This window comes from Capsicum annuum, chromosome 5 (assembly GCF_002878395.1).
Source record: "Capsicum annuum cultivar UCD-10X-F1 chromosome 5, UCD10Xv1.1, whole genome shotgun sequence".
Classification (NCBI taxonomy): Eukaryota; Viridiplantae; Streptophyta; class Magnoliopsida; order Solanales; family Solanaceae; genus Capsicum; species Capsicum annuum.
In genome coordinates this window covers 214,502,241-214,646,313 of record NC_061115.1, presented here as the reverse complement: position 1 = coordinate 214,646,313, position 144,073 = coordinate 214,502,241, and the positions used below count along the sequence as shown (strand labels likewise).

The 144,073-nt window shown below is 35.8% G+C and overlaps 1 protein-coding gene and 3 pseudogenes across 1 annotated transcript; all 4 read right to left on the bottom strand.

The window, feature by feature from the left end:
* Window positions 1–64,263: 64,263 nt before the first annotated feature.
* On the bottom strand, window positions 64,264–67,662 carry LOC107872132 (annotated as a pseudogene).
* A 2,388-nt stretch (window positions 67,663–70,050) lies between these two features.
* Window positions 70,051–100,413, bottom strand: LOC124898626 (annotated as a pseudogene).
* A 747-nt stretch (window positions 100,414–101,160) lies between these two features.
* Window positions 101,161–104,513, bottom strand: LOC124898781 (uncharacterized serine-rich protein C215.13-like). The gene is made up of 2 exons (XM_047412731.1): window positions 104,220–104,513; window positions 101,161–103,712 (listed from the first exon to the last, which is right to left on the bottom strand). Exons 1-2 carry the CDS (start codon window positions 104,492–104,494, stop codon window positions 103,208–103,210), a joined length of 780 nt encoding a protein of 259 aa, XP_047268687.1. The 5' UTR covers window positions 104,495–104,513; the 3' UTR covers window positions 101,161–103,207.
* A 39,180-nt stretch (window positions 104,514–143,693) lies between these two features.
* Window positions 143,694–144,073, bottom strand: part of LOC107871268 — a 60,128-nt pseudogene continuing 59,748 nt past the window's right edge.

Sequence of the window (144,073 nt, the reverse complement as noted above, 5' to 3'; positions counted from 1 at the left end):
AATAATAATAATAATAATAATAATAATAATAATAATAATAATAATAATAACATATTTATCATTATATTTTATATAGATAAGTTTATGAAATATAAGAGTTCATTTAGATCTCTTTCATTGTAAGTTTTTATTTTTAAACAAATTAATAATATTTTTTTAAAGGATAATGTATTTTCAAATTCAAAGAATTATAAGAATGTTATTACAATACTATTAAATATTATTATTAATATTTTAATAAAATTTTTATCTTTCATTAATATGTAAATAAATTATATTTAAATATATTTTATAGCATTTAAATTTTAAAGATATAAGTTTGAAATAACAATATCTATTAGAACTCTTCAATTCTGGGTTTCCATTTTTAAGATAATAATTTTTTTTTACTAAAAGGATAATGTATTTCAAATTCAAATAATTAATCTTTAAATTCAAAACTTGATAAGAGTCCAATTAGAACTCTCTAATGTGATAACTAACTATTTCTAATATTTAATTTAATTTTATAATTTTTTTAAATTTAAAATTAATAATTTATTAGTCTAATTATCTTTTGATAGTTCTACTTTCTTTTTTTTCACATTTTTTAAAATTTTCTTTTCCTTTTTTTTTTTTTCTTTCCTTTCTTTCTTAAAGTTTATCAAGCCTCTTTTTACGTCTATCTTTGGGGTTAAAAAGATTCATCACTTAATTTTTATAGCTTAGTTAGGACTCTTTTTTTCTCTCCTTATAATCTTGACCGGATTTAGGTGGGTTGGACCGAGTTGGATTAAGTGGGCCGATTTAGAGTTAAAAATTTTACTGTTGGGCCCGAAATCGGATCGGCCCGTTTAACCAGGCCCAGATCCGAATCGGTCCACAACCCTTCTAAATCTCACGGGCCCGTCCCACTTAACACCCTTACATTGGAGTCTTTGGAACACTTAGCTTTAGATAAAAAGTTGGATGTTGGACAATATGTTGGAATAGGAATCACTCCGCGTTGGAGTCTTTGGAACACTTAGCTTTAGATAAAAAGTTGGATGTTGGACAATATGTTGGAATAGGAATCACTCCGCGTGATAGTGGTAAGATTTGCGTATATTTACAACCGTGATCAAATGGTTATGTATTTTATGGTTGTTAACTATTGTCTCCGGCTATTTTACTTGTTCATTATGCTAAAAATAGATGTCCACTAATATTTATCTAATTTGAAAATTAATGAATAATTTACCATTTTGTGTCTATTTTACTCAACTATTAAATATTATTCACTATCCAATACATTTCTCAAATTATTAAATTTATTATATACAAATGATGATATAGTAAACTTACCCTATTATTTATTATTTTTTATAATATGTGTCAAATTAATAGTGGATGAATAAAGATGGATGGAGAGAGTAACTCAAAACTGATTGTTGTAATAATAAAAGTCTATATCCATGTCAAATATTAACTTAACCAAAAGGAAAAAGAAGAAGTTCTTAAGGATAAATGTATTGACTTTTGATGATCTAAAATGTCTTCAATATCTCATGCTATGTATTTTTAAAGTCATGAAAGATAGGGAAGAAGATAAACAATTACTAATATATATACTGAAGATATAGTTAATTTTAGATTTTAATTTTACGAGTAAAAGCATTTACTTTAGGTCTCAAAAATATTTTAATAGTCAATTTATGATTTTAATTTCACTAAAAATAATATTATATTATAAGAAATTAAAGGTACAAAAAAATTTCTAAAAAAAGGAATAAAAGAAAAAAATAAAGAAAGAAGAACTATCTACCTTTTTAACATAAATATTTTAGAACTTTGAATTAAGTAGATAAAATCTTCATATTAATCAAAAAAATTAAAGTTTTTACAACAATAGTCAAGGTAATGCATGGCAAACAAATGGCTAATATTTTATTAAGAAAAATCAATCCTTACTTTTATAAATAATAAGATAGTTAGATGACGTTAAACACTTAGTGTTTTTAAGAATACTATACTAAAAACAAGTAGCACGTAAGAACAAAAAAGACACTTGTAAATGATTATTATTTTGTATGTAAGTATATTCTCTTATTAAAATTTAATTTAGGCCACTAATTTTATTGAAATACACTTCATAAGATAATGTCTAAAAAAAGTTCACAACAAAAAAATAGCAATACTGATCATTTTTTGTTATACATGTAGTTGTCTTGTTTTTAGTGTTTCTCTATTATGTAGACAGAATACACAAATACAAATGGAATATACTTAACCAATTGATCAGTATTTACATCAAATCAAAGAATTTAAAGGTAAAGTGAGAAATACCTTGCATTTTTTCATTTCTGCATTCATGTACTTCTCTCCCAAATTGCTACACTTTGTAACTCTTCATTTCACAACATTTATTGTTTTGAAAACGATCACAAGGTACATTCCTTGTCATACTAACCATATACACTTTTTTGTCCTATAAATTTGAATCTTTTTCCACTAACATGTTCACCTAGCCACAATATCATTTCACTTTCTTGATCACTTATCTTATTCATCTCTTAAGGTTATTTTGGTGTTAACTTTTCAACTTTTTATCATGGAAAAATTAACTCTTCTTCCTCTATTCTTCCTTGGGCTTCTCTGGAATTATACATGGATGATTTTAGCTACTGATCCTGTCAGATTTTTTGGGTCATAATTCGTTACCATCAAATGAAAAATCCACAATGATAGTTAATCATCCTCACGAAATATCAAGTGATCAACAATATATGATGATTGATCATGAAGTTCCTAGTGGTCCAGATCCTATTCACAATTGATGAACATGTTATATGTTAAATCACCATGACCAAAAATTTATTATGCTACTGATTATAGAAAAGGTGTATGAATATATTATGTATATCTAATGAATAAACCTTTTTCATTTGGTTCCGGTGTAACCATTTATGAATATTATATTATTTTACATGAATTATTATGTTTTAAGGTAAATCTTAAATAATTTAAACGATATGAATTACATTCGATATGTTTCTTATTTATGCTGGATATACGTAGGCAGCTTACCTCGGGGTTCAATCCAACCATATAAAAAATGATAGCAAATAGGTTTGTATACTTTTGAACTGATATTGTTTCAAGAATGTATGAACCCTAAAATGAAGAAGAAGAATATATGCAGTGACACGGGATGGATAGAGACCTCGTTCATCTAAATTCAATATTTATAACTAGAGAGATCTGTTAACCATGTCATCCGCACGCGTGTCTTTTTTTTTTTTTTTTTAATGGATGAACATTCACTAAAATTACTTTAAACAATAAATATGAACTCATAACTATAAAATATAATGAATTTAACAGATAAATGCAATTTGAGACTAAAAGAGATCCAAAGTATATACTTTTTTATCAGCATGTAATCTTGTACCAAGCTAGCATGTTTCTCGAAGCATTGGTGTCTTTGTAGCTCTTAGCTTTAGATAAAAAGTTGGATGTTGGACAATATTTTGCAATGAGGAATTACTCCATGAGCTATTGGTAAAATTGCCATACACTTACAATCGTGATGAAATTGGTTTGTATTTAATAGTCGTTTACTACTATTTCCATTCAATTTTACTTATTCATTATGATAAAAAATAAATATTCAATAATATTTTTTTAATTTCGAAATCAACGGATACTTTATCAATTTGTGTTTATTTTATCCTATTATTAAATATTATTCATTACCCAATATATTACTCAAAGCATTAAATTTATTATATTCAAAGGATATATAGTAACTTACCCTATTATTTATTGTTTCTTAAAATATATGTCAACATAATAGTGGATAAGTAAATATGGATGGAGAGAGTTACTCAAAACTAATTGTTGTATTCCTAAAAGTGTATATCCATGTCATATTTCGAAATTTGACATTAATATTAACTTAACCAAAAGGAAAAAGAAGATGACTTTTGATCATCTAAAATGTCTTCAATATCTCATACTGGGTATTGTCATGGAAAGACAGGGAAGAAGATAAACAGTTACTAATATTTAAGATAGAGTTAATTTTATAATTTTAATTTCAGTAATAAAAGCATTTATTTTAGGCCTCAAAAAATTTTAATAGTCAATTTTATGATTTTAATTTCCCTTAAAATAAGATTATATTATAAGAAATTTAAGGTACAAAAGAATTTTCTAAAAAAAAGAATATAACAACAGCAACAACATACCCTAAGAAGAGTGGAATAAGAGTAGAATGTCGATGACTTTCTCTCTCTTGGCGCAGGAATACTAACTTGCGCCATCCATGGGGAAGAGGGCTAGAAAACCATCACAGAAGGCATTAATGGCTCAGAAAAATGTGAGAAAGAACACTAAATTGCAAAAAACTAGAATAAAAACGGTGACAGAAACCAAACCTATGATGAGTGAGAAAACCCAGGAACCAGAGCGCTCTGGTGGACGAAGTATCAACAAGCAGAAGGCGGTAGCTCAAAACGATGAAATTGAGGATACGGAGATTGAGATAAGCACGGGAGAAGTAATCCAGACCTTAATGCTCCAGTGCTAGCTGTAAATCGAGGAATTTTGCCAAACAACAACACAAGCCCTAGAAATCTAGCTAGTCCAATTTGGAAGCAAGGCGATACAACAGAGGGTAGTAGAAGGGGAACAACAGTCATACTTTGAGCTGGGCAGACCGGGTTGAAGCTATGGACAAAACAACAAAGAAGGGTACCATTTAGGACAAATTTTACATTGGGAAGCTGACTAATGTTGGATTTAAGTTAGAGTATGTCTCTCCATTATCCAAGGGCAAATCGAAGGTATATGAAATTGATGTCGACGATATAAGCTCTGAAAGACTATTGGAGATATGTTGTAGTGTGCTATGTTTTAGGGGCTCACCTCCCATTCTCGGTCATGAATGGGTATATTCAGAGGCAATGGGGTAAACACGGTATTAACAAAAATATCCATATTAAAGAATGGCATAATTCTTATGTGGTTTGCGTCTGAGAAAGGGGAAAATGCAGTAATTCAAATGGGTATATACCATTTTGATAATAAATCGCTCATTGTCAAGGCTTGGATCCTTGAAATGGAATTTACTCGGGATGAATTGTATACAGTTCCTAAATGGTTAAAATTTCTAGGTTTGGACTTCAAATACTGGAGCCCAAAAAGGCCTAGTAAGATTGGTAAGCCCCTTATGGCGGATCAACACACAGAGAAGAAGGTAGGTCAAAGTTTTGCCAATTTTTTAATTAAAGTGGAAATGGACTCGAATCTACCTGAGAAGATATGGTTCAGGAATGAGAGGGTCATGTATGATTGGAGACCTTACTTATGCAGGCATCATAAAAAATATGGTCACACTAAAGTTGAATGTAGGAAGAAGAAGGCTACAACAAAAATCCCAGAAGTTTCAGGGAAACACGAGAAAAATCAAAAGCAAGGTGACCAGGTAGCTGCCAGGGAGAAGCAACAGATAGTAACCCAAAAACAACATGTAGGTGAAGGTGGTTGTGCTTCCACGGTTAAATCTCTAAAACAAGAGAATACAAGGGGGTAACACATGGAGAGTGGGTCACACTAGTGCACAAAAAACATCAAATTGTCAAGAAGGGCTCGCATAGCAGCATAATAATTCCTTTGAAGTATTGATAGAATCAGGACCTAACAAGCTGAAAAAGGATGAAGGTACAACAAATATGGGAGGTAGTGCCATTCCCAACTATGGGAATGGATAACATCATCTATTGGAATGTAGGGGGCCTTAATGGAACAGAAGGAGGTAAAATTTCCAGGTTTGGACTTCAAATATTGGAGCCCAAAAGGGCTCAGTAAGATTGGTAGCTTGGTTGGTAAGACCCTTATGGCATATCAATACACAGAGTAGAAGGTAGGTCTAAGTTTTACAAGATTGTTAATTGAAGTAGAAATGGACTAGAATCTGCCTGAGAAAATATAGTTCAGGAATGAGAAAGGGATCATTGTTGAACAGAGGGTCATATATGATTTGAGACCTTACTTATGCAAACATTGTCAGAAATATGGTCACACTGAAGTTGAATGTAGGAAGAAGAAGGCTATAACAAAAATCCTAGAATTTTCAGAAAAACACGAGGAAAATCAAAAGAAAGGTGATCAGGTAGCTGCCAAGGAGAAACAACACATAGTAACCCAAAACCAACAAATGGGTGAAAGTGGTTGTGCTTTCATAGCTAAATCTCCAAAAAAAAAAAAAGGGAAACAAGGGGGGTAACTCATAGAGAGTGGGTCACACCAGTGCACAGAAAATATCAAATTGTCAAGAAGGGTTCACATAGCAGCAATAATAATTCCTTTAAAGTATTGACAGAAGTAGGACCTAGCAAGCTGGAAAAGAACGGAGGTACAACAAATATAGAAGGTAGTGTCATTCCCAACTATGGGAATTGATAACATCATCTGTCGGAATATGAGTGGCCTTAATGTCCCCAAAAATTAGAAGAAGGTAAAACTCCTCTGCAATAATCAATCTGCAGGGTTGATTGGGTTTGTATAGACTAAGGTGAAGGTGAATAGGATAGACCAAATAGCCAGCAACATATTCGGTGGTTGAGAGCATGTCACAAATTTGGACAAACACTACAAAGGGAGGATAGTGATATTATGGGGACTTGACTATTTTCTGGTAAAAGTGATAAGTATAATTACTTAAGCTGTTACTTGTGAAGTGAAGCATATCCCCGGCCAAACTAGTTTCTTACTTATAATAGTATATGCTTTTAATGGTAGAGCAGAAAGAAGAAGCTTATGTGAGTATTTAATCAGCACTTGTGGTACCTGCAGACTTCCCTGGTTGTATGATTACAGGGGACTTTAATTCTGTGTTAAAAATGAATAATAAAGTTGGAAGAAATCCTGTTACTTTAGGGGAGATCAGTGAATTTCATGATTGTGTTAAGGAGTGTGAAATCATGGAATTGCCTCATCAAGGAAGTCGATATACATGGAATGATAGACATGGTGCTACTAGAATCGACTCAAAGATTGGTTGGACTTTTGTGAATAGAAGTTGGTTAGATAGCATGCCTACCTATATAACTAATTATCTCCCTGAGGGGATAAGTGTTCATAGTCCAGTGTGTATTTCTTTCTTGAATTCTAGAAGAAATAATCTAAAAACTCACTATCCATGGACCTCAGATTGAGGGACATTCAATGTACCAGATTGTGAACAAGATGAAACTACTGAAAAATCATCTCAAATTACTAAATAAGCAATTTAGTACCATAGTTAATGAAGCCCAGGAAGATAGAGAGGCACTGAAGCAGATTCAATTAACACTATAGAGTAATCCTGGGAACCAAATACTGCAATAAAAAGAACGAGAGAAAAATAAGAAGTTTAGAAAGAGCTCTTATTTAGCAGAAGTTTTCTTACAACAACAAAGTAAGGCAACATCTTTAAGAGTGGGGGATGATAACACTAGGTACTTCTTTTTTGTTATAAAACACAGGAAGATACAACAAGCCATCACTCAGTTGCATGATGAGAAGGGAAATCTACAAATCTAATCAAATAAGATTGCTTAAATATTGGTGGAGTTTTATCAAAGCATGCTTGGGACGAAAACTGCTCAAAGGGTAAAGACTTTTAACAATTTTTTGACTAATGGAAAAAGTTTGACAGTGGAGCAACAACTTTAATTAGTTCAACCTTACAAGGGGGAGGAGGTTAAGAAGGCATTATTCAATATTGATAAAATAAGAGCCTCGGACCAGATGGGTATGTCAGTGACTTCTTTAGATCAGCCTAGGCTACAGTTGGCATGGATATCACAAAGGCAGCATTTGGTGTCTTCGAAAATGGAAGGCTATTGTAGAAATTGAATGCTGCTACAATCTCTCTAATCCCAAAGGTGGAGGTACTACAAAATGCAGGGCATTTTAGGCCAATATCTTGTAAAAAATTATTTTGAAGATGTGTGATAGACTGCGAACAACAATAAGCAGCATTGTGGTAGAAAATTAGTCAGAGCTTGTTACTAGAAGATCTTTTGTGCACAACGTATTGATATGCCATGACCTTTTGAGAATCTACAACAGAAAAATAAATCTGAGATACATGCTGAAAATTGACCTAAAAAGCCCTATGATATGGTCTCTTAGAATTTCATTGAGGAAGTACCTACAGGATATGCTTTTCCTAGTACCTTTACAAAGCTAGTGATGACTTGAGTCACATCTACAAAATTTTTGATTAAGATTAATGGAGAAACCCATGGTATTTTGAAGGGAAACGGGGACTGAGGCAAAGGGATCCAATTTCTCCTTTGCTATTTGTCCTTGTTATAGAGTATCTATCAAGAGCGCTGAATAAAATTAGGGAATTACCTAACTTTAATTTCTATCCTATGTGCAAGAAAATCAAGTTGAATCATCTAATGTTTACGGATGGCTTAATGTTATTCTGCAAAGGGGACATTAAATCTATTGGGAGGTTGATGGAGGTGTTGCATCATTTTAGTAGAGTGTCAAGACTCATGGCTAATCTAGACAAATCAAATATTTTTGTCGCAGGGGTGTCTGATGACTTAAGAGATCAAATTTTGCAGGTCACTGATTTTTCAGTTGATCAAGTTTCAATTAGATACCTGGGACTGCCTTTATCCCCAAAAAAGTGGTCAAAAATAGAATGCCAAATGTTGATTGATAAAATCACTCAAAGAATCTCTACTGCTTATTCGAAAACACTATCATACACAAGTAGGTTGTAGATCATTAATATCGTATTATTCTCAATCTATAACTTTTGGAGTGCAATCTTGATCTTACCCCAAAGTGTAGTAAAACCTATGGACAAGAAGTGTTGAGACTATTTGTGGGGAAACATGAAAGAGAAGAAGACAATAACATTAGTATCATGGGAAAAACTCTGCGGTCAAAAAATAATGGTGGGTTGAACATTAAAGGCTGTTAGTTGTGGAATACTGCATCTGTTGGTAAATTGATATAGCAGTTGGTGACAAAAGCTGACTCTTTATGAATTAGATGGGTGCATGGGTTGTATATGAAAGGTGAACAGGAATTTTGGGACCATACGCCTCCCAAGGACGGTAGCTGGTACTGAAAAAAAATTAATTCTATTAAGTAAGTGATGAGATTGTGGTATCAGGACAAAGTTTATAAACTGATTTCTAATGAAATTTATAGTGTAAGCTGCAGGTATGACCAATTATTGGGTAGACAGAGGAAAGTACAGGAAGCTGATTTTATTTGGAACAAAATTTTAATACCAAGACATAGATTTATTGTATGGCTTGCCAATCAGGAGAGATTGCTAACCGGAGCAAGAATGAGTAAGATACATATACCAATGGATGATGATAAATGTTTGTTATGTGGTGATGATAAAGTGGAGACGCAACTATATCTATTCTCAGAATGCAATTGGTCAAATATAATGAAAAATGAATTAGAAACTTGGTGTGGAATTACATCACATGGAAAGAAGATGACACAATGCTTAAGCTGGATTAAAGGAAGGCATTGGAAGCAGTTCAAGAAGGAGGTGGCTGCAGCTATTTTGAGTGCAAGGATATATCACACGTGGAGAGCACAAAATTGAAAGTTGTTCAGAGGGATAATTGTACATACAGAGATTGCTTTTCAACAGATTAAGAAGGAGATATTTGGAAGAATAGAATGCTTGAAACACACTAAGAAGGATAGAAAATGTAGATATTTACTTCAAAAGTTTTGTAACTAGACTAAAGACTTTGATTTGAGGTTTTAGGGAAGATAGTATTGTTGGCTTCTTCCTAAAGTTCTCTATAGGTGTAAAAATTTGCTTGTTAATGATAATTCTTCACAGTTTACAAAAAAAAATAAAATATACCCAGTAAATTCCTACCACCAAGTGAGGTCTGGGAAGGATAAGTGTACGCTGTCCATACCACTATCAGATAAAGAGGCTATTTTCGATAGCCCCCTGACTCAAAATAAAGCAACCTAAGAGAAGATAAGGAATAGTAATAGAACAAGATACAATAGAAATTAACATATTCATAATACCAAAAGCAAGATACTCCAAGTACACACCAAAATGTACTAACATCCTAATTCAGACTAACCTTCTGCCCTAATTCACTTCCTCCACAACTTTTTATCCAAAGTTATGTCCTCGGTAAGTTAAAGCTGCTCCATGTTATGTCTAATCACCTCCCTCCAATATTTTTTCAGTCTACCTCTACCTCGCTTAATACCATCCCCAGTCAACCTCTCACACCTCCTCATTGAGGCATCCGTGCTCCTCCTCATCACATGATCGAACCATCTCAACCTCGCTTCCCTCATCTTGGTTTCCACAGAAGCCACTCCCCCTTATCTCGAATAACCTCATTTCTAATCCTATCTTTTCTAGTACAACCACAAATCCACCAAACTATTCTCATCTCCGCCGCCTTGTATTAAGAAAATATGCACATTCTGCACATTCTCCACTCAAAAGGAAAAAAATAAAAAAGAAGAACTATCTACCTTTTTATCATAAATATTTTAGAATTTTGAATTAAATAACTCAAATCTTTATATTAATCAAACAAAGTTTTTACAATAATAGTCAAGGTAATGCATTGCAAACAAATGACTAATATTTTATTGATAAAAATTAATCCTTAATTTTATAAATAATAAGATTATTAGGTGACGTTAAACACTTAATGTTTTTAAAAATGCTATATTAAGAACAAGTAGCACGTAAGAATAAAAAAGGCACTTATAAATTATTATATATATATATATATATATATATATATATATATATATATATATATATATATATATTAATTTTATTGAAATACACTTGATAAGATAATTTTTAAAAGTTGGGAAGTTCACAATAAAAAATTAGAAATATTGATCATTCTTTGTTATACATATGTCAGTTGTCTTATTTTTGGTGATTCTCTATAGCATAGACAGGACCCAATAAAATGATACTATTCATCTAAATTCAATACTCAATACTTTTGACTAGAGTGATCACTTAATTAATCATGCCACCCGTGAGCGCATGTTTTTTTTTTTATGGGTAACATTCACTAAATCTACTTTAAATAATAAATATGAATTCATAACTATAAATATAATGAATTCATACGTTATAACGAAATAATGAATTCAAACGCTAACAGGCATATACTATTTTTTTGAGCATGTAGTCTTGTCCCAATCTAGTATGTTTCTCTAAGCACTGGAGTCTTTGGAACACTTAGCTTTAGATAAAAAGTAGATGTTGGACAATATTTTTGAATAGGAATCACTCCGTGCGATAATGGTAAGATTTGCGTATATTTACAATCATGATCAAATAATTTTGTATTTTATGGCCGTTTACTATTCTCTCCGGCTATTTTACTTGTTCATTATGCTAAAAATATTTGTTCAGTTTCAAAATCAACGGATACTTTATCAATTTTTGCCTATTTTATCCAACTATTAAATATTATTCATTATCCAATACATTTCTCAAAGTATTAAATTTATTATATTCAAATGATGATAGAATAAACTTAACCTATTATTTATTGTTTCTTAAAATATGTGTCAAATTAATAGTGGATAAACAAAGATGGATGGACAGAGTAACTCAAAACTGATTGTTGTAATCATAAAAGTCTATATCCATGTCATATTTCGAAATTTTACACTAATATTAACTTAACCAAAAGACCAACGTGGGTTGTGGTGCAGTAGATGGGGCTGCTCTACCCTTAACCAGAGGTTGAGGGTTCGACTCTGGGTATGGAGAAAACTTTGTTGGTAGCACTGTAACCTTAATGGACCCTGCAACACGCGATCCGAATTAGTGGGGCCTCCAATACGAGCACCAAACACAGGATGAGAAATCAAAAAAAAACTTAACCGAAAGGAAAAAGAAGTCCTTAAGGATAAATGTATTGACTTTTGATGATCTAAAATATCTTCAATATCTAATACTATGTATTCTTAAAGTCATGGAAAGTTAAGAAGATAAACAATTACTAATATATACTGGAGATAAACAATTACTAATATATACTGAAGATATAGATAATTTTCTGATTTTAATTTTACTAGTAAAAACATTTATTTTAATTTTAATTTCACTTAAAATAATATTATATTATTTGAAATTAAAGTTACAAAATAATTTCTAAAACTAAAACGAATAAAAGAAAAAATAGAGAAAGAAGAATTATATACCTTTTTATCATAAATATTTTCGAACTTTGAATTAAGTAGCACAAATCTTCATATTAATTAAACAAAGTTTTTACAATAATAGTCAAGGAAATGCATAGCAAACAAACGACTAACATTTTATTAAGAAAAATTAATCCTTACTTTTACAAATAATAAGATTGTTAGGTGATGTTAAACACTTAATGTTTTAAAGAATACTATACTAAAAACTAGTAGCATGTAAGAACAAAAAAAACACTTGTAAATTATTATTATTTTATGTGTATGTATATTCTCTTATTAAAATTTAATTTAGGCCACTAATTTTATTGAAATGCATTTGATAAAATAATGTCTAAAACATGAAAAAGTTCAAAAAAAAAAAAAAAAAAGAGCAATACTGATCATTCTTTGTTATACATGTCAGTTGTCTTGTTTTTAGTGCTTCTTCATTGTGTAGACAGAATACACAGATATAAATGTATTATACTTAATCAATTGAAAATCAAGCAATTTAAAGGTAAAGTGAGAATACATATTACTTAACTATATATGATTATTAAATGATAGATATACTTACAAAAGACAAATACCTTGTATTTTTTCATTTTGCATTCACGTACTGCTCTCCTAAATTGCTATATTTTGTAAGTCTTCATTTCACAACATTTATTGCTTTGAAAACGTTCACAACTTACATTCCTTGAATCTAAGCGGTTCAAGTTGAGCAGGTCCAAGTCGCTAATCCACTTTTCAAGTGACTAGTACACATTTCAAAACATTACACTTAACCATTTCCAACTCTCTAGTTCACTTCTCAAATGACTAAACTTAACAATTTTCAAGTCATGAATTCACATTTCAAGTATCAACACTAAACCAATTTCAAGTCATGAATTTACATTTTCAAGTGATTACACTTTACAAATTTCAAGAAACAAGTTCACCTTTCAAGAACTACATTAAACCATTTCAAGTCTCTAATCCACTTTTCAAGTGACTAGTACACATTTCAAAGAACTACACTTAATCATTTTCAACTCTCTAATTCTCTTCTCAAATGACTAAACTTAACCATTTTAAAGTCATGAATTCACATTTCAAGCATCAACACTAAACCAATTTCAAGTCATGAATTCACATTTTCAAGTGATTACACTTTACAAATCTCAAAACACAAATTCACCTTTCAAGAACTACGCTAAACCACTTTCAAGTCGTTAATCCACTTTTTAAGTGACTAGAACACATTTCAAAATACTATAACTCCTTTTCTTTTTTTCTTTTTTTTGATTTTTCACTCTATCCTTTTTGTTTTTCTGTGTTTTATAAATTTGTGATGTGGTAATGAGTGTTTTTTGTCAAATTCAATGTGAAATTTAATTCCCCCAAAATTTCAATTAGTTGTAGGAATTATACTATCGTCTCAAATTTCAGTTATAGACTTTTATGTCCTTTTCTTTGACTTTTTGTTCATTCATAGAGAATAAGAAAAGGTTATTCAATAAGAAAAAGAAAAAGATTTCTTGTTTATCCTAATTTTAACAACACTCAAAATTTGTGAAAAATTTGATTCTGAATACTAATATTAGGGAGTATTAATTAAATTTTATGCCTCATTAATTGATCTTATCTAGACCTTTAGAAAATATATTAAACAAGTGACACTCATATAAATGTATATTTGAGTAACTAGAATGCATTACTCTAATGGAAGGAGTCAAATCCTGTAATTGTCGCGTTTCTACCTTTAAAAATCATTAGTAAGTATTTTCCACTAATTTATTCTTTTTAGTATAATCAATTCTTTTAACTTCTAAAATCTATTAATTTTATGAACAAATATTATAAAAAAATATTTAATTTTTAAACATCGGCTACTTAAACTTAGCTATCAATTCTATAGATGTACATCGTTTGAACTTTGAACACATGTATCCAGTAAACCATTTGAAATTGAAATTGAATTTATATAGAGAAACAAACCTGGGATGGATTCAGAGAATCCGTCATGAACTTCAACTTTTCCTAGAGACATTTGGTCGGCAGTAGCAGTGGTGGCGGTGGTTGTTGGCATCATAACTTTCTTCGTAGGAAGATTTCGTTGGCCAGCTAGCTAGAGCGACGATTGGTGGCTGGTAGAGCAGGTTCGTCGGCTAGTTGGCGGCCGATGAGGGCAGTGATTTTTTGTTGGTTTAGAGAGAGAAAGTAGAGAAAGGAAAGAGAGAAAAGAGAGGAGTAGCGGTTGATTTTTGGGTGAGGAATTAGGGTTTGGTATTTTGTTTAAAAGGAAATAAAAGGGTGATGGGATTTCAGCCGTTGGATCAATTTTGATCAACGGCTGAGATTAAAATTACTTTTAAAAGGGGTCAAAAGTGAAATTAATATCAAATTGGTTAAAATTGACATTAATTGTGTACAAGATGGCTAGAAAATAAACACATTGAGAAATTGAATTGAATTGAATTGAATTAGGCTCGCTATTTTAATAAATATGATAATAATGAGAAAAATAATAAGACGTCGATATAAAAATAAACTAAGCATGTAAAAATTAATGTTATATAAAATTATCGATAGTAGTAATAATAAAGACAATGCATTTATAAATTGTGAGTGTGCACATTTATGTAAAAATAAAAATATATTAATAAAAATTATGTAAAATGTCGAATTTGAATTAATAAATTGTAAAAAATAATAATTTAATAAATGTCGAAATGACGAGAAAAATAGTAAGACGTCGATATTAAAATAAACTAAGCATGTAAGAATTAATGTTACGTAAAATTACTATATAAAATAGCAATCGGAGAGGGGTATCGTGAGGTCAAAATTGGGTGTCAACACAATTATACCGATTTAGTCCTACAAATTAGGTCTGTGGAGGGTACAATGCACGCAGACCTTCTCGAAAACTTATTCAAGCTTGAAGATTCTTGTAAAATAAAACACATCATGTAGGATTTTTGCTGCAATTAAGATTTCATTTTCTTTCTTATTAATTAGTTGCTACTATTTCTATTTTATGTATATTTTCTTATTGGATAAACTGAAAACCGAACCGTTAAGGACTAAAACCCGATAAACCAAAAAATGATAAAAAAAAAAATACCCTATTGATTTGATTATTGCTTTGACATATTTAAAAATTGATAGCCGATAAACCAAACCGATAATATATAAAATCAAACTGAACCGACCGATGCACACCCCTAATTTAAAAAAAAAAATAGTGAAAATTGATTTAATATTGATCGTCGATCAAATATGATGAACTGTTGAGATTAAAATTGAGGAGATGAGTTAATTTGGGATTAGAAATTGGGTTAAAAAAAGATTGAATTGGAGATTTCGATCACGTTAATACAAACGTATTAATATGATGAATTGTTGGTTAATTGGCTTCATTATTATAAATTCAATAGTGTATTATTACCTCGATCATATGATGTTAACGTATTATTCAAAATACTTGGATATATAAATTCAGTTAGCTAGCTTTTAACTACTATATACATCACTATACGAGAGATACGTATTTATATATATATATATATATATATATATATATATATATATTATTAATTATCAACTTTGTAATATGTACTATATGCATCACATACACGAGTATACTATCTTGCAGTACAGCGTATTTTATCTTTACTCTGATGAATTATCGTTTAATTTATTATCTTACATTATTATATTATAACTTCAACAATGTATTATTACCTTGATCAATCGATCGTATGATATCAATGTATTCAATATATATAGTTGATTGACTATAAAAAATTTTACAGTATGTACTAGATACATCACATACACATGTAAATTACCTCGTAATACAACGTTTTGTATACATACAATGATAAATTATCGTTTAATTTTACTTATATTATTATATTATAACTTCAACTGTATATTATTTTTTTGATCAATCGATCGTATGATATCAATGTATATATAATTGAATACATTTAATTTTTTTTAAATATAAAAATTATTTATTTAATAGTAAATTAAAAATATCAAATACGGACGGACAGTGTTGGCTTCAAGAAATTAATTTTTATTTAGTTTTAACAAAAGCGACAGACATTGTCGCTTTTTGCATAAATAAAGAAAAATTAAAAATAATTATAAATTGCAAAGGACAACTTCGCTTTTCTAAAATTAATATTTTACAAAATAAAAATTATAGTGACATTGTCCGTTGCTTTTGATAAAAATAAATATTAATAAAAATAAAAATTAAAAAGCGACGGATATTAAGACGTTTGCTGTCACTTTTAATAAAAAATAAATAAATATTAAAATTAAACAAAAAAGCGACGGCCAACATCGCTTTTCTCGTCGCTTTTTAAAGGATACAGTTCGTCGCTTTTTTTGCGTCGCTTTTTGACCATTTTTTAGTAGTGTTTGGGCATGTGATGTGGAGGGGCACAGATGCCCCAGTTCGCAAGTATGAGAGGCTAGCTTTGGATGGTTTCAGGAGGAGTAGAGGTAGGCTGAAGAAATACTGGAGAGAGGTGATTAGACATGACATTGAGATGTTACAGCTTACCGAGGACATGATCCTAGATAGGAAGGTGTGGAGGTTGCGGATAAGGGTAGAAGGCTAGTGCGTGTGTGAGTTGTGACCAGTAGTTAGGGAGCTCTTGTGTAGCCGGTTTAGCAACCCTAGGAATGTGTCCTTTGTTAGAAGCCGCTAGTGTATTCTACTACTAGGTGGGTGTCCTTTTTTTATTTCTTATTTCCTATTTCTTATTTTCGTATTGTGTTTATTTTCGTGTCTCTCTTATTTCTATTATTATTGTTTCTTATTTCTTATTTCAGTTATACCACCCATCCTGCTTCATGTATTACTACGACCTTGTTAACTATTCTTTATCTTGAGTCGGGGGTCTATCAGAAATAATCTCTCTACTTCTTTGGAGGTAGCGGTATGGACTGCACACATTCTATCCTCCCCAGACCTCACTTGGTGGGAATACACTGGGTTTGTTGTTGTTGTTGTTGAATTAAATAACTCAAATCTTTATATTAATGAAACAAAGTTTTTACAACAATATTCAAGGTAATGCATTGCAAACAAATGGCTAATATTTTATTGATAAAAATTAATCCTTAATTTTATAAATAATAAGATTATTGGATGACGTTAAACACTTAATGTTTTTAAAAATGCTATACTAAAAACAAGTAGCATGTAAGAATAAAAAAGACACTTATAAATTATTATTATTTTGTGTGTGTATATATATATATTCTTATTAAAATTTAATTTAGGCCACAAATTTTATTGAATTACACTTGATAAGATAATGTTCAAAACTTGGGAAGTTCACACTAAAAAAAAATAGCAATATTGATCATTCTTTGTTATACATATGTCAGTTGTCTTGTTTTTAGTTATTCTCTATTACATAAACAGAATACACTATATATGGAATATACTTAATCAATTGGTCGGTATTTACATGTAATTTAAAGGTAAAATGCGAATACATAACTATGATAATTAAATGATAAATATGCATGCAAAAGACAAATACCTTGCATTTTTTCATTTTAGATTCCATGTATTTTGCTACACTTTGTAAATCTTTCATTTCACTACATTTATTGTTTTTGAAAACTTTCACAAATTACATTCCTTGTCATACTAACCATACAGATTTTTTTGTCCTATAAATTTGAATCTTTTTCCACTAACATGTTCACCTAGCAACAATATCATTTCACTTTCTTGATCACTTATCTTATTCATCTCTTAAGGTTATTTTGGTGTTAACTTTTAAGCTTTTTATCATGGAAAAATCACCTCTTCTTCCTCTTATTTTCCTTGGACTTCTCTTGAATTATGATGCATGATTTTAGCTACTGATCCTGTCGATTTTACGGGTGATAATTCATTATCATCGTCAAATAAAAAGACCACAATGATAGTTAATCATCCTCATGAAATATTGAGTGGTAAACCATATGTGGGGGTTCCTAGTGGTCCAGATCCTCAAAACAATTGATGAACATGTTATATTGTATGTTAAATCACCATGACCAAAAACTTACTATGTTACTAATTATGGAATGGTGGATGAATATTGATGAATAAATTCTTTTCAATTTGGTTCTGGTGAAACCATTTATGAATATTACATTATTTGCATGGATTATTAATCACTGACTGATATTTTCAAGGTAAATCTTAAATAATATAAAGGATATGAATTATGTTCGATATGTTTCTTGTTTATTCTGGACATTCATAGGCAGTCTACCTCAGGGTTCGATCCAACCAAATAAGAAATGATAATACATAGGTTGTTATACTTTGAACTAGGGTGTCAAGTCGGCCGGGCCGACCCAGCCCGACTACGTAACTCGGCCCGGTTTGATCCGGCCTGGTAAGCCCTAGGGCTTTAGTGTTTCGGGTCCCGGGCCGGTTATTTTGTTAAAATGGGCCTGGTTAATCCGGTCCGAACCAAGCCCGATCCAAACCCGTCGGTTAACTGGCCGGCTCGGCCTAGAAAAATTAAAAAATATATATATATTTTTTGGATTTTGGGCCAAACTAGCCGTTGGCCCAACGGTTATATAGCCATTTTTCGGTCCAAACGGCTAGTTTGGGCCCATTTATTAAAAAAAAAAAAAAAACCTTTAAAAAATATTTTTCAATCCCCAAAAAAAATCTATAAATACCCTACAACTTCAAATCATTTTTCACACAATTTTTCACTCTCTCAAATCTCATTCTCTCTCAAATCTCAATTCTCAATTCTCAAATATTCAATATATTTAATTTCTTAACGTGTTCACTTTAATTTTTTAATTTTTCGTTTACAAAGTACGAGCGAAAGTTTCTAAAGTCGCAATCTTCGGATACTTTCAAAATTTGGTATTGTCGTTCCATCTCTTACGTTTAATTTTTATTTATTGTATTAATTGTTTAATATTTAATTTTATTATATTTGTGTATTTTGAATATTTTTAGTTTAATTTAATTTATATTATGGATAAATTAAGAAACCTCTCTACTAAAGGTGTTAAAAAATTTTGTCCCGAAAGCGGTAGTGGTAGTAAAAAGCGAATTACTAACGGTAGAGGTAGAACAAGTAGTAGATATACCCTTGTGCCTTCGCCTCCGGTACCGCTTGGTACACCTTTTGAGGAAGAAATAGGTGTAGGTGCTCACGATGTGGATTATGTAGAAGCTCAGGAAAATTACGGTATAGAAGAAGAAAATGAAGTAGATGCGGTTAATTTAGACGAAGATAATGAAAATATTGCTGAGACACCTGCAGTAGGAGATGCTAACGTTAGATCTGAATCAGTTAATCTCCCTTCCCGTCCTCTCAGTGCCTCAAAACCTCGTAAAAGAACTAGTATTGCATGACAATTTTTTGAACATATATCAGATATTGAGGTGCAATGCAATATTTGTCAACAAATATATAAGCATAGAAGTGGAGGCAAGCAAGGGGGTACGGGTACGTTAGTGAGACATATAGCTGAAGATCACAAAAGAGAGTTAAATATTGCAAAAGGTGGTGGGGATGTTGGTGGGTCAACGCAAACTAGAATGGACCCAGCAACCGGTCACGTAGCGAAGAAGTATAATAAATTGAGAAACAGGAAAGAAATAGCTAAAATGGTAGCTGTGGGTTGTTTGCCTTTAAGTTTTCCTTCTAAAGATGCCTTTATTCGTTATATACAAGCAATTTATAATCTTATGTTTAATGGTATTCCTAGAACTACTTATCGGTCTGATATTTTTAGACTCCATTCACAATATTGTTTTTATTTATCAACATTGTTAAAAAATATTCAATGTAGATTGTCCCTAACTTCTGATCTTGGTCGTGCTGTAAATAAAAATGATTATTTAACCGTTACTTGTCATTGGATGGATAGTAATTTCGTGATGCAAAAACGTATTCTTGCTTTTTTATATGATGAAGATCGTAAACATACTGGACAATTTATTGCTGATTCTATTGTTAAAATTGCCGGATATTATGGTATCGAAAATAAAATTTTATGTATTGCTTTTGATAATGCTTCTAACAACAAGACTGCTATAACAAAAATAAAATCTACGATATATCCGCCCTTGCCTGAAATTTTTTATATTAAGTGTGCATGTCATATATATAATTTAATTGTAAAAGATGGTCTTGAGTTTTTTGAGCTTTATATTGAAAAAATTCGTCTTGCCGTTGGTTTTATTCAAGGAAATAATTGTAGATCGAGAATTAGAGAATTTAAAGTTAAATGTCAAGAAAATGGACTTACACCGATTTTGATGCCTGAGGAAATTGATACTAGATGGAATTCTATGTATGAATTTTTAAAAACTTATTATAAATATAGAATTCCTATTACACTAGCTTTTAACCAATATTGCGGTTCATTTGCTGATTCTGCTGATTGCATGCTACATAATTCTGATTGGGTTTTAATTAATGATCTTGTTAAGTTTTTAGAAAATTTTTATGTAGCTACGGTTGAATTTTCCGGTGCTTATTATCCTACTGTTTGTAATATTTTGGCATATATAGCCGATATTTCTGATTTGCTCAAAGAATATAAAAATAAAGAAGGTTATAAAGAAGCTGTTGGCGCCATGTTTACGAAATTTAAAAAATATTTTTTCCCGATTCCCCCTATTTACTTGGTTGGTGCTATGCTAAATTCGTGCATGAAATATAATCATATGTGTCACTTTAGTACTCTTATTTTGTACTAACTTAGAAATAAATACTAACCATGATTCTGAACAAGTACAACCTGATTTGTGGACGGCTACGGCTGATGAAAAGGATTACATAGAAAAATTATATAATCACTATGCTGATTTATTTGATTTAGCCGTATCTACAAATATCACTCCAACTGTCGCTCCTCATCCTCCTGAGGAGCCATCATCTTCTAAAAGGCCGGCACATAGTGGTTTTTCTGATTCATTTTATGATTTAAATTGTTGGAACAGTGTTGATGAGAGAACTTACACATCAACTTATCGGGAAGAGCTGAAATATTATCTTCGGACTGTACCAAAGGATCACAGACGACGGATCAACATGTTGGATTGGTGGAGGAGTAATGAAACACAGTATCCTGTGCTTTCAAGATTAGCTAGAGATATCTTGAATGTTCCAATGTCAACAGTTGCATTAGAGAGCGCCTTTAGTCAGGAACGACAGCAGCTTGGAGACAACCGACACTCATTGGGAAGCAATGCAATGAATGTTCTAGTTTGCCTCAGAGATTGGATTAGAGCGGAAAGAAGAAACCAAGGAATGGAACCGGAGTCGAGCGACGAGCTGAAACTTGAAGAAATTATGACTTCACGGGAGAACTCAGCAGAATCAAGTCCAATGCATGGTTTTGCCCCCGTTGACTTCGACTATCCTATGCAAGTTCCCATTAATATTAACATAAATGAGTTGGAAAAAATAATGCATAATTTATAGATATTTCATTTATGTAAATTATAAATTTTGGATCATTTTGCAATCAATAAAATTTCCCAAATTCATTCACTCCTTAGTCCTTTTTTTTTTTTTTTATTTAACGATTTAAAATTTTAAATTGAATTTCTAGTTTTCTACTTTAAATTAAAAACTTACTTCTAATATATTATTAATTTACTACCAAATATTATTAATTTATTATATTAAGTAGCATATGTTTTGTATATTTGTGCATATATCTTCTATAAAGGTGTATATTTAACATATACATGTGTATATGTTTTATAAATTAGTATATAAGTATATCTATCTATATTGTAATGTATATATAATGTAGTATATTTTATAAGTAGTAGTATATATACATTGAATGGTGCGTATACACGTGTATATATCTTCTATAGAAGTGTATATTTAATGTATACATGTGTATATGCTTTATAAATTAGTATATAAGTATATCTATATATATTTTAATGTATATATAATGTAGTATATTTTATAAGTAGTAGTATATATACATTGAATGGTGCGTATACATAGAATAGAGTGTATATATGTGAATAGATCTTCTATAGACGTGTATATTTAACGTATACCTGTGTATATGTATATTGTAATGTATATATATTATAGTATATTTGATTTAAAGTATTACATATACATAGAATAGAGTGTATATATGTGAATAGATCTTCTATAGACGTGTATATTTAACGTATACATTACTTTATGTTTTATAAATTAGTATATATATTGTAGTATATACTTTTTTTTAAAGTAGTACATATATATTGAGTGGTGCGTATATATGTGTATATATCTTCTATAGACGTATATCTTTAAAGTATACAAGTGTATATGTTTTATAAATTAGTATGTAACTATATATATATACATATTGTTGTATATATATATATGTATATTGTAGTATATATTTTATTTAAAGTAGTACATATATATTGAATGGTGCATATATATGTGTATGTATCTTCTAAAGTAGTATATATTTAACGTATACATGTGTATATGTTTTATAAATTAGTATATATATATATATATATATATATTATACTATTATAGCATATGTTTTATTTAAAGTAGTACGTATAGTCATATATAATTATATATTGAATGGTACGTATATATGTGTAATTGTTTATATATTTTTTTAAAAATATATATTGTATATTGGAGTGTATATAGTGTATATTGAATTTTTTATTTATTTTTTGAACGGGTTTGACCGGTTTTTAACCGGGTTTGATCGGGTTGGGTTAAGTGGGCCGGGTTAGGGTGAATTTTAATTTTTTTACTGTTTGGACCGGCCCAACCCGGTTAACATCAAACCCGCCCCTTAACCAGCCCGCAACCCGTTTAAAATGGAAGGGCCGATTCCAGGTTGGCCCGGCCCAGCCCGTTTGACACCTCTACTTTGAACTGATATTGGTTCAAGAATTCATGACTCTAAACTGATACTATATGTAGTGACACGGGGTGGATGGAGGACACATTCATCTAAATTCAGTTCTTCTGACTAGAGTGATTGCTTAATCATGCCACCCGCGAGTGCATGTCTTTTTTTTATGGGTAACATTCACTAAGATTGAAATAATGAATTCATACGTTATAATGAAATAATGAATGCAAACGCTAACAGATAACTGCAATTTAAGATTGAAATACCTCATTACCTTGCCCTATCCTCTATAGTATATACTATTTTTTTCAGCATGTAGTCTTGTACCAATCTAGCATGTTTCTCTAAGGATTGGAGTCTTTGGAACACTTAGCTTTAGATAAAAAGTTGGATGTTGGACAATATTTTTGAATAGGAATCACTCCGCGCAATAATTTAATGGTTATATTTACAATCGTAATCAAATGATTTTGTATTTTATGGTCGTTAACTATTCTCTCCGGCTATTTTACTTGTTTACTATGCTAAAAATAAATGTCCATTAGTATTTGTTCAGTTTCGAAATCAACGGATACTTTATCAATTTGTGCCTATTTTATCCAATTATTAAATATTATTACTATCCAATACATTTCTCAAAGCATTAAATTTATTATATTCAAATGATGATATAGTAAACTTAACCAATTATTTATTGTTCCTTAAAATATGTGTCAAATTAATAGTGGATAAATAAATTAAAGATGGATGGACAGAGCAACTCAAAACTGATTTTTGTAATCATAAAAATCTATATCCATGTCATATTTCGAAAATTTACACTAATATTAACTTAACCAAAAGATCAATATTGGTTATGGTGCAGTAGATGAGACTGCTTCACCCTTAACCAGAGGTCAAGGGTTCGACCCTTGGTATGGAGAAAACTTTGTTGGGAGCGTTGCCACCTTAATGAGCCCTGCAATGCACGATTCGGATTAGTATTGGGGCTCCATTACGGACACCGGACGCCGAATGTGAAACGAAAAAAACTTAACCAAAAGGAAAAAGAGGAAGTCCTTAAGGAATAATGTATTGACTTTTGATGATCTAAAATATCTTCAATATCTCATACTATGTATTCTTAAAGTCTTGAAAAGTTAGGGAAGAAGATAAACAATTACTAATATATACTGAAGATATAGATAATTTTCTGATTTTAATTTTACTAGTAAAAGCATTTACTTTAATTTTAATTTTACTTAAAATAATATTATATTATAATTTTAATATTATATTGAATGAAATTATAGGTACAAAAAAATTTCTAAAAAAAAAAAAGGAATAAAAGAAAAAATAGAGAAAGAAGAATTATATACCTTTTATCATAAATATTTTCGAACTTTGAATTAAGTAGCTCAAATTTTCATATTAATCAAACAAAGTTTTTACAACAATAGTCAAGGTAATGCATGACAAACAAATGACTAACATTTTATTAAGAAAAATTAATCCTTACTTTTACAAATAATAAGATTGTTAGGTGACGTTAAACACTTAATGTTTTAAAGAATGCTATACTAAAAACTAGTAGCATGTAAGAACAAAAAAGACAGTAGTAAATTATTATTATTTTGTGTGTATGTATATTCTCTTATTAAAATTTAATTTAGGCCACTAATTTTATTGAAATGCTCTTGATACGATAATGTCTAAAACATGGAAAGTTCAAAAAAAGAAAAAGAGCAATAATTCTTTGTTATACATGTCATTTGTCTTGTTTTTAGTGCTTCTCCATTGTGTAGACAGAATACATAGATATACATGTAATATACTTAATCAATTGATCAGTGTTTACATCAAAATCAAGTAATTTAAAGGTAAAGTGAGAATACATATTACTTAACTATATATGATTATTAAATGATAAATATGCTTACAAAAGACAAATACCTTGTATTTTTTCATTTTGCATTCATGTATTTCTCTCCTGAATTGCTATACTTTGTAAGTCTTCATTTCACAACATTTATTGCTTTGAAAACGTTCACAACTTACATTCCTTGTCATACTAACCATATACACTTTTTTGTTCTATAAATTTGAATATTCTTCCACTAACATGTTCACTTAGCAACAATATCATTTCACTTTCTTGATCACTTATCTTATTCATCTCCTAAGGTTATTTTGGTGTTAACTTTTCAACTTTTTATCATGGAAAAATCAACTCTTCTACCTCTTTTCTTCCTTGGACTTCTCTGGAATTATCCATGGACGATTTTAGCTATTGATCCTGTCGATTTTTTAGGTCAGAATTCATTGCCATCAAATGAAAAATCCAAAATGATAGTTAATCATCCTCACGAAATATCAAGTGATCAACAAAATATGGTGATTGATCATGAAGTTCCTAGTGGTCCAGATCCTATTCACAATTGATGAACATGTTATATGTTAAATCATTATGACCAAAAACTTATTATGCTACTAATTATAGAAAAGGTGTATGAATATATTATGTATATATGATGAATAAACCCCTTTCATTTTGTTCCGGTGAAACCATTTATGAATATTATATTATTTTACATTAATTATTATGTTTTAAGGTAAATCTTAAATAGTATAAAGGATATGAATTACGTTCGATATGTTTCTTATTTATGCTAGATGTGCGTAGGCAGCTTACACTCGGGGTTCAATCCAACCAAATAAAAAATGATAGCAAATAGGTTTGTATACTTTTGAACTGATATTGTTTCAAGAATGTATGAACCCTAAAATGAAGAAGAAGAATATATGCAGTGACACGGGGTGGATAGAGACTACGTTCATCTAAATTCAATATTTTTAACTAGAGAGATCTGTTAACCATGTCATTTGCACGGGTGTCTTTTTTTTATGGGTAAACATTCACCAAAATTACTTTAAATAATAAATATGAACTCAAAACTATAAAATATAATAAATTTAAAGATAAATGTAATCAATATATATATATATATATATATATATATATATATATAATAGAGTATATATATATATATACAAAAGAGAATGTTAGTCCATCCTATGCGGCATGCCTTAAATGCCTCCGATGCCATTTATCTTTTTTATGATTTTTTTGACATCAATTAAGTTTTTTTTCTCCATTTAAATATTTATGTGTTTAAAGAAAATTCAAAAGCCGCTATATTTAACTCTATTAATTATATAATAATTTTAAGAATGAGGAAGAGTTGAGGAGTTAGTAATGTGGAAGGTCTCTTATAGTGAATATATAATACTCCATTGGAATAGGATAGTACATAATCTGAAAATTCTTCAATATTGCTACAATGTTCATTTCCACCTTCCTTTGCATATATAAAAGATAGAGTTGTACAAATCAAGTTTAAGCAACACCATGATCTTTTAGGTTAATATTTGCTTAACATTTATATTTTTACTTTCTGCTTTTTGTTTGGATTTTCGCACTAAATCAAATGTGAAACGGATATTTTAAAGGTCACATGTTTTTTTTTTGTCTCTTCTGAATATTATATTTTTCTGCAAGTTCTTTCTACCTATGCAACACATGTTTTTTTTTTTTAATTCTTTCTTGATTTACAAATTGTAGTAGAAGCAATTGACTTGTGAGGGAGTTTTTAGAATGTGAGAATCCGTTAGTACCGAGAGAAGTAGTGAGTTGAGTTTATTACTTTGGATATGATTTTTATACTAGAAGGTATTTTGGTCTCATTTTAATTAATTATAAATTTTTTATTATGTCTTTGGATAGTCACTAAAGTTTCTATTTGGCTAGATGGATTTAATGCATGTTGAAATAAGGAAAAATCTGGTGTACAGATTGAAGAAAATTTTGAATAAAAATTTATTATTTGACATCAAGAACTTTAAAGTTATTATTGAAAGCAATGGAGCATATAAACCGCTTAGAAGTAATAGAGCACTTTTCTTCTTTTTGTTCAATTCTCTCTAACTTAAATTTATGTGGTATATCACTAAAGCTCACATTTATTTAATTTTAATCCTCATGATTTTTCATTTTATTTTCTTATCTAAAACTTAACTACTTTCATAATTAAATGCCTTAATTGAGTATGTTTTCTTAAAATATCAAAATTTTAAAAAAGTTTGCATCTCATAACCTAACATTAAAGTATGTCAGTCAATTAAAAAGGTTGTGACAAAAAATTAAACCCATTCAAAAAGTAGAAGTCTGAATGATTAATACATACATACATACATACATACATACATACATACATACATATATATATATATATATATATATTTCAGGAATAAACAATCGGTAATAAATAAAAATAGTTTATGAAATTTAAACAAGAAACAAGTAATTAAAGACAGATAAACAGGTATGAAAAATAAAGCAGAGTTAAAGAGGATGTGTTATATATGGTGTAAAATACTACTCAGTACTCCCTCCTTCGTTATCCTTAATCTAGTGTAGTAGACAAGTTATAAAAGATCAAAGTGTATTTTCTCCCAGGATTCGGTTGAACCTGTGCTGCCTTTTGTAATATTGTTAGATAAAGTTTATCTTGTAGTATATCACTCATGAGAGTATTATATTTTTTATTTGGTTAATTTCTTTTCATACCTCTTGTAGTACTAGCTTTATTTTCGAATTTTCTATGTTATCTTTGTCTTTATTAATTAAATGTTGGAATTTCTTATTTAATTCTGCTTGTTGATTTTGTAAGAAATCAAAATTTAAATATAAACAGATAAACTATAATAGTAACAAGCAAACTATTACAATAGTCAGATAACTAAATATAAATAGATAAACTATAATAGTAACAAGCAAATTATTACATTAGTCAGATAACTATAATAGTAATAAGCCAACTAGAATAATAATAAGATAACTATAATAATAAGCAAAAATAGACTGATAACTATAATTATAATAAGCAAAATAAGATAATAAAAAAAGTAAGCAGGAATAAATAACCGGTAATAAATAAAAATAGTTGATGAAATTTAAACAAGAAACAAGTAATTAAAGGCTGATAAGCAAGTATGAAAAATAAAGCAGAGTTAAAGCGGATGTGTTGTGTATGGTGTAAAATCTTACACAGTACTCTCTCCTTCGTTATCCTTAATCTATTGTAGTAGACAACAAGTTATAAAAGATCAACGTGTATTTTCTCCCAATAAAATAAATTATTTTTTGCATTTTGATTTTTGATTTATACCATGTTCATCTCTTTCTTCCCAGTTTTAGATATTTTAGCAATATCTTCTTTAATCACACACCGAAAAATAACAACAATCATTTCTTAATCTTCTTTGGACTTTTCAAATCCCTAGGAATTTACAAATTAATCCATCGTTACTGCTAAAACACTGAGAGAATAACCATATACTAGGGGTATATTTATAAATAATTTATCAATATTATAAGACCAAACAACTGGCGGTAATCCGCACGGCTATCCAGATCTATAATCTTTAAACATATGTACTAATAAGTAATTTATCAATTTTTACAAGGTCGGAAAACTGGCGGTAATCCGCACGGTTATCCAGATCTATAATATTAAAAACACATCTAAAAGAAAATATGAACTTCATTAATTCTAACATAATTTACAAATTAGGGAGAAAAATGCAAAGATCTATGTAATGATTACTTACATGTCTTAAGAAAGAAGTGAGGTTTCCCTTTCGGGAGTCCCCTGAAAGCTAGCGGCTTCCAAAAAATAAAGGAATAAAAGACTAATATAAACTACACACTCTTTTTTTTTTTTTTTCTGATGAACAAACTAAGAACTTTATGAACAAAAAACTTTAGGAGACTATTTTCTCACTCTTGATTTTTGTCTTACTTCTCTCTAGCTATATGTTTTTAAGTCTTTCATAAGGTGCTATTTATAGGCATTTGTGGACTTCAAATCTTTACTTTAATGTGTTTGATAAAACTTTGGCAAGACTTTAGCAAGTTGGATGGGTCCCACGGTCACATGGCTATGTCTTTACTTTAGCTCCCATCCATCAATTTATTTATCTGTTATATCATTGCATACGTCTCTTATTTTGTCTTTTTGTAAATATCGTCATTGCTTAGGTATTCAAATTGTGTAACGCTTTTGAGTCGAAATCCATTCCTAAATCATCATCTACATTTGGGTCTTCAGCAAATTGATTCATGGCCGAATTGTAATATCGATCATACTCATCACTGTCTCCGTCTGATAGTCCAGTCTAGTTCCTGTTCTGAGTGGTCTTGTTTCTTCTCTTGGAATTCTGGATCTTAGTTCTAGTGATTCTGGATTCATTGCTATTTCTTTGGGCAGTTGCTCTGCTAACAATTTTTTTATTGAGTCTACTACTATTTTTTCTATATCTCTTTTCTCATTTTTCTTTTTTCCTAAGGAAAAACCTTTCCTAGTCTTTGAAGATCTTATATTCCTTCGTATGTATTCTCCAAAAACAAAATTTTATAACCTAATTTTACACTTTGTATCAAAGGAAAACATGAAATACTCTTCAATTGATTATTTTATTACTAAAATAAAATTTATTGATATTTTGTTATATAATTTTTTTAGTTTTTTTTAATATACAATATACAGATAATAATAAAGGTAGGAATAAAAGAAGAGATATGACAATTTTCTTTGGTCAAGAAGTAAGTTTATTTTTATTCTATTTTTGGAATTTTCTTTATTTTTTCTCATTTATGTTCTAGATTAAAATAAATTAAAAATAACTCATTTATTTCTCTTAATTATATTACATATTGTTGAGAAACTAAAAAGTCACCAAAATTTTTTGTTATCATAACCCTTAAAATAATTAATAGACATATTCATGGCATTATTTATTGTTTCATAGTATAGTTTACAAATAGAAATATTGTAAGACATTGTAAACATTAACTGCATTATCTTTTGGCGTTATAATATTTTCGATGCTTATTACATCCATGTTAAAATTTGACTTGAGGAATAAGATGAAGGATATTTAGTAATGATAGACTTGTGATAGTAAATATCGACAAGAGTTATGAAGATTGAACATTGATTCATATATTTTTTATTTTAATTTTTAACGATTAAGGCCGTAAGAGTGATGTTGCATTATTTATTTTTTTATATTCAAAATGTATATACTTGATAAAACTAAAAACATGTATATTTTTGTTTTTGGAAATTAAAAAAGATAGAATCAAATTGAAGAAATTGAATACAATTATAGAAAATTTAGGAAATAAAATATTCATTTGAAAAATCAACCATTACAAACTAATACTAACATTCAGAATTCAATTTTAACATACAAAAAATATATAGACAAACAAAGAAATTTGAATACACCCAAACATTAAAAAAAAATATCCATTCTATAGATGTAGGCATGCGATTAAGTATTGTTCTTCGAATCTCTTTTGTTATAAATTGTTAATTGTTATCCCTTAAATAGAGGCATTGTAAAACTTTTTAGAAATGGTCGTATTATTTTTTTAAGTTGTTATGCTTTTGATATTTATTATATTCATGCTCAGTCGAAAAATTAGATGAAGACTATTAAGTGGTGTTCAATATTATGGAAGTGGATATCGACAAAAACTCGTAAGATTGTTCATTAATTTCACATATTTTTTCTTCTATTTTTTTATGATGGTTGAGGTTGTAAAAATGAGTCACACTATTTATTTTTCATATATTCTCCCTATGATTTCTCTTTATTTTGTTTTTATATGAGTTTTTGATTGTCATAAGTTTATATACTTTTTTTAATCAGCATGTGGTCTTGTACCTAGCTAGCATGTTTCTCTAAGCATTGGAGTCTTTGGAACTCTTTAACTTTAAATAAAAAGTTGGATGTTAGGACGATATTTTGGAATAGGAATCACTCCACGCGATAGTGGTAAGATCTGCGTACATTTATAATTGTGATCAAATGGTTTTGTATTTTATGGTTGTAAACTATTATCTCGTCTAGTTTTACTTGTCCATTGTACTAAAAATAGATGTCCAGTAATATTTGTTTAGTTTGAAAACTAATGGATAATTTACCATTTTGTGTTATTTTACCCTACTATTAAATAGTATCCATTACCCAATGCATTTATCAAAGCATTAAATTTATTATTTTAAAGGATGATATAGTATATTTACCCTATTATTTATTGTTTTTTAATATGTATGAGAAATTAATACTAGTGGATAAATAAAAATAAATTACGGGAGTAACTCAAAACTAATTGTTATATTCCTAAAAGTTTATATCCATGTCATATTCGGAAATTTGACACTAATAATTAACATTACCCAAAGGAAAAAGAAGAAGTCCTTAAGGGTAAATTTATTGACTTTAGATCATCTAAAATGTCTTCAGTATCTCATACTATGTATTCTTAAAGTCACGGAAAGTTAGGGAAGAAGATAAACAATTACTAATATTTAAGATATAGTTAATTTATGATTTTAATTTCACTAGTAAAAGTATTTACTTTAGGCCCCAAAAAATTTTAATAGTTAATTTTATGATTTTAATTTCACTTAAAAAAGAATTTTCTAAAAAAAAAAAAGAAAAAAAGAAAAAAAAGAAGAAGAACCATCTATCTTTTTATCTATTGAAAAGAAGGAAGAAGTCATTGATCATCCATCTACTACAAATGCACAACTAGCTAACTATAACTCACTTCACAAAGTTAGTTATTAGGATCACAGTTAGATGAGGTAGCTACAACAGAGCAACTAACTAACCTACCACTAATCCACCTATTAACCGATTTGTTCCAGCCCTATATATAGTCACTTCTTCTTCTTCTTCTTCTTGATCGCAATGGAACATAGTTGCTTGATCGCAATCATCCTTTATACCTAAACAATACTGATGTAAGTGGAATCTTTCTTATCTCTCTTCAGCTGACTACGGGGTTGAGAATTACACCTTATGGAGCAAGTACATGAGGATTGCACTTCTTAGAAGGAACAAATTGGGCTTTGTTGATGGAAAATAGAAGAAAGAATCGTTTGAAGAAGAACTCTGGTATCAATGGGAAAGATGTAATGCAGTAGTGCAATCTTGGCTAATGAACATAGACTCTAGTAGCCTACTTGGAGGGATGATATATGCAGATACTGCCCAGGAAGTATAGGAAGATCTCAAGTCAAGGTTTGACAAAGTTGATAGTTCAAGAACCTTCAACCTTCACAAGGAAATTGCTACTTTAGTGCAAGGAACATTTTCTGTTGCTGCTTACTTCACTAAGCTGAAAGAGTTATGGGTGGAGTTGGAAGCAATTGTTCCTCCACCTGGATGCAATTATGCTAAATCTAAAGATTTTCTGGTATACTTATAGAGGCAAAAGTTATATCAATTCTTGATGGGGTTAAAATGATAGTTACTTGCAGGCTTGAAGCCAGATTCTTCTCACGACACTTCCTTCAGTTACACAGGCCTATTCAATGATAATTAGTGATGAATACAAAAATCTGTTAGTATTGGTGTTGTTGGTCTGTTAGGGGCCATGCCATAAAGTTCATATGGTACTACTCAGGATGCTTCAATATTATATTTTAAAGTCAATCATTAGAAGTTCAAGAGAAGTGGAAATCTATTTTGTGACTTTTTTAAAATAAAAGGTCACACAAAGAAAACATGCTACAAGCTATTTGGATACCCTCAAGACTCAAGGTTCAAAAAGAAAGGGGTAGGAGTTGTGACAAATGGATGTAGACCAAGACAACCTGCTGCCTGGAATATTTCAACTGAGTCTGATGGTTTATCTGGTGGTTCTCCAAGAACAACTCAATCTACACCTTACAATACTCAACCTGGAGCTTGTGTGTTTTCTTAAAGCCAATATGACCAAATAGTGCAGCTTCTGAGTCAAGCACAGGTCACCAAAGCAAGAACCACTCCAGGATCTTCTGCAAATGTAGCAAGTAGTGTTGAACCAGGTATTAGTCAAAGCAAAGCTTTACTTGTGTCTAAGATTTTGAGGGATTGGATTATTGATACAGGAGCCACCAATCACATGGTGTCTAGCTTAGACATGCTTAACAAGGCTTCTTTAGTTCAGATTCCTCATCCTAAACAGGTGCAACTACCCAATGGTGACATCACACTGGTTCCAACTCTATTTTTACACATAACACTAAACCATATCTTTGTGTTACCAAACTTCAAGTATAATCTAATGTCTATTTCCAAGGTCACTCGAGAATTAAACTGTGTTGTTTTCTTTTATCCTGACTTTTGTATATTTCAGGATCTTTGCAATGGCAAGGTGAAGGAGATTGGTAAACAATGTGATGGACTCTATCTACTGATCAATCAACATCATGAGAAAGTTATTGGAATTACTAGCTTCAATACTCAACTACATGACTCTTACAACAGTAACTCTGACATAAAGCTATGGCATAAGAGATTAGGACATGTGTCTAGTTCTACCTTGAATAAAATCCTGCCTAATAAGCACCTGGATATAGTAGATACTCTTCAAAACTGTAATATGTGTCTTTGTGCTAAGCAATGTAGATTACCTTTTCCTTCAAGTTCTATAAGTACATCTACTAGCTTTGAATTGCTTTATATGGATGTATGGAGCCCCTATAAGGTCCAAACCTTTGATGGAAATAAATACTTTTTGACCATTGTTGATGACTTCACTAGAATGACTTGGGTATATATGCCAAAAATGAAATCAGATGTCTGTGTTATCATTCCTACATTTCTGTACTATGTAAAGACTCAGTTTAATAAGACAGTAAAGACCATCAAGTTTGATAATGGGACTGAGTTCATGAATGACACATGCACTAAGCTCTTTGATCAAATGGGCATAATCCATCAAAGATCTCGTCCTTATACTCCTCGGCAAAATAGAGTTGCTAAGAGAAAACACAAGCATCTTTCAGAGGTTACAAGAGCTATCATATTACAAGATCAAGTACCTCTTAAATTTTGGGGTCATTGTGTGCAAACAACTGCTTATCTAATTAATAGATTACCTTAAAGTGTGATAAATGGAACTAGTCCATATTAGAAATTATATAACAAACTACCTTATTTAAATCATTTGAGAATGTTTGGTTGTATGAGTTTTGCTAAGAATCTGGTACAAACTGATAAGATGTTATCTAGATCAAAAGAATCTGTACTCATGGGGTATTCTGAGGTACAAAAAGGTTATATCTTATATGACCTTATTAATCAATGTTTCTTTTTAACAAGGGATTTTATCTTCAGAGAAAACATTTTTCCATTTGTAAGAAAACACATAGATAAACTAGTGTTTGTGGATACTTTATCAACAATGGATCACATAGATGATGAGCTCAATTGTCCTATTGCAGTACCTATCAACCAAGAAACTACTGACTCTCAAGTTCCAACAACTACTACTCTGTGTGATTCAGCACCTCAGCCGCCTAATATATCTACACAACAACCTCAACAAGTTGTTCCTAGGACAAGAAGATCTCATCATCCAGTAGAACCAACTAGGAAGTCAACTAGAGTAAGCCAACCACTAATATGGCTCAAAGACTTCATATCTCTGAGCTTACACAAAGACTCACCTTATCCTATATCTGATTATATATCTTATGATAATATATCACCAAAATATAGTGTATACATTGCTTCATTTTCTTCTCTTACAGAACCTACATCATTTACTGAAGCAACTCAAGATCCTAAGTGGATTGCAGCCTGAAATTCAAGCTCTATAAGACAACAACACATGGGAAATAATTAGTTTACCTCCAGGAAAGAAGCTAATTGGATACAGGTGGATTATAAGATCAAATACAAGGTAAATGGTGAGGTTGAAAGACCAAAAGCTAGATTAGTTGCTAAAGAATATTCTCAAAAAAAAAGAAATAGATTATCAGGAAACCTTTTCTCCTATAGTTAAGATGGTGGCAGTGAGATCCATTCTATCCATGGATGCATTAAGGCACTGGCACATACATCAGATGGATATATATAATGCTTTTCTACAAGGTGGTCTTACAGATGAAATCTTCATGTCTTTACCTCAAGGTGAGTCAGGGGGAAAATAAGGTATGCAGACTTATCAAATCATAATATGGCCTCAAACAGGCTCCATAACAATGGAATGCCAAGCTAACAGAAACACTGATAAGGTTTGAGTTTTAGCAAAGAAAGTTTGATCACTTTTTATTCATCAAGAAGACAGTAAAAGGAACAACTATAGTACTCATTTATGTTGATGACATGTTAATAACCGGAGATAATCTTGAGCTAATAGAGGAGACAAAGAAGGATCTACAACTATCTTTCAAGATAAAAGACTTGGGAGAGTTGAAATATTTCTTGGGCATAGAATTTGTCAGATCAGTCGAGGCATCCTCATGCACCAAAGAAAATACACAATGGAGTTAATCTCTGAGCTTGGTTTGTCAGCTTCAAGACCAGCTACTACACCTATGGACTGCAATTTAAAGCTTACTACTAAAGAGTATGATGATCAGGTGTCTACTAAGGCAACTACAGATGATGAACTACTTGAGGATCAAGGATCTTATAAGAGACTCATTGAGAAGTTACTATATTTGGCCATCACAAGACCTGACATAGCTTACTCAGTGCAAACTCTGAGTCAGTACTTGCAACAACCTAAGAGATCTCACATGGAAATAGCTAAAAGGATAGTTAGGTACCTGAAAATGCAGCCAAGACTTGGAGTTTTATTGTCTAGCAAACCACGAAATACAATCTCTGCATACTTGATGCAGATTGGGCAGCATGTGCATATTCAAGAAAGTCAGTAACTGGTTTCCTAGTGAAAATTGATGGTTCTATGGTATCCTGGAAGTCAAAGAAATAATCTACTGTATCTAGAAGCTCAGCTGAATTAGAGTAGTAATTTATGTGTTTATATAAATTTTATTAAATATTACTTGATTATTCTTATTTACCTTGTGTTTCCAAACGAAGGAATTGGGTCGTAAACCAACTCAACTTGATGTCTTTAGATGAACACATCTTTTGAAAAAGACGAATGAGTCAAACCCGGATGTGTGGGTTGAGCCTAGGGCTGAAAATGTCAATGTAAGACTTATGTTTATATTTTACTCTGTTATACTATCTCTCCCTTATAATTTGTTGTATTGTATTGCATCTAAATTCAAGTTCTTTAGATATTTGATGAACCTTAATAATTGGAGCCAGCAGTCTGATTTGGTTGAAAAAACAGTGATGTTGTCTCATATATAGTTGAGTAACTGTGTATAAAAAAACTATAACTGGGCATTGGAAGATGCATACTTGGGATTGCTGCATGCAGAGATAAATAAGTGAGATAGATTTTGACATGTCCGTTGGTTGTATATTTGCTGAACTTTTATATGGAAAGCCAATCTTACTTGGAAAGAACTTTTCTGCTAATTTTTTGCTGAACTCTTTATTCTATCTTATTTTTTGTATTTAATATGTAAGCAAAAATATTAAAATTTACGTTATATTCCACCTTACTTATTAATAATAACAATTACTAATGTGTCTTTTTTAATATGCAAAATAAATATATATGCTACTTGTCTGAGTTTGGTTCAACCCAGCCTACACAGGAGGAAGCAAATAAAATTTAGACGGAAAAAGTGGCGGGAGGAAAATAGAAGGGAAAAACCTATGGGTTTGGTTCTCGAAATGATTTACGACCTCTTCGTGCTGGATGGGATAGTATTGGTTCCTCACACCAGGATGAGGCGATTGACGGTGTTCAGCTTGCTGCTATGTCGCAGTAGATTACTGATCTTTCACGTGCCTTTGCACAGTCCATTGCTCAAAATGAAGTCATGAGCAAGATTGTCGAGGATCTTAAGAAACAAGTGGTTAGCATGAGTCGTCGTCGTCACCGTTCTCCATCTCCCGATTCAAGTAGCAAAGAAGAAACAGAAAGTGATGAGTTTGTTGACACTACTCCTTAGTGTTAGTTGGATTTGCTCCTAGACTTTTTTTAGACATTAATTCTTGAACTTAACTTTTAACCTTTGAATTAGGAAGCTTAAAGACTTAGTTTTGGATGTTTTTGAATTACTTGTTAAGTGTTTTTGAATGTTAGATAAATGTTTTGGATGTTGTTGAAGCGTTGATGATTTGAATTACATGTTTTGATGTAGTTCATTGTATGATTAGTAATCTATGTTGCATGATGTATATATCAAATTTTATTTAATTGACAGGTGGGAAGCAGAAAAAGTAAATTTGTGCAGTCCAAAAAAATACAGAAAAGCGACGGACAGGGTCTCTTTTGTCTGTCGTATTTTTAAAATAAATTTCTAGAAATGCGACGCCTTGCGTCGCTTTTTTATTCATTATGAAGAACAAAAAGTGATGACTAACGTCGCTATTTTAATAATTATAAAACACAAAAAGCGACGATCAACGTCGCTTTTTTAATAATTATGAAAAACAAAATGCGACGACTGACCTAAAGAACAAAAACCTATGGACAGCGTCGCTTTTCGTAAAATAACTAATTTTTTTTTTCAAAAACTGACGCTGTCCGTCATAATAAAAGCGACATAGGCCGTTGTTGTCAAAAAATTGCCCCTTTTTGAGACGTAAAAAAAATGATGCTTTGCCGTCGCTTTTGGTCCAAAAAGCGATGCTGGCTGTCGCTTTTTTGTATTTTTAGTAGTGTTTAAGGGTGGGCCCGGGGCTCGGGCAATATTTTGGCCAAAAATTTATCTGGCTGCCCCAGGTAGGTTGAGGAATGGCCTAGTGTCGTTAATTATGGCCAGTGTGGCGATTTGGATGGTCAAACAGGCGAAACAGCGCAAACGGGACATTTTTGGGCCAAATCAGTGTGCTATAGCCCATAGTTTTCTAGGTGGGCCCGAGGGCCGAACATGATTTGGGTCAAAAATCGATTGCGCTTCCCCAGGTAGGCTGGGGAGCGACCTAGTATGGTTCATTATGGTCAGCAGGGTTGTTTGGGTGGTCAAATGGGAAAAACAGCACGAACGGGTCATTTTCAGGCCAAATCGATGTGCCATAGCCCATGATTTTTGGGGTGGGCCTTGGGTTTGGGCGTGATTTGGGCTGAAAATTAACCGAGTTGCCCCAGGTAGGCTGGGGAAGGGCCTAGTGTGGTCTATTGTGGTCAGCGGGGTGGTTTGGATGGTCAAACAGGGGAAACGACACAAACGGGCCATTTTCGGGCCAAATCGATGTGCTATAGCCCACAAGTTTTAGGGTGGACCAAGGTTCCAGGCATAATTTGGGTCAAAAATTGACCGGGCTGTCCCAGGTAGGCTGGAGAGCGACCTAGTAAGGTCCATTGTTGTCAGCGGGGCGATTTAGGTGGTCAAACGAATAAAACGATGCAAACGGGCCATTTTTGGGCCAAATTGGTACGCTGTTGCCATCAGTTTTTAGGGTGAGCTCGGGGGCCGGGCGTGATTTAGGCTGAAATTGATCGGGCTGCTCCAGGCAAGCTTAGGAGCGCTATAGAGTGGTCTATTATGGTCAGCGGGGCGGTTTGGGTTGTCAAACGGGTGAAACGGCGCGAGTGGGCCATTTTTAGGCTAAGTCAGTGTGCTACAGCCCATGGTTTTTATGGTGGGCCCAAAGGCTGGGCATGATTTGAGCTGAAAATTAATCAAGCCTCTTCAGGAAGGCTGGGGGTGGCCTAGTATGGTCCATTATGGTCATTGGGGCAGTTTGCATGGTTAAACAGGCAAAACGATGCGAACGGGCTATTTTTGTGCCAAATCGGTGTGCTATAGCCTATGGTTTTTGGGATCGGCCCGAGAGTTGGGCATTATTTGGGCTAAATATTAACCAAACTGCCCTAGGAAAGAAGGGGAGTGGCCTAGTGCGGTCCATTGTGGTCAGCAGGGCGATTTGGATGGTTAAACGATGTGAAACAGTACGAACCCACCATTTTAGGCCAAATCGGTGTGCTTTATGCTACGATTTTCGAGGTCGGTTGGGGGCGAGTGTGATTTAGGTCGAAAATCGATCGGGCTTTCCCAGGCGGGATGGAGAATGGCCTAGTGTTTTTCATTGTGGTCAGCGGAGTGGTTTGGGTGGTCAAACAGGTGAAACGGCATGAACGGGCCATTTTTGGGCAAAATTATTAGGCTATAGCCTAGGTGGGCCTAGGGTGGGCATAATTTGGGTCTAAAATCGACCGGTTACCCCAGGCAAGTGTGAGAGCGGCCTAGTATGGTTCATTATGGTCAGCGGGGCGGTTTGGGTGGTTAAACGGGTAGAACGGCGCAAACGGGCCATTTTTGGGCCAAATCGGTGTGCTATAGCCCACGATTTTTGGGGTGGGATCGGGAGTCGAGCATGATTTGGCTAAAAATTAACCGGACTTCCCCTGGCAGGCTAGGGAGAGGCCTAGTATGGTCCATTGAGGTCAACAGGGTAGTTTGTTTGGTCAAACATGAGAAATGGCGCAAAAGTGCCATTTTTGGGATAAATCGGTGTGCTATAGTCCACAATTTTCGAGGTGGTCTCGGGGTTCGGACGTGATTTAGGTCAAAAATCGACCAGGCTGCCCCAAGCAGGCTGGGGAGAAGTTTAGTATGGTACATTGTGGTCAGTGGGGCGATTTGTATGGTCAAATGAACGAGCCATTTTTGGGACAAATTGGTGTGAATTGCCTACTTTTTTTAGGGTGGGCCTAGGGGTCGGGCTTAATTTGGGCCAAAAATTGACTGGGCTTCCCAGGCAGGCTGAGGAGCGGCCTAGTGTGGTCCATTATGGTCAGCGAGGAGATTTGGGTGGTCAAACATGCAAAACAACGCGAACGGGCCATTTTCGAGAAAAATTTGTGTGTTATAGCCCACAGTTTTTGTGATGGGCCCGGGGTCCATGAATGATTTAGGCCGAAAATCGATCAGGCAGCCTCAGGCAGGCTGAGAAATGGCCTAGTGTAGTCCATTGTGGTTAGCGGGATGGTTTGGGTGGTCAAACGTGCGAAACGGGCCATTTTTTAGCAAAATATATGTGCTATAGCCCTCGATTTTTGGGGTGAACCTGGGTACCGGGCGTGATTTGTGCCGAAAATCGATCGGGCTGCCCCAAGCAGGATGGAGAGCAGTCTATTGTACTTCATTATTGTCAGCGAGGTGGTTTGGGTGGCCAAACGGGTGAAACGACATGACCGGTCCATTTACGAGCCAAATCAATGTACAATGGCCCATGATTTTTTGGGTGGGCCCGGGGGCCAGGCTCGATTTAGGACAAAAATCGATCAGACTGCCCCAGGCAGGCTGGGTAGCGGCCTAGTATGGTCCATTGTTGTCAGCGGGGCGATTTGGATGGTCAAACAGGTGAAACTGTGCAAACGAGCCATTTTCGGGGTAAATTGGTGTGCTATAGCCCATGATTTTTAGAATGGACTCGAGGGCGAGGCGTGATTTGGGCCGAAAATAAATCGAACTACCCTAGGAAGGCTGGGGAATAGCCTAGTCAGGTCCATTGTGATCAACGAGGTAATTTGGGTGGTCAAATATACGAAATAGTGCAAACGGGCCATTTTTGGGCAAAATCAGTGTGCTATAGCCTACGATCTTCGAGGTGGGCCCAGGGGCCAGGCGTGATTTGGGCTGAAAATCGACTAAGCTACCCCAGGTAGGCTGGAAAGCAGCCTAGTGTAGTCCATTATGGTTAGCAGTGTGATTCGGGTTCTCAAACGTGTGAAACGACTCGAACAAGCTATTTTCGGTCCAAATTAGTATGCTATAGCCCACAGTTTTTGAGTGGGCCCGGAGGTCAAGCGTGATTTTGGCCAAAAATCGATCGAGCTTCCCCAGATAGGCTGGGGTGCGGCCTAGTGTGGTCTATTATCGTTATCGGGATAGTTTGGGTGGTCAAACGGGTGAAACGGAGCGACGGGGCCATTTTTAGGCTAAATTGGTATGCTTTAGCCCACGATTTTTAGGGTAGGCTTGGGGGCTGGGCGTGATTTGGGCGAAAAATCAACTGAACTACCCCAAGCAGGCTGAGGAGTGACCTTATGTGGTCCATTGTGGTCAGCGGGGCGGTTTGGGTGGTCAAACGGGTGAAACAACGTGAACGGGTCATTTTTGGGCCTATTTGGTGCACTATAGACCACAATTTTCCAGGGTGGGCCCAGGGCTTGGATGGTAGTTTGGCCAAAAATTGATCTGGCTACCCTAGGCAGGCTAGGGAGCGGCTTAGTGTTATCCATTGTGGTCAGCGGGGCGGTTTGGACGGTTAAACGGGTGAAACAGCGTGAACGGTCTATTTTCGGGCCAAATCAGTGTGCTATATCCCACAGTTTTTGGGGTTAGCCCGAGGGCCGAGCGTGATTTTGGCCAAAAATCAATCAGGCTGCCCCAGGCAGGCTGGAGAGTGGCCTAGTATGGTCCATTGTGGTCAGCAGGGCGGTTTGGGTGGTCAAACGGGCAAAACAGCGTGTACGGGTCACTTTTGGAAGAAATCGGTATGCTATAGCCCACGGTTTTTGAGGTGGGCCTAGGGACCGAGCGTGATTTAGGCTGAAAATTAATCGAGCTACCCCAAGCAGGATAGGGAGCAGCCTAGTATGGTCCATTGTGGTCAACACGGTGGTTTGGATGGTCAAACGGGTGAAACGACGCGAACGAGCAGGTGGACCTGGGGGCCAGGCGTAATTTGGGCCAAAAATTGATCGGGCTATCCCAGGTAGGCTGGAGAGAGGCGTAGTATGGTCCATTGTGATCAGCAGGGCGGTTTGGGTGGTAAAATGGGCAAAATAGTGCAAACGGCCTATTTTCGGGATAAATCGGTATGCTATAGCCAACAATTTTTGGGGTGGGCTCGGGGGCCCGATGTTATTTGGGTTGAAATTGATCGAGCTGCCCCAGGCAGGCTGAGGACCAGCCTAATGTGGTCCATTGTGTTCAGCGGGGAGGTTTGGGTTGTTAAATGGCCGAAACGGTGCGAGCGGACCATTTTTGGGCCAAATCGGTGTGCTCTAGCCCATGGTTCTTAGGGTGGGTCCGGGGGCGGGCGTGATTTGAGCCATAAATCGATCGGAATTCCCCAGGAAAGATGGAAAGCAGCCTAGTATGGTCCATTGTGGTCATTGGGGCAGGTTTTATGGTCAAACTGGCGAAACAACGCAAACGGGCAGTTTTTTAGCCAAATCGGTGTTCTATAGCCCATTTTTTTTGGGTAGGCTCAAGGGCCGTACGTGATTTAGGTCAAAAATCGATCGGGTTGCCCAGTTAGGCTAAGGAGCGTCTAGGGTGGTCCATTGTACTCAGCGGGGCGGTTTGGGATGTCAAACGGGCGAAACATTGCGAACCGGCCATTTTTGGACTAAATCACTGTGCTATAGCCCAAGGTTTTTGGGGTGGGCCTGGGGCCGGCGTGATTTAGGCCAAAATTGACCAGATTGACCCAGGCAGGTTGAGGAGCAGCCTTGTGTGGTCCATTGTGGTCAGTGGGCCGGTTTGGGTGGTCAAACAGGCGAAACATCGCGAACGGGCCATTTTGGGCTAAATCGGTGTGATATAGCCCAATGTTTTTGAGGTGGACCCGGGTTGGGCATCATTTGGGCCAAAAATTTATCGGGATGGCCCAGGTAAGCTGAGAAACGGCCTAGTGTGGTCCATTATGGTCAGCGGGGCGGTTTGGGTAGTTAAACGGGCAAAACGGCGAGAATGGGCCATTTTCGGGCCAAATCGATGTGCTAGCCCATAATTTTTGGGGTAGGACCGGGTGCCAGACGTGATTTGGGCCAAAAATTGATCGAGCTGTCCCCGGTAGGCTGAGGAGCGGCCTAGTATGGTCCATTGTGGTCAACCGAGCAGTTTGTGTGGTCAAATGGGCGAAACGGCATGAACGAGCTATTTTTGGGCCAAATCGCTATGCTATAGCCCATGATTTTTGGGGTGGGCCAGAGGGTCGGGCGTGATTGGACCGAAAATCTATCGGGCTACTACAGACAGGGTAGGGAGCGGCCTATTATGGTCAACAGGGCGGTTTGGGTGGTCAAACGTGTGAAACGGCGCGAACGGGCCTTTTTCAGGCCAAATCGGTGTTCTATAGCCCACGTTTTTTGAGGTAGGCCTTGGAGCCGAGCGTGATTTGGGTCCAAAATCAACTAGGCTGCCCCAGGCAGGCTGGGGAGCGTCCTAGTGTAGTCCATTGTGGTTAGCAGGGCTGTTTGTATGGTTAAACGGGCGAAACAGCGTGAACGGGCCATTTTCGAGCCAAATCGGTTTGCTATAGCCCACGATTTTTGGGGTGGGCCTGGGGCTGGGCGTGATTTGGGTCAAAAATCGATCGGGATTCCCAGGCAGTCTGGGGAGCGTCTTAGTGTGGTCCATTGTGGTCAGCGGTGCCGTTTGGGTGGTCTAACGGGCGAAACGGCGCGAACGAGCCATTTTCAGGCCAAATCGGTGTGCTATAGACCATGATTTTTGGAGTGGGCCCGATCATTTTAACGCTTATATATATATATGTATGTATGTATATACATAGAATCATACTTTTGTTACTTTTTTATGTTTGCTCTAAAATTGAAATGAGAATAGTTTCATGTTGAAATTTTGAAATCAAACAATTTGTAAAATTGAATAAAAAAATAATAAAAGATGAATAAATTAAAGCTGGAATGGATCGAGATGAGATAAGGAGTTAATTAACAAGTCGAATGACTTGTATAATTTATTCGCGCTCGATGTTCATATTCAATCAACAAGCAAACAAGATCTTTTCATTTTGTTCTTTAACTAAAATTATTCATACTTAACCATAATTAACTATATATGCTTTTCACACCTCTTAAATATACAATATAATTCTATTTAAATGAGATAACATGATAACAATCTTCCCAGTTATCTGCTCCACATGATTGTTGGCCATTTTTAACTAGAAATTCCTTTACTTATATTCTGACAGCCTCACGTAATTAAATCAAAAGATCAATTATATATAACTAATAATAAAATAATTTTTTGAGATAATATGTTTGTAAATGCTACACTTTGATGTTTCGTTTCTTCCACCGCAATTTGCATACCTGCGGGTCCTTAGAGGCATATGAGGATTTCAAAATTGTGCTAATTCTTTTAGTGTGTCGTCATATGATCGTTTGATGAGGATCCCAGACAGGTCTTGGACAAATTCAAACTATACGTCAGGCTGAATCTATGGGGACTATAAAGCTCCATAACAAAGTGATCATTACACCTGATGGTGATGTGACTTGAATACAGACTAATGAAACAATCATTCCAAGAACTATACAATTCGCCATCATCTGCTATAAACAACTCCTTGGGCTATAGCATGACCAAGTGAGGGAGCTTGCAGCTATCGACATCCTGGGATAACTGCCTTGCACCTGAAAGATTGAAGTTATCAACCATCTTTCTCCAGCAATCTTACACATACCAGCGCCATTATAATGACGTGCTTGATAGTAAGTGTTAAAATACTCGTCAATCCATCCATAAACATACTTTATGGGAAAAATTATGTTTCCTTCTCCCAAGTTTACTGAAGTTGAGATCTCTTTCAAGCCTCTATGATACTAGCCAAAATATCTAATGGGGATCGCTAGTGCAAACCTCTCCGCACTAGACTTGTAATCTTAAAAACGCTAGTACGGATGTGGTCAAGTTTCTTAATTGGAAGAACAAACTTACAAATCCAGCAAGCAAGAAAGACAACCAGGTTCATCTCTTTCCTAAGATACCCTTCCACGCCTAACTCGGTGAAAGGGGCGTTATATTCTTTAGTTTGCGGTAAAAATGACATATCAATATAGCCACCAGAAATATGGTTTAACTTTGGTTTAGCTCGCTGTTTGGATCCCGTGGTGGAGGCTCCTTGTACCTCTCCGGTCCTTTGAACCATAAATTTACCAAATTATGAACAGAAGCCTCCTAAGACACATCATCTAGAATGCTGAAAATAAGTAGGCACAAGTTTTCGGCAAAAATGGCTTCCCTTGTTGATTTGCTGGTGTCAATATATTCTTGGGCCGAAGGGACGACTACGTCAAAGAAATTAAGCTTCGTGTAGTAGAAGGCCCCAATTATTCGCATGTCCCACAATGAAATAGAGAGCAAACCAATGCCAACACACATTGTGTTAGTCGGTGAATGTCAAAGTTCACAAAAGGCTTGTAAATTATTCTCGTTGACGTCGTTCGTAAATAAAGAGGCAAATATAGCTTCGTAAATCTTGGTTTGTTCCAACACCTTGTTGCTATGGCTAAGGACATCCTCTACCCATTTCCAATAGCGAGTAGTGTAACGAAACTCATCAAAGCCTGATTGGGGATAGTTCCACATGACGGGATCTTTATTCGAGCCTTTGGGATATGTAGTGGCAGGTTCTTTGTTATGTGTAGATAATTACAGCACAAAAGCAATGGTATTAATGACCTGGTTCAAGTTAAGAACATCAATTTCTTCTCTTTTTTCGACCATTTGTCTAGATGAAGGGACATGTCAGGTGATCCTCTATCAAGTGGGGAGGCGTCGATTATCGGAGGGTAAACCTTCAAGGTTAGGACTCTAGTAGGTGAGTATCATTCATTATTGAAAAGTTTCGTATAAATTGAGACACAAAGAGTAGTATTTTTTTTCTCTGGTAAAATGTAATGATGTTGGACAAATTCAAATTATCGGCAGAATCTATGGAGACTATAAGGCTCCATAACAAAGTGATCATCACACCTGATGGTAATGTGACTCGAATGGAGACTAATGAAACAATCATTCCAAGAACTAGACAATTTGCCGTTATCTGCTATAAACAACTCCTTGGTCTGTAGCATTGCCAAGTGGGGGAGCTTGCAGATATCAACATCCTGAAATAACTGCCTTGCACCTGAAAGATTGAAGTTATCAACCATCTTTTCTCCAGCAATCTTACACATATCGGCGCCATTATAATGATGCGATTTAAGGTACACAATAATTTATGCTTTGCTCCGAAAATACTTTCATTGGTATCAGAGACGGGTTAAATTGCTCCGATTTGCATGATTTTAGTGTTGAGTTTAACTCTTCCTATTATTGAAAATGGACATACCTGTAAGAGATCAAAAGAAGTCCAGAATGTGATCACAATATTTGAACCCAACGAGAATAGATCTTGTAACTTTCGGATATGGACTCTATTGTACTTCATTGAACCACGGATTTTGTTGCTGATCTATTTCCCTCATTTTTTTTTGATAAAGAAAAAAAAAATCTGTTGTTCTGTGAAATAAAAAGAAGAAGAAGGAGTAGCATACCAAGATCAATAATAGATCTGTTCGAAAAGAGTTTCTTCCATATCCTTCAAGTTTTTACTGAGAAATAAATAATAGTTTTGTTTGTTTGTGAATGATAAAGAACAGTAAAGCAAGAGGCGATGTGTGTATTTTTTTTGAAAGAGTGTGCAAAGCAAAGCCTTCTTTTCTTGAAATAAAGAATGTTAAATGAAATTGTGAAGTGCTGTACAACTTGTAAAAGCACATTATGTAGTACTCTTAAATAAATATTTAAAATAATGAAGAAGGCATAATATTCGTGTAAAGTAAATGAATTGTTCTGTGCCTTACTTTTAACTTTGTCAAAACTTGAATAATAATAGTAATTCCTCCGTTTCATTTTAGTTGACCATCTTTTTAAACATATTTGTTTAAATTTAGTTTTTCCTTTTGGTGAAATCAAGAGAATTTTATTATGTTCTTTCAGTACTACCCTTAACATTAAATGACTAAACAAAGTGTATTTACTCAAATTTATATTTTCAAAGTATAGTTAATAAGGCTAATTTGGTAAAATAAACCCCCTAATTAATATTTTCTTAATGTGTGTGTCAAGTTCATAGGGGCCAACTAATATGAAATGGAGGAAGTATTATTTTTTTTGTGATAAATACTGTAAATATATTTTTCTAGAAAAGGGTGCCTAGAAAATAGTGCAATTAAATTAGCACTGTATTTTATATTTTCACTACTGTTTCATTTTAATTTTTTAAGAATAGATACTTATAATTATTAAATGAACTTGTTATAATATTAGTGGAAATTGATTTTTTTGTCATCTTGGATCATTGTTCATTAATTTGAATTAAATAAATAAGTGGTTGAATTAGACTTGATATTTTTTTTCTTAATTAGTCCATAATAAATTATAACAAATTTTGTCTTCTACGATGAATTGTGACATAGGTGTCACATTGAGTGGTAAATCCATTCTAATTGTTTCTTGGTTCCTATTTCGGAAATGGCTGAACGGGGACAAACTCGAATCACTCCAAGTGGGAGTTCTGGATGTCAAGCAAAGAGACAAGGTAGAAGAGCTCGTCGTCGAAGGGTATGTTTTCGAGGTCGAGAGATCATACGAAATGGTGTCCCCAGTGTGACTCAAAATCTGTTACTGAATGAAAGGGCTATACGAAGGGAAAGAGAAAAGAAATTGAAAGAGTTCAAGTCTTTTAAGATGTCACCTAACATTAGTGTTGCTAGTTTTATACATCTGTTTGAGAAGAAACGTGTAGAACTAGAAAACTATGCAAAAATCTTGGATTTGGAAGCATTAGCTATTTTAGCAAATTCTCTCTGTGACCCTTGGGGTGAGAGATTAATTGATGTTTACTGCGAGATTTGGCCTAACGAGCCTTTTTGGGTGTACACAACGCGTCTAGAATATTTGTGGAATGACTTTTATTTTTAGATTGCCTTGTAACAAGAAGTTACTATAAACTTTATATTATATATATATATATATATATATATATATATATATATATATATACATATATATATTAAGTTGTTTATCTCCTTTTATATGAATTTTATTCATTTTTTTGAGAAACGACTTAATTGAAAGCTATCATTCTAATACACATTAAGAAATTAATCTCTAATTTTGGTTAAGTGTTTAGTTAATATATGATGATTGGATTCTTAAATGTCCTTTCGATTATACACTAAACATGAAACCTTTATGTGAAATGATTTACTTGAATGTGTAACTTGCATGCATAGTTGATAATATACTTGTGTAGTTGTCTCTTAATAACAGACATGGCATCTAAAAGCATAATTGCTGACTTGAACAAAGGAGAAAAACTAAATGGGGACAACTATGACATTTGGAGTCGTAAGATGTGGTATGTACTGGAAGAGCAAAACGCTCTTGAAGGTATTAACCATGTCTTGAGTCTACCAGAAGAGGGAAATACTGCACAACACAGAAGAGAACTTGAAGCTTATAAGGCTTGGAAAAAGGCAGATTCCATTGCACGTGGAATCATTGTAAGTTCTGTGGTTGATGACCTTATACATGAGTGTGAGGAATTTCCTACTGCTAATGCCATCTGGGCACACTTGCGAGGAACATATGGGGGTACTTTTGTTACCCACCTCAGACAGCGACTATCAAATTTGACACTTACAAGAAGTTTCATGATCAGAACGTCAAACAATACCTTAGGGTGATGTCAAATATGATAGATCAACTCAAAAGTGCTGGTCACGTTCTCTCAGATGAGCAGCAGGTTTAAGCAGTGATCCGATCTCTTCCCAATAGTTGGGAACACCTGAAGGTCAACTTAACCCACAATGATAGCATCAAAACTTTTTCTGATGTTGCACGTCACGGTGAACTTGAAGATGAGCGGCTTGGTGCTGCTAAAGCTGCTTCTAATGCCTTTATGACCAAATCAAATGGTAAGAACTCTTCAGGATTCAAGCGTAAGAATAAGTGGAAAAAGAACAAAAAGGGTAAAGAGATCGAAGAAGGACCCTCTGAGAAAAAGAAAAAGACAAACTTTAAGAAGGGAAAAAAGTTTTTCAGAAAGAAAGACAAGAGCAAGCTGAAGTGCTACAATTGTCAAAATCTGGGGCATTTTTCTCATGAATGTCCTGAAGAGATAAAAAGTGGCATTTCTAAATGCATCTCTAAGTGCTACATATGTTTATAGCACTGTTTTATTAACTGAATCTTATCCTATATGGATTGTAGACTCAGGAGCCACCGGCCATATTAGTCGAGATTGAGAAGTGTTTGTGGAGTTCCGTCAAGTTTCACCTGAATCAAGGTGGATCTATGTAGGAAATAATGCAAGACTTGAAGTCAAAGGGATTGGTACTTGCAAAGTAGATTTGCGTGAAGGCCGGTCTTTAATGTTTTATGACGCCCTATATGCTCCACAAATTCGACGAAACTTAGTATCTATGTCTGTTCTCTTAGATGTTGGTTTTCATTTATTTTTTAGTCGTAATTGTATAAGAATTACTCTAGATAATGTTTTTTTATGGTTTTGGACATCGTTATGATCACTTTATTATTTTAGGTTATAATCCTTCAACTTATAATTATTATGTTGACCGTTGTGTAATGCCATGTTATTCTAGTAATAATGATGTTGAATTACTTACATGACATGCTAGATTGGGTCACACAGGGCAAGATCGAATGAATAGATTGGCAAAGGAAGGACATCTAGGTTCTTTCTCTAAAATTGAAATGCCAACTTGTGAAAATTGTCTTGCTGGAAAGATTACACGTAAATCATTTGGGAAGGCTAAAAGAGCTGAATTCCCATTGCAATTAATCCATTTTGATATCTGTGGTCCAATGAATATGAGGGCAAGGACTGGTGCTTCATATTTCATTACATTTATTGACGATTTCATGGGCTTTGGTTATGTCTATTTGATATATCATAAATTAGAAGCACTTGAATGCTTCAAAAGATATATGAATGAAGTTGAGAATCAATTAGACAAAAGTATAAATACATTAAGAACCGATAGAGGTCGTGAATATTTGTCAAAACAGTTTGAAGAACTGTGTATTGAAAAAGGCATTATCAGACGATTGACTACTCCTTATACACCTCAACAAAATGGTGTAGCCGAAAGAAAGAATAAAACACTGTTGGATATGACAAGATCCATGATGGCGCTGATAAATTTACCAATCTTTTTCTGGGGAGATGCGTTATTAACTGCAGCCTACATATTGAATAAAGTGCCTTCTAAATCAGTAACTTCTACTCCATATGAATTATGGACTGGTAATAAACCAAACTTTAATGATCTACGACCTTGGGGTTGTGCTGCATATATTAAAGATCGTTTTGGTAAGTTTGAAAAACTAAGTTCAAAAAGGAAAGAAATGTATCTTTATAAGATACTCAGAACACTCCAAAGGATATGTGTTCATTGGTTAATTGGAAGATGGAAGTACTACTAAAATTGAATCACTAGAGGTTACATTCCTAGAAAATGATTTTTCAAAAAGGAATGAAATAAAGGAAAATAAGCCTCTTTACGAAATGTTGAATTTAGATGATCACATAATGTCATCGGACATGCTTGATAATTTAATAGAACAAGAAATGATTCTTGGTCCAAGTGGGAGTTGTGAATCCCGAAATCCCATTGAAAAATATGAACTTCAATTACGTAAGAGTACCAGAAAAGGTGTGCCTAAACGATCTTATGAGATTGAGGATTATGTCTTCCTGGTATCTCCCACAGAATTGGATGAACCTAATTCTGTGACTGAGGCTTTATCAAGTCCTGAAAAAGATGAATGGATAAAAGCGATGAAAGAAGAATTAAAGTCCATGAAAACCAATAAAGTCTGGGATCTAGTTGGTCTTCCTTCTAGGCATAAATCTATTAGGAACAAGTGGATTCTCAAAGTTAAACGCAAATCAGATGGATCAATAGAAAGGCACAAAGCACGATTGGTGGCAAAAGGTTTTACTCAAGAAGCTGGAATAGATTATGAGGAAACTTTTTCACCAGTTGTGAAATTTACCTCAATTCGATTGTTTTATGCTGTAGTAGCACGATTATATTTAGAATTACACCAAATGGATGTGAAGACTGATTTTCTCAATAGAGAACTAAAAGATCAAATTTACATAGAACAACCTGTAGGTTTTGTTGTTAAAGGCCAAGAAAAGAAGGTTTGTAAATTAAACAGATCAATATATGACCTTAAGGAGTCTTCAAGGCAGTGGTACCTGAGATTTCATAAGGAAGTGATTTCATTTGATTTCACCATGATCGATGAAGATTATTGTATCTATGTGAAAAATTTCAATGAAAAGTTTGTGATTCTTTCGCTTTACGTGGATGATATTTTATTAGCTGGAAATAATTTGAAGTATGTAAAAGCTGTTAAGTCATGGCTTGCAAAGTCATTTGACATGAAAGATATGGGTGAAGCAGACTATATATTGGGTGTTAAAATCCAAAGAGACCGTTCCAAGAAAATTTTGAGTCTATCTCAAGAAACATACATAATAAAAATTTTGGAAAGTTTTTGAATGAATAGTTGCAAATCCATGGATACTCCTATAGAAAGAGGTGAAACTTTAAGCCTTGAAATGTGTCCAAAGACTGAAAAAGAAAAGGAATACATGTCTCGAGTACCATATTCCAGTGCAGTTGGGAGTTTGATGTACACTGTGATGTTTACTCGCCCACACATTTGTTATGCCATAGGTATGGTTAGCAGGTATCAATCCAATCCTAGAAAAGATCATTCGAAAGTAGTAAAGAGAATTTTTCGATACCTGAAGGGAACTGCTAATTATTCACTATGCTATAGTGGATCCGATTTATCCATAAGTGGTTATATAGATGCTGATTGGGCTAGTGACCGGTATGATAGAAAATCAACTTTCGGTTACGCCTTCTTGCTAAATGGTGGTGCAATTTTGTGGAAAATTAAGAAACAAACATGCACAACCCTATCAACTATGGAATCAGAATTTGTGGCTTGTGCATCTGCAGTACAAGAAGCTATTTGGTTGAAGAGATTCTTTGAGCATTTGAACATCGTAAAGAATTTTAAGGGTCCCATGATTTTATATTGTGAAAGTCAAGCGGCTATCGCATACACAAAGGATCCTAAAAATCACAGCAAGACCAAGCGCATTGATATTAAGTATAACTTTATAAGAGACATAGTAGCAAGTGGAGAAATAAATTTACAATACATTCCTACACGAGAAATGATAGCTGATCCCTTTACTAAGGTGATATCTAGAGACTTGTTTGAGAGACATGTTATGGCTCTAGGATTACGTAGGATATGATTATGTTCATGTATTGTGGATGACTTGATTATAATTATTATCAATATAAGAATAAGTTTAATCTCATATGCATGTGAAAATATGTTGTATTAAAATAGCATGTCGAACAAGTAGCAAGATTGGCTCTCTCACACGAGCAATCGCCTCTTATGTCGAGGAACGTGAAGAGAAAAGTTCCACCATAAGATGATGACTTGTTTTGTAAAGCCAGATGTGAGTTTTTCTAAGAATATGAATTTGAGGATTAATTAAAGAAAGAAACTCAGGTTAGATATTTAAAAGTGTCTAGACCTAGATCTGTACGATGTTGAATAACTGAAAGAATAAGACACGCACACCAATATGAGGTGATAACATCGTAGCACGTGTTTCATACCATGTGTGCTTAGCAACCAATGGGTTAATGTAAGAATGAATCCTTGCTTCTTCATTGTGTTAGACCCTTAAGGTTATTTTAACCTTTCATTGAAATACCTTTAGACCTTTAACTGTTTCTTATAGTTTCGATCAGTGCTGCTTCTTTAGCATGTTACTAATAGCCATGAGAGATTTGGCAATGCGGTGCATGTCTAAGAAAGCAGTTGATTGGAACAGATAGATTCGAGTGGAAAGGGAAGACGATTAAAATGAATATTTTAACTTGTTTACACAAGCCGGCTATTACACTAACTATATAAGAGTCAAGTGTAATTGTGTATATAAAGTTAATCATGAACTCGAGTTCACCTCTTTAAGAGGATGAGGGATCAAAAAAATAACTACTGAAGTAGTGAATGATGTTTGGGGTATTGTGAGTATTAGTATCCTCATATTAGTAGAGAATTCTTTCCACATGTGATTGGATTCCTAAGTATAGGTTGTAAAACCTTATAGCTAAAGCTCGTAATGCTCACAGGTCGCATGAACTATTTGCCGTGTGAATTGGTGATTTGTTGATGTCATATTGGCTCAGGTCATGTCCACCATGTGTGAAGTGGGAGATGTTGGATTACGGGTTAGGTCACACATGTGGACCCGACCCGACCCATTTCTCTGTCAAATTGAATTCAACTCAAAAGAAAAAAGGGGGAACGGTTATAGAGTAACTGTTCCCGCCCAAAGATACTACCTATAAGTTCTTTCTTTTTTTTTTCTTCTAACGAGAGTAAGATACGGTACTCAGAACAAAAAAAAAGGGACAAAAACACTGAACATCAAAAACACTAGAAGAAAAGGCATTTAGTTTGTGAATAACATTCATTTTTCAAGAGAAACAGAATTGACTTGGAGCAAGATCCTTTCAGAAGTAAAAAAATCTATTTCCGCTGCGATTTAAGGTACACGACAATTTATGTTTTGCTCCGAAAATACTTTCACAAAGAAATTAAGCTTCGTGTAGTATAAGGCCTCCAATTATTCGCATGTCCCACAATGAAATAGAGAGCAAACCAATGCCAACACACATTGTGTTATTCGATGAATGTCAAAGTTCACAAAAGGCCTGTAAATTATTCTCGTTGACGTCGTTCGTAAATAAAGAGGCAAAAATAGCGTCGTAAATCTTGGTTTGTTCCAACACCTTGTTGCTATGGCTAAGAACATCCTCTACCAATCTTTAATAATGAGTAGTGTAACGAAACTCATCAAAGACTGATTGGGGATAGTTCCATGTGACGGGATCTTTATTTGAGCCTTTGGGATATGTAGCGGCAGGTTCTTTGTTATGTGTAGATAATTGCGGCACTAAAGCAATGGTTTTAATGACCTAGTTCAAGTTGAGAACATCAATTTCTTCTCTTTTTTCGACCATTTGTCTAGATGAAGGGACATGTTAGGTGATCCTCTATCAAGTGGGGAGGCATCGATTTTCGGTGGGTGAACCTTCAAGGTAAGGACTCTAGTAGGTGAGTATCGTTCATCATTGAAAAGTGTCATATAAATTGAGACACAAGAGTAGTATTTTTTTTCTCTAGTAAAATTTAATGATGTTGGACAAATTCATATTATCGGCAGAATCTATGGGGACTATAAGGCTCCATAACAAAGTGATCATCACACCTGATGGTCATGTGACTCGAATGGAGACTAATGAAACAATCATTCCAAGAATTAGACAATTTGCCGTTATCTGCTATGAACAACTCCTTGGTCGGTAGCATTGCCAAGTGGGGGAGTTTGCAAATATCGACATCCTGGAATAACTGCCTTGCACCTGAAAGATTGAAGTTATTAACCATCATTTCTCCAGCAATCTTACACATACCGGCGCCATTATAATGACGTGCTTGATAGTAAGTGTTAAAATACTCGTCAATCCATCCATAAACATATTGTATGGGAAAAATTATGTTGCCTGCACCTAAGTTTGTTGAAGTTGAGATCTCTTTCAAGCCTTTATGTTACTAGACAAAATATATAATGGGGATCGCTAGTGGAAACCTCTCTGCATGAGCCATTAGACTTGTAAGCTTAAAATTGCTAGGACGGATGTGGTCAAATTTCTTAATTGGAAGAACGAACTCACAAATCCAGCAAGCAAGAAAGACAGCCAAGTTCATCTCTTTTCTAAGTTAAATCAAACAGATTCATATAGATCCATGGATCACATACGGTATTTTTACATGACCTTTCGCCTATGAAAGTGTCCTTTCTTCTATTGATAGGCCAATAGTCTTTTGAAAAAAAATAATTTGACAAGATTTCTCTAGGAACAATCTGAATTACATATTAATTCAAATTTAGATGAAGTGAATTATGCAAATCAAAATGAGTTTAATTAATATTAAAAGATACGTTGATGTGACTATGAGTAGTACAATTTGACAAAAAGAACAAATATTTATGAGATTAAATGAATGATATTTTAATTAAGATAAACTAACAAAGATTAAGTTGGAAAAGATTACGTTTAATTAAATGAATAATTAATAGTTGCTCTTTCCCGTTAAAATATCCCAAACAATATCATATGAACACTTAGGTACTTTTTCATAGTTTTTTAAATAAGTTTTTAACTTGTTGATAATGCAATAGCTTAATCAAGGCGATGACCAGTAGTTAATTCAAGAAAATAATCAATTCGGAGATAATCTGAATGACTAATAATCCCACGCCTGGGAAACGATCTTTGGACCAATGACCGATCTCTCTGTAGTCGTAGCAAACCCCTGAAGCCCTGACTCCAATTGGCTGACCAACTGATGCCGAGGGCACTCCCTACTAAAACGACCATCCTCCCTGCAATCATAACACACCTTAGGAACTCTAGGATGGCGGGAAACATGTGCTAACTCTGTCTGAGAAACCAACTCACGTCCGAGGCACTCTCTAGACCAATGACCAATCTTGCCACAACCGAGGCAGCTAAGTAACAGTAGAATATTAAGAAAGATTTTGGTACGACTTCGAAGGGATATTCACACTTTGATTCGCGAGCAACTTCACGAAAATGATGGAATATATTAGGAACATTTTGGTGAAAGTACAACAATTCTGATAAGAGAGTGGCAATCAACTATCCAAATAAATGCATTTAAACAGGAAATTTAAGTGAAAACTATCAACATGTGCATCTAAACATACATACACTTGACACTAACAAAACTAGCTTACAAATCATCAAACCAAAATTATAACAACAAGAAGGATTGAAAGAAGCAGAAAAATTCTAACTGCTAACTTAATCTGCTGTTAGAATTGAATTCTCTTCTGTCTAGACGTCCCAACCATCCATCCGATGATTAAATTCTGAATTCCGGTTGGTTATGCTTCCGTACATTGCAGAGAAATTTTGAAGGCACTTGCCCCGGAGGCCATAATGAATCTGCATATTTTGGCTAATTGCGACACCAGTGAACTTTGAAGTATCGATTGCCCATGCTGGTTTCACGTATTCGACTGTACTTGAAAAGCTTGCATTTGCGTATAAGTAGTTTAACAGTACATCCTCACAGTTGAAAAGTGTCACGATCCAAGCCGGGACCCTAGCCGTGACGAACATCCCGAACCATGAAAGCCCGGATGCCCTTCTCTATATGGTAATCATGCACAATATTCATATTATAATAGAAGATGCGGAAAACGTAAATCAATATGGAACCTTGGTCATACTCTGAGTTCAAAAATAATAAAGAAGACTGCAATTAAATAACATCTAGATAATATCTGACTCAGTCTATGAAATCTCTACTACATACGAAACAAAGCTATCTGAAAATTGGGACAAGGCCCCCAGTGGAGCTAAACCAAAATAAATGAAAAAATCTGAAAGACATAGGCCTTCTGGAATAAAGAAGGCTCACCACTGCACACTTCACTTCTGTCTGAAAACTCTACGGCTTAGCAGGACCTCTAGACCGAGCCTCAGACCCTAAAAGGTAGGGAGTCAATACAATTGTACTAGTACGCAAAGTTATCCAAAATAATGCATTTATATATATATATATAAAATAGATGAGAGAAAATCATGATATTCCATGGGTAATTCTTTGATAACCATAAAATATTCTTGTCAATGCAGTTCTTTGTATTACTTCTGAGTTAGGTGGCACGCCCCTACAAGTATGATATTCCATGGGCTATATGAAATCCGTCAATGACTCGGCGGGGAAGCCCCCAACCCGAGTTTGCCACAAGGATTGGAGTGTCTGAGTCTGATACGCCACATGGCACTAGGCCAGCGTAAAATTCCACTAGGGGATGTAATAACCCGTATCGGCAAAACACGGTTCTGGGCAATGAGTTATTTGAACTCGTGCCCTCTTTGGGGAACCACCTAACGTTTCTTTATACCCAAATTTTAGCCTTTTCTAGACATTCATCCTTCTGAGTTCAAAATCTGTAAGTCTGAGTAAACATCTGATTTCTATTCTATTCTGTGTCTGTTGTGGTATCGTCATACCAAGACTTGTAAGTCATGCTTCTGAGCCATTATTATCATATCTTAGTTTCTTCTTTCAAAGCATAAAATTCAGACCACCATATCATTCAAACAGTATAAGAAAATTCATGTTTAAAACATAAGTCAAAACCATGCAAAGATTCTCGTCCTTTCAACAATTCCAACAAGTGGTGGTCAATTTCTCAAAACATTCCTGAAATTCCTTTGATTATGACATTTGGCATTTAAGTCATGATTATATCCCCATCCCCAATTCTCAATCATCATAAAATTAATATAAAATAATAAGACTCTTGATCAATTCTTTAAATCATGCAATTTAGGAAACCCACAACTTGCAAAACAAGTAGTAACACAATGGGAGGGGAAAATATTCAATAATTCCTACTCTTGGTTCATATTTCAAGACTTCAACACATACATACATATATACTAGTCAAATCACTTTCAAGGGATGGCCTAAAAGCCAAAACAATATTATCAAGGGCTTCCAAAACATGATTCTAGTTGTAAATCCAAAACCCCTTTTTTTGTAAGTTCATAATTTCTAAACCTTTAACATGATTAAGAAGAGTTTACTATGCCCATGTAGTTTTAGGAAAACCCCACGTACCTTAGTGACGACGAAATTGCGAAAAGATTGGACTTTTAAGTTTGAATTCCTTGATTTCTTGTGAAAAGCACTTAAATCTTGTTCTTGGGAATGGAAGAGGGCTTTGGATCGTAACTTGGATGATTTAGGGCTTATGGATTGTAAATAATATGTTTAAAAATCCCTTATAACTATTTGGAGTGATTAGGGACGGTTTAGGGGTGTGAAATGACTTCAACACCCTTGATATAAGTCAAAACGGAGTGTTTTTGGTACTTGGCAATGACTTAGGCGGCGCCCAGTCTATCGCACAAGCCAGGGTGGGAGACACCTTGTCAATCACCTAAGTTTGGTTGGGCGGTGCCTAACCAATCGCACAGCTTTACTGCCTCTCACAAAAATGAGCATAACTTTTTGCTCGGGTATTAGATTATTGCGAAATTGATATCGTTGGAAAGCTATTTCAAAGACATTTCATTTGATATATAGTAGGCCCTCTAATTCATTATATACAAAAGGTTATGGTCGATGGAAGTTGACCCTAGTTGAAACGTCCACTAAAACTTAATTGCTAGAAATGTTTTATACTCGTCTTAGACTTAGGGGATTTTTGAGACCTCAATCCATAGTCAAAGGTATTCCCACACTATAGGATTGATCACCACAGATATATTCACAAGGAATCATCTAGTTCGGGTCTATACGCTTAGGAATGACAGTCTAAATTCTAGCTTGAAAGTACAGGGTGTTACATTATCTCCCTCTTGGGATCATTCGTCCCCGAATGATGAGTAGAGACTTCTTGAAGCTTTAAAAGTGTAGAATAAAGAACGTAATATTGATTCAAACCTTTTTCCCTCAACAAAAAATTATGCAAAGGCATCGCACGATCTTTATGATAACCCCTTGGGAAATGGGTAAGCATGAAACCCGAGATAGGCGAAACTTGACATCGACATGAATCTTGGCATTTGTTTTATGGCACATGATCATAACTTTTCCTAAGAGTCCTCAGCCTGATTAAGATTGATACAAAAGATAAGATAAGCCCCTCGCGGGATATATGAATATTAGCATTCTCTATCCTCAAAGCTACAACGAAAAGACTTAAACTTAGCAACACTACTTGTCTGTACCCCAACATTAATCTACATACTTCATCGTGTCCAACTTACAATTCTTTCGTAACACATCTAACCACAAGAATTTGTATCCCATCGTATAATACTTCTATGTTGAAACCTAACTCGGAGTAAAGAGGTGCTAATTTAAACTATGGGACCCTGTACTCTACATCGCATTAAGAAATCATCTCACCTCATCACTATAATCCCACAATCTCATGTCTTAATTCAAAGAATACTAACCACATGGCACATTAGTTTGTGTTTTCATCAATCAGAACATTCAAGCCGAATCATTACTACACCCACTACATGGATCTCCCTAAGACCTGCAAATTTAATCATTTTCACTAAGATTCTCGCCACATACTTCCCTCCTAACTATTTCACGTAAATAATATTCATCTCCTTCCTCCCCCTGCTCTTCTAACCTTAACTCAAGAAATCGCATCAAAATTTTCACCTATAACGACATCTACTTCCCCACCTAATCACTTCTACGCTTCCACAACCACCATCATACTAGCATACAGAGGATCATTAAAGGATCTAAGCAAAAGCATCATGAAAGGGAGTAACACAATTCCATTATAACATATACTTGTTTGGATCACAAGTGGAGAGTTTTTCTGGCATAAACTCAACATAGCACGAATTCTTAGGACAACCAAAGTAAGAAACATGAGAGCTTACATCATGAATCTTATAACATGAGTGTGGAATTCATGAAGTCGACGATTTAGGCAAGAACTTCTACTCGAAGCTATCGCTTCTCATTTTCAGAACTGAAATAGTCATGTGTTCACACAACTTTATCATTTTGGCTAATCCATACATAAAATGAATTGTTAACATAAGAAAACATAGTTCCTTAGAACCAATCATTATTTTGGGACACAAATTTGTTGTTCATAAGCAACATAACATAGAGCTTGGATACTTAGAATAATGGACCATCGAGGGACATTATTTCTTCTAGTTTGGAAGTCGGGAGATGTCATGAGTCACATAGAGTGCTCAAACCTTAGACATAGGTAGGACTTGGATACATAACATAAGGCATTAGCAGAGTGACCTCGTAGACTGAGTAGGAGGAGTTTGCTTGAATTGTAATACATTTATCATGAATCTAACTTGAAACTTGACACCATAAGAAAATTTTAGAACTACATTAACTCATCATCTCCCCCTTAGATCAAAGTCATAATCCTAGACTTGCAGACATAACCTCTTCTCAAATATATATCCGCAACTCTTAACATGAGAGATATACCACCACACACATTACCGCTAATCTCTCTCGGATAAACTATACTCTGTAGGTCTTGTTTTCCGAAAATACTACTCTTACTTTCGCTAGCCTCTACAGCCATCCACCCTACAACCCATACTCACGTAAACGAGATGCACCAACCATTCGAGGAACATGGAGACTAGTTGAAGTACTGAGCCTCCCGATATCCACACATCTAATCACTAAGGGGTACTAACATACACATGAACACAAACTCCCCTCCATAGATTTTTTTTTTACAAGGACACTAAATTCATTCTTATTCTAAAACATCCCCTTCAGGTGCACGAATCCTAACATCCTCCAAACTCCAAAGTCATCTATTTATGGCTAACGTTATCAAGGGCATAGACAACCACGCTTCTAGGCACACAACACTTCATCTTCAACTCCTTAGAATACTCAACATTACACCTCTAATTACATAACTTGCATCTTAACAAAATTTGTAAAGCTATACCAAAGGCGCATATTGCCCACTCATATTTTCTCAATTCAACTCTAAATAAGGCTATACAACAACAACCCAAACTTCTCCATACCACAAAAACTAGGTATGCAAAACACTTATACACGTAAATGCTAAACTTTCCCTTTTTAAGTATACTTTAAAGGCATTGCTTTCCAAGGACGCTACTCTTAATTTTTTCTATCCTCTATCATCAGCAACTTACAACTCACAGTCTCATGAGCATACACATCCTCACTCCTTATCACATAAAAGTCCACTCTCCACTACTTAACCTTCTAACACTAGACCGTTAATCGCATAACTTATAGCATAAAATCTTATCTAATGCCACACTACCAAGGGGTGAAACTTATTCTTATATACTTATGCCCTTATCCACTTAATGACTCACCCACAATTCATCATTCTAACACTAGTCCTCATATACCCATATACCTCACGTACCACCGGTGGAACATGCAACATCTTATACTAGTCCATCAAATTGGGAAATCAACTCAAAATACTCATTTTATTTAACTACTACCTACAATCACAATCCCCTCCATGACATCACTATTACAACTCAAAATCCACTATATACCTTCTCACATGAAGTACTAGTTTACAACCACTAAAGAAAAGAAGTTCAAGGGGGTAAGGTCACATAATATACATGATCAACCTTAATCTTATATTATAATCCACTACGATCTTATCCACATATTCTACTTTCTCACATAATAGTTACTTACCCAAGCATACATTTAGACTACCTTCAAATTCCACAAACAACAATGAGTCTATAATCATAACTTATTGGCTAATCTAACTGTCTTCATTCACAACCTATAAGGGATTTCTATAATCACCATAACTATCCACTCTGGACTCTTTCCCTATTCTTGAATAGATAATAATCACATCCAAACACTTCCTCTATCGCATACCTCATAATCTACAAATATTACTTACACATTAGTCTATCAATATAAAATGGCAAATCATCCCTCAATCAACGGTTATACAACAAAAAAAATATTTATATACACAAAAGTCACCCTCACTCTGACTTCTAACCTTGTGACTTCGTATCACCAACATCTTGGTCCAATCTCATTACCAATGGGTCATGACACTTTAACATACACTACTACTTGGGTGGAAATATAGTTCCAATATTCTACTACACATCATTCCCCTTATGCATGACATCTGCAATAAGAATCTTGAAAGGGACTGAATACACTTCACACCTCAGGCTCAGATGCACGATTGATATAGATAAAGGTATAAGATTGAATCAATATACTTTATAGAACTCATGGACTCCCCTCAAGTCCTTGTGAAATTTCATAATCTTTCATGACTCAATCAGAAAGGACCATACCATTTGGATTCTAGACTCTGCACTTGAATCACCTCAACAACAAGACCTATCTGAGAACATCAGAGTAGGATTTGGGATAACTTTACTTTCGTATGGGAAACACCATAGCACAGACTAGAGTATGAAAGAGGGATATTCTGAATCCATAGCACGAAGTAGAACATGAAGAAAGTGAGACATTCCTAAATGCCTTGTGGCCTCCTGCTTATAAGTGTGGCGTGCTACACACCCATAAATAAGACTCTACCCAACGCGATTTCGCAGAAGTCCTGGGACCATGAATCGTGCTCTTATACCAAGTTTGTCACGACCCGAATCGGCACCCTAGCCGTGACGAACATTCCAAACCATGAAGGACCGGATGCCCTTCTCTATCTATAATCATGCACAATATTCATACAATAATAGAAGATATGGAAAACGTAAATCAATACGGAACCATGGTCATACTCTGAGTTCAAAAATAATAAAGAATACTACAATCCAACAACATCTAGATAATATCTGACTCTACTACATACGAAATAAAGCTATCTGAAAACTGGGACAAGGACCCCAGTGGACCTAAACCAAAATAAATGACAAAGTCTAAAAGATATAGGCCTTTCGGAATAAAGAAGGCTCACCACTGCACACTTCACTTATGTCTGAAAACTCTACGGCTTAGCAGGACCTCTAGACTGAGCCTTAGACCCCTGAAAGGTAGGGGGTCAATACAATTGTACTGGTACGTAGAGAAATCCAAAATAATGCATTTATATATATATAAAATAGATGAGAGAAAGTCATGAAACATCATGCATGATATAATTTAAAACACATGGTCAATTCTTTGATAACCATAAAATATTCTTGTCAATGCAGTTCTGATATTTGCATTACTTCTGAGTTAGGTGGCACGCCCCTACAAGTCTGATATTCCATGGGCTATATGGAATCCGCCATTGACTCGGCGGGGAAGCCCCCAACCCGAGTTTGCCACAAGGATTGGAGTGTTTGAGTCTAATACGCTATAGGGCACTAGGCCAGCGTAAAATCCCACTAGGGGATGTAATAACCCGTATCGGCAAAACACGATTCTAGACAATGAGTTATTTGAACTCGTGCCCTCTTTGGGGAACCACCTAATGTATCTTTATACCCATATTTTAGCCTTTTATAAACATGCATCCTTCTGAGTTCAAAATCTGTAAGTCTGAGTAAACATCTGATTTCTATTCTATTCTGTGTTTGTTGTGGTATCGTCATACCAAGACTTGCAAGTTATGCTTCTGAGCCATAATTATCATATCTTAGTTTCTTCTTTCAAAACATAAAATTCAGAGCACCATATCATTCAAACAGTATAAGAAAATTCATGTTTAAAACATAAGTCAAAACCAGGCAAAGATTCTCATCCTTTCAACATTTCCAACAAGTGGTGGTCAATTTCTCAAAATATTTCTGAAATTCCTTTGATTATGACATTTGGCATTTAAATCATGATTATATCCCCCTCTCCAATTCTCAATCATCATAAAATTCATATAAAATAATAAGACTCTTGGTCAATTCTTTAAATCATGCAATTTAGGAAACCCATAACTTGCAAAACAAGTAGTAACACAAAGGGAGGGGGAAAAGATTCAATAATTCATGCTCTCAGTTCATATTTCAAGACTTCAACACACACACACACCCACACACACACACATATATATATATATATATATATATATATATATATATATATATATACTAGTCAAATCACTTTCAAGGGAAGGCCTAAAGGCCAAAACAATATTATCAAGGACTTCAAAAACATGATTCTAGTTGTAAATCCAAAACCCCTTTTTTTGTAAGTTCATGATTTCTAAACCTTTAACATGATTAAGAAGAGTTTACTATGCCCATGTAGTTTTAGGAAAACCCCACGTACCTTAGTGACGACGAAATTGCGAAAAGATTGGACCTTTAAGCTTGAATTCCTTGATTTCTTGTGAAAGGTACTTGAATCTTGTTCTTGGGAATGGAAGAGGGATTTGGATCGTAATTTGGATGATTTAGGGCTTAGGGATTGTAAATAATGTGTTTAAAAATCCCTTATAACAATTTGGAGTGATTAGAGACGGTTTAGGGGTGTGAAATGACTTCAACATCCTTGATATAAGTCAAAACGGAGTGTTTTTGGCACTTGGCAATGACTTAGGCGGCGCCCAATCTATCGTACAAGCCAGGGTGGGCGACACCTCGTCAATTGTCTAAGTTTGGTTGGGCGGCGCCTAACCAATCGCACACCCTTACTGCCTTTCACGAAAATGAGCATAACTTTTTGCTCGGGTATTGGATTAATGCGAAATTGGTATCGTTGGAAAGCTATTTCGAAGACATTTCATATGATATATAGTAGGCCCTCTAATTCATTATATACAAAAGGTTATGGTCGATGGAAGTTGACCCCGGTTGAAACGTCCACTAAAACTTAATCGCTGGAAATGTTTTATACTCGTCTTAGACTTAGGGGATTTTTGAGACCTCAATCCATATTCAAAGGTATTCCCACACTATAGGATTGATCACACACATATATTCACAAGGAATCATCTAGTTCGGGTCTATACTCTTAGGAACGACGGTCTAAATTCTAGCCCGAAAGTACGGGGTGTTACAAAAAAACTGTCTACTAAGTCTCTGCCTGCTGCTGCCGCTTTGCTCCAGTACAGTTCGAAAGCCTTGTTGCTGTCCATAAAGGCTGCTCCAGTCAGAATCATGTTATATCCATTGTGCTTCCGAGCGTGCTTCTCAGCCCTGTACTTCAAGGTGCTACCATTTGCTAGTCGAGGGTAAAACCCTACAATTCGTTCAGGATGCTCACGCCATACCTTAAATCCTCGTTCAACGTCATCACAAGGCATCATAATGTCATCGTCAAGCTCGAGAACTGCTCTCGTCTTTATAGAAGGATCAACCTTGAAGCGATTGTTCAGTTTCTTTCCTCTACTCTAATCCTTACCGGCACTGTAGAATTGAATTCACTCAATTCGGGAGGTTGTCCTTTGTTCCACACTACAACGATTTCACGCACTGAAGAACATCTTGAGTAATGCTGGACATACATTTTCAGATTCCAGATCCCAGCATCGTATGTCATTGTTAATAAAGTGAACTGAGAGTACTGACCATGTAATGGGTAAGCTTCATGCGCACCACTACCTCCATTTAAGTATTTAACTCCAGTACACATTAAGACTACTGTTACGAAAAATATTAAGGTAAGAACCAAGCTTCCACTACACGTGTTTGGTTTTATTCTGTCACGGAGTGATGTGCTTGCTCTATTCAAGTGGCTGCAGGACAGTCTCATTCGAGAATAGAACAAGCTTGACTGTTCCCAATCCAACGATATATCACTCCTCTTTCCGACGTTATGCGGGCACCAACTTAGGGGAACTAAACCTTTAGCAGCTCCAAGTGACACACCGAACAGTATAACCAAGGCTGCAACACCTAAGACTGATGCACAGCCTAAATGGATACCATTCCAAGCGTTTCTTCCCTTAATCGACTCTTTAAGGCCCAATTGGACTTCAACTTCTTTGGAATCACTTCTATTTTGAAGTGACGTATCCTCCGCCTGTATAGAAGGTGAGCCTTGGAGTAACTGGTAACGTTGCTGCCATGTGACCAGGAGGTCACGGTTGGAAATAGCCTCTGCCAGAAATGCAAGGTAAGGCTGCGTGCGATACAGGTGGGGCCCTTCCTCGGACACCGCACATAGCGGTAGCTTTAGTGCACCGGGCTGCCCCTTTTTCTGTTTGTATCCTCCGCCCGTATGTTTCACCATCGTCTTGGCCAACACACTAAAGAGAACCATCGTATAAAAATGGTCTACCTCCGTTTCGGGCTCCCATGTTCTTATGTGTCTTATAGATGGGATTTTTCTTATGTGGTTTCCAAGGACCAAGCGGTGAACTACTGTACCATATTTCCAACTTAGCATTAAACTCTGCACCGATACCACTACGATCTGAACAAAATAGCCAACTTATGATCTTTTCCAGTGTCCATTCCTGCGGAAAATTTACAGCTCGATAGAGACCAAGTTGTCCTTTTGCTCTTCTCTCAGGCAGCATATATATCTGTAGACGATCGTACAATTAATAAAAATATTAATCACTCGTCGGAGCAAAATAGACCTAAAATGTATAAGGACCTAAATATTTACTTTGTAAAGAAAGGAAAATGTAAGAACGAAAACTAAGTAAAAGAAAATCATGTATCTTTTGTATTTGGCGTTGCCCAAAAGTATCTTCAATATTGACATAATCAAGTCATATAAGAGCATAACCATCTCTAACATGGTATCAGTAGTGTACAAAATTCTAGTAAGATAACACATAGTAAATCTTCGAGTTTCGTTTGACCGATAGAGCATTTTATCAACTAATAAAGGACTAGAATACAGGCGAATATTAATATTCGCACATGCATTCATGAGCCCTGCACACATTACTTCAACCTTGTTATTAAGATTTTTACACATCAAGTCTAACGTTGTTACAGATGGCATAGAGTTACATGAATGAAAGTTGTTCACAGAGTCGAAAACTTATATTGCCATTATATTCAAAGACATACAGATAGGACAGATGCCAGTCTTCAACCAAAGCAATGCCTAACTGCTCCCATGATGCTCCCTTGTTGGTACTTCTCGCAACTCCGATATCTCCTTGCATTGTGACTGAATTCTTTGTTTCAAAGAACACGTAAAAGACATCTCCCTGGATTATAAGCAAACATCAGATTAAGAATGTCCCACACCAGATCGGAATGCAAGAGAAGTTCAAAATTTAGGTTACAAACAAAAGAAGTTCAAGATCCTGTAAGCAATGGAGACGAGCAATCTAAATATTCCACCCCGCAAAGTACAAATCTGGACCAGTCAGGTTTGTGAGTTCAAGATACTAAGGGGCCGTTTGGTAGGGTGTATAAGAATAGTGCAAAATGTTTATATTTTCCACATGCTCTAGGTATACTCATAGCAGCATAAATGTTAAATATAGCCGACGAAAGAAACACATAAAAGAGCCAAAGAATATTGGTAAGAACTAAGTAACAAGTATCACCTTTTTCTGATCCTATCTAACACCCCCCCCCCCCCCCCCCCCCCCCCGCCCCCCCCCCCCAATCTACTAGCACTTACTGAAAATTTTATCAATCCCTGAGGGATTTCACAGCAAGAGGATAGTCGTAACAGACCTCGCGACCCCATCTACCAGCTTAAATTGTTGCAATCGGCTATATCACACAGAAGATTGCAAATCATCCATTTCAGCGGTGATTAAACTGAAAAGTTCCATAACATCAGATCGACTAACTATAAGATGCTACTCCCTCCGTTTCAATAAGTTGGTTCTACTTTCCTTTTTAGTGTGTTTCAAAAAGAATGTCTCCTTCCACATGACATGTTTCCTTTCTTAAACTCGGTTCCAAGTCCAACCCAGACAAACAAATTTGAAACAAATTCAAACGAAGAGAGGAATAACTACAGAAGATTAGAGCTAACGATGCTTCATTTTAATTCCGTATAACAAATCTACAAACGCATTTTACCCCAGAATAACATGTACGAGTAATTACTTACTACACTCATTCAATAATCCAGGAATTAAATATTACCTGAATATAAAGGAACGGATCAGCAACAAAATTACTGGAAATTCCAGTCGCAGAAGCTGAAACACAGGTGATAACAGGATTGGCTACTGGCATGCCGCACTCTTATCCCTCCATATATTCATCTGCCAAAACATTTCCGGACACAAAAGTCATATACCAATAAATTCCATGCAACCAAGAACCTTAAGCCTTAAAAAGATTACAACTTTGAGCGAAAAGTTAGAGAGTACATTCATCTCTATATGCAACCGAAACTTTTTCAATTATAGTCAAAATAATCACAAGAATTTGCACTTTTAACAAAATAACGAAACCCCAGAAGCTTAAAAGATCCAATTGTAACCAAAACAGTAACAAACTTAGATAAACAAATAAAGAGCTAACTCTCTTTATTACTGTATGATTAGAAGGTGCAAAATGAATCAGCGCGGGAGCTGCAAAAATTTAAGCCAAAATGAAAGGCTTAAAAGTTGGAGCAAGAAGTTATAGAGTAAACTAATCTCTAGTTGAGAAATTTTCAGATTATATTCAAATTAATCGCCAGGATTTGCCCATTCAATAAATACCCGAAAATACCATAACCTCAAAAGATTCAAAATTCATATCAAAACAGTACAAAACTGAAACTTTGAGCCAAAATGAAAGGCTTAAACTTTAAAAACAGGTTATAGAGAACATTAATCTCTATGTGCAACTATCCAGAAACTTTCCAATTATATTCAAATCAATCATCAGGATTTTCTCATATAACAAATATCCGAAAACCCAAAAGCTTAAAAGATTCAAACTTTCAAAATTCAAACCAAAACAGCACAAACTAGAGTCTGAGCCAAAATGAATCCCAACAAGAACAAGCAGTTGAGATCGTCAGGACAACAACAAACAACGGCAATGCCATAACCAATGTAATCCCACAAGTGGGATCTGGGAAGGGTACCATGTACACAGACCTTACCCCTACCTCATAGAGATAGAGAGGTTGTTTCCAATAGACCCTCAGCTTAAATAAAACCTGCCGAACAGTTTGAAAAAAGGGGATACAGATTCAGGAGCAATAACAACAACAAATTAATGCAAAATGGGAAGTGTTACATCAGTAGAAAAATAACCCCATTTACCCAAAGTTCAGCAAAATAGTACTACAATACTGCAAGCTTGGTAAAATTTTGAGCAAACAAGTGAACGAGTACATGCATCTCAATGTGCAACCATCCAAAAATATGATCATATTCAAACTAATTCACAACGATTTGTTAATTTAACAAACCCATCTAACCATACCTCAAAAAATGAAGATTCAAACTGAAACAGCAAAAACTAAGATCTGTGCAAAAATGAGTCCAACAAGAACAAGCAATTCACATCACCAGAAGAAAAACAACAAAAAGAATTCCATTATTACCTTTGTATTGAGTTCATGAATAGCTATGAATCTAGGATGCACCCAAGGGATTGATTATCTTTTGCACAACATGCACTTCTTTCAAGAACAAGCTTGCTTTTGCAGCAGCAAAAGGAAATACATATCAGCACTTTGAGATGGCAACAAAACGAACATAAAAACTCAAAAGTCAAAAGATAAATGCGCATATTCATACAATGACATGACTACACATATAATAGACTTGACTGCTATAATTCCAGAAGCTAATGTGAAATTACAGATTGATTGACCTATTCAAATTAATTTATCTCACGGGGAAAGGCTTTGGACATGTCAAATTGTTTGTTCATTCAATGCACAGCCTGGAGAGCTCTGGCAAATTAATGCGGCAACTGTCCTCTTCTCTATGTTTATAGTCAACATCTAAACTAGCCAATGTGCCTTGTACTTATAAAGATGAGTAAAGTATATAAAAGCTTCTATTGATTTCACTGATATGTGTGTGTATATATACAAGAGAATACAAAGTAAATAAGTAAATAATCAACTAATAAAGAATTCTATCTTCTCCTAAATAGAAACTAAATCATTATGGGATACTGAGATATGGAAAGGGAAGATCAATCATGAGATGTCTTCCAAGATAGGATGTATGCGTCAATAGTACTGGCATATTAATGCAATCCCCATTTGGAACAAAAAACTGAAGCCATGAATAAATCAAACTCCTAAAACAAACCAATTTCGATAAAGCAAGCCATCAACATTGGAGATGAACTTGACCTTAAAAAAGCCATATCTCAGCTGCAAACATTAAAATATTTTAGTTGTTTAAAGAGGAGGCAAGTATAACAGATAAGCTAAATGAATGGTTGGTCTAGATTTATTTTTCTTCCCTTCATTATTCGTAAGCTTTCCTTATAATAATGAATGAACACTACTACAAGTATAAGATTCGCCCTGATGTTGAAATCCAAGATGCTTTGCCTCCTGGGTCATAACATCATAGGAGATCAGCCAACAACTCTTATCAAGGAAAATGACAGTGGTCGAATCACGATAGAAAGGCTCAAGAATAAGTAAAAGGCATTGAAAGGTAAGAAGTTTGTCCCAAACATCAAAATTCTATGTGCAAAGGCTAGGGGCGGGTAGAGGAAGATGAAGAATTAACACCAAAACTAAACATAGAAAAAGCAGCATCGATGGAAGTGGCAAGTGCGGAGGTGGCTACGGACAGTGCAGGACTAGCACCAAAAGCAAACGCCGGCTGAGTTGTCCCACTGCCAGGGCCAACTGAACTGACCGACTGTCGTAGATGAGGCTGAAGTGTTAGAGTGGGTAAAAGTCTCACATTGATTGGGGAATGGACTAGTGGTTTGATTATATGGTCTTGGTCAATCCTCCCCTCTTGAGCTAGTTTTTGGGATTGAGTTAGGCCCAAGAATAGTGGTTTGCTTATATGGTCTTAGGTAATCCTCCTCTCATGAGCTAACTTTTGAGGTTGAGTTAGGTCAAAGGTCCATAATTGACATGGTATCAAAGCCAGGTCCATTCCCGTTTTGGGCTCCCGGTCCACGCACCAGTGCCAGCTGGGCCTGTGCGTGAAGGGGGTGTTAGAGTGGGTAAAAGTCCCACATTAGTTAGGGAATGGACTAGTGGTTTGCTTATATGGTCTTGGGCAATCCTCCTCACTTGAGCTAACTTTTGAGGTTGAGTTAGGCCCAAGTTCCATTTCTTGACATGAAGAACTTGCCCCAAAACTAAAGTTTCCAAAAGTAGCAGCGCTGGAGCCATCGGGGTTGCTAGCTGAAGCAGCAGCAGAAACTAAGCCAGCATTACTTGAAGAAGAACCAACTGAGGAGAAAGATGTCGTTTCCAACTTCTGGTAATGTAGTCGAAGATCCAAAATGAGAAGGAGCGCTCTGTGAGACTGTGGCATTGTCTGATCCAGCGAGACAAGTTTGAACACTAACAAGTGGCTGAGCTCCAGTGCTTAAAAGAGAACTCTGAGACTGGATGCTAATTGTAGTAACTGTTGAAAAACCAAAATTACTATTTCCAGGACTTGTAGATGCAAATGATGAGCTCGCAAAAGGTGAACGAACTGCTATTGAGGTTGCCCAAATTAGTTGCTTTGGCTTTCAGGTCGGCATTGTCTGCACTGGAAGTTGTTGATAGCATCAACACAATTGGTGGAACATCAGAGGGCCCTGAACTGATAAGAGGTTCAGTTGATACTGAAGATACTGCAGCAAAACCAGACAGACCACCACCTGAGGTAATAGAGTTGCCTGTTGTGCTTCCAACAACAGCTGAAATGCTTGTGGAAGGGGCAACCTCACTTGAACTTCCAGATGGAACATCCCTTGGGGAATTACTTGATGTCAAGAAAGAGGTGGATGAGATAGCCGTACTAGATTCCAACTGTTAATTACTGAAGCTAGAAGTGCTTGATGGAGCAGCAAATAAAGTTGAAGGTGAAAAGGCAGATTATAAAGGTTCTAATTTTCCATATGCTCTTCCCATCCTTATGGGAGTTCTCCGGCTCAAAAAAGTTCCGATGAAGCACCGCAGGGCCTAAATCAGGGTTGGATAAGCTGCAGAAGTGTGTAAAATTTTGATAACTGCCTTCAAGTAATTCTAGAAAAGGGTGCATAAAACTCAAGGAATTCACATTGTGCAAAACCCAAGTGCCTATAGTTTTGAAGGTTTTTGCAAAAAAATAATAATAATATGGAATTAAAGTTACTAGTTTCAATATATATATATCCTTGGAATTTAATAAAGTAGGAACTAACCTGCTTGAGCTTTCTGGCCTTAACACTGAGAGAGAGGATGACGATGAAAATACAAGTTCCACTCTACAATGTTTACAGTAGAACTAAAACATCGAAGGAATTATTAGGGGCACTTGAACAAAAATATAAAACAAAGGATGCGGGAATTAAGAAATTCCTTATTGTACGATTCCTGGACTTTAAAATGATAGATAGCAAATCGGTTGTCTCTCAAGTGCAGGAGTTTCAAGTCATCATAAATGATCTCCTAGCAGAAGGTATATCTTTGAAAAAATACCTTAGTTGAACAAATTAAAAATGTTCGTAACACTCACATAAACTGTTTTGTAGGTTTGATTGTGAATGATGCATTTCAAATAGCAGCGATAGTTGAGAAGCTACCACCTTTGTGGAAAGACTTCAAAAACTACTTGAAGCATAAACGCAAGAAAATGACTGTTGAAGATCTTATTGTCTGACTGCGTATTGAAGAGGATAATAAGGCTGCCGAGAGAAGGTTAAAAGGGAAATCTACAATTAATGGAGCAAATATTATAGAAGATGATCAAAACAATTCTAAGAAAAGGAAGAAAACTGAACAAGAAAGCCATCAACCCAAGAAGAAATTCAAGGAAAAATGCTTCAATTGTGGCAAAATTAGCCACAAGTCCATGGATTTTCGTGCCCAAAATAAAGGCAAGAAAAAGGATCAAGCAAATATGATTGAATTCAACAAAGAATGCGATTATTTGTATGCTATGTTTTTAGAATGTAACATGGTGGGAAATCCTCGTGAATGGTGGGTGGATTCTGGTGCCACCCGCCATGTATGTGCCAACAAAGAGTTGTTTTCGTTATTTGCTCCGGCTCAAGTAGAAGAAATGATCTACATGACTAACTCCGCTACTACTAAGGTAGAAGGAACAGGAAAAATATGCTTAAAAATGACTTCAGGAAAGTTTTTGACACTTAACAATGTCTTGTATGTTCCGGAGTTATATAGGAATTTAATTTCTGTTTCACTTCTAGAAAAGAACGGATTCAAATGTTTAACCGTTTTTGAAAAAATTGTAATTAGCAAGGGAGAAATGTATGTAGGAAAAGGCTGTCTCACCGAGGGCCTTTATAAGATGAATGTAATGACTATTGAAATCAATAAAAGTTCAAATTCTTCTTATTTACTTGAGTCTTATAATTTATGGCATGAACGTTTAGGCCATGTTAATTATAAAACATTACGAAAACTGATTAACTTAGAAGTTTTGCCAAACTTTGAGTGCAATAAATCAAAGTGTCAAGCGTGTGTGGAATTGAAGTATGCAAAGCATCCTTATAAGTCCATTGAAAGGAATTCCAATCCCTTAGACTTAATACACATTGACATTTGTGATATGAAGTCAACACCATCACGAGGTGGGAAAAAGTATTTCATAACTTTTATTGACGATTGTACTAGATACTGTTATGTCTACTAGCTAAATAGTAAGGATGAAGCAATAGATGCGTTTAGGCAATATAAAACTGAAGTTGAAAATCAGTTAGACAAAAGGATCAAAATGATAAGAAGTGATAGGGGCGGAGAATATGAATCTCCCTTTGCGCAAATATGTGTAGAGAATGAAATAATCCATCAAACTATGGCCCTATATTCACCTCAATCTAATGGAATTGTGGAAAGGAAAAACGAAACTTTGAAGGAAATGATGAATGCCTTACTTATAAGTTCTGGTTTATCGCAAAACTTGTGGGAGGAGGATATCCTTACGGCCAATCGTATACTCAATAGAGTTCCCCATAGTAAAACACAATCAATTCCTTATGAAAAGTGGAAAGGAAGAAAACCCAACTTGAAATATTTCAAAGTGTGGGGATGTCTAGCAAAGGTCCAAATTCCTATGCCTAAAAGGATTAAGATAGGACCTAAGACGGTGGACTGCGTGTTCATAGGATATGCTAAAAGTAGTAAAGCATGTCGGTTTTTGGTTCATAAATCCGAACATCCAGATATAAATGAAAATACGGTAATTGAATCAGATAATTCTGAATTCTTTGAAAACATTTACCTGTATAAACTTAGACATGAAAAGTCTAGTGGAGGATCTAAACGACCTCGATATGAACCAAGTGGGAATGTACATAATGAAGAAAATCCAAGACGTAGTACACATCAAAGAACGTCAACTTCTTTTGGATCAGATTTTGTAATATTTCTCTTAGAAAATGAGCCTGAAACATTTAAAGAAGCGATGTCATCGTCAGACTCATTTTTTTGGAAAGAGGCAGTCAATAGTGAGATTAATTCAATCTTAAGAAACCATACATGGGAATCGGTTGATCTTCCTCCTGGAAATAAACCTTTAGGTTCTAAATGAATCTTCAAAAGGAAAATGAAAGCAGATGGCACTATTGACAAATACAAGGCAAGACTTGTAGAAAAAGGCTTCAAACAAAAATAAGGCCTTGATTATTTTGATACATACTCTCTAGTACAAAGGATAACATCGATTTGAATGTTAATTGCCTTGGCTGCAGTATATGATCTTCAAATCCATCAAATAGATGTGAAAACCTCATTCCTAAATGGAGAATTGGAGGAAGAAATTTACATGGAACAACCTGAGGGTTTGGTTCCAGGAAAAGAAAACAAGGTGTGTAAACTTATTAAGTCATTGTATGGACTAAAGCAAGCACCTAAACAATGGCATGCGAAGTTTTTCCAAACCATGTTGACAAGGGGATTCAAAATAAATGAATGTGATAAATATATTTATATTAAAGACACTCCAAATCACCAAGTCATTGTTTATTTATATGTGGATGATATGTTAATCATCAGTAGAGACATTTCTGACATAAATGCAACAAAACGAATGCTCGAGAGAAAGTTTGATATGAAAGACCTTAGAGTTGTAGATGTGATCTTAGGTATAAGAATCCATAGAACTCCACAAGGGTTGACATTGTCACAGTCTCATTAAATCGAAAAGGTACTTGAAAAATTCAAGTATATGGAATTCGGTATTGCCAAGACTCCATTGGATGCGAGCTTTGCACTTCGAAAGAATAAAGGTGAAAGTGACTCACAATTGGAATACGCAAGAGTATTGAGATGTTTAATGTATATAATGAACTGTATACGACTAGACATAGCATGCACTATCAGTAAATTGAGTCGGTACATGAGTAATAACAACAAAACTTATTGGATGACATTGAAAAGAGTTTTAGGGTATCTTAAATACGCTCAAGATTATGATTTGCATTATAATAAATATCCTGCGGTACTTGAAGGATATAGTGATGCAAACAAAGTAAAATCTACAAGTGGATATGTATTTACTATCGGTGGAGGAGCAGTCTCTTGGAAATAATCCAAACAGACTTGTATTGCTTGCTCTACAATGGAATCTTAATTTATCACATTGGATAAAGCCGGTGAAGAAGAAGAATGGCTCCAAAATTTCTTGGAAGATATACTATATTGTCCCAAGACAGTGGCACCAGTCTGTATACACTGTGATAGTCAAGCAGCTATAGGTAGTGCAGGGAGCATGATGTACAATTTTAAATCTCGTCACATACGGCGGAGACATAATATCACTAGGGAACTTCTCTCTAGTGGAATTATCACTGTTGACTATATAAAGTCAAAGGATAATGTGTCGGATCCACTTACAAAAGGCCTATCTAGAGAAGGAGTGGAAAGGACATCCAAGGAAATGGGTTTAAGGCCTAGGACAAGTCAGCATGGCAGTAACTCTACGTAACAGACTGGAGATCCCAAGAGCTAGGTTCAAGGAGATTAAACAAAGTTGTGTCTAACAGGTTCAACATTGTCAATTACCCAACCCATTCTCATGATGTAGAGAATGTATAGTAAACAAGGATAAGACTTAAGGTGAAAAGTCTTTTAATGATTATCTAAATTTGGCAGATTTGACCAAATAGTTTAATCTATAGGATTGAACGTTTAGAAATCACCTATGTGAGGGCGAAGTAGAAGTTGCTTCAAAGAGAATGTTAGTAAAGGCGTATTCTTTAAGATCTCATGAAACTGGGACGTATTCATGGCTAAAAAGAACAAAATCGTGAGAACTATAAACGTTAAAAGGTTGGTTGTGTGACATGTATTATCTAGGTGTACATTAAATCTCTATGGTTCAAAGATATCAAATCTATTGATTAACCAAGTGCATCCTATGCATGTTCACTATAGAAAGTTTAAAGGAAAACCCACTTATTCAGATGCAATCAATCTTTGCTTGATGATCACATACTTTTCCGTAAAACTTTTACGAAAAATAACCATTCCCCATTCATGTGGGGGATTGTTGGGTTCATAGTATATGAAAGAAATGTGAATAAAAAATAGAGAGTAAAATGGTGGAGGGAAGGAGACACTAAAATGGAAAGTGTACTCCCAAATTAGAAAGTTTACTTTTTCTCCCACATTGGTGGAAGAAGAGAACTTAGAAGTGTTTATAATCAAGAACACTTACTCCACATGATAAGTGAGGCAAGAAATAAGAGATGCCTCGCGTCGTCGTCGTCGTCGTCGCTTGGCTCGGCTTCGACTTTGGATTTGGATTTGTCAAATGATCGATTGATGAGATCTATTTTTTTGGATAAACTTTATTTGACAAAAGTTGATCAATGACAAAAACACAGAAATTTTTTTTAGGTGTTTAATACTCCATTTATATGTATGCAGTAACAATAACAGATGTAATATTTTGACTTAAATGATGCACTGTTTCTGTTTCGACTGAACTGATGCAGATTTTCGAAACTATGTTTCCTGAACTAATACATTGGTTCGAACAGATGCAATTCTTCAACTAAGTGATGCACTGTTTCGAACTGGTGCACTGTTTCATGAAATGGTATACTGTTTCAGCAAAAATAATGCACTGTTTTGGGTAAACAGACATGCATTTCTAGAAAAGTCACACCTCTAAATTGAACCACTGCCACCTTTTCAAAGAGGCATGTTATGGCTATATAAATCTAGTTTCATTCACAGGTTTTGATATGAACGAAAATTTCAGAATAAAAACACTCTTCTTGCCTTAAAAATATTTTGTATGGTCACTCAAAACGTTCAGTGAGTTCGAAGATATTCCAGTTGTTTGAGGTACTACTACAATTGGTTTGTTTGGCCATTTTATCCTGGGATAAAAATTCCGCAACCTCGAGTACAGTGAGGGAAATTATTTCCTTAAGGAAAGACCATGAATTCGGGCGACTTGGCCATTTTTGTTTCATCTTTATTTCTAAAAATAAAATACACCTCTTGGAAAGATCACTTTGATCTTGTGTTGAGGGTATCTTCTGCACTTCATTGTGTTCTTGGTTTATTAACTTGAACTAGTTGAAGTGGTTATTTCTAGTATACAGATTCTTGTACCCGCAGAAGGAAAATAACATGGCTCTCTTATTCACTATGAGGCAGCTTGGGTGAATCCAAAGACTCAAGCTTGTCCACGAAGCATGTTCGGTGTCAATTTCATTATTCTGATGACTTCTCCTTCGGGATCAGATTTTCAAGAGGCTCCAATATATTTGCAGCTATCTCACTGGGTTTGGGAGGGATGTGAATATACCCTATAGGTACATTAGCAGCAGTAGAAGAAACTCCCGCTCAAGGACTAGGACATGAAATTCCTTGTGATAGGAGATTTGGTTTCTATCTAGTCCCACGAATGGGGCTGAAAGAGGAAAAAGCTGAAACTCACTCACAGATTCTAATACAGTTAAAGAATGCAAATCAGCTCAAGACCACAGTGATTTGCAAATAATACCTGTTTAGAGACAAAATATCCATCATGCTTCCTGACCGACTCAGATAAACAAGTCTTGTTATAAGCACTACATGTGGAGCTACTAGCCTGATAGAGGACAAAATTTACACAAAAAATTCTGACAAATTAAATAATTTCCAACACTAAAGTAGGCAGAAAAGAAAATGCACCATTTGATCATCCGTTTGACGAAGTCTATGTTGAGAAATGATTCAAAGATACTTGACCAAGTCTTTAGGAAATTAGTTGGTAGTTAGTTTCCTTTATTCTAGCAAGTTTAGATAGTGTTGCAGATTATTAGGTAGTCAGTAAATCAGTGGGTTAGTGGACCTAAAGTTTAGAATTTTCAGTTTATTGTAAGCCTATTTATAGGCATGTCTCTTTACTTTCATATTGCAATCAGAAAAAGAAATCACTACAGTATTTTTCTTCTCCTTACCTCTGTTTTCTGTCCAGCTACTCATTAAGCTTTCTACTTTTTTTTCTTTCCAACAAATGTGGTATCAAAGCCTAGTTTCTTTTTGAAATTGAGTGAGTCGTGAGGCTTATATCAATTGAGTATTTGAGAGGAAAGAAAGAGAAGGTGTGAGATAAAAACAAAATGGCAATGAAAACTCTTTTCAAATCACAAGGGGTTTGGAAGCTAGTTGAAGCAGTCTTTGTGGATCAAGCAGGCTCTGACGAAGAGACAGACAAATTGAAAGGGATAAAAAAGAACGACGCCAAAGCGTTGTTCCTGATTCAACAAGCAGTCCATCACACAATTTTTGCAAGAATTGCAACAACAACTACATCCTCAGATCCATGGAATATTTTGAAGAAGGAATTTCAAGGTTCGGCCAAGGTGATTACGGTAAAATTGCAAACTTACCATCGTGACTTTGAAACTCTTTCTATGAAAAGTAATGAAGCTGTTCAAACTTATTTGTCTAGATTTTCTTATCTTGTTAATCAAATGAAGTCTTATGGTGAAGATATATCTGAAGAAACTATTGTAGCAAAATTTTTAAGGAGTCTTACTCCAAAGTTTGAACATGTTGTTGCTGCGATAGAGGAATCTCATAACTTATCTGATTATACTTTTGATGAACTAATGAGTTCTTTGCAAGCTCATGAAGACAGGATCCTAAGGTCACATGAGAAAAATAAAGAGAAGGCATTTCAGGTGAAGGGGGAGTCCACTCAAAAAAAAGATAAGCTAGAAAACTTTGCAAATCGTGACCGAGACAGAGGTGGATTTTGAGGAAGAGGTCATGGAAGAGCCCATAGAAGAAGTCGAGATAGAGGAGGATCAAATAAAGAGAAGCAGAACAGAACGTTTCTGAGAAACTAAAAAACCAAGACATAAAGAAGCTTATTGCTGGCAAAAGCAGAGGGATGAAAATAGCCAAGAAAGATTTGTAGAGGAAAATGATGATGAAAGTAAGATGTTCATGGACCTTTATTGTGAAAAACGGACTCCTAATGATGTTTGGTTTTTGGACAGTGGATGTTTCTATCAATTTTTTGTTGAATTCCCCTCAATATTGAGAGTCTTGCCATTAAATAGAAAATATTCAATGATTACATCCCTAAAGATCCATCTTCCTATCCCTAAAAATCGGCTTTTTGTTCTCTCTAAATCCGCTATTCTATCCCTCCAAATCCGTTATTCTATGATTCTATCCCACCAAATCTTCCTACTAAAGCCACTATTATTCTCTTTAATAACTAAATCAAATCTATGCAATCACACTAATATACAACAATATATGGTTACATTAATATATACAATATTTACATCATCATGCTAACATCCCCCCTCAAATTGATGCTGGCAGATCAAGAAGCATCAATTTGCCGACTAGAAACTAATGTCATCGTCGTGCCATTGATTTTGAAAATGCATCAGCTATTTGAAGATCATTGGACATGTGAGGAAGAGTAATGACACCATTATCTACAGCTTCTCGTATATAATGACAATCTACTTCGATATTTTTGGTCCACTCATGATCAATTGGATTAGTAGCAATCTAAATAGCACTTGTATTGTTAGCATAGAGAAGAGTAGGATTAGATTGAGGAAATACAATCTCAGCAAGTAATCCGCGAAGCCACACAATCTCAGAATACGCAATAGACATTGCTCGATATTCAGCCTCTGTTGAAGATTTTGATACGCGATCTTGCTTTTTACTCTTCCAAGATATCAAAGACTCTCCAAGATATATGCACCAACCGAACGACAAGTGTCAGAACATCCTGCCCAATTAGAATTACTACAAGCATTAAGACGAATAGGCAAACCACTAGGAAAGAATAATCCACGAGTAGATGTTCCTAGGAGATATCGAATGATGCGACAGACAGCCACCAAATGATGATGGGGAGCTTGTATGAATTGACTAACTTGTTGAACTGCAAAAGAGATATCAGGCCTGGTAATAGTAAGGTAATTTAAGCTCCCAACTAATTTCCAAAATATAGTTGGATCAGGAAAAAAATTGCCTTCCTGCCGGTGATACTTGACATTCAATTCTAATAGAGTATCTACAGAGGAGGAATCCTAAAGACCTGTCAAAGAAATCAAATCTTGGGTATATTTGTGTTGATTTAGAAACACCCCGGATGAATCACGATGAACTTCCAAACCCAAGAAATATGTAAGAGTACCAAGATCTTTCATATGAAAAGAATACTTAAGTTGCTGTTGCAGGCTAGTGATTAGTGAAGAATCAGTTCCTGTAATAATAATGTCATCTACATATACCAAAAGAAGAACACAACCTGTGGATGTTTTCTGAAGAAACAAAGATGAGTCATATTTGCTCTGCTCAAAAGAGAATTGTAGCAAAGTAGACCGAAATTTGTCAAACCAAGCTCTGGGAGCTTGTGTTAATCCATACAAAGACCGCTTCAACTTGCATACATCTGATATAGGCAATAAGAACAAACCTGGTAGAGGTTTCATATAAATATCCTCTTGAGATCACCATGAAGAAAAGCATTTTTGACATCCATTTGATGAAGAGTCCAGTTTTGTAAAACAGCAATGGCAATAATAGTTCACACCATCATCATTTTTGCTACCGGTGCAAAAGTCTCTTCATAGTTCACACCATACTCCTACTTGTTACCAAGAACAACCAACCGAGATTTGTACCGATCAAGAGTTCCATCAGAATGAAGTATAATTGAATAAACCCATTTATATCCAATTGGATGGACATTTGAAGGACATGAAACAATATCCCATGTGTCATTTTCTTTATGAGTTAAAAGTTCTTCCTCTATTGCCTTCTGCCAACATTTATGCTTGGAAGCTTGTGAGTAAAAAGTTGGAAAAGAAATGATGGATAAAGTAGATGAAAAGCCATACCAATTAGGAGTACAAGATACTCTCGTAGATCACTGAGTGGGCTCAAGAGGAGCAGGCCTTGAAGAATTCTCAGATTTTAGTTGTGGAGCAGTTTCAGGTGGTGGATCAATATCAAGAGGGGGTAAAGTTGGCCGCTGATGTTCATACACAAATCCAGGTTTGAACCTCTTAGAAGAAGATAAAAAATCCTAAAAAGTAGGAAGAATAAGAGAAGCAGGAGATGACTCAACATGAGTCAGAAAAAAATACTGATTCTCAAAGAAAACAACATTTCTAGAAATATGAAATTTATTAGAACATGGATCATAACAGAGAAAACCTTTCTGTGAAGTACTATAACCCATAAAAGCACATTTAGTAGACTGAGCAGAAAGTTTATTACGCTAAGACGGAGGAAGATGCACAAAACAAATACAACCAAATGTATGAAAATTATCATAGCTTGGATTTTTGTGATAAAGACGAAAATATGGAGATTCAAGATTTAAGACTTTAGATGGTAGTCTATTAATTAAAAAAACAGCAGTAGACAAAGATTCCACCCAATACTTAGATGGAACAGAGGACTCAAGCAATAAAGTACGAGTGATATCTAAGATATGACGATTTTTACGTTCAGCAACCCCATTTTGTTGTGGTGTATATGGACAGGAGCATTGTGAGACAATTCCTTTTTTAAGAAAATTTTTTTTGAACTTGTAAGACATATATTCTCCACCAGAATTAGATCTTAATAATTTGATGCGAGTAGAAAATTGAGTCTCAATATAGGCCAAAAATGTATTGAATATGGAAAATACCTCAGATTTGGATCGAAGAAAATATACCCACGTAAATCAAGTATAATCATCTATAAATGTCATAAAGTACTTGAAATGAGCATGAGAAATAATTGGTGAAATACCCCAAACATCACTATGAATGACATCAAAACACTTTGTAGCACGACTACCAAAATTAAATAAAGAAAGAATCTTACTCTTGCCTAATTTACAAGTAGAACAATTAAAAGAAGCAGCGGAAAATTAATTTTTGTTCCCCAATAAACCCGAATTTGATAAATGAGATAACACAATAGACTTTGGATATCCTAAGCACTTATGCCATGCCTCAGTCTTACTAGTTGTAGAAGTACAAGCAAATGATAGAACCCGAGGAATGAAAAAGTGTATAGGAAACAGTCGTCCAACTTTAGGGCTCTACACGTAAATGATAGAACACGAGGAATAGAAAAGTGTATAGGAAATAGTCATCCAACTTTAGGCCCCTTCACAATTATCATCCCCGACACCTGATCCTGCACAAGACAACCATTGCAAGAAAAATTCACATCACAATTGTTATCTACCAATCGTCCAACTGAAATAAAACTAGTGGAGAGCTTTGGTGACACAAAAAACATTGTTGAAAGTTTTAGTAATATCCCCAACCTTGGTAATGGGTAAATTACTACCATTGGCAACTTAAATTTGTGATGGACCATGATACTTACGAACATTTTTTTGCATACTAGATGAGTTGGCCATATGATTGGAAGCTCCAGAATCAAGAAACCAAAAATTAGATGCAAGATCATTACCTTGTAGCCCTAAAGCTGAAAAAGCCAACATGATCATTTGTCTTACCATTTCAGGAGTAAGAACTTGTCCTGAAGATGACTTCTCAGAAGTGAAACCATTTGTCCCAGCTTGAAAATCATTAACCTTATGATTTTGAGGGCGTGTGATACACTCTATGATAATGTGTCCTTGTTGTTGGCAATAATTACAAAGCTTCTTGCCACAATTGCAAGCAATATGACCATATCCCTTGTAACTGTAGCATTGAGTTCTAGTCATATCCCTACCCTTTCCTTTACCTTGGGCAAAAAATGCAACAACAATATCATCAACTTGCTTGAAAGCATTTTGTGTGACAAAACGCTACTCTTCATGAAGTAATTCCCTAAAACAAACATTCAAGGAGGGAGATGGGTCACAATTCATCAAGTGGGAGAGAACACTCTCAAACTCACAGTGTAACTCCATTAAAAATTGATCTTGCTTGCTTTGCTCTTGAACTTGTTGAATTACAGAGAAAGATTCGGCAGGTATTTTGGAATAAACAATATCTGTAAATTTAGCCCATAAGTCCTGAAATCCAGAAAAATAATCCTGAATAGAAAGACCTCCTTGAGAGTAATTAGCAATTTCATACTCTAAGTGAAAGCGTCAGGCACTATTATCTTGGTTGTAAACCTTTTATAAATAATCCCACGTGGCTTTAGCTATCTTGTAAGGCCTGAGATTAAGAACAATAAGAGGGTCAATTGACCCTAAAATTCATGTCATCACCCAAGCATCTTTAATCTTCCATTCACCTAACTTTGTAGGATCAGTAGGAGCAGGATCGGCTCCATCTATATGGCCCCATAGTTCTTTTTCAGTGACAAATATCTGAAAATGAAACTCCCATGACAAAAAATTCTTTCCAGTGAAATGAACACTGAATGATTTAAACTGATATGAAGTTAGATTTATGAAAACTAGAAACACTGACTCAAAAGTATAACCAAAATGACAAAGATCAAAGTCCAAGGTGTTAATTGTTGAGGAACAATCAACAAAAACCGAAATTTCCAAAAAGACTGAAAGGAACCACAAATGAACTCTATGAAACAAGATAGCCAAAAGAAGGCTCTGATACCATGTCAATTTTCTACTGAATGCCCATCAATATTGAGAGTCTTTCCATTAAATAGAAAATATTCAATGATTACATCCCTAAAGATTTGTCTTCCTATCCCTAAAGATCAGCTTTTCTATCCCTCTAAATCCGCTATTCTATCATATTCTATCCCTCTAAATCTGCTATTCTATCCCACCAAATTTGCCTACTAAAGCCACTATTATTCTCTTTAATTACTAAATCAAATTTATGTAATTACACTAATATACAACAATATGTGGTTACATTAATATATACAATATTTACATCATCATGCTAACAGTTCCAACCATATGTCTGGAACAAGATCTTTGTTCAAGGAGCTTGATGAGTCCAAAAAGTTAGACGTAAGGCTAGGAGAAACAAGAAGATTCACATTGAAGGAAGAGGTACTATTAGCATTATGACCAGCCAAGGTAATGCTAAGATTTTAGAAGATGTAATGTTTGTTCCTAGTCTATCTCATAATTTACTTAGCATTGGACAGTTAATGATTAGCGGATAATCAATTTCTTTGGTGTTTGTGTAACATCTCAGGCCCATTACTTGGTGAGATATCACAAGGGTAATTTTGTATTTTTGTTCAATAATTTATTTTATGAAATTTAAGATGTTTCTTTAATATTAGTTTCATACGTTCTTTCTACTGAACTTTATTTTCCTAGCCATGTTGCATCAGTTACACAAATTAATACAAGCCCCTTTGTTTTCCTCCAAATCATATGATAAAAGCCTCCCTTTTCCCTTCATCAGTTTTTCCAAAGCTTTCTAGCAGTCAATACCCTTTTTCTTTCATTAGTTTTCATAAGTTTTAGAAGTCAATATTTCTTTTCCTTCTCTCAATCACAACTTCTAAGAAACAAAAGAGAATTGGTTGGGAATAAATCTCAAAAATTTCGTCTTCCAATCTCAAACCCGTTAAATGTTTTGAGGTATGTAGAATTGTATCTTGCTCACTTTCCTAGATGTTCCCTTTTATGTTTTATAATCTGTTTCCCTCCACATGGTTTGGTATTGTTAACTTGGTGTTTGTATATATTAAAGAATTTTCCCTGGTTGCCTAAGTTATTAGTGAAATTCTGAAAACTTGAGCTTGGCAGTAGAATCAAAGCCCATGTTGGGCATCCTTGAAAAACCAAGTTACTGTAATTTCTACGATTTCAAAGGTCCTTAATTGTTGCAAACTAACTACCTTGATGCTAACAGAATTTGTCTTATGTTTCTCTCTAATGTATGTGCAATCTATTTAAGGCTACTGAACTAATAGATATTGATTTTAGGTTTTCCTACTTTTATTTCATGTCGTGAACTGGTGATATATTGTTTGTTTGATGCTCTACAGTGAACTATGTTGGCTCATTATTCTTGTCTGTGATATATGTCTGTAAGTTATGGTGGTCCAATTAGGATTAACGTTTGCAAGCATGATTCCCTTTTTAAATGTGTTTTTGTTGAGTACCACAAAGTTGTGAAGCACTCATTATAGCTTCAAAAATTACAGCAATGCTCCAGGGATTTTCCCAGACTTACAGTTAGAATTCGATTTAATAATAAAAATCTATTTCTGGACAGATTTAGTTATCTCAGCTACTACACCATGTATAAATTACTATCTTTCCAGTTAACTCCTAAATATAATCTCTCAAGAGTTGTGGAAATCATGTTAATGAATCCTTAACAAAATGTTTTTTAGCTATTCTGAATGTTATTGAAAGGTATCAATCTCATGAATACAGAATAATTGAATTCCCAACTTGAGGCTAAAAGGGCTAAATTATGTGCATGAGCCTAAAAAGGTTAAATCACGAGCATGGGTCTAATATGTCCAACACTTTGAACATAAATAAATAAGATAACGTTATGAGTAAAGGGAGTTAGTTGGCTGATCGTGAAGGCATAGGTCTAAAAAAAACTACAAATGCCCGAAACTATGATTGCCGACATAGGATAGAGATCATTCCGCAAGTCAGATACTCTCTTTTCTTTCATGTGTCCCAAAAAGGCGCTAACCATGGATACTTGCTAGAAAATCATGTCATGTCACGTCCTATGCCGGGCAAGGTATAGGATGGCTTAGCTAATCGGGCCGAGATCAGACTCCATGCACTGACATGGTGGTTTATGACGGTTCACTACTTTCTCCAACAAATAATTAAAGAAAATAAATTTACCTTAGTCAATTATAAGTTTATTTTATATTCATATTCCTTTCCAGTTGTCTTTGATAAAGAAATGGAACTTGGGCCTAACTCATCCTCAATAGCTAGCTCAAGAGGGGTGGATTGCCCAAGTCCATATAAGCAAACTACCAGTCCATTCCCCAACCAATGTAGGACTTTTACCCACTCTAACACCCTTCTCACGCCCAGGCCCAACTGGCACTAGCGCGTGGACCGAGAGCCCAAAATGGGAATGGACCTGGATCTGATACCATGATAAAGAATGGACCTTGGGTCTAAATTATCCTCAAAAGCTAGCTCAAGAGGGGAGGATTACCCAAGTCTATATAAGAAAACTACCAGTCCATTCCCCAACCAATGTGGGACTTTTACCCATGGCTGGTAGTTTGTTTATATGGACTTGTGTAATCCTCCCCTCTTGAGCTAGCTTTTGAGATTGATTTAGGCTCAAGTTCCATTTCTTTGACATGGTATCAGAGCCAGGTCCATCCCTATTTTGGGCTCCCGGTCCATGCGCCAGTGCTAGTTGGGACTGGGCGTGAGGGGGGGTGTTAGAATGGGTAAAAGTCCCACATTGGTTAGGGAATAAACTAGTAGTTTGCTTATATGGATTTGGGTAATCCTCCCCTCTTGAGCTAGCTTTTGAGGTTGAGTTAGACCCAAGGTCCATTCTTGACATTCTTCACTTACTTTTAATTTAAATCTTGTTGTCATTTAGTGTCTCTTGCTATGCTATCCTCTTGAAATGATTTTACATACCAATACATTCCATGTATTGACCGCCTTTGGCACTACATCGTTTCATGATGTAGGTTCTGGCGCTCAAGTCCGCGGTCAGACGTCTCATTAGGATTTCTATCTTCTACTATTGGTGAGCCTCTTTCCCATCAGGAGGTCGAACGAGATATGATGATGATTATTATATATCTTCTTCTTTTTCTTTCAGTATTAGTATTGGTACTTATTAGAGGCTTCACAGGCTAGTGTATTTGTCAAGAAAACTTTGTAATTTTCAGTCTTTATTTATCATAGATATTGAAATTGTTGGATGTTATACAGTGTTAATAAACTTGGGTGAAGTTTTATCTCTCGAGAAAATCATGATTGAATTTCATATTACTTCCTCTTTATCCATTTGTATTAGAAGTATGCTTGGGTGATATGCCATAATGTTCGCTCATACTAGATACAGTATCGGGTGTGTGCCACGTCCAGGGCCCCGTCTCGGGTTGGGTCATAATAAACTTGGTATCAGAGACAAGAGTTAAAGTGTCCTAGGGTGCCTGTGAAGCCGTGTCTTGTAGTATTCTTTCTATGAGTGTGAAGAACGCCACACTTATAATTAGAATGCTACAGGGCATTTAGGATATATTTCCCATTCTTTCATACTCTATTTCGTTCGATAAAGTTCAACTCTATGAAATTATTATAATTCATGCTTGCCACTTGTTACAGTTCATCCCTCCTAAAAGACCTATTAGCTCGAGGACAAATACTGGTACTCGGGCTCTTTCCCATGCCAACACTAGCGATATGCCCTCGACTTATATGATGCATACCAAAAATGGAGCTCGCACTTTTGGGAAAAATACTGGTGCTAATGCATCTTCTATGATACCTTTTCCAGTTTGGGTACCCAGAACATCCTCTACATAGCCTCCTCATGTTGATGCTACCAATGGTGAATTTAGGCAGGCTATTCAGATGCTCACACAGCTTGTAGCATCTCAGTCCAGTCACTCGGGTCCTACCAGCTCCAACTCTCATGACTCTTCCAATATTTCTAATATCCAAGCGTTCCTTAAGATGAATCCACCTACGTTCACAGGATCAAAGGCCGATGAGGATCCCCAAAATTTTATTGACGAAGTTGAAAAAATCTTAAGGGTTATGCATGCTAGTGACACAGAGGGAGTTGAGCTTGTATCCTACCAGTTGAAGGATGTTGTTGGTATCTGGTATGATCAGTGGGAGCTTGCTCATGGTGAAAATACACCTCCTGCAGTATGGGATGATTTTATTAATTCTTTCCTTGACCATTTCTTTCCATAAGATCTAAGGGAGGCCAAGGTACAGGAGTTTGTTAATTTAAAATAGGAAAAGATGAGTGTGAAAGAGTATGTTCTCAAGTTCATTAAATTGTCTCTATATGCTCCAGAGTTGGTATCTAAAATGAGGGCTAAGATGCTGAAATTTATGTTTGGACTTGCAAAACACATACGAAAAGGGTGCAAAGCAGCATTGTTGATTAGTGATATGAATATTTCCAGATTGATGGTGTATGTTCAACAGGTTGAGGAGGAAAAAAAATAGGGAGGAGTTTCAGAATAAGAGGTCCAAGTCAACAGGTAATGAGTCTACTTAACAACGGTCAGGAAACGAAAATAAAGATTTCTTTCACAAGAGGTCATCTGGACCTGCTCCGTCTTCAGCTAGTACACCTACACCTAGGCTAGGATCAACCAGCATGTTTAGACTAATCAAAATTTCAAGGTTCAAGGTTCTCAGTCACAGAAATATGGAAGACAGTGGTTCCATCATATCCTTTTTGTACTATTTGTGGAAAGAATCACTCTGGCGAGTGTCGGTACGGAAAAGGTGTGCTATGGGTGTGGTCAGCGGGGTCATATACAAAAGGATTGTCCATCAGCAAAGGAAGTTAATGGGGGCAACAGAGCCTAATATTCTGCTTCAGTTCCTGCAGCAAGTCAGAGCACTACTCATGGGATTGTTAGAGTTCAGAATCGTGTGTATGCTTTGGGAAATCACCAGGATTTGGAGACTTCTCCTGATGTGGTTACTGGTATGTTGAAAGTCTTTTCTCACTATGTTTATGTCCTACTTGATCCTGGTGCTTCCTTGTCCTTTGTGACCCCATATGTAGCCATGAAGTTTGGAGGTTTTCCCGAACAAATTCTAGATCAATTTTCAATTTCCACTTCTATTGGTGAGTCTATTATTACTAGACAAGATAGAGATTGTGTAGTTACCTTCCTCCATAAAGACACCACAGTTGACTTAGTTGAGTTGGAAATGGTGGACTTTGATGTTATATTGGGTATGGAATGGTTGTATTTAAGTTAATTTTCCATTGATTATAGAACAAGGGTGGTCAAGTTTCAGTTTCCCAAAAAAACAGTTCTTGAATGGCAAGGTAGTTCTATCGTGCCTAAAGGGTAATTCTTATCATATCTTAAGGCCCAAAAAATTATATCCAAGGGGTTTATTTACCACTTGGTTTGAGTCAAATATTCTAAGTCAGAAATACCTTCACTCCAACCAGTTCCTATTATCAATGAGTATCCAGAAGTTTTTCCTGACGATCTTCCAAGAGTTTCTCCCGATAAGGAAATAGATTTTGGGATCGATCTTTTTTTCGACACTCAACCTATCTCTATTACACCATATAGAATAGCTCCTGCAGAGTTAGGAGAGTTGAAAGATCTTCTTGATAAGGGTTTCATAAGGCCTAGCATTTCTCCTTGGGGTGCTCCAGCCTTGTTCGTATGTAAGAAGGATGGTTCACTATGGATGTGCATTGATTACCGCCAGCTAAATAAAGTTACTATAAAGAATAAGTACCCTCTTCCTAGAATAGATGACTTATTCGATCAGCTACAAGGTGCCAAGTATTTTTCTAAAATAGATCTCAGATCTGGTTACCATCAATTAAAATTTAGAGAGTGTGATATTCCGAAGACAGCTTTCCGGACCCAATATGGTCACTTTAAATTTTTAATCATGTCCTATGGTTTGGCTAATGCTCCTACAGTTTTTATGGACCTTATGAACAGGGTGTTTAACCATATTTGGATATATTCATAATCGTCTTCATTGATGATATTTTATTCTATTCTCGAAGTAAGGAGGAGCATGCTAATCATCATAGGATTGTTCTTCAAACACTTAAGGATCATGAATTGTATGCTAAATTCTCTAAGTATGAATTTTGGTTAGAGTCGGTAGCATTTTTGGGCCATATTATTTATGGCAAAGCCATCCAGGTTGAATCTCAAAAGACCGAGGTAGTGAAAAATTGGCCCAGACCTACTACACCTTCTAAAATTAGAAGCTTTATGGGTCTAGCTAGTTACTATAGGAGATTTATGGAGGGATTTTCCTCCATGCTGCTCTTTTAACTTGATTGACTCAGAAAATGGTCAAGTTTCAATGGTCGGAGGCATGTGAGAAGATTTTTCACGAGCTGAAAGATAGATTAACCTCTGCCCAGTGTTGACTTTACCGAGAGGGAAATGAAGGCTTCGTGGTTTATTGTGATACTTCACGGGTTGGTATTAGTTGTGTATTTATACAATGTGGTAAGGTTATAACCTATGCCTCGAGGAAGCTTAAAATAATGAAAGAAAGTACCCTACTCACAATCTTGAATTAGCAGCTGTGGTTTTTGCTTTGAAGATTTGGCATCACTATCTTTATGGGGTATCTGTTGATATTTTCACTGATCATAAAAGCCTCCAATATGTTTTCAGTCAGAAGGAGTTGAATCTCAGGCAAAGGAGGTGGCTTGAGTTACTCAGGGACTATGATTTAAGTTTTCTCTATCATCCTAGTAAGGCAAACGTGGTTGCAGATGCTCTAAGTAGATTGCCTATGGGAAGTCTTGCACATGTGGAGGAAGAGAAGAAAGGACTCACGAAAGATTTTCATTATCTTTCTAATTTAGGAGTCTGACTCCTAGACTCTGAGGATGGTGGGGTGGTTTTACAAAATATGTCAGAATCGTCTCTAGTGTCAGAAGTCAAAGAAAAATAGAATAATGATCCCATTCTCTTGCAATTGAAGAAAGAAGTTCTGGAATAAAAGATTATGGCTTTTGAACAAGGGAAAGATGGTGTTCTGAGGTACCAGGGTAGACTTTGCATCCCAGATGCTGATGGGTTGCGAGAAAGGATCATGGCAGAGGACCATTATTCCAGGTACTCCATTCACCCCAGATCTACCAAAATGTATCATGATTTGAGGGAAATTTATTGATGGAACAACATGAAGCAAATATTGCTGACTTTGTTCTCAAGTGCCCAAATTGTCAGCAGGTTAAGGTCGAGCATCAAAAACCTGGTGGTTTTGTTCAAGATATATCTCTTCCAGTATGGAAGGAAGATATGATAAATATGGATTTTGTGATGGGGTTACCACGTTCTCAGCGTCAACATGACTCAATTTGGGTGATTGTGGATTGGATGACTAAGTATGCTTATTTCTTGCCTGTTAAGATGACATACTCAGCTGAAGATTATGACCAATTGTATATTTGGGAAATTGTCAGGTTGCATGAAACCCCGGTGTCTATCATTTCAGGCAGAGGCACCTAGTTTACTGCTCATTTTTGGAGGTTCTTTCAAAGGGGTTTGGGTACACAGGTGAACTTTAGTACTGCTTTTCACCTCAGATAGATGGCCAAGCGGAGCACACTATTCAGACACTAGAGGATATGTTGAGGGTGTGCGTACTTGACTTCAAAGGAAATTGGGAGGAACACCTATCTCTTATTGAGTTTGTATACAATAATAGTTACCACTCAAGTATTCGGATGGATCCTTTCAAAGATCTATATGGGGAAAGATGTAGATCTCCTATTCGATAGTTTGAGGTCGGTGAAACTAAGTTATAAGGCCCAAATTTGGTTTATAAAGCTGTCGAGAAGGTTAAGGTTATTCGAGAAAGGTTGAAAACTGCTCAGAGTCGCCAAAAATCCTACTCAAATAGGAGGCGTAGGGACTTGGAGTTTGAGGTAAATGATTGGGTGTTCTTGAAGGTGTCACCAATGAAGGGTGTCATGCATTTTGGAAAGAAGGGGAAACTTAGTCTCCGTTATATTGGTCCTTACCAGATTTTGAGAAAAGTTTGAAAGGTTTCCTATGAGTTAGATTTGCCCATGGAACTGGCCTCGGTTCATCCAGTATTTCATGTATCCTTACTTAGGAAGTGTGTAGGTTATCCTACTCTTATAGTCCTGACGAAGAGTGTTGTTATAAAAAATTCATTAAATTATGAAGAAGTTCCCATTGAGATATTGGATCGTCAAGTTCGCAAGTTGAGAGCAAAGGAAATTGTTTCGGTAAAGGTGTTGTGGAAAAATCAAAAGTTTGGGGAAGATACGTGGGAATCAGAGGAAGATATGAAGGAAAGATATCCTCACCTATTCACTTCTCAAGAGGAAGGCAACGAAGGTAATAATGCAAATCCTTACTCATGATATTCCATAAATTCTTGATTTTCATTTTTTAAAAAATCAAGCCACATGGTATGCCTTTCATAAATCGTGCGTATGTCTAGTGTTGTTTGTTCATAATTTGTGTTTATCATTTATCTTGGTGAGTTTCTATCACGACCCAAACTAGGGCCTGGCCGTGACGGACATCCCGAACCAAGAAGGTCCCGGCGTCCTACTCTTCTGGTAATCATGCACAACATTCATCTAATAAAAAAAGATGCGGAAATATAATCTGATACGAAAACATGGTCATACTACGAATCAAGTTTAACATTAAGGAATGAAATCCAAAAATCACTAACAACGTCTGGAACAGTCTGTGAAATCTCTACTACATGATCTAAAGATAACTGTCTGAAAAGCTGGGACAAGGCCCCAGTAGACCAAACCATAACTGATAATAAATGTCTGAAAATAACTATTCCTTCTGAAATATAGAAGGCTCACCGACTAAACCCTGCACTTCTGTCTAAAGAAATCTACTGCTTATCAGAACCCCTAGACTGTGCCTCAGAACCTGAAAGGTAAGGAAGGGTGGGGGGAGGGGGGATCAATACAGATATACTGGTAAGCAGAGCAATCCAAAATAAAACTTTTAATATAAATAAAATAGTTGATAGCTAGTCATAAAACATCACATACGATATAAATTCCAAAATACATAGGCATTTTGATAATAATAAAAACCTTTCTGTTAGTGCAATTTCTGATCTTCGTATTACTTCTGAGTTAGGTGGTACACCCCTACAAGTCTAAAACCCCACGGGTTATATGGAGTCCGCCACTGACTCGGTGGGGAAGCCCCCAACCCAAGTGTGCCACAAGGGTTGGAGTATCTAAGTCTAATATGCCACAGGGCACTAAGCCAGCGTAATATAATATACCGGATCGGCAAATCATAATTTTGGGAAATGAGTTGTCTGAACTTGTGCCTTCTTTGGGGGACCACCTAACATCTCTTTATTCCTAATTTTATCCATTTCTAAACAAATATCATTCTGAAATCTTTAGTCATGAAAATCTGGTTTCTATGTTTGTCTGGGTCTGTTATGGCATTATCTATTTTGGTATCGCCCTATCAAGACTTTGCAAGTCATGTTTTCTAAGACACAATGCAATAAGCATGATCTTTTCATTAAAACATAGTTCAGACCACCCAAACATGTAATTCGCGTAAGAGATTTCATGTTTCGAAAATATAAGTCAAAGCTATTGAAAAGTTCTCATCCTTTCAATAAGCAAGTGGTGGTCATGCAATCTTTAACAACCATGCAACTCTTTTCATTATATGATTATGTTCAAAATTCATCAACATAAACAACCCTCTGTCTTTTGGAATCAAAATCATTATCCAAATATAACATTATTCAAGATATTTCATAACATGCTTTTCAAGATGCATTCAAATGATTTCATAGTATATCATAAGTAAATGAAAATCATCACAAGAGAGGGATTTTTTTTCATGAATCATGCTCTCAATTCAATCATCGGCCTTAAAACACATGCTTACATATATATAAAATTTCAAATCAATTTAGGGGAAGGCCTAAAGGCCAAAACAATATCATCAATGCTTTAAAACATGAATATATTCATAAATCCGAAACCCTTTTCTTAAAAACATGATTTCTATGCTCATGAGATTTTAGGAAAATCCCACGTACCTCAATCACAGAAAATAATAGATGATTCGTGAAGCCTACAGCGTGGGAATTCTAACTTTCTAATTATCTTTTAAAATCCACGGTTGAATCTTGAGTTATTTGGGATTCTTGTTTGGAACCCTAGATAGTGTTCTTGTGAATTTTTGAAGAAAATATGAATAATGTGGGCACTTGGGAGTATAATCCCATGTTTAAGATGATAATGGGGTGAAAAATACCCAATATGCTCTTAATGATATGGAATAAAATATAACTGGGAGCCTAGTTTTATGGGCCACCGCGATGCGCCACAATCGCGGTGACTCACTGAAAATTGACGAATGGGATTCTTAAGGTCTCTGCGACACGGAGCCATCGTGTTGTCCCACTGGTTGGGACCTGAAACTTTAGTGTGACTCACCACAATCGCGCTAGGCAACTGGAATTTGACAATTGCTAAATACACCCACTCCGCGACGCGCCAAGCACCAAAATGACGGTGTTTTACGATTAGGACTTAAATTAGCCATAACTTCTTGCCCGGGTATCAGATTTTGACGAATCTTATATCGACGGAAAGCTCATTCAATTTTCCACATGATAAAAATTCAAAATTAGAGAAATTATATATGGTTTAAACTTTACTCATTTTGGAAGCCAAAAATGAGACTAAGTCTCTTTGTCACTATTCTAGTGATTTAACTCTAAGAACATATTACCACGAGCTAACGCATGGACGATTTTTTCGGGGTGCTACAGTTTCTTTTGGAGTTATGGTGAGAAATATAATCATATGAAAAGTTCATTAGTAGAAGTTTCATCCCCTAATTCTGTGCGTTGAGTTTGACACGAATATATAACCTTCATTCGAGGACGAATGGTCCCAAGGGGGAGATATTGTAACATCTCAGGCCCATTTCTTGGTGAGATATCTCAAGTGCAATTTTGTATTTTTGTTCAATAATTTATTTCATGAAATTTAAGACGTTTCTTTAATATCAGTTTCATACGTTCTTTCTACTGAACGTTATTTTCCCAGCCAAGTTGCATCAATTACACAAATTAATACAAGCCCCTTTGTTTTCCTCCAAATAACATGATAAAAGCCTCTCTTTTCCCTTCAATAGTTTTTTTAAACCTTTCCAGCAGCAGCCAATACCCTTTTTCTTTCATTAGTTTTCATAAGTTTCAGCGGTCAATATTTCTTTTCCTTCTCTCAATCATAACTTCTAAGAAACAAAAGAGAATTGGTTGGGAATCAATCTCAAAAATTTTGTCTTTCAATCTCAAACCCGTTAAACGTTTTGAGGTATGTAGAACTGTCTCTTGCTCACTTTCCTGGATGTTCCCTTTTATGTTTTGTAATCTGCTTCACTCCACATGGTCTGGTACTGTTAACTTGGTGTTTGTATATATTAAAGAATTTTCCCTGGTTGCCTAAGTTATTTTGTGAAATTCTGAAAACTTGAGTCTGGCAGTAGAGTCAAAGCCCATGTTGGGCATCCCTGAAAAACCAAGTTACTGTAATTGCTACGATTTCAAAGGTCCTTAATTGTTGCAAACTAACTACCTTGATGCTAAAAGAATTTGTCTTATGTTTCTCTCTAATGTATGTGCAATCTATTTAAGGCTACTAAACTAATAGATATTGATTTTAGGTTGCCCTGTTTTTATTTCATGTCGTAAACTGGTGGTTTGTTGTTTGGTTGACGCTCTACAGTAAACTATGTTGGCTCATTATTCTTGTCTGTGAGATATGTCTGTAAGTTATTGTGGTCCAATTAGGATTAACGTTTGCAAGAATGATTCCCTTTTTAAATGTGTTTTAGTTGAGTACCACAAAGTTGCGAAGCACTCATTACAGCTTCAACAATTACAGCAATGCTCCAGGGATTTTCCCAAACTTACAGTTAAAATTTGATTTAATACTAAAAATCTATTTCTGGACAGATTTAGTTATCTCAGCGACTACACCATGTATAAATTACTATCTTTCCAGTTAACTCCTAAATATAATCTCCCAAGAGTTGTGGAAATCATGTTAATGAATCCTTAACAGAAAGTTTTTTAGCTATTCTGAATGTTATGAAAAGGTATCAATCTCATGAATACAAAATAATTGAATTCCCAACTTGAGGCCAAAAAGGGCTAAATTATGTGCATGAGCCTAAAAAGGTTAAATCACGAGCATGGGCCCAATATGTCCAACACTTTGAACATAAATAAATAAGATAACGTTATGAGCAAAGGGAGTTAGTTGGCTGATCGTGAAGGCATAGGTCTAAAAAAATAACAAATGCCCGAAACTATGTTTGCCGACATAGGATAGAGATCATTCCAAAAGTTGGATAATTTCTTTTCTTTCATGTGTCCCGAAAAAGGGCTAACCATGGATACTTGCTACCAAATCATGTCATGTCACGTCCTATGCCCGGCAAGGTATAGGACAGCTTAGCTGATCGAGTCGAGATCAGACTCCATGCGCTCACATAGTGGTTTATGATGGTTCACTACTTTCTCCCACAAATAATCAAAAAAAAAAACAAATTTACCTTAGTCAATTGTAAGTTTAGTTTATATTCTCATTCCTTTCCGGTTGTCTTCGCTTACTCTTAATTTGAATTTTGTTGTCATTTATTGTCTCTTGCTATGCTATCCTCTTGAAATGATTTTACATACCAATACATTCCACGTATTGACCGCCTTTAGCGCTACATCGTTTCATGATGTAGGTTATAGCGCTCAAGTCTGCGGTCAGGCGTCTCATTAGGATTTCTATCTTCTACTATTGGTGAACCTCTTTCCCACCAGGAGGCCGGACGAGTTATGATGATTATTTTTATATATCTTCTTTCTTTCCTTTCCGTATTAGTATTGGTACTTATTAGAGGCTTCACAGGCTGGTGTGGTTATCAAGCAAACTTTTTAATTTTCAGTCTTTATTTATCATAGATATTGGAATTGTTGGATATTATACAGTGTTAATAAACTTGGGTGAAGTTTTATCTCTTGAGAAAATCATGATTGAATTTCATATTACTTTCACTTTATCCATTTGTATTAGAAGTATGCTCGGGTGATATGCCAGAACGTTCGCTCGTACTAGCTATAGTATCAGGTGTGTGCCTTGTCCAGGGCCCAGGCTTGAGTCGTGATAGTTTGTACTATTAAAAATAAGAAATCTGGGAAAACCATTGCTAAAGTTTCAATGACTAATAATAAAATAGTTCCTTTAGAAGTTTCAATGGTCAAGAAATGTGCGATGGTAGCTAGTGGTGATAATGAAACTAGACTATGGCATCTGTGTTATGGGCATTTAAATATTAATGGGTTGAAGTTATTAAGTCAAAAGGAAATGGTTTTAGGATTGCCAAAAGTTGAGAATCTTGATTTTTGTGAAAGTTGTGTTTATGGAAAACAAAGTAAAAAGGTTTTTCCTGTAGGCAAATCTTGGAGAACTTCTGTCTGTCTTGACTTAGTTCATGCAGATTTGTGCGATCCTATGAGTGTTGAGTCCTTAGGGGGAAGTCGATATTTTTTTCTTTTTACTGATGACTATAGTCGTATGAGTTGGATATATTTCTTGAAATTTAAATCTGAAACATTTGACAATTTCAAGAAATTTAAATCTTTTGTTGAGAGGCAAAGTGGATGATGTAGACTCAAAAATCTTCGGACAAATAGAGATGGTGAGTTTATGTCTAAAGAATTCAGTTCCTTTTGTGAAGAAAATGGAATACATCGGGAGGTCACAGCACCTTATACACCGGAGTAGAATGGTGTAGCCGAACGAAAGAACCGCACAGTTGTTGAGATGGGCAGAAGCATGATGGAAGGGAGAAGTTTACCGAAATGATTTTGGGCTGAAACTGTTGCCACTACTGTCTATTTGCTGAATATTTCCCCCACCAAGGCTGTGTATAATCAAACACCATATGAAGCTTGGAGAGGTAACAAGCCCAAGGTAAGCCACTTACGTGTCTTGTATAGCTTATGCGTTGGTAAATTCACAAGATCGACGTAAGCTTGATGAAAAATGTATCTTTGTTCGATATAGTACACAATCCAAGGCTTATAAGCTATATAATCCAGTGAGTGGCAAAATCACCGTCAATAGAAATGTTGTGTTTATTGAAGATGCAAGGTGGAACTTTAATTCTGAAAATGAAAGTTCAAATATTCAATTGTTGCCTTCTGACGATATTGTTGATCAAGAGTATGTAGCAGATCTTGGTTTGGCTAGTCCATCGACTACCTCATTAATTGCACCAACAACTTCTCCAATATTAGAAGAACCTTCAGCTGAGACAACTCTATTAAGAAGATCAACAAAGGATAGAAAACCAAATCCCAGATATGCTGACAGTACATCTTGTACTTTTGCTTTACTTGTTTCAGATCCTATTTTCTTTAAAGAAGCTGAAGGAGAGGATAAATGTTCCAAATCTGTGGAAGAAGAGTTGTTAGCTATTCAGAAGAATCAGACTTAGGACTTGGTAAATTCGCCCGAAGGAAAGAAAGCTATTAGGCTCATATGGGTGTTTAGAACTAAATATCATGCAGAGGCATCATTCAAAAACACAAGGCAACGCTCATCGCAAGGGGTTATTCTCAACAACAAGGTATCGACTTCGACGAAAATTTTTCTCCTGTTGCTCGCTTTAAAACTGTGAGGACTTTTTTAGCCTTGGCTAGGAAATTAAATTGGCGAGTGTACCAATTTGATGTTAAATCCACCTTTTTAAATGGTGATTTGGAAGAGGAAGTTTATGTCTCACAATCTGAAGGTTTTGTAGTTAATGGTAAAGAAGATAAGGTGTACCGGTTAAAAAAAGTCACTTTATTGCTAGCAAGCGCCACGAGCATGGTACTTCAAAATTGATTCTTATTTCCAGGAGAGTGGTTTTGAAAGGAGTAACAATGAGCCTTCTCTTTATGTAAAAAGAGGTGGTAAAAATGATTTTCTGGTTGTATGTCTTTATGTTGACGATATGATATATATGGGTTTAAGTGAGTATATTGTCACTGAATTTAAAGACTGCATGATGAAGAATTTTGAGATGTTTGATTTGGGAATGTTGCATTACTTTCTTGGTCTTGAGGTGAAACAGGAAGTTGATGGCATATTTCTTTCACAAGGAACGTATGCAACAGATCTTTTGCAAAGGTTCAATCTGGTAAATTGTAATGTTGTTGCTACTCCAATGAATATCAATGAGAAGTCGTGTCGTGATGATGGTTTTGAAATGGCAAATACAACTTATTTTAGAAATCTGGTTGGTAGTTTGAACTACTTGTCTCATACAAGACCAGACATTGCTTTCTCTGTCGGCGTCTTATCTAGATTTTTGCACAATCCAAGCAAACTTCACCTTGGAGCTGCAAAGAGAATATTGAGATATATTGCAGGGACATTAGAACATGGAATTTGGTATTCTAAGGTAACAAATTTCACATTAACTGGTTTTGCTGATAGTGACTATGCAAGCAACATTGATGACAGAAAGAGCACATCTGGTTTCTTATTTAATCTCGGATCCGGAGCAATTTCATGGAGTTCCAAGAAGCAGGAAGTGGTGGCCTTATCAACTTCAGAGGCTGAGTATATTGCAGCAACTTCAGCAGCCTGTCAAGAAGTTTGGTTAAGGAGACTTGTTGCATATTTTAATCAGAAGCCAGCTGGTGCAACTGAGATTTTTTGTGACAATAGATCTGCTATTGCGATGACGAAGAAGCCAGCTTTCCACAGTAGAACAAAGCACATAGAATTTCGCTATCACTATATTCGAAGTCTTGTTTCTACTGGAGAAATTATTTTGAAGTCTTGAGATACAAATGAGCAAGCAGCAGACGTCTTCATCAAGTCACTTCCGCAAGCAAAGCACGAGTTCTTCAGAGGTCAACTTGGAGTTTGCAGTTTTGAATCTAGGGGAGTGTTGAGAAATGATTCAAAGATACTTGACCAAGTGTTTAGGAAGTTATTTGGTAGTTAGTTTCCTTTATTCTAGCAAGTTTAGATAGTGTTGCAGATGATTAGGTAGTCAGTAAATCAGTGGGTTAGTGGACCTAAAGTTTAGAATTTTTAGTTTATTGTACGCCTATTTATAGGCATCTCTCTTTACTTTCATATTGCAATCAGAAAAAGAAATCACTGCAGTATTTTTCTTCTCCTTACCTCTGTTTTCTGTCCAGCTACTCATTAAGCTTTATTCTTTTTCTTCTTTCCAACAGTCTAGAGTACGGCATGGGAGCCATGTGGTATATTGCAGATCGTCCACGATACCTTGGAGTGGTAAATCCATTTGCTCGAACCCCAACAACACCAGCAGTGTTTGCTGTCACTGATGTTATACGCAAATTTTGGGAATATGCTGCATTTTTCAGTAGTGGTGTGTCTCTCACAACTTGACTTTGCAAACTTAGAATTGACGGTGACGCTTTTGAAGGCCTAGTTCCCATGTAAGCTTTTGCAAGTCCAGCAGGAGATGCAGCATTCCTTTTAGGGACCTGGAACCATCAACCATATATGTTAGACTGACCCAATATTTACATGATTGTCACAAAGCTAGTAGTACCCACACAAGGCATTCATCTTACTCTTGAACTTGTGATAGGCGTAGCAACAATACTCTTATCATCCCCATCAGGGGTATCTACAGTTTTGGAGCGCAAAAGCTCTGTCAAGCGGTCAATTTCAGCCCTGCCCCCACCAAATCTCATATTACTGAACACCATATGCCACCTTGAAACCAAATTGCTTTCTTGCTGCACTTGCTGTTTGAACAACGCTGACATCTTAATTTTGAATGTCTCAATTGATAAGAGCTCTTTAATTCGAGTTAGAGTTAGACTGGTTATAATTTGGCTCAGCGATGATGTTTCCAATCAACAACAATAACATACTCAATGTAATCTCATAAGTGGGGGTCTAGGTAGCGTAGACTGCACACAAATCTTTCTCCTACCTCACGGAGGTAGAAGGGTTGTTTCCAAAAGACCCTCGGCTCAAGTAAAGCATATCAAAGCTCGAGTACATAAAGCAAGTAGCCAAGGAGTCAGACGGAAAGCAATGGAGAGGAGAACCGTAGCAACAACAAATACTATGTTAACCGAGGCTAAGGAAACTACAGCTAAATAACTTGTAATCAAAGCTATAGTATATGTGCCTAGTGCCAACTTCTAAGCAATTCTTAATCGTTTAGTTGTTGTTGCATGTATTTAGATTCAACAATATATGTTAATTTCTTAAATTATGGTTTAAGGATAAGCTGTGCTTTCCTTCAAAAGGTAAAAATCTAAATAAATAACCTTGCTAATGGCATTCAATGGAGGAATATATACGTCCAAATAGAATTCCCTACCATACAGTTAATTTCCACGATTATTCTATTTGGTAACTAGCACGTTAAGCAGATGAGAAGTAATCACATAACGCTTTTTTGAACTTACCACCTTAAGCACATCATAATCTAACACAAACATGTACTGCACTAGTATTATGTACAACAATCAGAAGATTCGAGGTCGAAATGGAAATAGAGAAGACAAAAAAACTCTGCAACGTTGATTCAGGATTATGTTTTTCATCTCGAAAACAATTCCTCAACAGAACGAAATTTCCCTATAGAAACATACATACATTTCCTTATTATGTTACAAGTAGAGAAAATGAATTATAGAAAGAAAAAGGAGACAAAGACTAACCAGGTTAGGTTACTGATACAATACAACCACTTTACCAAGAACAAAATTGTGACATTTTAGGCCATAGATTTGCACCAAAAACAAGAAGCTAATAGGATCACAACATCTTTCATTTCCGGAGATGCAGACCTACAATGACGAAAATTAAAAGAAAAGGGGAAAGTTGCAGAAACCCATAAACCGTGCCTGCTGATTTATTGTCGAAAAGTCCTCTTGCCAGCCAATATCTACCATATGGGGATCTATCCAATGTTGTTGCCAACTGTTTCACTTCCTTCTGTTCTTATTTCTATTAACTTTGACGATCTTTCGACCTGATTTTTCAGGATCATTGCTACCCAATGAGAAACTACCTCCACCACCGAAACTGCCTGATGCTGCAAATGGAGATGGATTCTGAGCAACAGTATTCTGCTGGCTACCAAACTGGAATTGATAAGGTGTTGAACCAAAACCGAAACCACCAGGTGAGGGCAAGACAGAAGGTTGACTAAATGCAACTGCAGGGGAAGATGCATGAACACTGTCCTCAGTCATGCTGTCTTCCATATCCATCTGGTTATTATTCCCAGGGATTGCAGTAAAAGGAGAATTAGAGTTCCCAAATATGGGCTGCGGAGATGAGTTTGTCAAAGAAGTTGAGACGAATGGAAAGGCTGGCCCCACTAGGGGTACTGAGTGCTGATCCAGACTGCAGCTGTGGTGGTTGGAGCAGCAAAAGAAGACGAAGATGCTCCAAATCCAAACACAATAGGGGTAGCAGAACTAAATGGGGAACCAAAGCCTGGAGACTTTGGGGCCTGCCAATTGGAACTGAAAATTCCAGCAGTACTGGAAGCTTGTGGTGAGGCAGAACTGGCACCAAAAGCAAATGGATTAGAACGGACTGTGCTGCTGGCATTGACAGCATTTGCTGATGAAACTGAAGAGCTAGCACCGAAACTAAATATGCTGGGTGTAGCTCTAGTGGAGGTGCTGACAGTATCTGTTGACGAAACAGAAGAGCTAGCACCAAAACTGAACATGCCAGGGGTAGCACTAGTGGAGGTGCTAACAGTATTTGTTGAGGAAACGGAAGAACTACCACCAAAACTGAACATGCCGGGGGTAGCACTAGTGGAGGTGCTGACAGTATTTGTTGAGGAAGCCGAAGAACTACCACCAAAACTAAATATGCCAAGAGTAGCATTAATGGAGGTGCTGATAGTATTTGTTGAATAAGCTGAAGAACCACCACCGAAACTGAACATGCCGGGGGTAGCACTCTTAGACGTGCTGACATTGTCCAATGAGGAAGCTGAAGAACTACCACCAAAATTATATGTGCTAGGACTAGGGTGGGTAGAGGTGTCGATTGCTTTGCAGAGGAAGATGAAGAATTAACATCAAAACTAAAACATAGAAGAAGTAACATTGTTGGAAGTGGCAAGTGCAGAGGTGGCTGCAGAAACTGCAGGACTAGCACCAAAAGCAAACGCTGGCTGAGTTGTCCCACTGCCAGGGCCAACTGAATTGACCATCGTGGATGAGGCTGAAGAACTTGTCCCAAAACTAAAGTTTCCAAAAGTATCAGCGTTGGCGCCAACGGGGTTGCTAGCTGAAGCAGCAGCAGAAACTAAGCCAGTATTACTTGAAGAAGAACCAACTGAGGAGAACGATGTCATTCCAGAGTTTCCCACTTCTGGTAATTTGGTAGAATATCCAAAATGAGCAGGAACGGTCTGTGAGACTGTGGTATTGTCTGATCCAGCGAGACAAGTTTGAACACTAACAAGTGACTGAGCTCCAGTGATGAAAAGAGAACTCTGCGACTGGATGCTAGTTGTAGCAACTGTTGAAAAACCAAAATTACTATTCCCAGGACTTGTAGATGCAAATGATGAGCTCACAAAAGGTGAACTGCTATTGAAGTTGCCAAAATAGTTGCTTTGGTTTTCAGGTCGGCATTGTCTGCACTGGAAGTTGTTGATAATGTTGACACAATTGGTGGAACATAAGAGGGCCCTGAACTGATAAGAGGTTCAGTTGATACTGAAGATACTGCAGAAAAACCTGACAGACCACCACTTGAGGTAATAGAGTTGCCTGTTGTGCTGCCAACAGCAGCTAAAATGCTTGTGGAAGAGGCAACCACACTTGAACTGCCAGATGGAACATCCCTAGGGGAATTACTTGATGTCAAGAAAGAGATGGATGAGATAGCCGTACTAGATGCCAACTGTCCATTACTGAAGCTAGAAGTGCTTGATAGAGCAGCAAATAAAGTTGAAGGTGAGAAACCAGATGATAAAGGTTCTAATTTCCCATTGCTCTTCCCATCCTTCTGTGAGCTCTCCAACTCAAAAAGTTTCGATGAAGCACCAGCAAGGCCTAAAGCAGGGTTGGATAAGCTGAAAAAAAGTGAAAAATTTTGATAACTGCCTTCAAGTAATTCTTGAAAAGGCTGCATAAAACTCAAGGACCACCAAATTTTGATAACTGCCTTCTCAAGGCCCCCCCCCCCCCCCCCCCCCCCAAAACAAACAAAATAATTCCCTTCCCTTAATTTTTTTACAAAAAGCTAAATAGCATTTCATCTTCATTATTAGTTGTCGGCTTAAGTCTTCTTTGTAACTCCTCAGTAATAACCAACTACTGGAAACCCAAGAAGAGTGTGGAGGAGTACTACCCAGAAGAGCTTAAGATGTTCATATTGTGCAAAATACCTGGAAACCCAAGTGCCTACAATTTTGAAGGTTTTTGCAAAACAAAAGAAATCAAGGAATTAAAGTCACCAGTTTCAAAAAATATCATGGAATTTCAAGACTTGCCAGCTTTGTATAAATTATCATTAGACACAAATGCATTGTAGAACATAAAAGAACATATCCTTGGAATTTAATAAAGTAGGAACTAACCTGCTTGAGCTTTCTGGCCTTAACACTGAGAGAGGGGATGACGATGAAAATACAAGTGCTGGGACCTTGTCACCACTAGGCTCCTTTGATTTATCTGATCCAAAAGAGGGTGGGACAACCTCCGGTGTCAGGGGATTGGAACTGGACAGGAAACTTGATACGGGACAAATGACATCTTTAGAGGCCAACACATAGAGGCTCAAAACTTGGTCACCTCGAGCATACGAGAACATGCATGGAGGACCCGTTTTGAGTATGCCATTAAATAAACCCATGTATGGAAGATTGAGTGGGGGCTTACATTTGATGGCAATTCGAGACTACAAGTTTTGAAGTGTGACCCCATGGCTTTGGAGCATTGAAGAAGCACCCTTCATTAAGGGTATTTTGGAGTTTGCACATGTTAAAGAAACAACCCATGACCTCTCCTTTCATTAAGGGTATTTTGGTTCATTATACTATGTAATAAACTAGGCTATATATAGTCTCTTATTAGGTCTTTTCTCTTTAGTTTATGAAAGATGAAAGATTAAAACACTTGTAATCTTCTCTCTTGAGAGTAGACCACCTTAGTACTGTCTTAGTTAGGACTTGGAAAATTCATCCTTAGTATAGGGCTTGGAAAAACCAATATTGTTCTTTACTTGGAAACGGTGGATTTTGAGGTGAGTCGATTACCTTGGTGGTCACCGTAAGAGTGTGGTTTTGATTATTACATTCATTAGGGGTTAATGTTGAAATATACTTGGTTCTTAATCTTGTAATAATCTTGGTCTCGCTATCTATCCTTTCATTATTTTGCAAATTCGTGTGTTTTTGTGTTTGTCATCTTGTATCCCTTTGTGTTGCTTGTTCTTCTCACATTTTGTGGACTATTTTGGCATCTTGGTGGACTGATTTGTATCATTTGGTATCAAAGACATCATTGATTTCGTTCCCACGAGATCAATCTTGGGCTTGCTATCTTGAAAAATCACAAAAATAGTATTGGAAAAACTGAAAAACGCAAAAAATAAAAGTAATTTGTTCCGTTTTTGTGTTTGTGCCGAGATTTGAGGCTTGGTTTTCTTGTGTTTTTTTTTGTGTTTTGTTGTTTCTAGTGTTAGTCCCTTCTTCACTAACACTAATAGAGTGTACATCTAAATTTTGAGCTAAATCCAAGTGGTTCTTGAATGTTGGAAGGTTGTTGATATTGTTGTTGAAGATTGGTGGTTGAAAAAATATTTTGTTGATGTTTTTGTTGAAGATTGGTGGCTGGAAAAATGTTTTTTTGATGTAGTTATTGAAGATTGAATATGTGTTGTTGATGTTTGGAAGGCCCAACGTTAACCTTAGAACTCCAAGATTTAAAGTTGTGTTCTTGATGTTCTTCAACATCTTCATATCTTGTTAAAGAGAAAGTGGTTTGTTTTATCTAAAATCAAAGAAGAAAGAAGATATGGTCTTGTTAGTCTTGAAACACATTCCAAGACTGTTATAAAAGAAGAAAGGGGCCAAAAGACTTTCAAAAGGTCTTATTACCAAAAGAGAGAAAGGGGTCTTCCCAAGACCTACAAAAGAGGAAAGGGAGACAAAGGCTTCAAAAGGTGTTTTGCCAAAAGGGTGAAAGAGAAGTCAAGCCTTTTTTTTTTTAACATTGAAAAGCCTCTAAGTCTTGTTGTTTCCCTCCCAAAACCTAAAATACACTCTTTCAATCGAACATTGATCAATACAAATTGAAATCAAGAAAAAAATTCTCAAAACTTTCGACAATTTTCAAATGAGAGGCTGCCACATCATCACCGAAAGTGATTAAGCTCAAAAATTTTAGATTATTAGTTTCATTTTATTGTTTCATTAGTTTTATGTCTTGATTCTAGAATTAACTAACAACTAGTAATCACCTACTTAGTTGTAGATTAATTGTTGAATCCGTTTCTTTCGTGTCTTCGTTATTTGTGTGTTTTTCTCATTTTTAAATTGTAGTAACTTCTTTATTTCAATTTTGTAAGTAAATTTTGGTTTTGTGTTTTGAGTCGGTCAAACAAGAATCCATTCCGGCCGCCAAGTAGAATTGACATCCTATTGACTACCGGAGTATAAGCAACTTTCAATATTCACCGCTCCAATTGTGAGAATCATAAAGATGGGTGTATACGAGTGTTGGTGAGGATCTTTTACTACTAATCTTGTTTGTTCATTGTGTAGGTACAAAGGTGATATAAGGGGAACATGTCTTCGATAGACGAGGATTATTGTGACTACAACATGGGAGACTATGATTGTAGTGAGGGCTTTTATGGCTATGAAGTTAAGGGATATTGCGGAGGCTATGAAAATAGCCATGATCAAAACTTGGGCAGATTTGAGAGTTACGGTTTTAGGGAGAAAATGAGATGAATGAAGTGCCTAGTGATTATGGTGAACTTGGAGATGATGTAGGACCTCGTGATGGATCTTATGATGACATTGAGACATGTGAGGAGTCTTACACTTCTCACTCTGAACCTAGATTTGGTGTTAGGTATAACCCTTTCGTTCGCAAAGCTTATGAGAGCTATGATGAGAGTACACGTGGGGAGTGTAAAGATTCATATCCTTCACCGTTTAGGACTTCTTATCAAGGTCGATATAGTGTGAATAGTTATAGTAGCTCTAGTGGAGGTTGTCCAACGAGAAGAAAAGGGTATGCATCCCCAAAATTGAGAGGTACTCGTGTGCCTTACAATGTTGATCTGAGAAGGAGTGTACACTCCGGAAAGGTGACCATTTGTGGGATACCGGGCTGTCTCATTGTGTTAAATGATAGGTACTATAGAAACTACATCCTTCCATCCATGGTTGACTACTTGGGGTTATTTCGTGAGCCTTTACTTGTTCCATACTTCTTGGACGGGTTTAAGGTTACCGAGAGGGTCAAAGTTGTCTTCTCCCAATTTGAATACCATGAGGAGGTGTGGTTCGATATTCTTCCATTGACATACGGTCATGTTTACTTAGGTGCTGATTGGTTTGCACAACATAGAGTTTCAAATATACAAAATTGGCCTAATGTTGTAAGAGACTGATGGGGAAATCACCTCGTGACATACATGCTTCCCGAGCCGCAAAGAGAAGTGAATACTTACTCCAATCCAAATTTTTATGAGATATAAAAGATTGAGAGAAGTAAGGGTGTGCAAGGTGGTAATCCGATAGTGGAAAAAAGAGAGGTTGTATGGAGTGAAGTGGGGGGATTGCCACCAAACCGAGCTAACATTGTTTGTCCTTCTATTTCTAAGGACATTTTTCTAGGTACCGACATGGAAAGTGAAGGAGAGCAATGCCAAAGTGAAGTTGCTGCCTAAGCTTGTGGAGGACCTTCACAACACAGCAAAGGAGAGTCGACTCAAGAACTTCAAGGTAAAATAGCTAATTCTTACACTTTTGTGCATGTGAATGATAATTTTGTGGCTAGTAGTCCATTGAGTATGAGTAGTAGCTTACTTGTGAGTCTAATGATTCTTTGCCTTTTGTTGATGATGTACATGTTCTAAGCGTGGATACACTAGTTGATCCTATTGATGACCAAATTGACTCTTCTTGTAAGATCAATTTATGTCCACCTAGTGTTGAAGCCTATATGTTGAACGGAAGTACATCATCTTGTGTAATTGGTGTTGATCAACCTATTTGTGAAAATTGTCCACCACTTGAGTATGTGTGTGATGTGATTAATCAAACTCAAGTGAGTGAGGTATTTGAAGAAGTTGGTCAACAAAAGGGGAGTGAACCCGAGAGCTATTCTTGGGACAATCTTGTGCTTGAAACTGCTTTGAAACTTGATATTGAACTCTTAGAGAGTGAGGAACTTGCTTGTTCCAAATCTGCCCGTGGGTTGGATCATGCACTCTTTAGTTATAATGTCTTGTTTGAAAATGATATAAACACTCCTAATGAGCCTAGTGGTGAAAAAGATGGTATAGCTTACCTTGGAGGCTATAGCCTATATGTTAACCCACTATGGTGTGACAATATTCCTCCTAAAGATGGAAATCTCTTCTTGGAAGATGAGAGTACTCTTAAGGGTAAGGAATGTGTAGTCTTGGAAGTTACTCCTTCTACTTTATATGACTTTATTGTTGAGACTACTCATGGTGATGATTGGGAAACTAGTAGTGAGTACACACATGAGGGTACCTTAGTAGAAGTCGACATGAGTGATACTTTTCTCTACTCTCTATTTTTTTCGATGATATGTATGGTATTACAGAGAGTATGTCATTTAGTTTGGGTGGAGACCACGGGAAAGGGGAGTGTTGTCTAGACCCGTGTCTATGGCCACTCTTCCCGTTTGACCCCGGTGCCAAATATGGAAATGGTGATGTTGGTCCACCTAACTTGTTGCTTGGACTACATGACAAGCAAAGTGTCACTCTTGGTGAATCCCATAACCAAATCCTTTGTACATCTTTCATTGAGTTTTTAATATTTCATTCAAATAATCCTTGGTTATATTGCAAATACGTGCAACCTTGGCATGTTGAGATGATTTTTTGTGCTAAACCTAACCCTCATGCCATGAGGAGTTTGTATTTGTTTGTCCTCTCTTCGGTTTTGCAAGGTTTGGATTCGAGGTCGAATCCTTTTCAAGAAGAGAAAGATGATACAGGACAAATGACCATCTTATTTTTTGATGACATCTTTAGAGGCCAACACATAAAGGCTCAAGACTTGGTCACCTCAAGGATACGAGAACATGCATGGAGGACCCATTTTGAGCATGCCATTAAACAAACCCGTATATGAAAGATTGCGTGGGGGTTTATATTTGATGCTAATTCGAGACTACAAGTTTTGAAGTGTGACCCCATGGTTTTGGATAATTTAAGAAGCACCCCTCATTAAGGGTATTTTAGGGTTTGCACATGTTAAATAAACAACCCATGACCTCTTCTTTCATTAAGAGTATTTCGGTCCATTATACTATGTAATAAGCTAGGCTATATATAGTCTCTTATTAGGTCTTTTCTCTTTTGTTTATGAAAGATGAACGATTGAAACACTTGAAATCCTCTCTTTTGAGAGTAGACCACCTTAGTATTGTCTTAGTTAGGACTTGGAAAAGTCATCCTTAGTATAGGGCTTGAAAAAGCCAATATTATTCTTTGCTTGGAAACGGTGGATCTTGAGGTGAGTCGATTACCTTGGTGGTCACGTAAGAGTGTGGTTTTGATTATTACATTCATTAGGGGTTAATGTTGAAATATACTTGGCTCTTAATATTGTAATAATCTTGGTCTCACTATCTATCCTTTCATTATTTTGCAAATTCGTGTGCTTTTGTGTTTGTCATCTTGTATCCCTTTGTGTTGCTTGTTCTTCTCACATTTTGTGGACTGTTTTGGCATCTTAGTGGACTGATTTGTATCAAAATTGGTGTTGTTGACGCTAATAAGAGAAGCATCAGAAGCCTCCATATCATTTCTTTTTTTGAAATTCCCAGGGTCTCCTTTGTTTCAAAAATAGCAGCTGGTTTTGTTCAGGACTTCATCAGTAGATAGAGGCTTCTTTTCAGCACCAGATACATCCATCTTATCTCTCCCTTTAGCCAATTGATATGCCGACTCATCCAACTCAAAAGAGTCCTGTAAAGACGAGAAAGAGTAAAAACAAAATAACTATGAACTAAATTAGTTATTTTCGCAAAGCATCAAGTTACAATGAACCTTGACAAGGATACAGATGAATCTAAAGACTCAATATTTTAAGAGTTTGTCCACGAAGCATGTTCGGTTTCAATTTCTTGGGTATTTTATGTTTCCCTACAGCTAGTCTCGATTCTGATGAATTCTCTGTTAGAGTGTGTGCCCTATTGATTTTAATATTATACTCTATTGGTTGCCTATCTGTGGAACAAGTAAGCTAGCGTGATTCACAGAACTAAAAGCTGAACACAGTATTTTTTCATGGAAAATACCCGGCTCAAGAAAGGTGGAAGGTGTAAGAAACCACGACCTGTACCTCTGTAAGATTTAACCCAACTTTACTACTACTCTTGAAACTCAACAATCAACAAATTACAAGACTTCTTGTAAACTAGGAATTAAAACTTCTAACTCGTATTTCTACAAAAACACAAATCTTCCCAAGATAAGTGTTTCCAAGCCTTCGAGTTTCCTAACTTGAAGACACAACTTCTAACTCAAGTTATACTTCACTGACACTAGAATAAAAAATCATTACAACTCAAAGAACCAACCTACTACAAAGTCTATGACTTGCTAAGTAAAGGACCATATTCTTCTTTAAGTTTAGTGAACTAATTTGCTAATTGGTCATTTTCTTTGTCAGTGCATGAGTGAACCACTTGAATATCGTTTCTTGTATTTAAGCCAACTACTGATTAAGTCCTTTGGATGATGTATACTTCTATCTTCAGTAGGTCTCTATTAAGTAGCTTCACTTCTTGTTGTAGCCGTCTATTACCTTGACTGAATAGGACTCTTCTACTTCAACTCCTACTTTGGCATTACTCCTTGATTAACTCAAACTCTAGATATTGTACTTATATTCTCCTCAATCTTTTTATTGTATGTGATAAGCATTGGCAAGGTATCTGAGGTTCCTTGCTTATCCACTTTTGTCTTAATACCTTGCCAGCCTTGCATCATGTAATACATATGAGAACCAGTAACTTCTAAGTTCTCTTTCTTCATTTGTATGAAATAGTTTGCACAACATGTTTTATTCACATACATGTCCATCATCAAAACTTCATATTCCCTAACAAATTCTCCCTTTTTGATGATGACAAACTTAGCAGCGCAGCATTAAAATCCTAACATACTTAATAAAGGGATTTAAACAGAAGAACACAGAATGAGACAGGTTAATCAATTGAGTTTTATAAGCATTGCATAATATATTCTTCCCCCTTTTGACATCATCGAAAAGCTGGTCTAACAAGTGAAAAATGTCTAATAATTCATGGCCACTGGGGCCATCACTAAAACAATCAAGATTCAGAGCAAGAGAAACAAATATGCAGTATGAAAAAACAGAAATAGATCACAATAAGTAATAAGGTCCACTTCATTCAAAAGGTAGGATATAATTATCAATATCCAAAAACCAGCAAAAATAAACAATAGGTACTTAGTAAAAGGGAAACAAGGAAGACAGTCCTAAGGCGCTAAGAGGGGGCTAAGTGGATAAAGAGGAGGGGATAAAGGAGGTCAACTTGCAAACAATATCAGTATTTTCAGATCTTTCACACTCCAAAGAGGCTGTAAGGCAATCTGAGCTTGAAAAAGCCTTTCTCATCCTTATGAGCAGACTGATTAGCCTCCAGTGCAGCCTGAGCAATCTCCACCTCAGCATGTTTTGCTGCAAGTACATTCCTCAACCTTTGCATAGGGCTATCAGCACTTCTCATAGAACCAGATAGCATCATATGGTTTATAGTCCCAATAATATCTTTGGTTATCTGTGAAGAACACACTTGGACAGACACTCCAAACTCCTCAAACATAAGGGTGAGCCAAAAATCATAAGGAAAAACATGTACATTCACTTCCTTAAGGAGAACCCTTTGCATATGCTTTAAAATGAGTCGAGGCAAATCAATCTTCACCTCAGTGTCCAGCAGTTCACTAAGAGTAAGGTCAAGAAATCTAGCCACAGTCCTTCTTTCCTTCCTAGGGAGAATCATCTTGGGCACAATATCAAAATAGAGTTGGTGGAGTGGGGACATATCCCTCTTAAGAACCCTTTGATGATTTACCAGGTGAGGGTTGCCAGAAAACTTTTGACAAATGTCAAGAGCAGAAGCAAGATTATCAAAGGCGGACAAGTGCCCTTGACATAGTAACCCCACCCCCAGGAGGAATGTGCAAGATTTGAGCAATGTTTGCAACATAAATGTTCATAGTGACCCCTCAAACAGTGGTAGAGAACATCTCACCAATAGCAACCCTATTAGTATAGAACTCATACACTTTAGGTTTGGCAAACCTCCTCTGAAGGTCACCCTTAAGAAATAGGTATGACCATCCTTAAAGCTCTAGTCTGCCCAATAAGGTATTCATATCAACACTACCAAAACCACTAATAACCCACCCTCTAGCTAGCTTACACTTTTAAAAGTAAAGATAGTGTTCCTCAGGAGTGTCCTGATTTGAGGATGGTTCTTAAACCTCAAAATTAGGGTCCAACTTAGCAGTAGCATCTAGAGGTGAGTCAGACTTAGACAAATCAGAAGGAACAGGTTTGTTTACCTATTTCTTTAAATGGGAAGATGACTTTAGAGGAGAGACTTTGGAGAATGAGGAAGCTTTGAAGGTAGGGGTGGATTTAGAAGACGAAAAATCTTTTGGGGTAGGCTGATATGATATTTTATGATAAGAGAAAGATTTTGGAGCTTTGCCAATGATAGTCTTCTTCTTACGTACTGAGTGAAGAAGAATATCAGGAGAGGATACACGAGGGGAGGAGGAGCAGATGTAGCTACATATTTTTTTTACTGGCTTGAAGTACTTCTGCCAAGGAGGCATCTTACTATTGCTTTTTACCTCGGTATGAGGAGTTTGAGGAGTAGTGAAAATAGGGGAAGCCTTTACTGGAACATTATCATCAACATTAATGGCGAGGGAAGAGGGTTTATTTTATGCTTTAGATCTAGACTTTCGAGGGATTAGGTCTGCAATAGGAATATCATCTCGATCAATAATCTGAAGAGGGATTGGAGGAGGTAGTGAGGGCTCAAAAGATGGCAAAGAGTTAGAAGAAAATTGGGAAAAAGGGGTTTTCAAATTCTTAAACATTACAAAATCAGATAGTTTGATTGAAATTGGAGGAGGAATGAGTGGGGGTAAGGTAATATCGGGATGAAGGATAATGGCTATTGAGGGAGTGGTAGTAGAGCCTGTAGATGGGTTAGAGGAAGAAGATTCCATGGTGAAGGAGAGGAAAATAGTGATTTGATTTTGGTTGTTTAAGTGGTGAATGATAAGAAGAGAAAGAAGTGTATTTAAATTGGAGAGGGAGAAGATGAATCGTGGATGAAGTGTATTTGGTGAAGGAAATATAATGATGAAGAGGTTCAGTTCAGATGGAAAAAGGTTGGCAACTTTTTGAAGGAGAAGGACTTTTGGATTTTTGGCGGTTTAAGTGTAACGGAAGGGACTATGTAGACAACCTGTTTCTCTTTATGCTACTGTAGGTAAGCAATAGTCATACCTTAATTTTGAGGATAAAATGGACAAAATTGCCTCTGTATTCTAGTCTCTCTGCAAAATCAACATATAAATGAGTCAATTTACTCTAAGATCTTGAAATTAGGATACACAACTAAATGTGTAAGACTGAATTAATCAACCATCACTTAAGAGCAACTAATTCTAGTCAATCATTGAGGGAGATTTATACAATTTTAATCATCCCCAAGGCTAACCTATTCTTTTCCAAATGTTCTCTACATAAATCCTTAGTGAATATGTCAGCAATTTGTTCCTCAGTAGAACAAAACATAATTGATATATGACCTTTTTCAACATTGTCTCTAAGAAGTGATTTCTAATATCAATATGCTTAGTTTTTTTATGTTGAATAGGATTCTTGGCTATATTAATGGCACTTGTATTGTCACAGGAAATAGGAACACAACCTATATCTATACCAAAATCCATAATTTATGGCTTAATCCACAACAATTGAGCACAACAAGATCCTGCAGCAACATATTTAGCTTAAGCAGTAGACAAGGCTACTGAATTTTGCTTCTTAGTAGACCAGGTAATCAACTTGATTAGATATTCTGATGTTGACTATGCAGGATACTTGGCTATATTAAGGAAGTGTGCCACGCCTGTAGTGCTCTTCTTGTCAACCAAGTATCCTGCATAGTCAACATCAGAATATCTAATCAAGTTGAAATTACTACCTTTTGGGTACCATATACCAAGATCACTAGTTCCTTTGAGATATCTAAAGATCCTTTTCACATATTTTAGATAAGACTCTTTGGATTTGCTTGAAATCTAGCACATAGTCCTACACTGAACACAATATGAGGCCTGCTGAGATACAGTAGTGGCCCTATTATCTCTCTGTATATTTTTTGCTCCACATTAGGACCTATTTTATCCAAATCAAGTTTTGTAGCAGTGGCTATTGGAGTGATGATCACTTTTGCCTCTTCCATAAAGAATCTTTTGAGGAGTTCTTTTACATTAATGGATCATTGTTCCAGATTTTGTTTGTTTGATTTGCAATCCCAAGAAGTAATTTAGCTACCCGATCATGCTCATCTCAAATTTACAACTCATGAGTTTGGCAAAATCATGAGTCATGTTCATATTTGTGGAGCCAAAAATTATGTCAGCTACATATACTTGCACAACCAACAGATTTTTTCCATTAGTTTTCAAGAAGAGAGTGTTTTCAGTTTTACCTCTAGTGTGACCATGCTCTAGTTGAAACTTTGACAATATCTCATACCAAGCTCTTGGAGCTTTTTTCAACCCATATAAGGCCTTGTCCAGTTAATACACATGATCAGGAAACTCCTTGCTTTCAAATCCTGGAGGTTGTTTAACATATACCTCCTCTTTGAAAATACCATTTAAGAATACACTTTTCACATCTATTTGATAAAGAATAAACTCCATATAGGTAGGAAAGGCAACAAGTAATCTAATAGCTTCAAATCTGGCTACAGGAGTAAGAGTCTCACTAAAATCTATGCCTTCTTCTTGATTGTATCCTTGGACCACCAATCTTGCCTTGTTCCTTGTAACTGTTCCATGCTCATCAACTTTATTTCTATACACCTACTTAGTCCCAATTACTGTTCTATCTTTTAGGAGAGGAACTAAGTGTGATACTTTACTTCTGTCAAACTGATTTAACTCTTCCTGCATGGTTATGATCCAATCAGTATCAAGCAGTGCTTCAGTTACCTTTTTTGGCTCAATTTCAGACAGGAATTCCTTGAAAGCACACATACTTCTTAATCTAGACCTTCTAGTGATCCCAGAAATGAGATTAGTGAGAACATTCTCAATAGGATGTGATCCTTGATACTTGTAACCTTTTGGGACCAAGCATAGTGAGCTACTAGGATTACTGCTGATGTTTTGATCTTGGGTAGTTGGGGGCTCAGTTACCCCTGTCACTATGCCTCCAGATTCAGTTTCCTCTGTTGAGGTGCCTCCACGTTTGGTATCTCCAGTTGATGAACCATGTAACCTATTCCTCAGAGTCACTTCCTTCCTGCAGGTTAGTCTTAACATAGGATTCATCAAAATTTACATGAATGTTTCTTCAACACAGTTTGTTTTGTTATTTAGAACCCTATAAGCCTTACTATGAATTGAATAATCTAAGAAGATATCACAACCCAAACTAGAGCATAGCCGTGATGGACATCCCAAACCATGAAGGCCGGGACGTTCTACTTTATCTGGTAGTCATGCAAACGTTCATATAATAAGAGAAGATGTGGAAATACAATCTGATACGAAAACATGGTCATACTCTTAATTCAGTTTAACAATAAGAAATGAAATCCAAAATTAACTAAACAACATCTAGATCAATCAGTGAAATCTCTACTACATTATCAAATGACAACTGTCTAAAAATTAGGACAGGGCCCCCAGTAAACCAAAATAAAAGAAATAACATAATCTGATATAATAGGTCTTCTGGAACAAAGAAGGCTCACCACTGCACTGATCACTTTGCTCTGGATACTCTACTGCTTAGCCGGACCCCTAAATTGAGCCTCCAAACTTGGGAGGTAGGGGGTCAATACAGATGTACTGGTACACAGAGAAAATCCAAAATAATAATTTATATTCAACATATATGAGAGTAATTTAAAGCAGTTCATAAATATTTCATATGATAAAAATCACATGGGCATTTTTAAAAGACTCTGTAAAATCATCTAAACTCTGTAACGCTCTTTGTTTTACTTCTGCGCTAGGTGGTATACCCTACAATTTTACATCTTTCACTGACTACCTTATCTCGATTACTGCCAAGATAGGAGTGCTAGTGAGGGAAGAGCACACAAGATCACACAGCAGGGTGCCACAACCCCAATCAAGTTATTATATTGTGGTTGGGCTCAAGATCACGAAGCAGGGCTCCAAACCATAAGTCCTGATTTGGGATGACAAAGTACTAGGTACACAAGATCACATAGTAGTGTACCAAGTTTTCGTGTCAACAAATCACGTTTTCCAGCATAGAGTCATTTGACTCGGGCTTTCTTCGAGTAACCACCTAACTCACATCAACACAGTTTTTTAACTCTTTAAAACATAGATTCTCTGAAATCAAACTCTAACTCTGTCATGGCACATATTTATATGGTATGGTCATACCATTGACTTGCAAGTCACATTCTTTGATTCATTTAGCAAATTATATCTCTGTTCTCAAAACATGGAATTTAGGATCACCATATCAACAATTCTTTTTAAGAAACTCATTCTTTAAAACTCATGTAAACATATGTAAGGAAACTCTTTTTGTCAACATTTCAGGAATTCAAGGTGGTCATGTCAAAGTTCTCAAATACATACATTTCTTTCTCTTTAACACAAGAACATCATAGTAACATCAAGAAACACCCTCTCATTAATTCTAAATCATGTTTCAATTACTATGACATTGAGAAAACTACTTTCAAATCACAAGGCATGCATTTCAACTCTTTCCGACAAAATCATAATCTTTAATTCAACATAAAAGAGGGGTTTCATAATATGTGCTCTCAATCAATCTTCAATCTCAGTTTTCATACATATATAAATACTTGTAAATCAATTCAAGGGGGAAAGACCTAAAGTCCAAATCAACAATATAAAAATAAAATATTTATAATGCATAATTAAAACATAAATTCAAAAAACCCCTTTAAAATTCATGTTTGATAATCTTTAAATCATGATCTAGTGTTTACAAGCACACGTAGTTTTTAGGATAAACCCCACGTACCTCAAATTGGGAATTTGATAGATACTTCTTGAAGCCTACAGTTTGGGGATTCCGAATCTTCAATCAATTTCTAAAACCCACGGTTGAATCTTGAGGGATCTTGATTCTTAGGTTGAGACCTAAGTGTTTAGTTCTTGAGGGATTTGGAGAAAATGACCATATTCTGGTCAATTGGGGGCTTAATCACGTATTTATGGCTTAATAAGGGTGGGGGAAAAGACTAAAATAACCCTAAGGAAACAAAGAAAGTCGCAACAGTCCCTCAGTTGACAGGCTGATATACTGAAATAAATTGGGAATAACTTTTTACTCAGATATTGGATTTGAATGAAATTAGTTGCATTGGAAAGAAGACTCAAAGATCTTTCATTTGATATATAGTATCCCTTCCAGTTCATTATATACATAAAGTTATGATCATTTGAAGTTGACCCTGAAATTGTGGTCTGAAATGCACTCGAAATACTGGAGCATTTCAAACTAGTGTGTTATGCCCCTAAAATGCACCCAAGACATACCATTTACTTGCCCTTTCGCGTATCAACAAGAAAATCAAGAAATTGAGGTCGGGAAGGTCGCAAAATAATTCATCAAAGATTGGGAGCTAAAAATGAGACTAAGTACCTTTGACACTTAGAGAAATTTTTGAGTTTTTACTCTATAAGCATGCTAAAAAAAAGGGCAGCCCGGTGCACTAATGCTACCTCTATGTGTGGTGTCCGGGGAAGGGCCTCACCACAAGGGTGTATCGTACGCAGCCTTACCTTGCATTTCTGCCAGAGACTGTTTCCAAGGCTTGAAACCGTGACTTGCTGCCCAAGTTAATACATGTACGATTTTTGCGGGGTGTTACATTATCCCCTCTTGCGATCATTCATCCCCGAATGATGGCGCGGAACAAAGATAAGCACGATTTTAAGCACACTAAGGCCATAAATGAATAAGATAAAGATTGTACCTTCTATTTCATCATTCACAGGATTAAATAAGTCTGGATATCTATCTCTGATGTCGTCTTTCGATTCTCAAGTTGCTTCTTCAACTTTCTGATTTTTCCATGACACTTTAACCGAAGTTATCTACCACTTCCATAATGGAAAAGATATCTCTTGGAAAGTACCACCGGGCCTTAAATGTTCAACTGTAACTTGTTGGCAATTCAAACACTCAGAAACAAAGCCAGCCACATCACGTTTCATATTATTCCACCAATTTATAGATTTTAGATCATCGTACATCTTAGTAGATCCTGGGTGAACAACATATCTCGGAGTGTGAGCTTCGTCAAGGATCCTTTTCCACAAACCATTTATATCTGGCACATATAATCTACCGTGATATCTCAGAATACCATCACCACCAATTTCAAAAGACATCACCTTCTATTGACCCACATTTTTTTTATCTGCATCAAGATTGGATCTTCAACCTACTTCTCTTTAACTTCTGCACAAAGGGACGATTTTTCTATCTCATGGACAATCACTCCCCCATCTTTGGAATCCAAAAGCCACACTCCCAAGTTTGCCAGTCGGTGAATGTCCTTCACCATCTCCCTCTTTTCTTTCTCAACTTGAGTAAGACTGCCCATAGATAATCTGTTGAGGACGTCGGCTACTATATTCGCCTTGACCGGATGATAGTGCTGACTCATGTCATAATCCTTCAAAAGATCCAACCAATGCCTCTACCTGAGGTTTAATTCTTTCTGCGAGAAAATATATTGTAAGCTCTTATGGTCAGTAAATATATCAACATGTACCCCATAAAGATAATGCCGCTAGATTTTAAGCGTGAACACCACAGTCGCTAACTCCAAGTCATGGATGGGGTAGTTTCGCTCATGAACCTTCAACTGCTTAGATTCATAAGCCACCACCTTACCATTCTGCATAAGTACACACCCAAGTCTCACTCGGGACGCATCACAGTGCACAACAAAACCCTCTGTACCTTTTGAAAGAGTCAAAATAGGAGCAGTTGTCAACTTGTCTTTCAACTTCTCAAAACTATTCTCACAGGAGACAGACCACACAAACTTCACCTTTTTCTAAGTCAGCTTAGTAAGTAGAGCAGCTATGGAAGAAAAATTCTCTATGAACCTTCTATAATATCTCGCCAAACCCAAGAAGCTCCGAATATCAGTTGGAGTCGTGGGTCTAGGCCATTTTCTCACTGCCTCAACCTTTTGAGGATTAACCTTAATCCCATCACTAGACACAATATACCCTAAGAAAGCAATAGCATTAAGCCAGAATTCACACTTTAAAAACTTTGCATACAACTTATGATCTTTGAGGGTGTGAAGAATAATTCAGAGGTAATTGACATGATCCTCCTCACTCTTAGAATAAATCAAAATATCATCAATGAAAACTATGACAAAAAGATCTAAAAATTGATGGAACACTCTATTTGTTGGGTCCATAAAAGTTGCAAGGGCGTTATTCAACCTGAAGGACATGACTAAGAATTCATAATGACCGTACCGGGTTCGGAAAGCTGCTTTGGGAATATCTGACTCTCTAACCTTCAACTGATGGTATCCCGAATGAAGGTCTATCTTTGAAAAACATTTAGCACCCTAAAGTTGGTCAAAGAGATCATCAATCCTAGGAAGAGGATATTTATTTTTAACAATTACCTTATTCAGCTGACGATAATCTATGTACATACGCAGCAAACCATCTTTCTTTCATACCAAGAGTACAGGTGCACCCCAGGGAGAAACACTAGGACGAATAAAACCTTTGTCTAAAAGATCTGTTATCTATTCTTTCAACTCTTTCAGTTCTGCAGGAGCCATTCTATATGGTGGAATAGAAATGGGACGGGTATCTGGCAACAAATCAATACCAAAATTTATCTCCCTATCAGGTGGTATTCCTGGGAGATCATCTGGAAAGACTTCTGGAAATTCATTTACCACAGGGACAGACGAAAAGAAAGGACTTACAGTATTAGAATCTTTAACCCGAATAAGATGATACAAACAGCCTTTGAAAATAAGTCTACGGGCTTTGAGATAAGATATAAATTTCCCTCTAGGTGCTAAATAATGCCCCTCCCATTCTATCACTGGCTCATTCGGGAAAAAAAAAGTAACCTTTCGAGTTCTACAATCTAGCATGGCATAACATGAATGAAGCTAGTCCATCCCTAGGATAGCATCAAAATCAATCATATCCAGGTCTACGAGGTTTGCCATAGTATCTCGGCCACAAACAGTCACCACACAGTTTCTATACACTCTCCTAGCCATAATAGAATCTCCCACTAGAGTAGAAATAGAAAAAGGCTCAGCAATTACATCGGGCTCAAACCCAAAACCAACAGCTATATAAGGGGTCACATAAGACAAGGTAGACCCGGGATCAAGAAACACATACACATTATGAGAGAAAATTTGTAACATACCAGTAACTACATCTGGTGAGGCCTTTACCTCTGGCGGTTGGTCAAGGAATACAACCGGTTGCGACCACTACTGGCGACTGAAATAGTGCCCTTTTGAGGCATTGGTGGTGCGAAAAAATTAACCTATGACTTGTCTTCTTCAACATTACCTCCAGTAGAAGGGAAATCTCTCTGAAGGTGACCTACTTTACCGTAGGAATAACAATTTCTCCTCTCAAAGTAACACTGCCTAAGATAATTCTTCCCGCAGATACTACAATGGGGAAAAGATTTGGCGGGCTGCGTCACACTACCTTGTGAATGGATGTCCTGTATATTTCCTCTACTATTACCCTGAGCATAAAAGGGTCATTAATTACGTAGAGGTCTGGGCGCGGGGACGCTGGCTGCAGGATGAGCATTACCCCAATTCTTTCTCTTCTGCCACTTGTTACCCCAATTTCCACTCTGCGGCTGACTGTGTCTTTGGTCTGTTGTTTTGGCTCTCTTTGACTGTCTGTCTTTCTCCCTAGATTCAGCGATTTTATTTTTCTTCTCCTCAACTTTTTGCATGTGGACTAACAGTCTGGCAAAGTCCATGTCCTGGTTCAGCATTACTCCCTGACATTCAAGCACTAAGTCATCTGAAAGGCCGAATGCAAATTTCCTTATTCGAGCTCTCATATTACCAGTCATCTCTAGAGCATAACGGGCTAGTTGATTGAACTTCAGAATGTACTCCTGAATACTCATTTTTCCCTACTTTAGATTCATAAACTCCTCAACTTTAGCTTCCCTCGATTCTAGAGGAAAGAACCGATCAAGGAAGGCTTCCATAAACTCGCCCCAAACTGTGGGCTCAGCGCTCTCACCCTTCGCCAAGGAAGGCTTCCATAAACTCGCCCCAAAATGTGGGCTCAGCGTTCTCACCCTTTGCATCCTCCCACTCGTTATACCATTGATTTTAGCATCTTTAAGCTGATAACCTGCTAATTCCATACCTTTCACCCCATCTACATGCATCATTTTAAAGATCTTCTCCATTTTATCCACAAACTCCTGTAGATCCTCCTCTACCTTGGTTCCATAAAACTTAGGTGGGTTCATTCTCATGAACTGAACCACCTTCGTAGCCTTAGATGTAACAGATGTGGAACAAATATCTTCTGATAGTTAAGTCTTTATGGCCACCAACTGCGCAAGCATATGAATAGATTGTCTGAATTCCGCATTAGACACCTCTCTCTCATGAGGCTGGGTGCAGTTAGTCCCCATTTGGGGAGCTCTAGATGCCCTGGGTGGGCTGGTCTGAGTAAGTGGGACTGCCGGAGTAACATGAACCTCGGGAGTCTAAGCTCTGTTTTGGGTCCTCATTTCATGAGTGGGACGGACCTCATTAGTCTAGGCATTATCATTAGTGTGACGGGGAGGCATGGCTATTTTTTGAAATATAAGAGATCATTGATTAGAGGACAGATTAGACTCTAAAGCATAAACTAAATCAAAAAGAGATGAAATATTCCAAAACTCCTAGTAGCCTCCTACTTATAAGTGTGACGCGCTACACACCCATAAACAAGACACTACCCAATGCGATTTCACAGACACCCTGGGACCATGAACCATGCTCTAATACCAAGTTTGTCACAACCCAAACTAGGGCCTGGCCGTGACGAACATCCCAAACTATGAAGGCCCAAATGTCCTACTCTATATGGTAGTCATGCACAACATTCATATAATAAGAGAAGATGCATCAATACAATTTGATACAAAAACATGGTCATACTCTGAATTCAATTTAACAATAAAGAATGAAATCCAAAATCAACTAAACAATATCTAGAACAATCTGGAAAATATCTACTACATGATCAAATGACAACTGTCTGAAAATTGGGACAAGGCCCCTAGTAAACCAAAACAAAAGAAAGAACATAATCTGATATAATAGGCCTTCTAGAACAAATAAGGCTCACCACTGCACTTATCACTTCACTCTGGATACTCTACTGCTTAGCCGGACCCCTAGATTAAGCCTCTGAACTTGGGAGGTAGGGGGTCAATATAGATGTACTGGTACGCAGAGCAAATCTAAAATAATAATTTATATTCAACACATATGAGAGCAATTTATAATAGTTCATAAATATGTCATATGATAAAAATCACATGGGCATTTTTAAAAGACTCTGTAAAATCATCTAAACTCTGTAACACTCTTTGTTTTACTTCTGCGCTAGGTGGTATACCCTACAATTTTACAGCTTTCACCGACTACCTTATCTCGATTACTGCCAAGATAGGAATGCTAGTGAGGGAAGAGCACACAAGATCACACAGCAGGGTGCCATAACCCCAATCAAGTCATTATATCGTGGTTGGGCTCAAGATCACAAAGCAGGGCTCCAAACCATAAGTCCGGATTTGAGATGACAAAGTACTAGGTATACAAGATCACATAGCAGGGTACCAAGTTCCCGTGTCAGCACATCACAATTTCAAGCAAAGAGTCATTTGACTCGGGCTTTCTTCGGGTAACCACCTAACTTACATCAACCCAATTTTTAACTCTTTAAAACATAGATTCTCTGAAATCAAACTCTACCTCTGTCATGGCATACATTTATATGGTATCATCATACCATTGACTTGTAAGTCATATTCTCTAAGTCATGGAATTTAGGACCATTATATCAACATATTATATCTCTGTTCTCAAAACATGGAATTTAGGATCACCATATCGACACTTCTTTTCAAGAAACTCATTCTTTAAAACTCATGTAAACATATGCAAGGAAACTCTCTTTGTCAACATTTTACGAATTAAAGGTGGTCATGTCAAAGTTCTCAATTACATGCATTTCTTTCTCTTTAACACAAGAACATCATAGTAACCTCAAGAAACACCCTCTCATTATTTTAAAATCATGTTTCAATTACTATGACATTGAGAAAACTACTTTCAAATCACAAGGCATGAATTTCAACTCTTTCCGACAAAACCATAATCTTTAATTCAACATAAAAGAGGGGTTTCATAATATGTGCTCTTAATCAATCTTCAATATCAGTTTTCATACATATACATATACTTGTAAATCAATTAAAGAGGGAAAGACCTAAAGGCCAAATCAACAATATCAAAAAGAAAAATTTATAATGCATAATTAAAACATAGATTCCAAAAACGCCTTTAAAATTCATGCTTGACAATCTTTAAATCATGATCTAGTGTTTACAAGACCATGCAGTTTTTAGGATAAACCCCGAGTACCTCAAATTAGGAATTTGATAGATGCTTCTTGAAGCCTATGGTTTGGGAATTCCGAATCTTCAATCAATTTCTAAAACCCACGGTTGAATCTTGAGGGATCTTGATTCTTAGGTTGAGACCTACGTGTTTAGTTCTTGAGGGAGTTGGAGAAAATGACCATATTCTGGTCAACTAGGGGCTTAATCATGTATTTATGGCTGAATAAGGGTGGAGGAAATACTAAAATACCCCTAAGAAACAAAGAAAGTCGCAGCAGTCCCTCAGTTGATAGGTTGATATGCTGAAGTAAATTGTGAATAAATTTTTACTCCGATATTGGATTTGAATAAAATTAGTTGCATTGGAAAGAAGACTCAAAGAGATTTCATTTGATATATAGCATCGCTCCCAGTTTATTATATACAAAAAGTTATGATCATTTGAAGTTGATCCTGAAATTATGGTCTGAAATACACCCGGAATGCTGGAGCATTTCAAAGGCATTTCAAACCAGTGTGTTATGACCCTAAAATGCACCCAAGATGTACCATTTACTTTCTCCATCGCGTATCAATAAGAAAATCAAGAAACGGGGTTCGAGAAGGTCACGAAATAATTCATCAAAGATTGGGAGCTAAAAATGAGACTAAGTTCCTTTGACACTAAGAGAAATTTTTGAGTTTTTACTCTATAAGCATGCTACTAGAAGCTAATACATGTACAATTTTTGTGGAGTGTTACAGAAGATTCCCTCATCACTTTTAGCATTAAATTTTTTCAGATTATCCTTTTCATTATTATGTATAAAACATTTACAACCAAAGGTTCTAAAATGAGAATTGTTTGGATTTCTTCCTTTTAGTAATTCATAGAGAGTCTTCTCTAAAATAGGTCTGATCATGCATCTATTTATGACATATACAGCAGTACTTATTGCCTCAGCCCAAAGCTTTTTAGCAATAGTTGCTGTAAGCATCATTGTTCTAGCCATATCTTCCAAGGTTCTATTTTTTCTTTCTACTACACCATTTTGTTGTGGTGTTCTAGGAGCAGAGAAGTTATGATCTATACCATTCGATGAACAGAATTCTAAGAATTTGACATTCTTAAATTCTGTACCATAGTCAGATCTTATGGAAACTAATGAAGTGCCCAGTTTCTTTTCAATTTTCTTGATGAAGATTGTAAAGACATCAAAGGAATCTTCTTTAGAGGCTAGAAATAATGTCCAGGTAAACCTGGAATAATCATCAACAATAAAAAAAATATACCTTTTTCCACCTCTGTTTTAAAGTCTGATTGGTCCACACAAGTCCATATGAACTAGGTCAAGACACTTGGTAGTGCTAACATAGTTCTTTGACTTAAAATAAGATTTTACCTTCTTCCCCCTTACATAGGCACTGCATAACTTTTCTTCCTTAAACTTGGTCTTGGGCAATCCTAATACCATATCTTTGGAAGAAAGTATATTTAGCTGTTTCAAACTTATATGTCCAAGTCTCCTGTGCCAAAGGAGGGGATCATTTTCTATTGCACTCAGATAAGTCAACTCTGGTCATGACATTGCAATTATGTCAGCTTTGTATACATTTCTGTATCTCCTTGCAGTAAGCACAATCTCTTTGGTGTCCATCCTCTTAACTTTGAATCCTGCAGAAGTAAAAATAACTTTATTACCTTTATCACACTATTGTGAAATGTTCTACAGGTTGTGCTTCAATCCTTCTACAAGATAGACATCTTCCAATGCTCTTGACTCAGATGGGCCAATTTTTCCAACTCCAGTAATGATTCTCTTTTTTTTATCACCAAAAGAGACTCCTCCTCTATTTATTGTGGAAAGTAAAAGGAACTTTTTATTATCACCAGTCATATGTCTTGAGAAAGCAGTGTCCAGGTACCAATGCCTTTTGCTTCCTTTCACCTTCTCCTGCAAGAAATCAATAGTTAGACTTAGGAACCCAGACAAGCTTGGGTCCTATTTTATGAGTAAATGGTTGAATTAAATTTCTTCTAGTCCATCCTGGCAACATGTAATATGACCTGTTTCTCTAACCTGAACCAGTTCTTATCTTTTTGGTCTGAGAAAATCTATTTGCCAGGTTTTGACTATTAGATCTGCTTTTAGCAGCCACTGGACATTCAGTCGTTGGATGTCCAAGGTTACCACAGATGTAACATAAATCTTTAGGATCATCAAAACCTTTGTGGATACCCAAACCTGCCTTTTCATTATGATTTCTTTTACTCAACTTGTGAACAATTCTTAAAGAATTTGTCCACCTATTAGCTCTTTTTAGATCAAGTTTCAGTTTAGAGACTTCTTGACTTAGTTAACTTATCATGTTTGCTGCATCACTACATTCTTGTTTGTACTTCTTTAATTCAAGTTCAGTAATTTTTTGTTCTTTACTCATGGCCTTTTTCCTATTTTCAGGGAGTGTTAATTTTAGGACTTCAGACTTAAGATTATTATTAGAAGAATTAAATTGTGCAACCTTTTCTTGAGAGTACAGTTTTCCTTTTCAACTGTATCCTTGCAAACTTTTAAATAAATGAGATCAAATTTCAAATTTGCAATACTATTGAACAACTCATCCGAAGTTAATTCTTGGAAATCATCAATTAGTGCACTCATCAAGTAAACAAGTTTTGATTTGAAAAACAAATGCAGTTTTTCTTTAAGTTCAAGTATACTTACCTCAGAAGTATCATCTTTTTCCTCTAAGTCTGAATCTCCAAGAGCCATGAATACAGTTTCATCAACTTCATCATCATTTAAATCAGATTCCTATGCTGCTATCATTGCATGTTCTTCCTTCTCCTTTCTTTTGGCCTTTTCTTTCAGTTCTTTTTCAGCCCTTTCCTTTCTCCATTCTATTTCCCAGACAGGACAATCTTTGATCTGATGATCAGTCTTACCGCACTTGTAGCATCCATTTGACTTGTCATTTGAACATTTCTTACTACCTGTTCCTTTCTTTTTTTTAAAGAATTTGCTGAAATTCGTAGTTATGAAGGCAACTTATTCCTTGTCAAGTTCAATTTCTTTATCACTATCAGAAGCCTTCAAGGCCAAGATTTACTCAGGAGCTACTTGTTCTTTTGTTCCATCAACTTCAATTTCTTAAGTCCTCAAATTCCCTACCAGTTCTTCTAGGGTCATACCTGTGAGATCCTTATTTGCCTCCCTAATTACAGTTACCTTAACATTCTATTTTAATTTTGGTAGTACCCTCAGTACCTTTTCAACTTCTTCCTTCTCAGTGATGACTTTTCCCAAGGAAGTCAGCTCATTTGTTAAGGCAGTAAGCCTTGTCATCATATCATGCAAGGATTCATTTTCCTTCATCTTAAATGCCTCATACTCAGTGAAAAAAGAGATATCCTAAATTTTCTTACCTGAGAAGTACCCTTATGTGCATTTACCAGTGTATTCCGAATTTGCTTAGTAGTGGTGCAAGTTGACACTCTACTATATTCAGCTGGTCCTAATCCATAGACTAAGATGTTCTTAGCCTTAGCATTTTTCTTTAATGCTAATAAGCCATCAGCAGTAAATTCACTCTTTACTTTCTTGACTGGTTCACAATCAACCAACTTCATTGGAATAATAGGACCATCAGTAATCCTATCCCATAATTCATAGTCTTCACCTTGGATAAACATCTCTATCCTGGCTTTCCTCCAGATAAAGTGAGAGCTATCAAAGAATGGAGGTCTAGTAGTTGACTGACCTTTACTGTGACGCGGAACTCATCATTGTGATCTTTTCTTAGGTACTAACCTTATTTAAGAGAACCTCGCTCTGATACCACTTGTTAGAGTGTGTGCCCTACTGATTTTAATATTATACTCTATTGGTTGCCTATCTGTGGAACAAGTAAGCTAACACGATTCGCAGAAGTAAAAGTTGAACACTGTATTTTTATGCGGAAAACACTCGGTTCAAGAAAGGTGGAAGGTGTAAATAAACATGACCTGTACCTCTATAGGATTTAACCCCAACTTCACTATTACTCTTGAGCCTCAGCAATCAACAAATTACAAAACTTCTTGTAAATTAGGAATTAAAACGTTTAACTCCTATTTCTACAAAAACAAAAATCTTCCTAAGATAAATGTTCCCAAACCTTCTAGTTCCCTAACTTGAAGACACAACTCCTAACTCAATTTATACTTCACTGAGACTAGAACAAAAACTCATTACAACTCAAAGAACCAACCTACTAGAAAGTCTATGACTTGATAAGTAAAGGACCAGGCTCTTCTTCAAGTTTAGTGAACTAATTTACTGATTGGTGATTTTCTTTGTCAGTGCATGAGTGAACCATTTGAATATCATTTCTCGTATTTAAGCCAACCCTGATTAAGTCCTTTGAATGATGTATACTTCTATCTTCAGTAGGACTCAATCAAGTAGCTTCACTCCATATTGTAGCCGTCTATCACCTTGACTGAATAGGACTCTTCTACTTCAACTCCTAGTTTGGCAAGACTCCTTGATCAACTCAAACTCTAGATGTTGCACTTATTTTTTCCTCAATTTTTTTACTGTATATGATAAGAATTAGCAAGATATTTGAGTTTCCTTGCTTATCCACTTTTGTTTTAATGCCTTGCCATCCTTGCATCATGTAATACATATGAGAACTAGTAACTTCTAAGTTCTCTTTTTTTCACTTGTATGGAACAACTTGCACAACATGTTTCATTCACATACATGTCAATCATCAAAATTTCACATTCCTTAACATTTGCCTTCGGGGTCAGATTTTTAAGAGGTTCGAATATCTTTACAGTTGTCTCACTGGGCTTGGGAGGGATGTGAACATACGCTGTAGGCACATCAGCAGAAGCAGAAGCAACTCCCGCTCCAGGACTAGGATATGAAATTCCATGTGATAGGAGATTTGGTTTCTGTCTAGTCCTACGAATGGGGCCAACAGATCCAATATCATCTTCTACATCAGAACTTCTCTCTTTGAGGGGCTGAAAGAGGAAAAAGTTGAAACTCACTCATAAATTCTAATACAAGTAAAGAATGCAAATCAAACCAAGACTACAAGGATTTGCAAATAATACCTGTTTAGAGCCAAAATATCCATCATGCTTCTAGACCGACTCAAATAAACAAGTCCCGTTATAAGCACTACATGTGGAGCTGCTAGCCTGATAGAGGACAAAAGTTACACAAAAAATTCTGCAAATTAAATAATTCCCAACACTAAAGTAGGTAAAAAAGAAAATGCACCATTTGATCATCAGTTTGACAAAGTCTAGAGTACGGCGTGGGAACCATGTGGTATATTGCAGATCGTCCACGAGACCTTGGAGTGGTAAATCCATTTGCTCGAACCCCAACAACACCAACAGTGTTTGCTGTCACTGATGTTATACGCAAATTTTTGGAATATGCTGTACTTTTCAGTAGCGGTGTATATCTCACAACTTGACTTTGCAAACTTAGAATTGGCGGTGACGCTTTTGACGGCCTAGTGCCTGTGTAAGCTTTTGCAAGTTCAGCAGGAGATCCAGGATTCCTTTAAGGGACCTGGAACCATTAACCACATATATGTTAGACTGACCCAATACATTTTTGTACATGATTGTCACAAAGCTAATATGTTGAGTACCCACACAAGGCATTCATCTTACTCTTGAACTTGTGATAGGAGTAGCAACAATTCTCTTATCATCCCCAGGGTTATATCCATAAAGTAGCGGCTACACAACCAGCACGTATAGTTACCTAACCCTTCAGCCAGACAGATGACCTCACTTGAGGCCAACACCAAGAATACAATGTGGTATCCATTAGCCGCAACTGCATCTAATAGAATTACCCTCAAAGATGACAAATTGCTTCTCAACTGGAATAGCAGTAAATGTAAACCAAAGTGGAAGCAAGGAGGATTATGTGGAACATGGACATTTTAACTAACATATACCAGTAAAATTCCAGAAAAGAGTAGAATTGAATAACCAATTGTATGGATAAATCAGCTCCATCAAATCATTGGGAAATGAAAAGCTTGGATAACAACCATGGAACATATACCCAGTAGTATGTAAAGAGAAAGAAGTTTAAGTGCCTCGGGAAGAGTAAGCTGTCCAGAGGATGAGACAGTAGCACAGAATATAAGATAAGTGTATAGAATGTTGATGTAATGGCTTGTCACATGCTCTCGTATTTATGGGAAAGGAGCTGTTGGGACTTCACTGGCCACTGCATGCATGGGAGGTAAAAGTCAGTCAGTCACCTGTATGATTAGAACTTTCAAAAACAATGGGAGCAAAGAATAAAGAAGCCATGCTTTGGCAGTAAATGAAGACATAAATTTGGGGACAACTTCAGCCTCATAGTTAATCTTGCAATAAGTAGGAAAAAGGTGGACGCTTGTCGCCTTGCACAAACGTACACACACACGAGAGGACCTTTAATGTTTTAGGCAGATGCACAACCAACTTTTTTATACAAAAGGAAAAGAAGAGATTGTACTTGAGAGACATGTCTACTTTATGATATATACATATATCACCACCTTGCTTTAAGAAGCATGGAAATTGAGTATCCAAGTCAGCTAATCAAAACAAATCACGAATCATAGAGGTGCAAGGCAGAGTGAAAGCTGAAATCCTGATTCTTCTTTGGTCATAGATGGTGGTGTAAAGAACATCACACTGAAGACATCGGAAAAAAATGTATTAAATGACCATCAAACTGCAGCTAGGAATGGAAAAAAGGCAGGGGATGCGAAAAGAATAGGAACAGTGAAAATTTACCCATTTTGTGACCATCGAAAGGTCTCAGACTCTGGCTGATGAAAAAAGGAGTCGCCTCTAATGGGACCTCACCTGTAACTCAGGTAGGGAAGGATAAGTATAATCATGCGGCTCATCTTTGTTCTCCGAAATCAGTCAAATAACATATGCAAGTCATTACCTATATTAAACGCAACATGTATATGTCTAATTTAATCCTTTTCATGCGTCTACTATTTTTATCATTATATTATCCAACTTCTACTCATTTTCCACCTTTCCTCAGAACGTGCATAAAGTATTTCCAGGAGAAAGGAGGTAGAGAAACAAATGCAGGTAAGTCAAAACATAATGTAGAATTCTATGCAACTCCAAACTTACCTGCCATCCAGTAGATTTAGGAATTACTGAAATCAAAGCAATATCTACATATGAATTGTATAGTAAGAAACACATCAACACAGACCCTAAAGGAGTTGAGATCTAATCAATCAACAGGGTAGGGAAATGAATTATTTTTAAAATATCAAATGGCATTCAGAAGTTCTCCAGAGGAAGAAGGTGAAAGCTCACCTGATACTCAGCAAACTCAACCACGTTGATAGAAACAACTAAAACAAAGAGTATTCTTGAACAAAAAGCATGAATTATCTATCAACATTCATCTCTGTCAACTCAAAATTAAATGTGTTCAACTTAGGCTTACTGTAATACCTTCTTTTACATTTTCCTACACTTAAAGCTGTCTCAGGATGTTCTTGTAAGTCCCTGCAAAACAAAGTGTTAGGGAATGTGAAGTTTTGATGATGGGCATATGAATGAAACATGTTGGGAAAGTTGTTCCACATAAGTGAACAAGTTACAGGCAAGACTACTGATAAGATGACACTGCATAAAAATAGAAGTGGATAAGTAATATGCTCTCATACTTATCATATCAACTGAAGTAGATTCAAAGGAGAGGATAAGTGCAGCATCTATAAGTTGAGTTGATCAAGAAGTCCTGCAAAGACTATGAGAAAGAAAAAAAGAGTCCTATTCAAGCAAGGAGAGAGAGACGGCAGCAAAGAAGGAGTAAAACTACCTGGGAGTCCTATTGAAGATAAAAGAGTACATCAACTAAAGGAATCCATCAGGAGTTGGCTTAAATACAACAAACGGCATTCAAGTGTTTCACTCATGCCCTAAAACAGAGAGTAAATAATCAGCAAACCAGTTATACAACTTGAAGAAGCTAGTGGAGCAACCTGTTCCTTTACTTAGAGTCATAGACTTTGTGTAATAGGTTGGTCATTGAGTCATATTGAGTTGTAATCTCTAGTCTCAATGACGTATAAACCGAGTTAGGATTAACATCTTCAAGTTGGGGAACTCGAAGACTTGGTAACACTTATCTTGGAAAGATTAGTGTTTTTTAGAAGTAGGAGTTAGAAGTTTTAATTCCTAGTTTACAAGAAGTCTTGTAACGAGGCTCAAGAGTTATAGTGAAGTTGGGGTTAAATCCTGTAGAGGTACAGATCGTCGTTTTTTACACCTTTCTAGAGCCGGGTGTTTTCCATGTAAAAATACTATGTTCAAGTTTTACTTCAGTGAACCACATTAGCTTATATGTTCCACAGATAGGCAACTAAGTAAAGTAAAATATTAAAATTTGTAGGGTACGCACTCTAACAAGTGGTATCAGAGCGAGGTTGTCTTAAATAAGGCTAGTACCTAAGAAAAGATCACAATGATAAATTCCACACCTCCTGTTAGTCATAGTGAAGGTCAGTCAACCACTAGACCTCCACTCTTTGATGGCTCTCACTTTATCTGGTGGAAAGCAAGAATGGAGATGTTCATCCAAGGTGAAGACAATGAATTGTGGGATAGGATTACTGATGGTCCTACCATTCTAATAAAGATGGTTATGGTGAACAAGTCAGAAAGGTAAGGAGTGAATTTACTGCTGATGACTTAGTGACTCTAAGGAAAAATACAAAAGCTAAGAACATCCTAGTCTGTGGATTAGGACCTGCTGAATACAACAAGGTGTCAACTTGCACCACTGCTAAGCAAATTTGGGATGCATTGGTAGATGCACATGAGGATATCTCTCAAGTAAAGAAATTCAGAATTTTTCTTCTATTTACTGAGTATGAAGCATTCAAGATGAAGGAAAATGAATCCCTGCATGAGATGATGACAAGGTTTACAACCTTAACAAATGATCTGACTTCCTTAGGCAAAGTCATCACTGAGGAGGAACAAGTTAAAAAGGTACTAAGGGTGCTGCCAAAAACAAAATAAAATGTTAAGGTAACTGCAATTAGGAAGGCTAATAAGGATCTTGCAGGCATGACCTTGGATGAAATGGTTAGAAATTTCAGAACTTATGAAATGAAAATTAATGGAACCAAAGAACAAGCAGTTCCTGAGAAAATTTTGGCATTGAAAGCTTCTAATAGTGATGATGAATTTGAACTTGATAAGGAACAAGTTGCCTTCATAACCAAGAACTTCAGCAAATTTTTTAAAAAGAAGAAAGGAACAAGTATCAAGAAGCATTCAAATGACAATCCAAATGGATGCTACAAGTGTGATAAGACTGATCGTCAGATCAGAGATTGTCCAGGGAAATAGAGTGGAAAAAGGAAAAGGCAGAAAAAGAACTAAAAGAAAAGGCATAAAGAAAGGAGGAACATACAATAATAGCAGCCTGGGGTATGACTTAGATGATGATGAAGCTGATGAAACTGCATTCATGGCACTTGGAGATTCAGTCTTATATGAAAAAAGATGATGCTACTGAGGTAAGCATACTTAAACTTAAAGAAAAACTACACTTGCTTTCTAAATCAAAACTTATTTCCTTGATGAGTGCACCAATTGATGATTTCCAAGAATTGACTTCTGATAGGGATGAGTTGTTCAGTAGTTTTGCAAGCCTTAAATTTGATCTCATTGAATTAAAGGCCTGTAAAGTTACAGTTAACAATGAAAACTGTACTCTCAAGAAACAGGTTGCAGAACTTCATTATTCTAATAATGATCTTAAGTCTAAAATCCTTAAATTAACTCTTACTAAAAATAAGAAAAAAAACCATGAGTAAAGAACAAGAAAGTACTGAACTTAAACTAGAAAAGTGTAAACTAGAGTGTAGTAATGCAGCTGACATAATAAACAAACTGAGTCAAGAAATCTCTATACTGAAACTTGATCTTGAAAGAGCTAGTAGGTAGATAAATTCATCAAGAATTGTTCATAAATTGAGTGAAATAACTCACAATGAAAAGGCAGGTTTGGGATTCCACAAAGGTAGTGCTGATCCTAAAGATTTATGTTATATTTGTGGCAACCTTCGACATCCAACCATTGAATGTCCAGTAGATGCTAAAAGCAGATCAAACAGTCAAAACCTGGCAAATAAATTTTCTCATACCAAAAAGAAAAGAACTAATTTGGGTCAGAGAAACAGGTTGCACTACATATTGCCAGCATAGACTAGAAGAAATTTGATTCATCCTTTTACTCATAAAATAAGACCCAAGCTTGTCTGGGTTCCTAAGTCTAACCATTGATTTCTTTTGTAGGAGAAAGTGAAAGGAAGCAAAAGGCATTGGTACTTAGACAGTGCTTGCTCAAGACACATGACTGGTGATAAGAAAAAGTTCCTTTCACTCTAAAAAATCAATAGAGGAGGAGTTCTTTTTACTGATGGAAAATAGGAAATATTACTAGAGTTGGAAAAATTAGCTCATCCGGGTCAAAAGCATTGGAAGATGTCTATCTTGTAGAAAGATTGAAGCATAACCTGCTATGCATTTCACAGTTAATAAAGTTATTTTCACTTCTGCAGATGTCAAAGTCAAGAAAATGGACACTAAGAGATTGTGCTCACTGCTAGAAGATACAAAAATATGTACAAAGTCGACATAATGGCAATACCAAGACCAGAGTTGACTTGTCTAAATGCAATAGAAAATGATCCCCTCCTTTGGCACAGATGACTTGGGCATGCAAGTCTGAAGCAACTAAACACACTTTCCTCCAAAGATATGGTATTGGAATTACCCACGACCAAGTTTAAAGAGGAAAAGTTATGTAGTGCTTTTGTTAGGGGGAAGCAGGTAAGATCTTCCTTTAAGTCAAAGAACCATGTAAGCACTACCAAGTACCTTGACCTGGTTCATATGGATCTGTGTGGACCAATGAGACTTCAAAGCAGAGGTGGAAAAAGGTATGTTTTTGTAATTGTTGATGATTATTCTAGGTTCACCTAGACTTTGTTTCTATCCTCTAAAGAAGAATCCTTTGATGTCTTTACAATTTTTATCAAGAAAATTAAAAAGAAACTGGGCACTCCATTAGTTTCCATAAGATCTGACCATGGTATAGAATTTGAGAATAACAAGTTCTTAGAATTTTGTTAGCACATGGTATAAATCATAACTTCTCTGCTCCTAGAACACCACAACAAAATAGAATGGTGTAAAGGAAGAATAGAACCTTGGAAGATATAGCTAGAACAATGATACTTGCAGTAAATGTTGCTAAAAACCTTTAAGCTGAGGCAATAAGTACTGCTGCATATATCATAAATAGGTGCATGATCAGACCTATGTTAGAGAAGACTCCATATGAATTACTAAAAGAAAGAAATCCAAACATTTCTCATTTTAGAAACTTTGGTTGTAAATGTTTCATACATAATAATGGAAAGAATAATCTGGGAAAATTTGATGCCAAAAGTGATGAGGGAATCTTCTTAGGTTACTCACTTCATAATAAGGCTTGTAAGGTTCTAAATATCAGAACAAACTGTGTTGAAGAAAGCATGTAGTTTTTAATGAATCCTGTGTTAAGACTAACCTACATGAAGGAAGTGACTCTAAGGAATAGGTTACACAGCCCAGTTTATTGACTAGAGCTACCAAACATGAAGACACTTCATAGGGGGAACAGAATCTGGAGGCATAGTGACAGGGGGAACTGAGCCACCAACTACCCCAACTCAGAATATCAGCAGTGATCCTAGTAGCTTACTAGGCTTGGTCCCTAAAGGTTACAAGTATCAAGGATCACATTCTATTGAGAATGTTCTTACTGATCTCACTTTTGTGATCACTATAAGGTCTGGATTAAGAAGTACTTGTGCCTTCAAGGCATTCCTATCAGAGATTGAGCCAAAGAAGATAACTAAGGCATTACTTAATGCTAATTGGATCATAGCCATGCAAGAAAAATTGAATTAGTATGAGAAAAGCAAAGTATGACACTTAGTCCCTTTTCCAAAAGATAGAATAGTAATTGGGACTAAGTGGGTGTACTGAAATAAAGTTGATGAGCATGGAATAGTTACAAGGAACAAAGCAAGACTGGTGGCCCAAGGATACAATCAAGAAGAAGGCATAGATTTTGATGAGACTTTTGCTCCTATAGCCAGAATTGAAGCTATTAGATTACTTGTTGCATTTGTTGCCTACATGGAGTTTATTCTATATCAAATGGATGTTAAGAGTGCATTCTTGAATGGCATTCTCAAAGAGGAAGTATATGTTAAACAACCTCCAAGGTTTGAAAGCAAGGAGTTTCCTGATCATGTGTATAAACTGGATAAGGCCTTGAATGAGTTGAAATAAGCTCCTAGAGCTTAGTGTGAGAGATTGTCAAAGTTTCTACTGGAGAATGGACATACTAGAGGTAAAATTGACAACACTCTTTTCTTGAAAACTAATAAGATTTTTTGGTTGTGCAGGAATATGCAGATGGCATTATTTTTGGCTCTACAAACATGAACATGACTCATGATTTTGAGAAACTCATGAGCTGTGAATTTGAGATGAGCATGATGAGAGAGCTAAACTACTTCTTGGGATTGCAAATAAAATAGACAAAATCTGAAACAATGATCCATCAGCAGAAGTATGTAAAAGAACTTCTCAAAAAATTCTCTATGGGAGAAGCAAAAGAAATCAGCACTCCAATTGCCACTGCTACAAAGCTTGATGTGGATGAAACAGGTCCTGATGTGGAGCAAAAGATGTATAGGGTGATGATAGGGTCATTGCTATATCTTACAGCAAGCAGGCCTGATATTGTGTTCAGTGTAGGATTATGTGCTAGATTTCAAGAAAATCCTAAAGAGTCTCATCTAAAATCTGTAAAAAGGATCTTTAGATATCTCAAAGGAACCAGTGATCTTAGTTTATGGTACCCAAAGGTAGTAAGTTCAACTTGATTGGATATTCTGATACTATCTATGCAGGATATTTGGTTGACTGGAAGAGCACTACAGGCATGGCATACTTCCTTGGATCATGTTTAATTACCAAGTCCACTAAGAAGCAAAATTCAGTAGACTTATCTACTGCTAAAGCTGAATATGTTGTTGCGGGATCTTGTTGTGCCCAATTATTATGGATTAAGCAACAACTTATGGATTTTGAAATAGATGTTGGATGTGTTCCTATTTTTTGTGATAATACAAGTGCCATCAACATAGCCAAAAATCCTATTCAACATAAAAAAAACTACGAATATTGGTATTAGGCATCATCTTAGAGATAATATTGAAAAAGTTCATATATCAATTATGTTTTGTTCTACTGAGGAACAAATTGCTGACATATTCACTAAGGCTTTGAGTAGAGAACACTTTGAAAAAAATAGGTTAGCCTTGGGGATGATTAAAATTGTATAAATCTCCCTCAATGATTGACTAGAATAAAGCTGCTCTTAAGTGATTGTTGATTAATTCAGTCTTACACATTTAACTGTGTATCCTAATTTTAAGCTTTTAAGGTAAATTAGCTCAGATATGTGTCGATTTTACAGAAAGACTTGAGCATCAAGGCAATTTTATCCATTGTTTATTCAAAACTCAAGTATGATTATTGCTTGCCCATTATGGCTTAAAGAGAAACAGGTTGTCTACATATTTCTTTCTGTTACACTTAAACCGCCAAAACTCAAAAGTCCTCCTTAAAAAAGGTTGCCAAACCTTTCCCATCAGAACTGAACCCCTTAATCATTACGTTTCTTCCACCACATACATTTCACATCACGTTTTATCTTCTTTCTTTCCTTCTTAAATACATTTTTTTCCTCTCTTTACTTTTCACTCTTTCTTCAACCTCTAAACAATCACAACAATTTTTTTCAATGGCATCTTTCTTACCCTCTTCCTCCATAGAATCTGCTCGCTCCACTGCAATAATACTTTATCTAAACATTACCTTACCCCCACTCATTCCACCCCCAATTTTCATCAAACTGTCGGATTTTGCAATGTTCAAGAACCTATAAAACCACCCCTTTACCAAATTTTCTTCAAATCTATCACTATCATATTAGGTCAACAATAGGAATGCCTTCACTATCATCTAAACCCTCACTACCACCTCCAATTCCTCTTCAGATTCTTGATCGTGATGACATTCCTATTGCTGACCTAATTTCTAGAAAGTCTAGATCTAAGCCTAAATGAAAAACCTCTTCTATTACCATCGATGTTGATGATAATGCCCCAGTGCAATCTTCTTTTGTTGTTCCTACTCCTCATACTAGGGGTAAAAAGAAATGGGAAAATGCTTTCTTGGAAGAGGCACTTAAAGTCAGTAAAAGGAAATGTGTTGATACCTCTGCTTCTCCACCTCCTCATGATTCTTCTCCTGATATTCTTCTTCAATCAAAAAGAAAGAAGAAGACAATTATTGCTAAAGTCCCAAAACCCTCCTTGTCTCGTAAATCATCATCTCAACCCACTTCAAAGGCTTTGTCTTCTTCTAAATCCACCCCTACTGTCAAAGCCTCCTCATCCTCCAAAGTTACTCCTCCAAGGTCCACTTCTCGTCCAAAGAAACAGGTAAAAAAAACTGTTCATTCTGACTCATCTGATTATGAGGCCCATCTGGATGCTACTGCTGAGTTGGATCCTGATTTGGAGGTTCCAGAACCATCCTCACATCAGGACACTTTTAAGGAACACTATCTTCACTTTCAAAAGTGCAAATTAGCTAGAGGAAGGGTCATTAGTGGTTTTAGGGGTATTAATATGCAGACTTTATTGGGAAAATTGGAGTTTCAAGGATGGTCACTCCTATTCCTTCAAGGTGACCTTCAGAGGAGATTTGCCAAACCTGAAGTGTATGAGTTCTACACAAATGGGATGCCCATTGGTGAGATGTTTTCTACTACTGTTCGAAAGGTTACAATGAACCTTTATGTTGTTGACATTGCTAGGATTTTGCATATTCCTTCTGGGGGGTGGGGTCACTATATCAAGGGCACTTGGCCACCTCTTGACAATCTTGCCTCTGCTCTTGACATATGTAGAAAGTTCTCCATAAATCCTCACCTGATCACTCATAGAAGAGTTCTTAAGAGGGAGATGTCTCCACTCCACCAACTCTATTTTGATTTAGTGCATAAGATGATTATCCCTAGGAAGTAAAGAAGAACTATGGCTAGTTTTCTTAACCTTACTCTCATGGAACTGTTGGACATTGAGGTGAAAATTGACTTGCCTCAACACGTATTGAAGCATATGCAAACGGTTCTTCTTAAGGAAGTGAATGGATATGCCCTCCCTTATGAATTCTGGCTCACCCCTATGTTTGAGGAGTTTGGGGTGTCTGTCCAAGTGTGGTTTACACAGAATACCAAGGATATCATAGGGAGTGTGAACCATAACCCTATGCAAAGGTTAAGAAATGCCCTTGCTGCAAAACAGGTTGAGGTGGAAGTTGCTCAGGCTGTATTAGAGGCTGCTCAAGAGGATGAGAAAAGGGTCCTTCAAGCTCAAATTTCTTCCCTCACAGACACTTTGGAGAAGGAAAGAGCTGAGAATGCTGATGTTATTAGGAAGCTGACCTCCTTTATCCCCTCCTCCTCATCCACTTAAGCCCCTTCTTAGTGCCATAGGCATATTTTCCTTGCTGTCTCTTGTAAATAAAGAATAAAAGAATTAAGAATTAATTTTGGCATTATGTCAAATTTAAAGCTAAAAATGTTTTGGCATTAAGGTGTATTAAAGATTGAAAACGTTTTTTTGGCTTTAAGGTTTCAATAAAGGGCCATAACGTTTGCCTCTTTATTTTCCTCATTCAATTGAAAGTGGGAATAAGTAGAGGCTGATTTTTGTGAATTCAATTATTTTCTTCTCCAATCCAAAAATACTTGTCCACACAAGGTTGATTAATAAGGTTAATCAGGAGGTAGTAGAAGATTGCAGTCCTGGAAAGCAAAGCGTTGAACGAGCTTTGTGAAAGCTTCAAGAAGTAAGTTTTCTAATTCTCGTTTTGGTTATGTTATCTAGATATTGTGTAAGTTATTGATTCCGTAGAATTATTGCTTCTGTGTGCATATTCTAACATCTCTAAGCATTGGTCTTTGGAACTCTAAACTTTAGTAGACAAAAATAGTTGGTTCTTGGATAATATTTAGATTTTAGACTACAAAATGTGTTTGATGATAATCACTATTTTGCCCCCACAAAATTTCACTAGAAATTTCGTCAGGTCAGATCGCCCTCCCCTTTTGAAGAGTGAATAATGTGTATTCAATTAATATATTGGAGTGTCATAATATAATTCTAACAGAAACAGACTCTTAACTTAAACAATGTATAAACAATCGGTTTCGTATTTTATGGTTGTTAATTAACTCAAAATTAATTGTTGTGTGCCTAAAAGTCTATACCCATGTCATATTTGGAATTTGACATTAATAACCAAAAGGAAATAGAAGAATTCCTTAAGGGTAAATTTATTGACTTTTGATCATCCAAATCTCATACTATATATTCTTAAAGTCATGGAAAGATAGAGAAGAATATAAACAACAACTAATATAGTAAGATACTGCCTAAAACTAGGGTGATTCACAACAAATAAAAAACAATAATGATCATTTTTTGGTCTATTTTATTTCTAAGGAAAAAAAAAAAAAAAGAGGACTTAAATGAATGTCATTGTTGTTAAGAGCAGCCGAAATCTTGTAATCGTTTCAACTGTTGTTTCCTTTCCAAGAGCTGGTTCAGTATACTGAGCTCATGTGAAAATACTGTCTTTGAAAAGCACAAATTTTATTATGTGTTCAAGACAGTTTAATAAGTTAACTAGGATTTTTAGAGGATATTGTAATCGATTCTCCAAGATATAAATTGTTGGCAAAATTTCAAAAATATATAATAACAATTTTAATAATATTTACGATCGATTGGCACAATAATCCTATTTAATCGTCATTTTCTTGAGTGGGTGCAACTCTTCATAGTCCACTAACATTTATTACTTACGTACTAGCCATATACACTTAATTTTCTTATCCTATAAATTTGATTCTTTTTCCACTAACATGTTCACCTAGCAACAATATAATATATTTCACTTTCTTGATCACTTTTCATATTCATCTCCTACAGTTATTTTGGCTTTAATTTTTTTAACTTTTTTTTCATGGAAAAATCAACTCTTCTTCCTCTTATCTTCCTTGGGCTAATCTTGAATTATCCATGGATGATTTTAGCTAATCGTCCTATCGATTTTTCGGGTAATAATTCATTATCATCGTCGTCAAATGAGAAATCCATAATGGTAGTTAATAATAATCCTCACAAAATATCGAATGACCAACAATATATGGATGATGCTCATGATGTTCCTGAAGGTTCAAATCCAGGGCCACCTAATGCCTTAATTTAATTAAAAAAAGAAAAAAAGTGGTATAAAAATCCTGTTAATAATGGATGAATATTGTTATATGTTAATGTATACCATGACCAAAAACTATATACTAAGTGTAATATTTTGCCTCCTTGTTTATTATGTTTCTAAAGAGGTGTGTTAACATGTTGTTATGCTATATATGTGTATGAATATATATATAAATGATGAATATATATAAGCCATGATTTTATTTGGTTTTGGTGAAATTATTTATGCATATTTTACATGAATTGTTAATCATTATCATTTGGTGTTTTTAATCGTGGTTCATCTTAAATACGTAATACAAAAGGTTGATATACTTGGAACTAATTATATTGGTTCAAAGAATTCATAAACAAGAGATTGAAGAAGAAATATAGTAACTACTAACTACTAATCTTATTCTTCTTTACTTATGCAAATGAAGTTGACCAACTAATTATTCAATTCAATGCATTTTTCATTATCTTCCGATTTAAATGCAGAGGCAAAAACAAATTTTTAATTTATGAATTCTAGATCACAATTTTTAAAAAAATTTTACTAGGTTCGAGAAAATTGTTTGTACATATTAGTAGATGATTGTCAACACAAATATAAATATAAAATTTTAGTTTGTGCTATTGGGTTCAGTCGAATTTTGTTTACGCGTAAAATTATTTTTACTTTTTTTTTTTTTTTTTGGAACAAACCAACAGATTCTTATTAAACAAAATCCATTACGCCTCAATAACAGAAAGAGACGAAGGAAAAACTCTACATCCCTAATCTATTCCCCCACCTTCTGTGCAAGTTTCTCAACCCAACTTCTATCTTTTCTATCATATCTGTTGTCTATCTTATCGACTACTTTCGGCTTGCATTCAAACTGCATCTTCCAGCATGTGATTGTGGGTCGTGGTACTTTGTAATTCCATGTTGCTTCATTCCTTGCAGACCAAATGTGGTAGATTATTACTGTTGTTATTGCCCAAACCAGCGGTCTACTCATTCTACCTGGAACCTTTCTTGCAATTCTAGTCCACCGGCCTCTGATCTGTAGCCATTGACATATTTCTGTCACACAAGCTTGTGAGGATGCACAATGAAAGAATAGATTCATTGTTGCATAGAGCCCATGTGTCTTCATCACACAACCCCAACCTCTTTAATCTAGCTCTTATCATCAATCTCTTGTGCATTGCTAGCCAACAAATAAATTGATATTTCGCAATGCTAGCTTTGCACCACACCGCTCTCCATCCTTTGAGGCATTTGTCCCCTGAGCCACATATAACCGCTATGCACTGTATATTTTCCTTGTTTTAGCCATCCATTATTGTTGTATCCTGCAGCAAATTTTTCTTTAAACCACAAATCTGTTTCCAGTACCAACATAGTCTAAAGGGGCTTCATACTGCCACCAATCCCGACCCTTATTTTTACTTGTTGCAGTAGGTAATCTACGATCCTTATTTTAAAGATTAAAAATTTCAATATTTGTTGTGGAGGGCTTCCTTATACATGTATTTTGGATAACTCGACAACGTAAATATTTTCTTACATTATCGAGTGTTCAGTTAAACACATATTCTAATGTGTTTAAATTATATACACTGACAACGTAATAATTTTTTACAGTATAATTTAACATATCATAATATACTAGTAGAATCTCTTATTTTGACTTGGGAACAAGGTACAGAAGATCAACCATAAGACATGAGCTTATTACAAGCTTCCTCCCAGCAACCACAGATTTAGCTAGCTAGCACTTGACAAGAAAAAATACGGATCGGTTTACTAAAGTTTTCTCTAAGCGTAGGTTTTGGGAAAGAGCCCCATCACAAGGGCGTATTGTACGCAGTCTTACCTTGCATTTCTGTCAGAGGCTATTTCCAAGGCTTGAACTTGTGACCATGACAACAACTTTACCAGTTAATTACTCCAAGGATCCTCTTCAAGCGCATGACAATACTTGTATTTTTTTTTCATGTATAGCACTTAGACAATACATGACAAGAAATTCAAAATGACAAACACAACGAACATGTGGAATAGAAATTATAATGATCCCACTAGACACTAGTTATCGACAGAAAAGTAACTTTCTGAAATAATAAGTATAACTGAGTGACCAATGCCAGTAATTAAATCAAGACATGCAAAACACCATTTTAAATATAGTAGAGATAGTAGAATCTCTTATATTGACTTTGGAAAAAGATACAAAATATTGACCATAAGACATGAACTTATTATTACAAGCATAGAGAGCTAGCTAGAGCTAGCAGTTGACAATACATGAAAATACAACACAAAATAACAAACACATACAACAAATTTTACTTAAATGATCATCTGAGAAATTAACTCGATCAATATATCTCACGCCAGTAACTACGCTTACATTAATTTGGACGAATATCAATGCCCTTTATGATAAGACCAGATTTCCATTTAAGGTCGTCAGTTTCCATCAACTTCATTTCAACTTCACCATATTCACCTAAATTATTGAAAAATTCACCCAAGTTTATTCCATCCATCCATCACTTCTAAGATATGGAAATCTTCCATTTTCACCTTCTTCTTTAGTCTTTGAAATGAAAACAGTGTAGCCCTCTTTACCTGTTCCCTCTACTTTTTCCTTCACAAATCTTACAGATGCAATGGCTTTTTCAAGTTGTTGATGTTCATCTGTTAACTTGAAAACTAAATATGCTGCAAAGCTGGTTTTCTTAGTAAGACGTTTTGTGTCTATCTTTCCAGTAATGTCAAGCCAACATAC

Coding starts and splice junctions, on each gene's coding strand:
- LOC124898781 (XM_047412731.1), bottom strand. CDS start 104,494: ATGGGTTTATTTAATGGCATACTCAAAACGGGTCCTCCATGCATGTTC. Junction 103,713..104,219: donor AGGCCAGAAAGCTCAAGCAG/GTTAGTTCCTAC, acceptor ACTTTTTTTCAG/CTTATCCAACCCTGCTTTAG.